General features: G+C 44.5%; 3 protein-coding genes and 1 long non-coding RNA gene across 16 annotated transcripts in view; 1 reads left to right on the forward strand and 3 right to left on the reverse strand.

Annotated features, from left to right (window-relative positions):
- Nucleotides 1-8163: 8163 nt before the first annotated feature.
- On the reverse strand, nt 8164-23947 carry LOC102003727. The gene is made up of 3 exons (XR_262740.2): nt 23592-23947; nt 9402-9586; nt 8164-8305 (listed from the first exon to the last, which is right to left on the reverse strand). It is a non-coding gene; the product is annotated as an uncharacterized LOC102003727 (long non-coding RNA).
- A 107-nt stretch (nt 23948-24054) lies between these two features.
- Prkag3 (protein kinase, AMP-activated, gamma 3 non-catalytic subunit) lies at nt 24055-33762 on the forward strand. Of its 8 annotated transcripts, none has more exons than XM_005395625.2 (14): nt 24062-24147; nt 24531-24570; nt 25014-25169; nt 25498-25904; nt 27058-27139; nt 27288-27346; nt 27460-27505; nt 27687-27741; nt 27934-28060; nt 28210-28375; nt 29809-29846; nt 30011-30157; nt 30469-30701; nt 31190-33762. In XM_005395625.2, exons 3-13 carry the CDS (start codon nt 25016-25018, stop codon nt 30583-30585), a joined length of 1398 nt encoding a protein of 465 aa, XP_005395682.1. In that variant the 5' UTR covers nt 24062-24147; nt 24531-24570; nt 25014-25015; the 3' UTR covers nt 30586-30701; nt 31190-33762. The 8 variants fall into 8 exon arrangements, with proteins under 8 accessions (XP_013375249.1, XP_005395682.1, XP_005395680.1 ...); XM_013519793.1 differs by having other exon boundaries at nt 24120-24210; XM_005395624.2 differs by having other exon boundaries at nt 24138-24224.
- Nucleotides 33763-41144: 7382 nt separating this feature from the next.
- On the reverse strand, nt 41145-87033 carry LOC102004889 (sterol 26-hydroxylase, mitochondrial). The gene is made up of 9 exons (XM_005395627.2): nt 86696-87033; nt 46959-47149; nt 43789-43988; nt 43465-43662; nt 43142-43314; nt 42226-42392; nt 41955-42036; nt 41657-41869; nt 41145-41502 (listed from the first exon to the last, which is right to left on the reverse strand). Exons 1-9 carry the CDS (start codon nt 86957-86959, stop codon nt 41383-41385), a joined length of 1608 nt encoding a protein of 535 aa, XP_005395684.1. The 5' UTR covers nt 86960-87033; the 3' UTR covers nt 41145-41382.
- Nucleotides 87034-119594: 32561 nt separating this feature from the next.
- Nucleotides 119595-142762, reverse strand: part of Ttll4 (tubulin tyrosine ligase-like family member 4) — a 40081-nt gene continuing 16913 nt past the window's right edge. For 2 of the 6 annotated variants that reach the window (XM_013519797.1, XM_013519796.1), the window contains exons 2-21: nt 141877-141933; nt 141202-141294; nt 135668-137252; nt 134697-134797; nt 134297-134357; nt 128730-128854; nt 128186-128296; nt 127755-127831; nt 126884-127075; nt 126699-126781; nt 126317-126445; nt 125847-125969; nt 125307-125405; nt 124863-124997; nt 124286-124423; nt 122984-123089; nt 121994-122204; nt 121782-121852; nt 121224-121309; nt 119595-120690 (exon numbers count right to left, since the gene is read on the reverse strand). In XM_013519797.1, the coding sequence (XP_013375251.1) occupies nt 120573-120690; nt 121224-121309; nt 121782-121852; nt 121994-122204; nt 122984-123089; nt 124286-124423; nt 124863-124997; nt 125307-125405; nt 125847-125969; nt 126317-126445; nt 126699-126781; nt 126884-127075; nt 127755-127831; nt 128186-128296; nt 128730-128854; nt 134297-134357; nt 134697-134797; nt 135668-137154 (3453 nt within the window). In that variant the 5' untranslated portion in view covers nt 137155-137252; nt 141202-141294; nt 141877-141933 and the 3' untranslated portion in view covers nt 119595-120572. Of the gene's footprint in view, nt 120691-121223; nt 121310-121781; nt 121853-121993; nt 122205-122983; nt 123090-124285; nt 124424-124862; nt 124998-125306; nt 125406-125846; nt 125970-126316; nt 126446-126698; nt 126782-126883; nt 127076-127754; nt 127832-128185; nt 128297-128729; nt 128855-134296; nt 134358-134696; nt 134798-135667; nt 137253-139727; nt 139816-141201; nt 141295-141876; nt 141934-142762 lie in introns of those variants that run through there. The other 4 variants (XM_013519799.1, XM_013519798.1, XM_013519800.1 and 1 more) reach the window with 4 other exon arrangements.

Genomic DNA, 142762 nt, shown 5'->3' on the forward strand with positions numbered 1-142762 from the left:
GGGGGGCTTGGGGTGCGGGGTGCGGGGCGGGGCCGACCGTGTGCAGTGCTGGGGACCCGCCGGCCGCGCCCCTCACCTCTCCCCTCCGCGCTTGCCTCCCGCTGCCCGCACCGGCCCTCGGGAGTGGAGTGTTGGGGAGGGAGTAGAAAAGGGTAAGGTGCGGAGGGAGGAAGAAGAGCTGATGAGGGGGCTGGAAGGGAGACGTTTGACAGGTTTGTTGACTGTAAAGAGAGAAAACTTCCCAGGAATGAGGGAGTTGCGGGAGGGGGGTTGGAGGGAGATGCAGCGGGGCCAGAAGAGGAAGTCGGCCTGGGGCGCGGGATGCTGGGGGGGGGGAGTTGTCGAGCAGGACCGCCCGCGCCCCGGACTCTGAAGGGTCACCCCCTTTTCTGGTGCCGCCCCAGCGCCGCACGCACGCCCCTTCCTCAGCGTTTCCCGGAGCAAGTGAGGCAGCCCTAGGCCTCCGCTCCGCTCCCCTGCAGCCCTCCAGCCCCTTCGAGCTGGCGTTCGAGGCGGGAGTACGGGGCGAGGGCACTGCAGAGGAGCCTCTCGGGGCCTGCACTCCAGCGCTTGCTCCGCGCACGTGTGAGCGAGCTGGAGGGCGGAGGTTGCGGACTTCCGAGGCCTGAGAGGTCAGAACTCGCTAGGGGCAGCCTCGCCTCCGGTGTCCGCGGGTCCCTGCCTAGAGTTCTTCCCCCAACTTGGCCCTGGCAGAAGGGGTGGGAGAGCCAGCTGCAGGTGAGATGGGGTTTATCTGATTCTCTAATGCCACAAAAATGTCTTTGATGCCCCTGGCCCCCTCCCCACGAGGGGGAGATCAAAGGCTCCGTGGGGAGGAGGGACAGCTCCATTCATCAAGCCAAGCGGCTGGCAGCGGGCCTCAGCCCCAGCCCCTCCGACCTGCCACAGATCCCCCTACCATGTGCCCCAGGAGTGCCGAGGGACAGGTGGTGCAGACACTCAGGAGCAAGGGCCAGTTTCCCTACCTTCCCCGCTGTCTACAGTGGCCACCAGCCGTTAAAGGTGTCCTTGAAGGGAGGACAGATGAGGACCTCAAACCCATGTGGCAGAAACTTCGGGCGCCAGGAAGAACATTTCTGGTCATTTGGGGTGGGGAGGAATCTAGAAATGGAGATTGAGGGATAAACCTCCCTAGTGAGCAGAGAGAAGGCGAGATTCCGAGTCCCCCGAAAGTGGGCGGCACGGGGGGGGCGGGGGAGCCAGAGGAGGCCGCAAAAGACCACAGAGGACTATCTGGGGAGAGGCGGCAGATCTGGAAGAGGAAGATTTGTAAGTAGAGAAGATATGAGAAAGACTGAGCTACAGGCATGAGGGTGCCTCTGGGTTTTCCAGGGGCCCCACCCCAGTGCCCTGGCGTCCAGGCTGTCAGCCCACTCCCCAGTACTGAATAGAGAGCTGAAGGGCTGGAACGCTCTGGAGAAGGGAAGGGGAGGCTGAGGGAGGACCGGTCCACATGCAGCCCCAGCGTCCCAATACACGTGTGGCCCCTGCACTGAGTAACTTGGTACAGTTTGCCGAGCCTGGGCTCTGCCCCGTCAGAGACATGCGCAGGTTGGGCAGACACTCAGGCCAGAGAGCCAAATAGGCAGTGAAGAGGGCTTTGAGGGTCCCTGGGGCCCGCAGGTGGCCAATGACTGTCCCTCCGGGATCATCAGCCTGGGTTCCAAACCCTCTGTCCACTCCTGCCCCCACCCTGCTACTGTTATTGCAGATTATGAAATGCTCTCCCGATCCTGCATTCTTCTCCAAGGCAAGAATTTTAATGTATTTGTCTTTGTCATCAGGGGACCTGGGCTGTGGGACCGCCCTGCCTCTGCCTGAGGAAGGAGCGCCCCAAACCTGGTCATTGCTAACTCCAGACCCTGGGCTCTCTCCATTACCCCCCTCCTCCCCTGTGCCCTAGCCCTGCCCTTTGCCTCCCCCTCCTAAGACATAGTCTCTCTGTGGGGTGGATAAAAATGATGTTATTGAAACAACAGAATTGGGAGCAGTGGCAGGGAGCAGGGATCAGCTCAGGAAACTGGGGCGTTTGCCAAGAAGCCTTCTCCCCCGCAGGCAGCCTTTCTGCCCCCACCCCCCACCTTTCCAACAAATACACACAGCTTGCCCCACCCGGCCTGCAGCGCTTGCTCTGGCCGGATCTTGAAGACCCTTTAGCCATCCCAGGGCTCCCTAGGCCCTGGTCCTTCCCCCAGAGAGGTCCCATTCCAGAATCAAGTAGCACAGGAGTGGCTGTGGAATCCTCCAGACAGGAGCAGGATGGCTTGGAGTCTGTGATAGACAGGCCTCGTGACGCCCCCGTTCTCAGGGTTTGAAGGGCAACCTTGCCTCTGCCCCTACCCTTTTGCTCTCTCTGCACCCCCATCTAGGGCTTGGCTGGCTTCTGGGTGGAGCCAGAGCAAAGACTCCTATCCTCATGCCCTCAAACCTGGGTTCAGATGTTCCTGAGGCTTCAACCCACCACTGTCACCCTGGTAGACTTTCCAAGGAGTAGGGCTGGAGACTGGGAGATACACATGGAGGTATAGAAAGACAGCACAGCCACACTCAGTGGCAACTGGGCAGAGGCAAGCGCAGGAGCCCACGGAAAACACCCCCCTGGAGAATATTAGGCAGCTTTGATCCACAGGTACTGTGAGACAGAGATTTGCTGGTTCCGACAGAGGCACATGCCTGCCTCCCTGCAGAGAGCAGGGATGTCAATGCTGCCCCTGCAACTCTGCACAGCTGTGCATGCAGGGAAATGTTCACCAGAGACTAGGTGGGAAGACAGCAGCCCAGAGGTGGGCAGCAGGCTCAGGGAGGTTCCAGCCTGAGCCCCCTCCGAGCTGGGCACTTCTGCCTCTTACTCCCTCTCTCCGCCCTAGGTGCTAAGGACCCATGAACTCTACTTTCAGGCTCTGGTGCAGAAGAGATAGGGAAAGAGAGACGGACACCTAGCTGTGGGGCTGAGGAGGAAGGAGGGGCAGAGGTGGGGACGGCGGCAGGGAGAGGAGGGAGGCAGCTGGAGACAGATAACATCAGAATCGCTCCGGGCAAAAGCAGAGCCCTGAGTCCCTGTCAGATTCTCTCGATGCCTTTCTCTGTGTCTTTTTCATCTCTCCCAAGTCCAGAATTTGGTCTCTATTTATGTCTGTCTCTCAGTCACTTTCTCTGCCTTTTCGTGTGTTTTGGTTTTGTTTTGTTGTTTTGTTTTGTTTTTGTTTCCCTGAGGGACTGAAGCTGCAGGATCCCAGGAATCTGGAGCTGTGACCCTTCCCCTCACAGTAACCTCTCTCCCTCTCCCTCCCTCTTTTGGCCCCCAGCAGTGAGATCCAGCTCTCATTTTCTGGGAGGTAACAGTGCTGAGAATTCCTAAGAGCCCTGGGTTCCAGGAGAACACGGAAAAAAGATCAGCCCTCTACAGAGATGGAGGGAGGGAAAGGGGAGAAGACTCACTCCCTTTCCCTTCTATATCCCCACAGCTCTGCTCCAGCTGCCCAGCCCACCTCCAGTCCTGAGGGCGTGCCTGGCTGTGCCCGGTCTTGGCTATTTGAACCCTGCCTTGTAGTCCAAGCTCCCTTCAAGACTCCCTCTGGGCCTTTGTCCAAGCGGACCCCTCACTCAGTTCCCACAAGGCCCACCTGCCTCACCTCTTCCATGTCTCACAACTCTATTCATGCCTCCAATTCTCCAATCACCCCCTTAGTTCAGAGAGAAAGGGGGAGCCAGGCATGGTAGCCCATGCTTATAATCCCAGCACTATGGGAGGCTGAGGCAGGAGGATCGCAATTTAGAGCTGAGCCTGAGCAATTTAACAAGATCCTGTCTCAAAATAAAAAATAAACAGGCCTGGGGGCATAGCTGAGTGTGGAGGCCCTGGGTTTAAACCCCAGAGAGAGAGAGAGAGAGAGAGAGAGAGAGAGAGAGAGAGCTTCTTACAGGCCTGGAAGGGAATTTTTTCTCCCTTATTTTAAAAGCAGTGGGAGTTCTCTGCAGGTAAAATTTATTACAAGAGAGAAGAAAAGAGATGGAAGAGATCTCTAGATTGAATGAAACCTGTTGGGTGTGGTGGTTACACCAGTAATCCCAGCACTCAGGAGGCTGAGGCATGAGGATCACCATGAGTTTGAGGCCAGCCTGGGCTACATAGTTCAAGGTCAGCCTGAAAAACATAGTCAGACCCTGTCTCAAAAAAAACTAAAATAAAAAAGGAGATCTGACAGACATAAATAAAGAACGGAGAGAAAGAAGAAGAGATCCAAAGAATTGGGGGGGCTGAGAGAGGGGGGCAGAGCACAGGCAGCAGGGACTAAGGAGGGCGGGGCTGCCCTGCCCCCAGGACTGGGCTGGAACACTGGCTTCCACTTGGCTTAGTTCCAGAGAGTGAGTGGGAGTGGCTGACCCACTCTGCAGGGATTTTTTTTCTGTGCTTGGGTTGGATCCTGGGCTTCACATACACGATGCAGGTGTTCTGCCATCGAGCCCCAGCCTGCGTCCAGCTCCTGTGGCTTTGATTATGGAGTAGGCAGAAGGGCCCTGGGCATGGCCCCCAGGAGCTGGGCCGGAGCCCCACCCTTTGCTCTTCTCACAGCTTCCTCCACCCAGCTCTCACTGAGCACTGGGCTCCTGAATCCAGCTCTCCAGAGCCCGCCTCGATGCTGGTGGTACTGCTGGCTGCTGCTTCTCTCTTCCTGGGAGTTGTCAGCAAACTTGTAACTGAACACCTAGTATGTGCCAGCACTCTGCTAGGTAGTAGGGAGACAACCCCTACGCTCAAGGATAGGAAAGAGGATGGAGCTGACAGTCATCATATCATCTTCCAGACACAAGGAAAACCACAGCTGCAGGGCACTGGGAGGAGGGGAGGGGCTTGTGAGAGGCTGCAAGGGTAGGGGAGACCAGGTCAGGGAGTAAAGGGAACTTCTCAGAGGAGGGAACGCTAGAACAGAGATATAAGGGATTAAGTAGGAGACACAGGGAAGGAAGGGCATTTTAGGCCACTGTAAAAGTCCTACCTGAAACAGGCAGGATGGCAGACAAGGTGGACCAGAAGTTGAGTTTTATTTAATTTTTTGGGAGACAGAGTCTCACTATTTATTCCAGGCTGGACTTGAACTTGCTACATAGCCCAGGCCGGTCTGGAACTCATGCCTCAGCCTCACAAGTGCTAGACTCACAGGTTGAGCTACCACACTCCACCTGGCAGGAAGTTGAAAGAGTATAAAGTAGAGCCTAGTGGGAGATTAGACTGGAGGGATTTGGGGTGATCAGACCAAAAAAGGCCTTACAGACCTGGAAGGGAATTGTTTATTCTCAGTGGGAGCTCTGCAGGCAGAATTTATTGCAAGAAGGAAGAAAAGAGATGGAAGGGATCTCTAGATTAAAGGAGACCTAACAGACACATAAATAAAGAACAAACGGGCAAAGCTGAACTACAGCATTTAAGGATGCATGTTAGGATAACAAAAAAAAATACAGATGCTCCTCAAGTTATGATGGGGCCAGGGATAAAAATTTTAAGTCTAAACGCAAACATGAGAGCTTATAGCCTAACCTACCTTGAGCATTGTGAGAACATTTATAGTCAGGAAAAATCCTCTAACACAAAGCCTACTTTAAAAAAGTGTCAGACATCCCATGTAATTTATACTGTACCGAAAGCAAAAAAGAAAACAAACAAACAAACAAAAAAGAACAGAATGGTCCTATGGGTACAGCAGACACAGACGGGCATCTTACAGACATGAAAGGATGCCAAAACACAAAATATGACATCCAAAAAATGTTGGTAACTTACACTGCACAGGTACACTGTAAAACATGGGTTGTTTTCCTCATGTGGGAGCGGGCAGGCTGACTGGAAGTTATAGCTCGCTGCCACATCTCACAAAAGTATCTTACCGCAAAGCACTAGCTCAGGGAAAGATTAAAATTCAAAGTATGGTTTGCAAATGCATGTTGCTTTTGTACCACTGTAAAGAAAACAATCAGAAACCCTAAATCAAATTAGCCAAGGGCAGCCTGTAAGTAGCTGCTTACCACCACAGACATCACGCTCTTTGCCCTGGGGCTGCGGGGAGGAGGTGGTTCTGTTTTGAGGGGAACGTGAAGAGGGGTGGCTGGCAAGATTCAGTCTTGGGGTTTGGTTCTAGGTGTGCACTTGTTCGTTTGTTTTATGTTCTTTTCCGTATCCATTACAGTGTTTCAGCAATAAAAGTTTCTTTAAAATACCCAGTGAGAAGCCACTGTGGAGATCTGAAAGACACGGTCAGGTCTACACTGTGAAGGCGTGATTGCAGAGGAGCAAAGGAAGGAGGAAGACAGTGAGGCAGCTCTGCAGCTGTCCGGGTGCAAAGCAGTGTGGCTGTGACCTGGGTGAGCGGCCCTGGAGATGGAAAGAAGCAGGAAGTTTGACCGATGTCAAAGAAGGAAAGTCCAGTTGACGTGGGGGCAGACTGGAAATGGGGGAAGGGTCATCAGGATTCCTCTGAATTTTAATCTGTTTAGCTGGATGGATGCTGGTGTTGTCCACCCAGCAAGGAACACCAGAAGAGGGCCAGCACTGGGCAAAGCTGGGTGGGGGAGTCTGCAACGTGAATTCAAAATGCTTCCCAAGTATTCAGAAGGAGCTGTCAAGCAAGCAGTTGGATCTATGGGTCTGGCACTCAGAGGGGAGTACTGGGCTGAGTCATCTTGGTGCAGGGTGTAATTTAAGTGAATCGCCCTGGGGACAGTACAGGCTGAGCAGCTTTGAGGAAGGACAGTCTTTAATGGCTGGATGTAGGGGACAGAGGAGAGGCTGTGTCAGGAGAGCACTGGGGCTCCACAGAAGCCAGAGGAAAGGGCCCTTTGGGAGAAGGGGAGTAGGCAAACCTGTGGACCGCCCTAGGGCATCAGCCATGAGGAGGTAGCATGCCCTGGAACGTAGGAGGAAAGCCACCAAATTAGCTTGACCTTTGGCCAATTTCGCCAAGTCACAAATACCATCCTACCATTTATTGTCGAGAAACTTCCAGGCAGGCACCTTGGCTTGCAAAATATAAAGTCTGTACTTCTTAGCTTGGCCTCGAGTTCCTGCTAGTTTGGCTCTTGCCTGTCTTCCCTGCCTTTCTTGGGTTTTGTCTGCAGTAGACTCTCAGGCTCACAGTGGCTCTTGGTCACACCTGACCCAGGCCCCCATCCTCACTCTGTCCAACTTGCCCTGCTCAGCCCCCATATCCCCCAAGATCTCAGATCCCTGTAGCTGGCAACAGTCCCTCCAGCTCCCTGGGAAGCTGCTTTGCAGGAAGAACAGCATCAGAGTCTTCTCTCCAGGTCTTCTGAGGCACCCAGACCCAACTCCCCAGGGGAAGTTCTCAGCAGGGCTAAGCACAGAGACAGAGTGTCACCTCCTGGCATCACGGCACACTGTTCCTCAAGAAAAAAAGACAGAAAACACTTCAGGGAAAGTGGAAATTAAAAACAAACTCCAGTTTTTAAAATTAAGAGCAACATTTTAGAAGGTGCACAGCTAAAAAACTGGCAGAGATGTGGAGGATCCCTTCCTTGTGTGTAGCTTGTGGAGCTGCGTATTTGACCGTGCTTTCTGGAGAGCATGCTGACCAAACTGATCATACACTGTAGGATTTTACCCCTGAATCAGTACGCAAAGGAAGTTCATCAAGAGGAGAACCTACTTGTACATAGAAATATGACTATGATTACATTTTCTGGAGTAGGAAAGAACTAGAAGCATTTGCAATACCTCAGTGGCAGGGGGTACAGTTAAAAAAGTCAAATAAGGGGCAAATAGATTAAGAAAATACTCAAAGTTGTCAGGGCTGTGGACTTCCCTGACAGACAGTCAGGGTCAGAGGCCTGCAAGATATTTCTTCAATTTCTCCCCCAACACAAGGCCTCCCCTATACTACGTACCTGGTAGATGTCTATGGAGCACCTAAGTAGACCACATGTAGTGCCTGTCATACGTGCCATCTGCCTCATTGTCTTTCTTCTCTCCAGAAGCCTTCTCCCACTAGGCCTCAGCCGTGTGTCTTTAAGTTATTTTCCCTGGTTCTATGAGGCCTGATCAGGCAGGGAGGCTGTGGTGTAGCCCAATGACTGAGCTTCCTGCTATCTACCCTCAGTGTCTCCAAAAATGAGCCAGAAGGTGGCTTCCAATGAGCAGAATAATTGTTTAATCAAAATCATTACATGCCGCCTATGTCCTGTGTACATAAACTTGATATGTCCCAGGCTGGGTTCTCCGAAAGTAGATGCTATGATGAGTTTGGCCTTCCAGGGGCTTTCTGGGAGCCAACACCTGTGGAAAGAAAAAGAAGGAAGCAGGATTGGGCAGACAAAGCCTCTGCCAACCTCCAGTCCAGCAGCCTGGAGTGCTGGAAGGAGTTTGGTCACCAGAATGTCCTTTGCTGGATCCAGATGGCCAGGCCTTTGTCTCTCTGGTCCTTCCAATTGTCAGCTGTGTAGGCAGCCCCAGAAAATACTCTCTGCCACTGAGTCCGGCCCTGAAGGAGCTCATGGCTGGGGCCTGTGGGCCACGTAGACTTTTTACATGGACAGAACATGGGATAGATGAGGAAGCTGAGGCCAAGATCATTACCACCAATGATATTATCATTCCAGCCTGTGCTTCTGCCTATACCCCAACCTCTCCCCCTGTCTACCCTGTAGCAGTCCAGGATTACATCTGGGAAGGTAAATGATCAAAGGAGCCACCAGATACCCAACAGGATCAATGATGTCAAAGGCAGCATCCAGAATCCTCCTTCTTACCTACCTCCCCATCTCCAGGACTCAGGGCTCACATGTTCCCTCAACCTCCTGTGCACCTGGACCTGCACTTGCCTCTGTCATGGCACAGACCACCCACTGTCTGCCTCCCCCTGGATGGCGAGTCTTTCTGAGACACAGACACTGGCCTATCATTACTTCTTAGGCAGACACTGGCCTATCATTACTTCTTTGCATCATTTTACTTTTTCATTTCAGAAAGTATATTAGTTTTCCCATTGCTGGGACTCAATACCTAAAACCCACATTTTAAAGAAGTTAAATTTCGCTCATGGTTTTAGGGAATTCAGTCCATGGTACACTGGCTCCAAGGCAGAGGCATTGTGGCAGAAGGTGTAGGGAAGGCCGCTTAGTTCATGACAGCTGAGAAGACGAGAGGAACAGCACGAGAGAAAAGAAGAGGCCAGGGGTTAGACATAGACCCCAAGGTCACGCCTCCATCACCAACCCAGACACACTCAGAAGTGTGCTTTACTAATCCCCTAGGGAGCTCCAAGACAGTCAGGTTGATTCAGTTAAGCTTATCCACCACAGAAAGGAAGCAAGATCATATCAGTTAGTGTGGAAATATCCAGGGTGTGAGCGAATTCAGCTCAACTACTTACCAATGTGCAGCTTTAGGCAAATATCCAGCCCTTCTGTATCTCACATTCCCAGGGGGATAAGAGTGCCACAGGGGACTAGAGAGCGTTGTGAAGGCGCAGAGCAAGGTCAGTACTGAAAGATACCAGGTTCTTCTTCACAAAGATTGTTGGTGAAGAAGTCAGGATGAGGACCACATCATCTTGCACTGAAAGAGGACAATGAGAACTCAGAAACAACCTCTGTGTGTCTGTGAACCAGGGGAAGGGTAACAGAACTTCTTGGAAATTTAAGTTTAAAATGAGATAATTTTTTTTTTTTTGTCTTTTTTGAGACAGGGTCCCGCTATGCAGTTCAGGCTGGCCTTGAACTCACTTTGCAGCCCAGCTGGTCTTGAACTCGCAACGATCCTGATCCTCCTGCTTCAGCCTTCCGAGTGCTGGGATTACAGGCATGCGCCACCACGCCCAGCTAAAATGAGCCATTTTAAAGAAAAACGCTAAGTAAATAATACTTGGGGCGGTACATGAACATGGGCGATACACGAAGGGGCCCATGAAGATAACAGTTGCAGAAGAATGGCCTATGTGTAGGGTGTACTGAGCTCACCAGTACTCTGAGGGGAGAAACAAGGCCAATCAAGTGTCCCCTCGGTGACTGCAGTCCCCGAGAGCCCCTGGGGATATGTTGGCAGGCATCCACTTTCACGATGGTGTGCTGGAAACAGGGCTGACAAAAGGATCCCAAGTCTCACGTTCTGATCCTGGGAACTTCGTATTTGCTTGTGTTCTTGAGCAAGTCCCTTACCTGCTGGCTGCTTCGGTTTCTCTAATAACAGTGATGAGTGGCCATGGATGAGCCCTGCAGTCAGAGCGCACAACCCTCTAAGGATTGTGATGCGTCCTAGAAGCCAGCAGATGGCGCCAGACCCTAAGGAGCCGATTGGAGGCTCTCTTCGGGTCCACCCAGCGGAGAGTTCAAAGAGCTTTCTTTGCAAAGCCCAGTGAGCGAGCCAAGGAGGAGCATCAGAACAGACCCGAGACCCCACGGGGCTGACTGGGGACAGCTGCTCAGGGGAAAGCTCGGGGGAGGGACAAGGGAGCCAGCGGGGTCTCAGGCCTGCTTCCAAGCAAGGTATTTTCTCTTTCCAGTCTGATGGTAGTCAGAGACCAGCTCTCAGCGTGCAAAAGCAGGGTTCCATTCCAGCACCACCACCTCCACGTGGAAGGTGAGTGAGTCTCCCCTTACCACCTCCTACAAAAGATGGTTAAACGCTCTTTGGGGAAAATAAATTAGCAGCTCGGTAAATTGTTAAATTCTACGAAAGGCTGGGGGTGGCGGCACACGCCTGTGCTCCCAGCACTCAGGAGGCTGAAGCAGGAGGATCCTTACGAGTTTGAGGCCAGCCTGGTCTACAAAGTGAGCTCAAGGCCAGCCTGAACTGCATAGTGAGACCCTGTCTCAAAAAGCCAAAAGAAAAGAAAAAAAAAAAACCATAAAACTCAAATATGTCATTTTTACCTGCAAGTTCAAAGTGAGTTTTTAAATTTCTAGATGTTTAAACAAAATAAGTTGTTGGAGGATTCTTGCTAACAGCAGAAGGAAAACAAAAGCAAAACAAAAGGTCTAAAATCAACCTGAATGCTCATCAATGGGAAAAAAATAACCATAGCAAATACCACAAAATATAGGCTGTGGGTGTACATATATATATAGAGAGAGAGAGAGAGAGAGTCAAGACATCCTTTTTTTATTGTACTGAAAATTACATGGAGCTACACCCCCAGCCCTTTTTATTTATTTATTTTTATTTTGAGTCAGGGTTCACCAAGATGCTAAGTTACTCAGCCTGGGTTAGACTCAAACTTACTGCCATCCTCCTGCCTCAGCCTCCCGGGCACTAGGATTGCAAGCATGCACCTCCACAGCTGGCTTGCAGATAGACATTATTATTCCTGTTTTAAGAATGTGGGAACCAAGACTCAGTGAATATGATTTGCTGACAGTCACATGGCTCGTGTGGAAACATCTCTCAGCTGGGCAGAGCAGGAGTTGCGCTCTGTCCCTGAAAGAAGGAGCCAGTGCTCCTGCCACGGGTTGTCTGCGGGCTGTGCATGAGCCAGCGTCATAGGACAGATGTCCACTCCCGTCGGCCTGCTCCGGACGCCCTGTGGGAGAGAACTTGAACCTGGCCTACTATTGCCGTTTAATTGTGTGCAGCTGGCGGAGGGAGATTTTTCTGAAGGTCTAAGAGAGAAGCAAGAGCGAGAAGGAGGGAGACTATGAATAACAGCAGTGACGATGGGTCTCTGAGGCGAAGAAAAACCAGTCTTCTCCCTGACACCCTAGGCACCAATTCACTTCAAATTATTCAAACCAAGTTGGATTGAGCTGTCTATTCCCTACGGCTGTAGGTATCCTGTTGAGTACATCTTGCATTCGGAGAAGTAGAATTTCACTTCAGGGTCTTCTCAACCTCTCTGGGACTGTGTCTAAATTCCCAAGGGCTTTATAAGGCTGAGTTTGGGGACGTGAGGATGGGCGTTTGATCCTCAGTTCTCATCAGCCACTGGCAGCGTCCTTCACCCATCGGCCCTCAGCTGATGAGCCAGGCAGGTCGCTGTCGGCTCTCATCCCCATGCGCTCTTCCTTTCTCCCCCTCCACATCTCTCGCTCTTGAGGACACGATAGACTTTCTGCTGCCTGGGTGTTATGCTTAAATCCTACGAGACTTCAAGAGATTTTCAAAGGCTTCGTGTCTCCGGTGTCACTCTTGGGCCTGGGGTCATTCTGCTGCCCCCTCTCACACTGGGACTGGGAAATTGTAAGGCTGCTTAAGGGCCTGTTATCGTTGGGATCCAATACGTCCTTGCTGAATGACACATGGCATTGAGGGCTTGGTTGCTGATGGGCTCTTGGAAAGTGCTTGGATCATGGGGGCGCTAACTCCGAGACAGGAGGCAGGGGCTGGTTGAAGGGAGTGGATCTTGGAGGCACAACTCTGGGACTTTATCTAGTCTCACCCCCTTCCGCCCTGGCTGTCTCATCCTCTCCACTCGCTGGCCTTGGCCACACCCTCTGCCTCGCTGCTTCTGCCCCACCAAGGCCTAAAAGCAATGGAGCTGGTCAACCATGGACCACAACCCCGACACTGTGAGCTAAAGTAAATCTGTCTGCCTTTGGATTGTTTTTCTGTGGGGTTTGATCACAGTGGCAAAAACTTAGTACCCAGCCCATCGCTCCAGATTCACTGCACAGCCCTTTGTACTCTGCATGCTATCCAGGAAGTGAGGCGCAGACCGCCTCTGCTCTTGGGTCCACCAGGGAACTAGGGAAGCAAGCAGGCAGTTCCCCCAGGACACATCTGTGCCCACCCGACTTTCCCCTCCTCTGCCAAAGTGAGGCCTTTATCTCCTCTTGGGGTGAGGAAGATCTTCCCCTGGTTCACCTTTACTCTCCTAAATTTTTTGTGCTTTCTATTTGTCCCACTGTTCTGTTATTTCTCTCCTTTATTGCCTTCTTTTACTTACTGTTTTGTTTTTCTTTTTCCCTGTACGGGGGATTGAACCCAGGGCTTTTGTCCTAAGCTACATCCCCAGCCCTTTTCAATTTTGTTTTTTAAATTTTGAGACAGGGTATTACAAATCATTAAGTTGCCTAGGCTGGGCTTGAACTTGCCATTCTCCTGCCTCAGCCTCGCAGAGTGCTGGGATAAAAGGTGGCACCATACTTAGCCTCATTTCTATTCCTTCCATGTTTTTATTAGGTATTATAGCATGCATGATTAATGCATCAAAATTGCATAACTAAAACCTTTTTCTCTTTCCAGCAAACACTAGAATTTTCAAATATGTTAGTTCCAGTTTCCCCTACTCTTAGTGTATACATTACAGTTGGAAATGTTTTAACTGTCTAACACCACAGGGCTTTTTGAATGACTGACTGATTGTAATACTAAGGATTGAGGTGAGGGCCTCACATGTGCTAGGCAAGCCGAGCTGCAACCCAGCCTTTATTTACATGAAATATTTCATCTCCTTACCATTTACTTGCTCTTTATTCTTTTTTTTTCTTTCAGTTCTCAGATCTACAATCACTTCCTTTTTGAAGGATATGACCTAGAATTTCCTTCACTGAGGTGATAAACTCTTTTTGTCATAAAATATGTTTTTAGTTTTCTTTCTTGGTAAATTTTCTCTTGTTAGAACTTGGAGATTACCTTCAGCACAGTGAAAATACTCTGCTGCCTCTGGTGCCCACCTTCTATTGTGAAGTCAGCTATTAGATTGTCACAATCCTTATTTCATACAGAAGGAAACTGAGGTTCTTTGAAAGTCACTTGTCAGTTCTTTGAAGATACAGTGTCTGTTTTATTTTCTTCAGTTACATTCCAGTGTTTTCGCATTTGTCTTTCTGCAAGTTTTCGCTGTGGTGTTTATAGGTGTGAGTTGCTTCTTCTTTATCCCCCTTGAGCACTGATGGTGAAGATTTTAGAGTTTTCAGTGATAATAGTCTGCTTCACTACTACTGCCCGAGGGATTCATACCTTTCTGCAATCAAGGCACTGTTACCTTTCATCGGTTCCAGAAACCTCAGCTAATCTCTACCCATTTCTCTCTCTACTCTTCTTCTGGGACTTGGTATTAGTATGCTTTAGACTTTCCCATTCTAACCTCTGTATCTATTTCTCATGTGTCTTTTTGCATATTTTAACTCTCTGCATTTCGTTCCAGGTTTTATATATATATAGAGAGATATATATATATATATATATATATATATATATCCCCTTTTTGAGACAGGATCTCACTATGTTTAGACTCAAACTTACTGCCATCCTCCTGCCTCAGCCTCCCAAGTGCTGGGATTACAGGTGTGTGCCACCACACCTGGCTCTCCAGGAAACTTCCTACCTAATATTCAGTTTTCTTTTCAGTGGTCCCTAATCTATTGTTAAATTCTTCTATTAAATATTTACTTACACTTATGCATTTTTCACCTCTGGAAGTTCTATTCACTTGTTTCCAAATCTGTTGTGCTGCTTTTTTATATTTCCTATTTGCTTCAAACTTGTATTTTTTTTTAACATACAGTATTAAGTTGTTTTGTTTTGCTGCTGTACCCAAATACCTGACGTACGAGTTTAGAGGAGGAAAGCTGTACTTTGGTTCACAGTTGCAGATATTTCGGTCCATGGTCAGCTGACATCATTACCGAAGCATCGTGGAAGACTGTTCACCTCATGACAGTCAGGAAGGAGAGTAAAAGGGAAAGAGCCAGAGAGGAAAGGGCCAGGCACAGGGCATACCTTTCAAAGGCACTTCCCCAGCAAGCCACCTAATTAGGCCCACCTCCCAGTAAGCCCATTGACTGAGGAACTCATCATGGGTTAATCCACTGGACTAGCTTAAAGCCCTCATAAGCCATTCAAATTCTTCACCTAGCACCCCAGCCTTCAACAGAAGGAGGCTTTGGGCAACATTTTAGATTGGGTCTGATAATTCCAATTTCTGAAGTTTTTGTGGGTCTATTCTTTTTTTCTTTTTTTTTTTTTTTAAGACAAGGTCTCACTATGTAGTGCAGGTTGGCCTTGAACTTGTTTGTGTAGCCCAGGCTGTCCTTGAACTCATGGCAAACCTTCTACCTGAGATGCTTGAGTGCTGGGGTTACAGGCTTGTGACACCACACCCAACTATGGGTCTATTCTTACTACCCTTTCTTTTCATTCTTGCTTATAATTCCTGGTTTCCTTGTGTACTGAATTATCTTTACCTATCTAATGGGTATTGTTTTGTTTTGTTTTGTTTTTTTGGTTTTTCTCCGGTACCGGGAACCGAACTCACGACCTTGCCTAATGGGTATTGTTGGAATAGTTTGTAAAAGATTACTTTCTCCAGAGAACACTCATGTTTGCTTTTGCTGTACACATGGGTCTTTACTGATTTAATACCACCTTAAGCCAAGTTCGAGCTGGGACACTGGCCTATCAGATGCGGTACACCTTGACTGTAAATCCAGAGATGAGCTAGTTTGCTTCTGGATATACCTACTCCAAGGGTGTGGTCCTTGAGATGCCAGCTTTCTACAGATGGAGTCTTCTATCATACCATCAGCGTGCATGTGTCCCAGGCCAACTCATAGCCCAGCTTTGATTGTTTCATTTTTGTTTTTCATTTTTGTCTTGGGTCCCAAGTTTTATATATGTGTGTATGTTAATGTATGTACTTAACAAAACTTCCTTTTAAGTATTTTTACTATGACATTAAAAAAAGAAGAGGGGAAAATGGTCCCTGCTAGAATGAAAGTTGAACGCACCCGTTACAGTAAAAGTTATTTCCGCACTAATTTCACTATTTTTCTTTCAGCTGGGCCTTGTCTTTTCAGCACTTTTAACAAAATGCTTTATATTTGTCCAGAATTGTAAGTTATTTTTAGTGGAAGATGTTTTCTGCGTAACTTTGCCTGCACAAACTCCCAAATCTTTCGTAATTGCACAAAGCCAAATCTTTTATGCCTTTCCTCCCAGAAGGCCGTACACTGGGGACAAAGAAGCCAGGACGTGCGCTCTGAGCTCTGCACTGTGTCATTTCTTCCTGGGGGCGATAAACTGAGAAACCACAGCTTGAGTGAGGAAGGACAAAGGGCAGAAGGAAGTAAACCTCCCTCAATTTGTTGCTATTTTGAAATGTTTTCTACCACATGTCTAAACTGCTTTCACCCATGTAGTTAGAGCCCAGTAAATAGTTGCTGTTGCCATGATTATTATTCTACATACAAACTCACCTTTTTGTTGGGGAGGGGTACTGGAGATTGAACCAGATTTTTTCCACTGAGCTGTACCCTTGGCCTTTTCTTCTTATTATTTTTTTTAATTTTGACATAGGACTTCATCAAGTTGCTAAGTTGCCCAGGCTGGGCTTGAACTTGAAATCCTCCTGCCATAAACTCTCAGAGTGCTGGAATTACAGGAGTGCACCACCATGCCCAGCAAAGCCATCTCCTGTAGGAAGCTTTTCTTCCATAATGTTTTCCCATTCCTCTCTTTCTTTTACTCTCTTTTATTCAAGTTCTCTTTAACCCTATTGACATCCTGCTCATTTGCTCTGATTTTTCAAACATGTACTATTTCTTGGGAAAATTTGATGAGGGAACAACTCCTGCAGAAACCTTTGAAGATGCCTATATCTTCTACGTTTGTTTGGGGTTTTTTTTTGTTTTTTGCTTTCTGTTAACTTCAGTGTCAGGATTATTTCAGCTGCAGGAGACAGAAAATTCCATTAAAACAGCATTTAAAAAGTTCATTGCATTGTGTAACTGAAAACCCAGTAGTAGGCTCTCAGGTACAGTTTGATCCAGGGATATAAGGAATGTCAGAAGGATCTAGTCTTTTTCATCCTGTCATGGTGCTATTGTAACACCAGCTACTGGGTGGTGTGTTCCAAGGGTCCAGAGCCTTGTGTGTCACAATGGATTGGACACATTACACATACAAAAGAACAACCAAGAAAAGTTTATTGATAGCACACTCCAAGAGGAGCTAGCTCATATTAGTGGGAATTGACACGAGCCCTCAGGGTGTAGATCTAGGTGTCTTTTATTTCTGATCAAGAGTTCAAGTCCCTCCCTCTCCAGAGGCCTGTCCTGGGCCTTTTTGACATCTCACACTGAGTTACATCCTCTATGCTAACTGTGCATATCCTTTCTCACAATTTATTTTGTTGTCATTGTGTCCATGAGACATAGCCCATGTGGACAGTAGATAATGAATTAGTCTGTGGCCAAAGATTACTTCCATACACTCTGGGATGTTTCTGTGCTTGCAGATGATTTAGATATTTCCCCTAAGAGCTGATTTCTGGGCTACTTGTCTGACTGAGGCTATTGTTGGAGAGTTGTGGCCGGAGGAGGTATTTTGTGTGTGGCTGGCTTAGTCTGAATCTGAGGTACTTGTCTGATTCATCCAGAGTTCAACCCTCCAATAATCACATGCTCTGAGATTGGAGCAATTGTGGTTTCCTGGAGGTTTGGTAAAAGAAGGGCAGAGAGATATTGGGTAAACATAGGCACCGTCTGCCCACTACTATCCCCAATAGCTCATAGTTCAGCAGCAGGGCCAGGGGACCAGCTGAACTGCATTAACGAGTGCTGGCTCTGAGCAGGTCCTCGGGACGTTGGCGCACGTGCTGCTCTGTCCAGCCTCACCGACAGAACAGGAGCTGATGTCTCTGGTGACTGGACGAAGGCTGTTCTCACAGACTCTCCACTGCTCTGGCACGGGAGACCCCATTTGCGCGTTATCAGTAATAGTTCTTATCCAGGCTACTCTTTTGGCCTCCTCTAGCTGTTTTTCTTCCTCTGATATAAAAATAACACTTAAACTGGATCCCCAAGCCCATGTACTAGACAAATCAGCTCTCCAGAGATGGCAGCCAAACTCACCCTACAGTCAGGGTACAGGGTCCTTATTATACACCCAGTCTGCCAGTGAGCCAAGAAGAAGAGTTTCAAGAAATATAATACCACGGCCAGAGGCTAAAATCAATCACCCAGGAAGTATATATTACCCAACTGAGGCCAGCACCTTCTGCTGATTCACTTTGCCAAAGGAGGTGGGCGGGGGCTGGGCAGATAGAGGAGCAAGCGTGGGGGCTCCGATGAGACAAGGGCCAAGGGCAGGACCCCCAGGAAGAGCTCTCCTTTAAAACTGGAAGAAATTCCTACGGCTTTGTGCTGAGCAGCGCTGGTGTCTGTGCCCAGCTCGGGTCCACCTGCAGTCTGGAAGGCAGCAGGAGATGATGACTGAGGAGTTAGAGCACTGCAGTGCCTGCCCGCTTTGAGAGTGCCCTAGCTGCAGATCTGGGGTGCAGGGAGCAGGTGGCAAGGTCATAATAATAGTAACCACTTACTGAGCATATATTACATGCCAGGCCTGTGCTCTCCATAAAGTTTAGTGGTTATGTTGTAAGCACTGGAGTCCAGAAACCCTGGGTTTTATATTTGGTTCCATCACTCTCACTTTGATACTTTGATCAAGTTACTTAATCTATTTATGCCTCCCTTTTCTCATCTGTACAACTGCAATAATAAAAATATTTCTCTTAGTTGCAAGGGATTACATGGGATACCGCATATGATATGCCATTATTTACATATGTAAATTCTCGGAGGGGAGGGAAGGGGAAGTAAAAAGAATGAAGATGTGCTGCATATATGCGCCAGCTGCCCACAGTGAATCTATTCATTAGGTCTTCCAAATGCATACAAACAAAATTTTTTAAAAATGCAACTTCTAGTCCTGTCTCGACCCTGGAATGTAGATATATTAAGTGGAGAAAGGCTTGACTACCATAGCAAATATCCACCTTGTCTGCTGCTTTAGGACAGAAGTTTACTTCTCTCTAACACACCAGTCTGGAGGTAGGCTGACCACGATGGGATTAGGAGAGTGCTGTGGTTTGTTTTTTGGGTTTTTTTTGGTACCAGGAATTGAACTCATGACCTCAGGCTTGTCAGGCAAGCGCTTACACTGCTGAGCTACATCATTAGCCCAAGTGCTGTGGTTTGAATGTGGCCCCAAAATCTCATGTGTTAGAAACATCCTCAGTGCTGCCAGGCGTGGTGACACATGCCTGTAATCCCAGCAGTTGGGAGGCTAAGGCAGGAGGACCTCTGTGAGTTCAAGGCCAGCCTGAACTGAATAGCTAGATCCTGTCTCAAAAAGAGGAAAAAAAGAAAGAAAGAAAAGAAAAGAAAAGAAAACATTCTCAATGCAAAAGTGTTAAGAGATGGGGCCCCTAAGATGTAATTAAGCCATGGGGACTTTGTCCTCAGGAATGGCTTAATGCTGTTATCATGTAACTGGGTTCCTTACCTCAAGAGTGGGTTTGTTATGAAAACAAGTTTGCTCCCTCACTTTCACAAATGCCTCCTTGCCCCTCCATCTTCTGCTGTGGGATTATTCTGTAAGAAAGCCATGCTAGGTGCATCTTGGATTTCTTCAGCCTCCAGAATTGTGAGAAATAAATTTCTTTTCTTAATGAATTACCCATTCTGTGGCATTCCTCTATAGCAGTGCCAAAAGGATGAAGACAAATGGGAAGACCAGGATGGGAACAGGGGAAGTTCTATCATCTTCAGCCAGCATCTTCTGCCACTGGCGTCAAATGGCCATCCTAGCTTTCACTATCATATCGTAATTCCAGATGCTGGCAAGAAGAAAATGCCCTTCCTTATAAATTGCAAACACTGATGCTCAAATCTCATCAACCATTCTTAGTCATGTGGTCACACTATCTGCCAAGGAAGCTGGGAACTACAATCTTGCACTTAACATTGTAGAGATTGGCTAGTAGAAGGTTTACTAGTACAGGAAGAGGGAGAGAGTTCATCCATCTGGCCATCCTGTAGAAAGAGCCCATTTATCACCCCTCAAATGGAGGCAAGTCTTTTCCACTTGAGTATAGCATACAGAATGTCTGAGGGAAGAGTAGCGTTACTAGGTCCTCCTGCTCTTGTGACTAATAAACTGAAAGGCAGATAAACCATGCCAATTAATCTTGATTGTCAGTTTGACTGAATTAAGAGACTCCCGGAGAAGTAATTGGATGGTGAGGGTACTAACCTTATCAACGAGTCAACCAGTTGATGAATTCATAGAAGAATAGGGTATTAGGAGGTAGGGACGGGTTAAAGAAAGTGGATCATGGGGGCATGACTTTGGGACTATACCTGTTCTCTGGCCCCTTCCTCTGTAGCTCTTCCCCTGCTCTCTGCTTCCTGGATGCCATGAGTTACGAATCTTTCCTGCTCTAGACTCTTCCTCTATGATGTTTCTGCCTTGGAGCCGGCCTGCCATGGGCTGAAACCTCAGAAACTCTGGGCCAAAATAAACCTCTCCTCCTTTAATTTGCAGGTATTGGGTATTATATCCTAGCAATGGAAAGAGTGACCAATACACTGTCATTCACATTCCCCATATACAACAGTGAGGGAAGAACAGAATCAAACTAAATCAAAACCTCCGCTTGTAATAGGAAAATAATGTCAAACATCCAGTGGCTACTGGGTCTTTGCAATTACCTAAATCCACCTAGACACATGTGACTTTTCTTGGGTCTGCTTTCTGGGAGGATCTCCCCTTCCCCTCTACCACGTACGTGTTCTCTGTCTCTGCCACCTGGAAGTTATTCCTTATCCTTTTTTGACTGTGACCACATGGAAGTACACATCTTTCTCACAAACTTTACGGCCTCTTCCCACTGGTGTAGATTTGAAGGTGAGGATAATTGAAGCAGAGGGTCAAATCAGGCTTTGCTGACCAGGTTTATGGTTTCTTTGCCAGTACAATGCCTCTGGAATCTTAGACAACTTCCGATTGGTTCCATGCTTGCGTAGCTACAGCCAATGGTTTTATGCACACATCATTCTTTATGTCAAGTTCCCTAGACTTGGTGTTCTTCCTGCTCTCCTCTCTCAAACAGGTGGTGACCTTCTTGAGGCTATTTGACAAAGCATGCCTGGCTGTAAAGGGAGCTCCCTTATTCTACTGTCTGCTCTTTGAGCTGGCTCTCACTGTCTATAGAAGAAACAGGGTGTGCTTGGAAAGGATTGGGATCCCAGGCTGCCTCTTCCAAATCACCTTTTACAGCTGCCTGAGCACGTCTCTCTTACACGACCTTCTTAATGCAGCAAACTGCAGCCAAGACACAATAGCCTGAGTATTTCCAACCAGCTTCCATGAGTTACAGGCTCTGTGGAAGACCCCCTCCCCGCAAAGACACACAATACTAGACCTAGAGGACCCATGTCCCTGATTCCCACCCCCAAGACCATGTCCTGAGTCACTTTCACAGGCACAGAGCAGGCTGGGCTCCTACCACTGTCTTTTTTTCTTTTTTAAACAATGCACTGTTCTCCATTTTCCACTCTTTGCTGAAGAGTCTTCCCGGACTGTGTCACCAAAACACAAGGGCCTCCTGATAGCACAGACCCTTTGTATCCATGTCAGAAAAGAGCTGGGCTGGACTCACACAGCTGTTTCACATGCATACTTCGTTCATCTCTAGCTCAGCGGTGGTCCTTTCATGGTCAAAAGATGTTGGTTGGATGTGATTAAAAAGCCTGTCATGGTGTCAGATCTGATTAAAGCTTCTGCTTGGCCCTTTGTTTATCAGATCACCCTGGAAATTGTTGCTTGTCTTCTCTGAGGCTGTTTCCATAAATACAAGATAAAGATGAAAACATTCTGTGACAGAGCCTGCCCATTGCCTCCTAAGTTGTCTTTTTTCTCTTCTTCCTTAGTAACTGAATCCCTTATATTTTACTTATATTTTACCTGGAACAGCTGCACACAACAAAGACTTACATCCCCAACCTTCCTTAAACCAATGCAGGGTTTCATGATTAAATTTGGCCAGTGCAGTGTCAGCGGAAGTGAAAGAGCAACTTCCACGTCTGGCCTTAAAGGAAAGAGGCATGAGTTCCCCTTTCTTTTTTTCCTTTCTTTTTTTTTTTTTTTTTTTTTTTGGTACTGGGAATCAAACTCAGGACCTTGCACTTGCCAGGCAGGTGCTTGTGCTACTGAGCTATATCCCCAGCCCTCCTTTTTCTTTTCTGCTGCCTGGAATGCTAGTGTGATGGCAGGAGCGAGAGTAACAACCCAAGATGAAAGAAGCTTTGAAGGGTTTCAGGATCACCCAGTATCACAGTATCACCAGTATCACAGTATCACTGTCTGTAAACTATTCTGTTAGCAAGAAAGAAACTTTCTGGTTTAAGGAATTCTGAAATTGGGTCTCTGTTATAGAAACAAAACATGCATTGTAACTAATGCAAAACTTGGGGCTGCCTAAAAGCCTCAAACAAGTGCCTTAGAGATTGAAGAACAGATAGCTAGGAAAGAGGCTATATCTCGGTAAACTCTTGACCATTCCAGTAAAACACAGGGTGTGTCTCTCCCTGTGGTGCTGTGGCAGTAGGTCATATGCTGGTGGTCTCTCCACTGTCAGAGACACGCCAATTAGCTGGGCCTTGCAAGGTTCATCTGCAGGGATCACACTTACACAGGCCGTGGGGATCCTGCACTACCTCTCTCTCACACACACACGAAGGAAAAGTCCTTTTCCTACTTTCTTTGCCTCTGCCTTTGCCACAGTCAGCACAGACACTGAGGGGTGACAGGAAAGACACTCGATAAACGCAGCAAGAAATCAAGTAGTAACCTGCCATGCATGTCCTGCAAGGTCCTGCAAGGTCCACACCAGTAACCCCAGCTACTTCAGGAGCTTGAGGCAAGAGAATCATAAATTCAAGGCAGCCTGAGCAGCTTAGCAAACTCTGTAACTCTGTTTAAAATAAATGATAAAAAGGGCTGAGGGTATATTTGAGCATAGGTTCGATCCCCAATGCTGAGAAAAGAAAAGAAAAGAGGGAAAGGAAAGGAGAGAAGGAAAAGAAAGAAAGAAAGAGAGAGAGAGAGAGAGAGAGAGAGAGAGAGAGAGAGAGAGAGAGAGAGAAAGAAAAAAAAGAAAGAAAGAAAGAAAGAAAGAAAGAAAGAAAGAAAGAAAGAAAGAAAGAAAGAAAGAAAAAGAAAGAAAGAAAGAAAGAAAGAAAGAAAGAAAGAAAGAAAGAAAGAAAGAAAGAAAAAGAAAGAAAGAAAGAAAGAAAGAAAAGAAAGAGGCTGGGGATTTAGCTCAGCAGCACAGCGCCTGCCTAGCAAGAACGAGGTCCTGGGTTCGAGTCCCAGTACCAAAAAAAGAAAGAACAAAAGAAAGAAAGAAAAAGAAAGGGCAAGACAGGAAAAGAAAACCAGTAATTTATTACTGATGTCCACTCCAGGGCCAGGGGCTGGGAAAGAAGAGGTTAGTAGGAGGAGAGGAAGGGAGGGGCATCAAAAGAGAAGCCAGTGCAGCTGAGTCAGCATTCCCTGTTGGGACACTGACTCAGGCTCCAGGAATGCCAAGGAAGGAGGTGGGCAGCCACTGAGCCAGGCTGGGATCCCATTGGCACAGGGCGATAGGGACAGTATTCACAGAGGGATGGGGGCTGGGGCTCCTCCACACCCAGACATCTCCCATGCACAGGTAGATCTCTCCGCCTGTGCATGTAGGTGGGCCACAAGCCCTCCAGGCCACCTGCACCTTTGAGGTGATGTGCACAGCTCCCCACCTGCCTGAGCTGCTCCCTCCATTCCCCGACCTGAGAAAGGGACTCACGCGGGGGACATCTGGATATGCACTGGCTGCGCTCCCAGGATCATTCACGAGACCCTCGTCCTGTCCCCTGTCCCGAACTGGTCACAAGTGCCAACCCTTGTTGAAGTTTGTGCAAGGAAGAAAGCTCAGCGTCTCCACCTCCCTTTCCCCTCCCACCGCGTCTGAGGAAGATGAGGGGCTCTAGGACTTGGCAAACCGACTTCCCCCGTGCCCATGCCCCGCAAGGTCCCAGCCGCCTCCCACAGCGGCGCCCTTCTAGTTTGTCCTCCGAGACTCCCACATAGCTGAGGCCCAGGCACCAGCTTTCTCAGGTGCGCCCCCTCCCTGCTCAGCCCGCCCCCAGGCTGCGGGGAGGGAGCAGCTGCACTGGCCGACCCCTCCCTCAGTCCCCGCCGCCTGACACCCAATCAGAGAGAAACCGATCCGGCCAGGCGGAGCGCCAGGGCCCGGCCCAGAATAGTGCTGCCCAGCGCGCGTCGCGCACTCGCTTGCGTCGGCTGAGGCTCAGGCTGAGGCTAGCTGCTTGGAGCCCGAGCTGGAGCGCACTCTGCGCAGGGTACTGGGGTCCCAGGGGGCCGGCGCTGGGACAGCAGGGCCCTGGAGCGCGGCGTGCTGATGTGTATGCGTGCATGTGTGAGTGAAAGCCTGCTGGCGTGTTTGTATTTCCTGTGTGTGAGCGTGGGTGCCCGCGTATACACGCTGTAATCTGTTTGGGTGTGCGCCTGTGTGGTCTTGTGTGTCTAGGAGCGGCTGGATGTGTGTTTACATGTGGCTGAGTGTGTTTGGGTGTGTGTTTAGGTACGTGTGTGTATGACTGTGTGTGCATGTATGTGCATATGTGTGCACACGAGTGTGTGTGCACGTGTGTGCAGTGACAGGGGGAGGCCCTGGGGATGGTGAAGTGTAACCCAGCCTTCAGACATTCCTCTCCTTGTATAGACCCCGTCCTGGAGCAGCCTTGCGGGACCTGAACAGCAAGGTAGGTGAATGTCCCTTCCCTGTGGGCCAGCTTTTTCTCTCACTGTCTTAGTCCCCCACCTTTCTGGAAACTTCAACTCCCAACCCCTAGCTGGGCTTTATCAGGAGAGCTCCTTCTCTGTTTCATTGTTTCTTTTTCCTCTTTCCCCATTCTGTGCCCCTCACCTCCTCTTTTCTCTTTTCTGAAGACCTGGACCCCAGTACTAACTTTACAGCTTCCTAGCTGTGTGATTTATGGCAAATTGCTTAACCTCTCTGAATTTCTGGTCCCTCACTAGTAAAATAAGGATGATGGTAATAATGCTTCCCTTATAATGCTGCTGAGTACAGAATGTGTTGGAGAAAAAGCCCTTTGGAAGTCTGCAAATGTAATTGTTAAGAATGCATTAATTGATTTCATTGTACTACTTCCTCTAACCAAGCAGGCCTTGTTCCCCCTTCCAGAGATGAGCTTTCTAGAGCAAGGTGATGGCCTCTTGTGGCCGTCACCAGCCATGAGCGCCAGCTCAGAAAGAATCTGTGGGAAACCTGGGGCCAAAACATCGTTGAGGACGAAGCAAGAGGCTGCAGAGGAGGGGGAGCCGCCAGGTCTGGGGGAAGGTGAGGCCAAGGCCAGGTCTGGGGAGGTGGGAGCCAGGGCAAGGGCTCTGTCTTGGATCCCTCCAAAGGCAGAGTTGCATCCAGCCCTCCATTGGCAGCCTCAGCCTCTCCGTACAGGAGAGAGCAGCTGCATAGCAGAGCCAGGGGCTTAGTGTGGTCACCTCAGAAAGATAGGACAGAGCTGCTGTCAAATGGGACTCTGATCCTTGGCTTCTCCCCTGCGCAGCACCCAGGCTTCCCAAGGCTGCTGTGGAGTCACTGAGACCGCACATGAGAATGTGTTTTGGAAGATGAAGTTACTGTCATCTCTTCCTTTTCCCCACAACAGGTGCCCAGTCCAGGCCGGCTGCTGAGTCCACCGGGCTAGAGGCCACATTCCCCAAGGCCACGCCCTTGGCCCAAGATGTTCCCTTGGCCAGGACAGGGACCCCACCCACAGGGTGGGACCTCCTCCCTGCTAACTGTGCAGCCTCCACCGTGGGCTCCAGCACAGATGATCTGGAGTTCCCCATGGAGTTTCCAGCCCCAGAAGCCTGGGACTGGGACCTCAAAGATCTGGAGGAAGACAGCCCTGCCCCGAGCCCACCCCCACAGGTCCCTTTACTCAGCCTCGGCTGGGATGACGAGTTGCAGAAGCCGGGGGCACAGGTCTACATGCACTTCATGCAGGAGCACACCTGCTATGATGCCATGGCGACCAGCTCCAAACTGGTCATCTTCGACACCATGCTGGAGGTGAGCCCCCAGCTCCACCCAGCCTGAGTCCAGCCTGCATTCCAACAGCATGGCAGCCACCACGCATGTCTCCAGGATGCCTGCAGAGCCATGCACCCCTGTGGGACTCTTTCAAAGATCCTTTCTTAGCACCATGGAGACCAGTGGGGAGAGAGAGGGATTCTATGCTCTGTGAGAATGCTCTAATTGTCATCACAGCTCTGCCACTTAGTATCTACGAAACCGTGAGTAGGTCACTTCCCCCCAGCTTCTCTAAAATAGGGATCAGAATGCTTGCTTTTCTCTGCATGTTTCAGAGGAATCTCATGATAAGCCACCACAAAGCAGGAGAGCTTTGCAAACTGTAGGATATGTATAAGACACTGCAGAGCCACTCAGGACAAAGATTAGGGAACTTTCAGTACTAACAAAAATAGGATGAGCTCTAGTATGGGTAGCTCTAGTATACTACCTACTCTTCCATTAAGCTAAGTTACCAAATGTCTGAACTTCTATTCTTGTCATTGTTACAGCTTAGCAAAGGGTGTGTGTCTGCCTGAAGCATGGTGTGTGTGTGTGTGTGTGTGTGTGTTATCTACAGTATACAATTTAGCTCTACTAGTTCATGAACAAGTATATTTACTTCAACACCTTGGTATTAATTCTAGTGTTTTTTAGAAAGATATAAAGAGCATGTATAAGTAGCATTGCTTAGGATGAGGTTCAAAATGAGTCAATATAAAATTTATTTACAGAAAAAACTATGTTACTAGGCAAGTGTTATGTAAATAAGTATACCTCTAGTTTTTAGATTGGCAAACACTGTACTATGTTTATACACATGACTTCCAAGCGGAAACACTGAGTTAGTGTCTCACACACTGATATGTCTGGTGAGGGCGCCTCAGTGCCTCTGTTCATAAGCAGTCCTGCCCTCTGGCCAGTGTGTATCTGTACAGGAGCAAATGTGCCCAGCAGTGATCTTGTCCAGTGTGTTCCATGACATGGGCAAGACAGGCAGGGTCATGTCCAGGAGGACCTGGGAGAAAAGCCTCCATGGAAGAACCCTTGTGGGGACATAGGGAAGCAGCAGTGTACCCACTGAGGGGCTGTGATAGAGGAGGAGAGCCTCCTGGAACTCAGCCCCCTCCAACTAGTCTTTCCTGCCTTTCAGATCAAGAAGGCCTTCTTTGCCCTGGTGGCCAATGGCGTTCGGGCAGCACCTCTATGGGACAGCAAGAAGCAGAGTTTTGTGGGTAAGGAGAGGCTGGGAAGACAGAGGTAGTGGGAGTGGAAAAGGGACACTGCACATGGTACAAGGGTAGGGATACGGCAAAGGCCTTAGTCTGCCTACACCCCAAGGCTCTCAGCCAGCCTTTTCCCTGTGCCTTGTCTGCCCCTCAGGGATGCTCACCATCACAGACTTCATCCTGGTGCTGCACCGATACTACAGATCCCCCCTGGTGAGGAGCGGGCTGGGGCGGCCAGTGGCCAGGGTGGAGCAGAGGGGAGTCTTCGGGGAGCCTGGTGCTTGTAGCCCCATGTCTGACTCCCAGAGTCCTGTTGATGCTTCTAGGTCCAGATCTATGAGATTGAGCAACATAAGATAGAGACCTGGAGGGGTGAGTAGAGAGAGCAGCTATGGGGTTGAGGATGGTGCCCAAGGCCGAAGCTGAGAGTGGGCTGTGGGGAGTTCCTGGGGTGCAGGGCAATAGGGAGCCTCAGGTGCCTACTATGAGGGGAACAGTTGGGCTGTAGAGTGAGGTGGCTGCAGCTCCCTTGGCTTGACTGCTTTTTCTGCAGAGATCTACCTTCAAGGCTGCTTCAAGCCTCTGGTCTCCATCTCTCCCAGTGATAGGTAAGCATCCCTACCTCTTCTTACAGTCTCCTTCCCCCTTGCCTTCCTCCCTCCACTCAGCCCTGAATGCCCCGCCTCATCCTAGGAAACAGACAGACAGGCAGGCTTGGCTCCTGTCCTCCTATTTAGGAGGCAGGGATGGAGGGCGTCTCTCCCCAGGCTGCCCCAGGTTCACTGCTTTCATCTCCCCAGCCTGTTCGAAGCTGTCTATGCTCTCATCAAGAACCGGATCCATCGCCTGCCGGTGCTGGACCCAGTGTCAGGCACAGTGCTCTACATCCTCACACACAAGCGGCTGCTCAAATTCCTGCACATCTTTGTGAGCCCAGGCCCAGTGGGGAAGAGGAAGGGGCAGCCACCGGGAGGCCACAGAGGAGCCGTCTCCAAACCTCGGGGGAGGGGGAGGAACTGGGAGCCCTCTGCAGGCCGCTTGACCTTTGGTCACCTGGCTGTCCTCACCCCACCCAGGGGACCCTGATACCCCGGCCCTCCTTCCTCTGCCGCACTATCCAAGATTTGGGCATCGGCACATTCCGAGATTTGGCCGTGGTGCTAGAGACAGCGCCCGTTCTGACCGCACTGGACATCTTTGTGGATCGGCGAGTGTCGGCACTGCCTGTAGTCAATGAATCTGGTACCAGCACCAGGGCAAGAGGCTCTGGCCAGGGCCGGGGGAGGAGGAGGGCATGGTGGGGAGAACACAGGAGAGACGGGCTGAGGATGGGCGGGAGTCTATGTGGCATCAGCTTGGAGACTCGGGGTAGAGGGCGTTAGGAGTCTCTGCCTTTGAACTTTGGACCAACTTCTTTCTGCCTCAGTTTCCTCCTATGTGGAGCAAGACTCATAGCAGCCATGCTGATTACAATGGAGGATTTATAAAATTAAATGCAATGAACTGAGTGTGTGAGAAGAAATAGCTGGAGGCCAGGTTTTTTGTTTAGCTCATCCCAGCCAGACCTCAATTTTCTGTTCTGGAAAAGGTCAGAGGAACTGTAAAACTATTTCTTTCATCGGACTATAGGCTGTAAAAGTATGGCAAAATTAAATTTTGCAATAATATTTTACATAATAAGCTACACATCAGGAAGTGCTTTGTATTTACTTTTATTTTATTCTTGTGATGCTGGAGACTAGACTGAAACAGCACTGAACTAATATCCTCAGCACTTTATTTTTATTTTTTAATTTTGAGGCAGGGTCTTGCAAAGTTGCCTAGGCTGACCTCGTACATACAGTCCTTCTGCTTCAGCCTGGATTTATTTTTTATTATAAAATTTTAAATGAATAAAAATGGTAGAAAAATTACATAATGAACTCCATATATCTGTTGCCTGGATTAACCACTGTTAACATACCACAATAATCAGTTCATCTTGATTTCTGAAGAAATTTAAGTTACTTAACCACATCAGTCAGTATCTCTTAAATGTAATTTTTATTGTATTTACCTTGCCTAACAAAATTATGAATCATGTATTAATGCTGTCTGGTATTCTCACTTCTCTATTTCCCTAAGAACGCCTTTTTTTTACAGTTGATTTATTCAAACTTGGATCCAAGTTAAAGTTCATATTTTGCATTTCTGTCTTTTGTCCCTTAAGTCTGTTTAAATTTAGAACTGTTCCCTTCCCCCTTCATTTCCATGACACATGTGAATAGAAGAGCCTGTATCAGTTGTCCTGCAGAATATGGCACTTCCACACTTGTCCATTTGCTTTCTACAGGTGGCCTTTACCTTGTTCCTCTGTTCCTGATTCCTGTAAACTAAAAATGATATCTAAAGGCTTAATGAACTGAGACTGTACACTTGAGGCTAGAATATTTCATAGGTGATGTTATGCTCCCGCATAGCATCTCATCAGTAGGCACAAGGTCAGGCTGTCTCCCTTTCGGTGATGCTAAGCTGATCTGTGGTTCAGGTATGGGCAGCCTGATACCTTATTACAAAGCCAGCAAGCAGCCTAGGAGATGTCAAGTTCATTACAAAAACCTGCCCGAGCCCCTTTGCATAGCATCCTGGTTCTGATGTGGGCCTCTTCCCTCTCTTTCCCCTCCTTCCTCCTGCAGGTCAGGTTGTGGGCCTCTATTCCCGCTTTGATGTGATTGTAAGTATCTGTGGGGACTCTGGGGGTGCTTCGGGGAGGCTGCAGTATGAGGAAGAATGGGGAGTATCTGTGGACAGGTTTTACAAGTGTGTAGAGGGTGCTGTTTGTGGGACTGGAACTTGGGTGAGGGGTAACCCACAGCTCTCCTTCTCTCCCTGCCCCAGCATCTGGCTGCCCAGAAAACCTACAACCACCTAGACATGAGTGTAGGAGAAGCCCTGAGGCAGAGGACACTGTGTCTTGAGGGAGTGCTTTCCTGCCAGCCCCACGAGACCCTGGGGGAAGTGATTGACAGAATTGCTAGTGAGCAGGTACCCTGTGCCCCTGCACGTGTGTCCCCAACACGGACAGCCCCATTCTTCCACATGCAGCTCTGACCTTCCCAATCTTTGGGCACCTGGCCTGCCCTCCCATTTCACGACCAACTCTTGGCAGCCACAATGGTATGCACCAGGACCTGTCCATTGAGCCCTTGTGCCAAGGGCCACAGCCGGCTGAGTGATCAGAGCCATCGCCAGCTCATTCCCTGGAGACACCCTCTAGCTCCTGTGTTCCTTGGACCAGCCTTGGTGCCACAGCTGCCCAGAGGCTTTGCCCCTCACTGAACCCTCTGGACCCACAGGTGCACCGGCTGGTGTTAGTGGATGAAACCCAGCATCTCCTGGGCGTGGTATCACTCTCGGACATCCTTCAGGCACTGGTGCTCAGCCCTGCTGGCATCGACGCCCTCAGTGCCTGAGAATACCCAAGTCCTCACTCCCAGGCCACCCTCCACACTTGGAAGTCAATGAAGGGAGCCGAGGGACTTAGCCTTCACCTTCCTCACCCCTGGTTGCTGGTTCAGCTCTGGTTCAGGTAGGCTCGGCCTCAGGCCATTGGATCAACCCCTCTGTCCTTCTGGGCTCCCAGGTCTCACACTGGGACACCCCAAGAGTGACAGTGGTCCTGCTAATAGCTGATTAGTCCCATGAAAACTGCAAAGGCCACCACTTTGTCCACTCCCACCTGAGGTCACAGAGGCCTCCTAGAATGGGTGGACAAAGACAGGGTAAAGGCTCTCCGGGAAGGTTTAGGTGGTGCTGTCTCACCATTCCGTTCCCCCAGGCTGGGCATTGCATAGAAGGAAGCAAGCTAATAAACCTTTGTTGAATGAAATTTCCATCTTCAGTAAGATCTAAGGCTTACATGGGGGAGCTTCCACCTAGTGCGCAGTCTCAGATATTTGCTAGCGGTGTGCAGAAGCACAGAGTCCACCTAGTTGGCAGTGGAGGATAAGACTCCCTCACTGGGAAGATGACTCTCCCTCCCTCTTTAGCTACCTTCTTCCCTTCTCTTCCTTACAGGCTTCTCCAGCCCTTCCCAGTCACCCTTGTCCAGCCTGTTGTCCAGAAGCCCTCGGACACACCCAGTTCACCATGGGATGACGACATTAAGGACAGCACTGAGTCACGCCTGGAGGTGCTTGACCCAGAGGCACTGGGATTACCCTGGGGCCACCCATGCCCCACACCCACTCGTATACCCTACCCCTAACCTGGGGTGAGACTGGTCGCTGGGGCACAGCAAGCCTGAAGCCCATAGCTACAGTCATGGGCTCTAGATCTCTCCTCTTCTGGATGATGTTCAGCTCATACCCTAGCCCTGGGAGTCCCAGCTGTTCCTTCCCTCTGGGAACCACTGTGGTGGCACTGCCCTCCTACTCTCCTGGCATGGTCATTTCCGGGATGCTGGGGTTCACTCTTTCCAGAGTTGCCTGGTGGAGCAGGATCCTCTCTCCACTATTGTCCAGAAAACCCTTTAGCTCTTGCCAGTGGACAGCGTTCTTTCTTCCCAGTGACCGTGGCCTTGTACTCAGATCTCTGAGAATGAGCAGTCAACAAAACAAAAACGAAAAGAATAAGCCGCGCACTTGGATTTGACCTCACTCAAAATGCTAGACATTTAACCTGAACTCGTGCAAGATCTCTGTGCTTTGTGAATTCAAAGACATGAAGGAGACCCCACAGTTGGCAAAACAGCAAGTGGCTTTTCTTTGGCACATAGAACAGTATTCCGCTGACTTTTAAAATCTTTTATTTATAACAAAACTGTAAAGAAAATATTTATGAACTAAGTACTTGTATAGTACATAAAGTCCGGTCTATGAACTCCAATCTGCAAAAAAAAACACCATTATTTTTCTCACACTGAATGAAATTTCTATTGTGAATCCCATTGCACCAAGTGGAAGAAATTAACTTCAGTCCATGGAGAGTCTCTTCCTCATCTTTACCTGGGGCTGTTTGTGGGGGAAGCTTTAAGTAATGTAAAGCTCTGTCGGTCAGTCATCAGCTCCCATCTATGCCAGCACCTGCTAAAAACTCCCCATTCTCATCGCATTATCAGGTGGCGGTCACTGATGTGCTCAGTCACCACCATGTGGCCCTCACTCCCAGAGCCCCTTTGGTCCTACCTGTGCTCGGGACATGCAGTTCATTGTGCTTCTTGGTCCCACACCCCTCTCGGCTTTAGGAAGCCCCATCAGGCTGTTACAGTGGGCAGCACATTCTACTCTGTGCTCCACTGTTTTCCCAGGCTTTACCCAGGAACTTGGGGCCCAGGACTCTTCTACCCTTGACACTCCAAATCTGTATGGGGAACTTGTCATGCATATCCCCACCCTTCAGGCTGGTCCCCCTTCACAAGGGCTCAGATGTGTCTACAGAAGGGTCTCTTTGTTCCCCTGCCTACCCCAGCCCATGAAATCTTTGCTAGTGGGGACGAGGGCCCTTTGTTCTCTGTCCCTGAAGTATTCTGCCAAGTCCACTCTGTGTCCTGAGCCAGTGCCACCCTACTGGATGACTGGGCTTTTGAGGTTCCAAAGCCAAGACTCGGCTTTGGAATTCGGCTTTCTGTCACCCTCCCCCGTGGCAATGGGCATTGCAGGTCCAGCTGTCCAGTGTGGGTAGGTTACTATTTCTAAAATGTGATCCTGACCCCATTACCTTCCTAAGCGTCAGAGTCAGACACTTGTGCTTGACTGTCAGGCAGTACATGAGGTATTTTCTCACCAACCACTTTGCCAGAATGCAAGGGTCAGTGCTGGCTCTGCTCTGTCCTACCCAGGAAGGTGCCGGCTTTGGAGCTAAATAGGAGGATGAAATGGGGTGATCGCTGGGTCCCGGCCAAGGAGGTTCTCTCAAGTGCTCTAAGGGAGCCTAAGGCAGGCTGGCTCCAATGATGGCTGCCTTTGGACAAGCATAACAGGTCAATCCCTTGACTCTGTGCCTCTGGGTAGAGACCCGCAGTGGTAACGGCAAGGCTAAAGACAGCACCTAGGTCTCTTTGCACCTTCCTGAGAGCACATGCGGCTCTGCGTGTCTGGGCTCGCTGTCCCAAGGACCCAGCAGATCTCCCCCTTGGGTATGTCTGTGAAGGACTACCCCACCCCACCGTCTCAGATCCCATCCAGCCCAAACCTTCACGGATGCCAGGAAAGAACTTTAGCATGGGCTGCGACTGCTTCCACCCTAGCGCAGAATGAAAGAAGTGTGCTTGTGTGCAGCCTGCCCTGCTATCTCCTCCTTCCTGCATATGAACCTGGGGCTGCCCTCAGCTCCTCCTCAGCGCCCCACCCGCTACATCCCTGGGTTTCTGTGGCCTCCAAGCTGGACTCCTGATTCTCCTTTGCTTTCCTGTCTTCCTCACAACTGTCTCAGTGCTCTTAACTCCAGATGTGCTCCAGGATGACCAAGAAAGCCTTATAAAAGGTGCAGAGCCCAAGGCTCATCTTAGAGATACTCATTTCCTGCTTTGGGGGTGGAGTCTGAGCAACTGTATTTATTTTCCATAAAAATTGGATATTTTGTGATGCGTTGTGGCTGTACTGGGACATAAGTATGAGTGGCTCATTCTCGTAGTAAAATCATTTGTCACATAACTGAGTCCGTCTATTATTTAATTATGACTAAAGTCTACAAGAAGCACTGACTAAGAGGAGAGGCATAACATAGAAGATGTATGATTTATTAGCGTCGGCAAAACTCTTCTCCCAAGCACCCTTAAATGAATACTTCTATGTATTTATTACAAAGTTATGTCTGTCCGTTCCATGATGACAATAAAGTTTGCACTTGACACACACATATTAAAACTGGAATCAGAAATAATAACCTGGGAATAAATCATTACCATGCCAACAAGCATTCAGAGCCAAAATATCTTTAGGACAGAAGCATGTAGCAGCCAGGGAACACTGGCACCTTATTTTTATTAATAAGAGTGCTGCCTGCTTGTTTAGGAAGATAGGGTGTTAGGCTGGGCATGGTGGCACATACCTGTAATCCCAGCACTCGGGAGGCAGAGGCAGGAGTATCACTGTGAGTTTGAGAGAAGCTTCGGCTACAAAGTGAGCTTAAGGCCAGCCTGAACTGCATAGAGAGACCCTGTCTCAAAAAAAAAAAAAAAAAAAAAAAAAAGACAGAGTGTTTTCTTAAAAAAAAATATTAATCCTAATTTGACCAACAAAGTCCAATTAGCTGGACTGAGAATAGCAAGATGTGCACTTTTCAGTTAAAGGTGTATCTGCTATTCTGAATCAATATCCACCTTTCTGCAGTTATCCTACACCTGCTCTTGTTCTTGTCTTACAGAGGAAGGTCAGAATGGGCCATCAGAAAGCCTCACTGTGATGTGTAGGGTGTAGGGACCTCAGAACTCTCAAACCCCAGAAGTGTGCCCCATCACCAGCCACAGAGGGGCTTTGTGCCAACCTCAAATGTGACTGCTCCTTTTCACTTGCAGAGAAGTGCAAGGGAAGGAATCGATCTATGGCATCACATCCATCCTGGAGCGCTTAGATGTGTTTGACTAAATCACTGTCAAAGAAAGGAAGCTTTTCATTTATAGTAAAGAAGTCTTTTCCAGGCATTGTGATGGCATATCCACAGGCAGGGTTTTCAATTCCCAAGGTAAATGAAAGAACTTGAGGCACACTTATGGTAGATATATTTTTCTGCAGGTACATTATCTACCTAGTTAAAAAAATCTTTTTAGAAAAGAAGAGAAAGAGAAAGACTCTTGATGGACATTCTGTATTTTGTTTGGCAGAGAAGTCTTTGATTTTCTTCCTCTGCTGAGTCTGTGGGTTTTCTGTTAGCAGCCTCTGTAGCTAAGGTTTCAGCTTTGTGTCTTTAACTCCTCACTTCTACTATCTTGTGTTTCTCACTTTCTTTTTAAAAAAAAATTTATGTGTATGTTTTTGAGACAGGGTCTCATGATGCAGTTCAGATTGGCCCTGAGCTCACTTTGTAGCCCAGGCTGGTCTCGAACTTGCAATGATCCTCCTGCCTCAGCCTCTTGAGTGCTGGGATTACAGGCTTATGCCACCATGCCTGGCTTGCACTTTCTATAGTTGGGATCTGGAATGTCCCCAGAGGGCCATGTGTTAAAGGTAGTTTCCAACTTATTACTACTGGGAGGTGGGGCCTAGGGAGAGGTCTTTAGGTCCCTGGGAGTACGTTATTGAAGGGGATAGTGGGATCTTGCCCCTTGCTAACTCTCTTTTGCTTGCAGGCCACCATGAGACAAACAGCTTTGCTGGAACTATGCAATCCCACCATAACATGCTGCCTTGCCACCGGCCCCAAACAAATGGGTCCAATCAGTCATAGACTGAAACTTCCAAAGCCTGTGAGCCAAAATAAACCTTTCCACCTTATAAGGTGATTATCACAGGTATTTTGTTACAGAATAGGAAAGCTGATTGTTATGGTTGATTCGTTGTGTCAATTTGAGAAGTTTGGAAGTTTAACTAAGTAATTCAGCAGTTCTACATCCTAGGGTGTAGAGGACTCATCCTAGGGTCAGTAGCCTACTTACAATATAAGGAAGGAAAGGTTTATTGAGTTTACAGTTTGTAGAGGTTTCAGTCCATACTCAGATGGTTCCAAGGCAGGGTGGCATGGCAGAGGGGTAACAGTTAATGACAGTGGAAGACAACAAAAGCAACAAGAGAAAAAAGAAGAGGAGCAAGCCTCTTTTCCTCCCTTATATTGTATGCAGGCTACCCACCCTAGGGCAAGTGTAGCACTCATACCCCCAATCCCCACACTAGGTAATGAACCAATCACAAATTTTAGATTCTGCCACCTCTGAAAAGCCTGACCCTCATGACCACATGAGGTTTTGGGGGGATATCCAGACACAAACCATAACATTCAGCTCCTGGACCCCCAAAGACTGATGTACCTCCCTTTATGCAAAAGGCATTTAGTCCATCTCTAAGAGTTGACAAAGTCCTAACAATTTCAGAATTGCTGAAAAGTCCAAGTCCCAGGTCTCTGAGATGTAAGGTAAACTCTTAGCTGTGAGCCACTGTACAAATGAAAAAAAAAATTTAACACTTCCAACATTCAATGGCACAAGATAAATATTTCCATTCCAAAAGTTACAAATAGAAGAATACAAAAGATTGGAACCAAAGCAAGTCCAAAATCCAGCAGCGCAAAAATTAAGTTCTGTAGTTCCATGTGCAGCATCTGAGGCAATCTGTGGCAAGTTATAAACTCCAAAGGGATAGAGTAGCCCTGCCCCTACATTTTGGAAGTTGTAGCTCCCATGGCTTCTCTCTTAGGGCCACTTTGCTCCCTCCTTGCAGGTTTCCTCAGACAATCCACCTTCCTGGCTTCTCCAAACTTATGGGGTCTCCACTGTACCTTTGGTTTCACACTCACAGCTTCACACACTGCCCTCTCAGGGGCACACTGCCTGACCTCCCAGACTTTCTGAAATTGGGGCAGAAGCTGCCTTAACTTCATAATTCTTGCTTTCTGCATACAACTAAAACCAGTGCCACATGGATGATGCCAACGTCTGCTGCCATCTGGAACAGTAGACAGGCTTCCCTCTCTCTTGGCTGTAGGGGTCGAGTGCCTGGATTGCTGAGCACTCTGAGTCCAGTTTTGAGGAACAAATTCTCTATGCTGCAGCCATTATGGAACCTGGTGCTCTGGGGCTTTCTTCTCAAAGAAGTCTTTCAATTTTGCAGTTGTGAGGCTGCAAAGGGTGGAGACTTGTTTCTTCAGGCATCTTTTATATTATCTTGTTCCTTCTTAGCAATCAAGATCTCCTCTGCTCTATCTTTGTAGTTGTTATGGTTTGTGTCTGCATGTCCCCCCAAATCCTCATGCAGTCATGGGGCAGGATTCTAGAGTTTATGACTGATTCATGGTGTAAGTGCTACACCTGCCCTGGAGCTGGTAGTTTGCATACAATGTAAGGGAGGGAAAGAGGTGGCTTGGCTACTTGCCTGCTTCTCTTGTGCTCTTGTTGCTTTTGCGATCTTCTACAGTCATGAACTTTTGTCCTCTGCCATGTATCCCTCTGCCCTGGAGCCAGTATGGACTAAAACCTCCACAAACTGTGAGCTAAATAAACCTTTCCTTGATTAATTAGTCCTCCACTCTTAATTTCAGTCTCAGGCAAAGTCTCAGGACACAAGCAAAATGCAGACAAACTTTCTGCCAAGCCATAACACCAAGCCTCTGGACTCCAACAGGCAACACAGTTCTTCCTCCCAGCAGAAACCTCCAGAACCTGGTCTTTACCTGTCAGATTTCTGCCAGCCTTTTGGTCTTCTGAGCTCTGACCAGACTCTCCCATACAGAACAGCCTAAGGTGTTCCAGCTCTACTGTTTCAGCTGGTATCTCCAAACCTTTCCAAATCTTTCCCACAAGCTATTCCCAATGGCCCATGAACCACATGGTCATGTATAGCTACAGCAACAACCCCACTTCTCTGGTACCAAATTCTGTTACTAACACAGTACTGTTGACAAAACTATTCAAGGTATCCTCTAAAATTGTTCCTACCCTCACTGAAGTATGAGGAAATATTGCTTGGTCTTTAATAAATTCTGCAAGGTTCCATTCATTCACCAGTATGCTTAGCTCTTGTTTCTACCCTTCATTTTTAATTTCCAGTTGGAGGTTGGAGGTTGGATTAAGGCCCTGGTTGGATTAAGGCCCTGGAGATGCATAAGCAAACAGCAAGCTGCCTCAGAACTTCCTGTGGGCCCTCCAGGGTGTTGGTTTGAATCTTCTGGAGGTACTGATTACATCAGAAGCTATATCTACATAATCTTATGAAGATTTTTTTTTGAGACAGGGTCTCATTATGTACTTCCAGCTGGCCTTCAATCCACTATATACCCCAGGCCGGCCTCAACTAATGTGGTAATCCTCCTGCCTTAGCCTCCTGAATGCTGGGATTACATGCGTGCACCACCACCTCCAGCTGAAGATGATTTCGTAGATTTTTTAAAAATCAAAATACAGTTCACATACATTAAATTTTACTCTTTCGAAGTATATGGTTTGGTGGTACTTGTGTAGTATATTCACAAAGTTGTACAACAATCACTGCTATCTATTCATCACCCTTCAAAGAAACTCTGTATCCATTAACAGTCATTTCCCATTTTCCCTTCCTATTCCCAGCCCCTGGCAACTACCAGTCGACTTTCTGTCTCTGTAGATTTGCCTATTCTGCATGTTTCATGTGCATGGAATATCATATGTGCTCTTTTGTGTTTGGTTTCTATTACTTAGCATGTTTTCAAGATTTATCTATAGTGTAGCATGAGTTAGTATTCATTCTTTTTATGGCTGAATAATATTCCATTGTACATACATATGTATATATGTATATATAATCCTCATGGAATTTTTATAAATATTGACTTGTTTTCTTCTTAAAATATTTTAATTGTAAAGTAAAGTAAATGTCATAGATATGTATAGCATACAATGTGTTTTGATATTTATACACATTGTGGAATGCCTAAATCAAACTATTCAACATAAGCTTTAGCATACAGGTTTATCCTGCATGTGTGTGTGTATGTGTGTGTGTGTGTGTGTGTGTGTGTGTGTGTGTATAAAGAACACTTAAAAACTAGTCTCTTGGCCATTTCAAGTATACATTATATTATTATTAACTATAGCTACCACGATGTATGATTCATTTCCTGAGGTCATTCTTTCTGAGATTTTGTGTCCTATGACAGACATTTCCCAGTTCCTTTTACCTCTAATCCAGCCTCTGGTAAGCACCATTTTATTCCATTTCTATGATTTGATGTTTTCAGATGCCTCCTATAAGATCCACAACTATAGGATAGTGTGATATTTTCCTTTCTGTGCCTAACTTATTTCTATTAACATAATGTTCTCCAGCCAGGTGTAGTGGCACATGCCTGTATCTCCAGCACTTGGGAGACTAAGCAGGAGGATCATCAAGAGTGGAGGTCAGCCTGGACTGTAGAGTGAGTTCAAGACTATCCTGAACTACATAGTGAAATCCTGTCTCAAAAAACCAACTAAGCAAGCAAGCAAGCAAGCAAACAAACAAACAAACAAACAAAAAAACAGCATAAAGTCTTCCAGGTTCATCCATGTTGCTACAAGGCTGACTACTGCCAGGTGTGGGGGCAAACATCTGTAATCCCAGCACTCAGGAGGCTGAAGCAGGAGGATTGCCTCAAGTTCGAGGTCAGCCTGGCTACATAGTAAGTTCAAGGACAGCCTGGACTACACAGCAAGACTCTATCTCAAAGAGAAAGAAAGAAAGAAAGAAAGAAAGAAAGAAAGAAAGAAAGAAAGAAAGAAAGAAAGAAAGAAGGAAAGAAAGAAAGAAAAGAAGGAAGAAAGAAAGAAATACTGACTTGTGTTCCACTGTGTATCTATAGCAAGTTTTCCTTGCCTGCTCATCCTTTGACGGACATTCAGGTTGATTTCATACCTTCACTGGTTGTGAATATACGTGAACATGGAATGCAGATGTCTCTTTGACATACTGATTGCACAGCTTTGACTATGTACCTAGTAGTGGAATTGTGGGATCACATGGTGCCTCTGTTTGTAAGTTTTTGAGGAAATTCCATGCTATTTTCCACAATAGCTGTAGCTTCATGAACTTTGATGTGAGATTCCCCTACAAATTCATTGACTGGGCTGCAGACCATGAACACTGACACTCCTGCCCAGATGCTACAAAATCCTTACCCCAAGTCACATCACACAGATGCCACCATCCAAGCCCCACTAGTGGGGGAGTCAAATGGCTTCAGCAGCTGGGCCCTGCTGGTTTGAAGGATTAGCGCATTAGAGAACGCAGAAGTCCTCCCAGTTGGCTTTGTGACATAGATCTGGGCACTGCTTTTGGCCCCCATCCTCTGCATGTATAAGGAGTTCTCGCAGATGAGCCTACTTCCATGTGGGCTCAAGGGCCAGGCTCTGCGAAAGGAAACTCCTCCTAACCCTCTCTAGGTTTGCTTCTCAGTGTACAGGATGTGTCCTTCACACCCACCCCTTCCTGTTCTAGTCTCTTCCCACTCAACAAACTATTTAACATCTCCTGGATGCTAGACAGAGTGAGGGATCCAAAGGGAAAGACACTGGACTTATGCCCTCCAGGGTATTCACAGCTGGCCAGGGAGAAATTCAGGTCTACCAGAAGGAGGAAGTGAGGCAGCAGGCAATTTCTCTCTGCTTCGGGGGTGGTCACAAAAGTCTGAGTCCACTCAGGAGCGCTTAGAGGCGAGGTGGGCCACATTTTTTTTAAACTGAGATGATGCACAGTTGCTCTAGAGCACATGGTTGTAGTGGTAGCTTCTCGATCCTCCTGATTATGCCCAGAAGGGTGACTAGATCCTTAAGCCAAACATCAGTGCCTACTAGAGGCCACCCTAGCCTGACCAAGAGCTCCCCCAATAAATTTTGTGGCAACACATATCCTCTCTCTCAGCATTTTCTCTAAAAAAAAAGATGGCTTATTTTATTTTATTATTTTTGAAAGGGAGTCTTGCTGTGTTGCCCAGGTTGGTCCCAAACTCCTGGGCTCAGCGATCCTCCTGACTCACCCTCCCAGGTGGCTAGGACTAGAGGTGTCTGCCACTGCACCCACATGATGGCAGCAGGAATGACACAGTGCCACTCTTGGGTGCCCGAATCAGTGCTGCTGCCCCAACCACAGGAGGCCAAGGCCTCTGAGTGAGGTCTGGGGAAGAGTGTGGCGTGCTCAGGCTCTAAGGAGAGCAGCAGGACCTCCCACAATTTCAAGGTGCAGAAAGGGTGTTCTCCAAACACAGAAAAGGGTTCAGATGCACGTGGTCAAAAAGAACAATGAAGGGCGCTGGGGATTTAGCTCAGTGGCACAGCGCCTGCCTGGTAAGCCCAAGGTCATGAGTTGGATTCCTGGTACCGGAAAAAAAACAAAAACAAAAACAAACAAACAAAAAAGAACAATGAAGACCCCCATAATTAGTAGAAGACTTTTATTTTGTGTCACATCCAAGGACAGCAAGTTGATAGGAGTGGCTTTATCTGTTGTTAAATGCTAAATGTGGCAGAACCTCAGGCGCTGTGGGAAAGGCACTGAGTTCCACCAGCCTGTCTAGTCTTCCTTTCTTCCTCACCTGGGCCACGTCAATGACCAGCAACTGCCAAGCTAGGGCTGGGGACTCCGGGACAAGCGCCAGGAAAGCAGGGGCCCAGCTCAGTACTGCCTCTGCAGGAAACGCAGGGCCACCTTCTTATTGGGAACCAGGACGATGCGGCCCATAGCCTCCAGCTCCCCTGTCTCAGGCGCCAAGACCACCTCGTAGTGCTGCATCAGCTGGTGGAGACAAAGCACACGGGGGCTGTGGGGGTTTGTTCTCTGCCCACTGTCCCCCTCTTCACACTGCTTCCCTGAACCTCCCTGCCTCTCCTCCCTACCAACCCCTTCGCCCCTCCCTGACCTGCCAGCCTCTCCCCACCTCCCCACTCACCCTTGCCAGCAGCAGCTTCATCTCCAGCTCTGCAATCCTGCGGCCCAGGCAGCCCCGGACCCCATAACCAAAGGGCACAGAACCAAATGGGTGTTGGGCCTTAGCAGCATCCGCCTTGTTCTCCCTCAGCCAGCGGTGAGGCCGGAAGCTCTCAGGATCGTGAAAGATGCTGGGGTCCCGGGACACCACATAGTGGCACAGCACAAACTGGGTCTACAGAGCAAGAACAGGCATCATGAATCCATTGACACAGGTCTGTGGGCCCTGCTGGGCAACTGGGCGCTCCAGCCTCACTCACGTTCTTGGGGAACACATAGCCATCAATTTCAATTTCCTTTTCCATGATGACTCGTGAGTTTGTGGGGACCACCGGGTAGAGGCTGCAGGGAAAAAGAAAGTCTAGGGTCTGCCTCCAGATCCAAGAGGGGGCAGAGTCCCACTCCTCCCTTTCCTCTCCGGTGCCCCTGCCCCTTACCCACCACCCTTGTTCCTAGCTGAAGCCCACCAGCCGCCCTACCCCCTGTTCCTGACCCACACATAGACTCTGTGCTCTAGGAATCACATCGTACCGCAGGGTCTCCTTAATCACAGCTCTGAGCAGGGGCATGTGGGCAAAGTCCTTGTGCTGCGGCACCTTCCCTGGGGGTGCCACACCCACCACTTCTTTGTGCAAGGCTGTCTGGACCTCTGGGTTCTTTGAAAGGTGGTACAGGCCCCACGCCAGTGTGTTGGATGTCTAGGAGGGAGAATAGGAGAGAAAGTAAAGGGAGATTTCTAGGAGAAGAGCCCAGCTGGGAGGTAGGAAGGTATATGAGTGGGTGCATGCAACATTAGGAAGGTCTTACTTAGCCACAAGTATGGCAGGAACAGAGATGTGGGTTCATGGCAACATTCGTGCTAAGCATGAATCTACAGCAGGATAAGGTCAGAGGAGACAGTAAGAAGCAGAAGCCCACATGACAAAAGGGTCCTCTACAGACAGGAGGTGCTCATGGGCCAGGTTCCAACTCTACTTCAAGTGTGATGAGACAAAGTTGGAATTGATATGAATGAAACTCTATAGATATGCGAGAGCAAAAGGGGCCCAGCAGGTGATGACGAGATTCTCTTTATACTGAAAGACCAGCCCTAGCAGGGTCGCAGCAGCATATGCCTATAATCATAGTATTCTGGGAGGTTGGGGCAGAATGATTGCAATTTCACCCCAGGCTGGGCAACTTAGTGACTTAGCAAGACCCTATCTCAGAATAAAGAAAACTAAAAAGGCTGAGGTTATAGCTCAGAGTGAAGGCCCTGGGTTCCATCCCCAGTATGCTGGCTTCAGCTGGGCTGAACGACTGTTTTCCCCTTAGCACTGCATCCAGGTTACAGAAAGAGCTGAAGCTCTATGGAGTGATGAAGGTCAGGCCCAGGCAGGGGATCACAGGGAATCAGTTCAAACATGAGCTGGAAGCCCTTGGTCTCCCTGTTGTCCTGCTCACACACCGTGTCCACACCAGCCAAGAGCAGCTCAGGCAGGCTGCCCAAGGCCTCACGAGGGCTGAGCAGCCCACTGGACAGCAGGAAGTGTAGGTAGCCGGATATCTGGACCCCATCTGGTCCTGCTGCCTGTAGTTGGGCCTCCACTTCTTTGAATTTCTGATCAATCAACTTTTTTCCTGCAGGGGCAATGGAGAACAGGGGAGGATGAGGTCATGCTGCTCTGACAGCTGCTGGCATGAGGGAGAAGGTCCCAGGAGAGATTGGGAGAGGCACAGACCTGGGAGTCAGCCCCAGCTTCCTTCCCTGTGCCCCCTGGGACACCTCACCAAAGACGAAGATGGTGTTCCAACCATCCAGGTATCGCCTCCAGAAGGGCAGCAGGGGACGGGTCCACTTGGGGAGGAAGGTGACATAGACTGAGTTCTGGAACATGTGCCCAACAGATCTGATGAAGTTCACCGTATCCTCAGGGATGGACGGTTCCAGGCAACCAATGCGCTTCTCAAACAGGATGTAGCAAATAGCTAGGAAGTGCAGAGGCCATCACAGGAGGCAGAGCCAGGGAACGCAGAATCCAGGGGACATTGAGGAGGGGAGCACAGCCTACCCCGACGCATTCCTGCTCCCAGCCCCTCTCCCAGCAAGGGTACCTTCCAAGGCAAAGTGGTAGAAGAGGTGAGCCACGTCCGGCACCTGATCGCCCGAGGCACTCTCTGCCCGAATCTGGTTCAGCCGAACAATGAAGTCATCAATCACCTCATTTAAAGCATCTGTGTACAGCACCGCCTCAGCTGGTTTCAGCATCCGCTGGTTCAGAGCCTGGCGCAGCTGGTACCACTGATGTCCTTCCCTGTGGGACATGGAGAGGCAACACAAACATTAGCGTCAATCAGAGGGTTTCGTCCCACCCTGAGACCCCCATAGAGTTGAGAAAAATCTTTCTCCCAGCATTTAGAATTACACAATGACCAAGCTTTAAATAATAGAATCTCAGAACTATAAAAGCTCAGGATCTCACAGTGGAAGTGAGTAAAGTGGGCATCTAGAATCAAATCACAGGTCTGATGATCACTAGCTGAGTGACCTAAGGCAGGTAACTTAATTCCAGTATGCCTCAGTTTCCCCACATGAAAACTGGGCATAATAGAAATGCCCATCTTAGTGAGCTTGTTCAGGTTATTAGAGTGCATAGATCAGTGCCTGGCATACAATGAATTCTTAATGAATGTAGACTATTAGTATCTTAGAATTATACAACTCCAGAATCTTCCATATGTGAAATGAGGGAAAGCTCCAGTATTCCACTTGCTCTGGGAGGAGAGAAAATTAGGGTTTTTGGATTCCTCGGGTTCTGAGTCTTCATGTTCTGCTTGGCTCAGTCGGTCAAGGGGACAAAGCGGCTGAGGCCACAAAGCCATGTGCCAAATCCATGCAGTAGATGGTTAGGCAAGGTTGCTCAGAGGGGTGGGAACATGCTTCCCATGTGGGACAGTGTTGGGGGGCTGCCCTACCCAGCTAACCAAGCTGGGTCCACATCCATTTTTGAAAATGTATTTGCAAAGCAGTAAATGCAATGTGGTTCAGTTTTAAGGAGGAAGGAAATACTGCACATGCATCTGCATGTTTCTAGGTGAAGCAGGGAAGAATACACATCACACTGCCAGCACTGGTACCTTCGGAGGTGACATGGGAGTGCAGGGGAGATTTAGTGTTTATTGTTGAATTTTTTATGATGAGTATTACTGAATTTTAATGAAGTTTTAAGAAAAACAAATTTTATTTTAAAAACTCATTTAACAAAACTCAACCCCTATCTCCACAGCCAGGAGCTTATTGTGTCAGGACGGCTACAAAAAGATTAACTAAAAGTATTGCTTAAGAAGAAATGACAATCAAAATAGATCTGTTTACTGGAACTTAGGGGTGTAGGAACTGTTCCAATAGTAAAACTCCCAGCACAGCTGAAACTGGATTTACAGAGCTTAAAGGAAAGCATTTCTGGAGATTTTAAGCCATTTCTTGGGAAAATAATGCTCATGAAGAGAGAGTTAAAAAATATACATATTAAAATAAAACAAGAAAAGTCAAAGTATTTTGTGTTTGGTTTTGTTTTTAGACAGGGTCTAACTATGCAGTCTAGACTGGCTTCAAACCCATAATCCTCCTGACTCAACCTCCCAGAGTGCTGGGACTACAAGCATGTATCACCATGCCGAACTGCAAAATAGCTCTTAAATGCATATACTTGATAAAATATATTTAGAAAATTGGCTTTAGAGTAAATATAAATAAATAGATCACAAAGGAATCTATATAATATTCAGCTCCTATTCTAAATCTGAGCTGTTAAGTTAGAGGTGGCCAGGCCCGATAAAAATGACACCCAACCTTGCCTTCAGAGTCAGGTTTCAAGTTAAAGGGCTTTAAAGAACAGACTTGAGGGGCTGGGGATTTAGCTCAGCGGCAAAAGCGCCTGCCTGGCAAGCGCAAGGTCGTGAGTTCAGTTCCTGGTACCGGAGAAAAAAAACCTAAAAAAAAAAAAAAAAGAACAGACTTGGGGCTGGGGATATAGCTCAGTGGCATAAGCGCCTACATGGCAAGTGCAAGGTCCTGAGTTTGATTCCTGGTACAAAAAAATAAAGAACAGACTGTGTTCTGTTCTCAGAACTTTAAATATGGGCGCCAGAATTGTTTTAATTTTGAAACTATCCCTTAAGGAACCAGGAAAAAAACATGCAATGAGAGAATAAATATATGGACAGGAAAGATACATAAAAAGTATCCTCTGACCAATTCTTTTTCTTTCCCAAAATGTCAATGTCATAAGTTCTTGAGTTCTGGAACTAGGGAGAGCTACTGCATTGCCAGCTACTTATGTCACCTCTGACATGTAATGTAAAACCTTTCCAGGCCGCAGTTTCTTCATCCAATAATGCTATCCACTCATGGGCTTGTTGTAAGCATAAAAGGCAATCATAAATACAAAGAGACTATCCTGGTGCCTGGTGTGTCATGAAGATATAGTTATTTTCATTACTGTACTGGTGACTTCCACACTAGGATCAATTTGAATCCCTTGAGAAGTGACTAAAACATGGTTGTCAAGTTGATCATGATCAATAAATTTATTTATTGGTTTTGGAGTTCTGTTAAGAAATCTTGTGATATAACCACTTACAACCAGTGGCCTAAGGAATGGTTTATCACAAATGATGCTCCTTTATCTACGTCCATTTGCATGGAAGTAAATAATATACTCAGTCTATCTTTCATTTTGCCACTGCCAAAATAATTAACTTTTAAAAGCATTACTGAAAACTGCATCTATCTCCATGTGTAGAAAATGTCTGTGGAAGTTACAGTCAATAATGTATGTACAATACATGATTTTGGAAATATTTTTTAATTAAATAATCTTCCCAACTAATAGGGTAATGACACTTTCTCAATTGTAAATTGACTTCTTTTGAACCATAATGTAGAAAAATGGATCTGAAAAGCCTGTAGGGATACCTTGGAGACACTCTAATGAGGCTGGATCTCTTACTTTACAGATCAGAAACATAAGCCAAGGAAAGGAAAGTCATTCACTTGCCCACAGTGAATCATTCACTTGGATAAGTAAATGTATTAGTAGAAAAGCCAATGAATGGTCCCTGTGTCTCAGCCCACCCAAGGACTGTTTTCCAAGGTTGAGTATTGGGCTCAGAGGATACAGGGAGATCCCACTCTGCCCTTTACCCTACTAGTGCCCTATTTCTACTCTCTTTTGACCTGGTCCTCTGGGGCCCTGTTCCAGTCCCTCTGGGCCCCTGCTCACGTGGTGAAGAGCCCGTATGGCAGACTCTGATGATCCCGGTGTGCCTTCCATAGCTCCATAGAGTCCCTTGTGGGGTACTTGTCCTCCTGCCGCATCACTTGCTCCAAAAGTGGGGCGCTGGCCAGGTTCACTAGGAGTTGAGGGCCCGTGGTAGATGTCCATATTGGACCATACTTGGCCTTGGTCAGCATCTGTGGGGTTCAACCAAAACTGAATAACTGGAGCCCAGCTGGGTGGGCATTTCTGGGAGAGGGCATGGGGTAAAAGCGGGGATCTGATGGCTATACTACAGCAAGTGGGCTGGGCAAAAGTGCATTGTGTGAGCAGGTAGGCACTGCCATGGCCAGTGATTCTAGAGGCAGAATACTGAAAAAATGGCCACACAAAGGGCAAGAATATTGAGAGGGATAATCTGGTGGAACTGAGGTTCTTGGAGGATATGTGGGAGAATGGGATAATTGGAGGTGGGTACTGGGACCTGGCATATTATGGAAACAGAGCTCTTTCGGGAAGTGAGCTAGAAAGCTCACAATTTCTTCTTATCATTTAAGTCTACTGCAGCTTGCAGCTTCATGGAGATAAAGATAAACATGTTATGTAATCAACCAGAAAAGTAAAACATGATGAGAAAGTCCAAGGGAAAAAAATAAGCAGATGACAAAGGCAGAGTCCAAATATGAACTAGGCCAGGCCACGTGATATATATTTTTTTAAAAAAACAGAACAAAACAAAAAAAGTGTTGGTTACATTATGTAAGTCTCAGATATTTTCTCTTAAGGGCTAAAGATGTAGCTCAATAGTAAAGTGCTTGCATGGCATGCACAAGGCCCTGGATTCCATCTCCAACACTGAAAAAAAATGTATCTTAGAATTTCTTCAAGCTGGACATGGTGGCGCATGCCTGTAATCCCAGCACTCTGGAGGCTGAGACAGGAAGATGGCTGCAAGTTCGAGACCAGCCTGGGCTACAAAGTGAGGTCAAGGCGAGCCTGAACTGCATAACGAGACCCTGTCTCAAAAAGACCAAAAAAAAAAAAAAAAAAAAAGAATTTCTTCAGCACTTGGTAACTGATATTCATTACATGTATGAAACTGACACTCTACCATGTATTTGTAGTTGAAAGTGAGAAAGAAAATAAATATATTTTGTTAGTGGGAGGGCAAAACTTAAAAAGAATTCACAGCACTGAAAGAAAATCTACTGGTTACCCACAACTGAAAGAAAATAAAACACAGTGATTTCTCAAGTACTTCCTCTTTCGTAATTGTTACTGAAGAGATTTTAAGATGATCACAGTCTGCTCAAGTACAAAAATTAGGCTTGGAGCACAATCTGTTAATATCAAAATTCTGTTAAAAAGACACTAAAGTTACAGAAAAAAGATCTGTTATTCATATTACAAAAGAAAACATCACCCAGGGCTGGGGATTTAGCTCAGTGGCAAAGTGCCTGCCTGGCAAGCGCAAGGTCATGAGTTCAATTCCTGGTACCAGAAGAAAAACAAAAAACAAAAAACAACAAAGAAAACATCACCCAATTTAGGGTCCAGAAAATACCCCAGTCATACTGTATCTCACTATTGGCCTTAAAAATAGGGTTCTCAGTTGGGAGTGGTGGTACTCTCTTGTAATCCCAGCACTCAAGAAGCTGAGGCAGGAGAATTGCCAAGAGTTCAAGGTCAGCCTGGGTTACATAGCAAGTTCAAGGCTAGCCTGAACTAAGTGGGAGAGCTCATCTTAATTTTTTTTTTTTTTTTTTTTTTTTTTTTTTTGGTACCAGGCATTGAACTCATGACCTCACACTTGCCAGGCAGGTGCTGTGTCGCTGAACTATATCCCCAGCCCCACATCTCAAAAAAAAAGGGATTCTCTTGGGACCACTGCAACACAATTGCTCCCAATAGGTCACTCCATTGCCCAGAATCTACCCTGACTGATTCTGCCCGTTGCCTGGAAGACAGTCTCGACAAACCCCCAACACCTGTTTAGGTTTGTTTCCCACTTCAGCCTCTCAGTAGCACCTGCCGGTGAACAGCTGATTGTCTGTACACTACAGTGCATAGGCCTATTTCCCTTCAGGAAAATAAACAGACACATGCATGGCTGGTGGGAGTCTAAAATGATACATCCCTACTTGGAGCACAATTTGTTAATATAAAAACCACTAACAAATTTACAGAGTATGGGACACCCACATAATAGAATAATATTGTCAACTTTTAAAAAGGGACAAAGAAGCTTCTGATACTAAAGTGTATACTAATGTGTATTAATATAGAAAGACACCTAAAATCAATTATTACATAAAAAGTATAGCACCTTTTATCTAAAAGAGAGGGGTTAAATAAGAACATTTGCCTTTGTAGAGAAATACTGAATGGATACACAAGAAATTACTAAAGTGATTTCCTTCAAGGAGAAGTAGGTACAGCGGTGGGAATAAAACTGCTTAATATATATCACACTACATTGTTTTGAATTTTGAACAGTGGGAATGCATTTTTAAATCTAAAGGGGAATAAAAGAAATAATATTTCCTGGGACACTAATTCACCCACCATTGATCATATAATTCCCAAAGGCAGGAAGACCTGGACGAACCCCGCTGAATTTATCTGTATGCTACCTAGATTTGTAAGTGGACTCTGACCAGATTCATTTTGCTATAAATGAATTTTATTTACTTTTCTTAAAGTTCACATTTTAATTTTTTAATTTATAAAATTCGATTAATCAATAGCTCACTTTCTCCACAAAAATTATATAAGGCCTTAAAAGGAATTAACATTATTATATAAACCAACAATTATTTATAAAGTATATCTCTGTTGTACAATGATTATTTTTAATTAAGTTTATTGGTACATTTTAGATATATGTAATGATAGCATTCATCATAGGGAATTGTACCTGTACTGTGACATATCTTGATTCTTTTTTTTCCCATTCCCCTCCCCTCCCTTCAACCTCTCTTCCCCTCCTTATTTATGTTTTGTTTCCATTTTTCCTTCTTTTCTCATTTTTTTCTTTTCTCTTCCTTTCTTTCTCCATCTACGCCAACCCACCACCACCATTTCCCTTCCCATTTGAACATTTTCTTCCTATTTCACAATACCTATTATACATTTTGGTCCTTATTTACATTTTCAGTTTCTCACATCAGAGAAACAATGTGGTATTTACAAATATGTGTCCTGTTTATTTCACTTAAGAGTATGGTCTCATGGTGCACCCATTTAGCTAGAAGTGTCCCAAGCTTATCATCTTTTATGGTAGAGTAATATTTTGTTATATATATATATATATATAAAACACATCTTTATCCATTCATCAGTTGATGGGCATTTGATCAATGCCACTATAAACATGGGTGTGCATACATAGCTCTAGTGTGATGCTTTTAATTCTTTCAGGAAGATACTAAAAAGAGGAATAGCTAGATCAAATGGAATCTCTAGTCCTAGTGGTTTCCACAGTGGTTGCACCAGTCTACACTCCCACCAACAGTGGAGAAGGCTTCCTTTTTCCCCACAGCCCCACCAGCATTTGTTATTGGTTGATTTCTTGATGATAGCCATTCTTTCCAGGGTGAGATGGAATCTCAGTATTGTTTTAATTTGTATCTCTCAAATGACCCATGATGTTGAGCATTTTTTCATATATTTATTTGCTGTTTGTACTTCATCTGAGAAGTATCTGTTCATCTCAGATGCCCATTTCTGGATTGGGTCTTTACATTTAGGGGGTCTGATTTTTGTGAGTTCTTTATATATTCTCAATAGTAATTCTTTGTCTGAGGTACAGCTGGCAAACATTTTTTCCTGTAGTGTGGATTGTCTATTCACTCTGTTGATGGTTTTTCTGGCTGTGCAAAAGCTTTTTAATAAGATGAGATCCCAGTTGTTGATTGCATTTCTACTTTACTTTAGTGCATGGTGAAAGATATGGATCTAGTTTTAATCTTTGGCAAGTGGAAAGGTAGTTTTTCCAGCACCATTTATCAAGGAGACTATCTTTCAGTGATGGTATCTGGGCTCCTTTCTCAAAGAGAAGGTGACTGTGTTTGGAGTTGTTTCTGCATCTTCTAATCTGCTGCACTGATCCTTGGGGCTGTTTTTTCTGCTAGTACCATGCTGTTTTATCACAGTAGCTTTGTAATAAGTATAGTTTCAAGTCAGGGATCATTAGGCACCCCCCCTTTTGTCTTTTTTGTCCAAAATTGTCTTTCAGGTTCCAAATGAATTTTAAGATTGTTTTCTCTAATTCTATGTGATACGCTGTTAGAATTTTGATCAAAATTACATTAAATCTGTATGACAGTTTTGAAAGTACGGCCATGTTCACTATAGTGGCCCTTCTTACCCAAGAACAAGGGATAGCTTTCCATTTTCTGATATTCTCTTCAATCTGTTTTTTTTTTTTTTGCAGTACTGGGGATCGAACTCACAGCCTTGTGCTTGCCAGGTAGGTGTTTATGCCACTGACCTATATCCCCAGCCCCTCTTCAATCTGCTTTTTCAGAGTACCACAATTTTTCAATGTAAAAATTTCCATTTTTAAAAAAACATTTTATATACAGATCTTTTCCCCCATTAAGTCTCTTGGGAGACTTATCCCCAAAATAGGCTTAGTTTGTGTTTCCAGTTCAGTGTAAAGTATTAGCAATAATTACACTTATTTTCATAGAGCTGACCATAAACCATACACCCTACCAAGAACTTTACTTATATTGGCTCACTTATCCCTCAATAGAGTTAGATGAGGTAGATTTAATATTATCACAATTTGAAGATTAGGAACCTGAGGAACAAAGAAGTTGCCCAAGGTCACTTCACAGGTTAAGTGGCAGAGTCAGGGTCTAAATCCACACTACCTGGCTGGGCACCACTCTTAAGCACTTACTCCACTGATCCCTGACTTAATAGCCAGAAATCTTTCACAAACTGACTATGTCCTTTTAACTGGAAACAAACTTAGGCCTCTTAGACTTATATGCTATTTTAAAACCACAGTAACTATGCAGTACCCTAATGTCCCCACTGTGTTTACATTTGGGGATGGATCATTCCATGCTCTAGGAGACCATCCTATACAATGCAAGCTGGTTAACAGCTCGCCTGGCCTCTATTCAGTAGTAGTCGCTAAACTGAGAAAATAAAAAACGTCTCTAGACATTACCAAAGAATCCCAGGGAATGGAGGGTTGCTCCAAGTTGAGAAACACCCAAATCAACCCCACCTCTAAATATAGGTCTCTTAATTTGAGATAAATCTTTTAAAAAAAAATAATAACTCTTTTTGAAGAAATATTTACCTGAATGTTTAGTTTCTTGTCCTTCTTTTTTTTTTTTTTTTTTTTTTTTTTTTTTTTTTTTTTTTTTTTTTGGTTTTTCTCCGGTACCGGGAACCGAACTCACGACCTTGCGCTTGCCAGGCAGGTGCTTTGCCACTGAGCTAAATCCCCAGCCCCTTCTTGTCCTTTTAAGATCAAGCAAAATTACATGAAACATTTTTATAAAAATGTCAACAATGATGATTGCACTGGTGGTAAATGGCAGTTTATAGATAGGTTTACTTTCTTCTTTATACTCTGATTTGTTTTTCACATTTTCTACCATGATCTTGGAATCAGAATAAAAATGTCATATTTTCAAAGATGAGAAAAATGACCATGTATTCAGGTACTGTTTTCTTTCCTGGAACTCAGAACCTCTGAGAACATTTCCTGGCTCTTAGCGGTGAGGTGATTCCTTTCTTTTTCCTTTGTACTTCTCAGTTAGTTTACTTAGTGGAACTCAACAGGAATCAGCTTACGTAAGAAGTTATTTTAGAAAGACTTCGGGATACCTGCTGAGAGGCGTGTGCTGTGCTTGTGAGCCTTCCATGCCATGGTAACCCGAGCAGTGAGAAAGCCCAGCCTTGTCCCATGGCTCCTGCTTAAGAGACACTTTGCAGAACAGTGATCGTCTTTCATGATGAATGAAAGAACTAGCACTCACCTGATGAGACTCCAAACAGGAAGAGTGCTGAGTTTATTCAATATTCATATTAAGCTCCTGTCCTGCTCCTCCTGCACCATGTGAGGGGCTTGGACTGCAGCAGTAATCACAGCAGAGAAGACCTACCCTTAGAGTTTGCCTCCTGAGGCATGAACTGGATGGTTGGGAACTGGATTACATTTGCTCCCAAATTCTATTCTATTCTTTTTTTTTTTTTTTTTTTTTTTGTCTTTTTGAGACAGGGTTTCACTATGCAGTTCAGGCTGGCCTTGAGCTCACTTTGTAGCCCAGGATGGTCTCGAATTCACAACGATCCTCCTGCCTCAGCCTCCCGAGTGCTGGGATTACAGGCATGTGCCACCATGCCCGGCCTCTATTCCTTTCTGTTCTGTTCTGTTCTGTTCTGTTCTGTTCTGTTCTGTTCTGTTCTATTCTATTCTATTCTATTCTATTCTATTCTATTCTTTTCCTCTTTCCTTCTTTCTTTCTCTTTTTTTTTTTTTTTTTTTTGAGACAGAGCCTTTCTATGTAATTCAGACTGATCTTAAACCCACTATGGAGCCCAGGCAGGCCTTGAACTCACAGCAATCATCCTAGAACTCATGGCAACCCTCCTGCCTCAGCCTTCCAAGTGCTGGGATTAGAGACATGCAGCACCACATCTGGCTTATATCCTAATTATTGTGTGGATGTCTTGTTTCTTCATCTAGATTAAAAATCTTCAAAGATAGGAACCATGTCACATTCCTCTACGAATTCGCATACTACTTGACAGAATGCTAGGCACACTATAGACGCTCAGTTAATATTTATCAACTGTCAGTGAACCAAGTAGAAAAAAACACGTTGCAGACAATGCAAAAGAGAGAGCCAGGTACAATGGCACACTCCTGTAATCCCAGCACTTGGGAGCCTGAAGCAGGAGGATTGCCACAAGTTTAAGGCCAGCCTGGGCAACACAGTGAGATCAAGGCCAGTCTGAACTACATAGCAAGACCCTGTCCCAACAAAGAAAGGCAAAGAGAAAGGAGAAAGAAAGAAAGAAAGAAAGAAAGAAAGAAAGAAAGAAAGAAAGAAAGAAAGAAAGAAAGAAAGAAAGAAAGAAAAAGAAAGAACAAAAGAAAGAAAGAAGGAGAAAAAGAAAAAGAAAAAGAGAAAGAGAAAGAAAAAGAAAAGAAAAAGAAAAAGAAAGAAAGAATAGGAGAGAGGCACATACAGAGACAGACAGGAATTAGGGAGAATACACAGAAAACTGGTATCAATGGCTCTTGTAGGGTGGGTATTAGTCTTAAAAACCTGGAAGAACAAGCCTCTGTTATGCACAGAATGTTTATGCCCATTCAACATTCATATGTTGTGAGTCTAACCTCAAGCTTGGCTGCATCTGCCGACAGGGCCTCTAAAGAAGTAATTAAGGTTAAACGAGATCATAGAGGTAGGGATCCTGCTCTGGTAGGACTGATGTCCTTACGCTAGGAGACGCCAGAGAGCTTGCTTCCTCTCCTCTTCAAGCCAGGAAGCATCCTCACCAGAAGCCAACTGAGCTGGCACCCCGATGTCTGACTTCTGACCCCCAGAACTGTGAAAAACTAAATTTCTTTTCTTTTCTTTTTCTTTCTTCCTTTCTTTTTCAATTTATTCTTTTTTTTTTTTTTTTTTCAGTGCTGGCAATTGAATCCAGGGCTACATCTCCAGCAAGAAAATAACTTTTGTTGTTTAAGCCATTTGGTAGTGTTTTGTTATGACAGTCCAGGCAGTGTCAACCTAAACAAGAATCAGAGACTCTCCAAAGAATAACATGTATTTGGGAGTAGCAGAGCATTACAGTGGAAATACACGTAATTTACTACTGTGTAAACAACAGATATATTCAAAGAAAATGAAACAAGAAGAAGTTTTTAGATGTGAAATGAGTAGGATTACATATTTCTGAAATAATATCCCTTGGTTACAAGGATCACTAATAAAGCGTGGCATTGGTCCAAAATTAGATAGTTATCAGGCAAATGTCCTTGATAAAATATTTTTAAGATAGGCTTCTGGAGGTTTCTGTACAATATGGATCCAGCAGTCCTTTTTTTTTTTTTTTTCTTTTTCTTGTCTTTCTTTTGTTTTTGGTCTTTTTGAGACAAGGTTTCACTACATAGTGCAGGCTGGCCTTGAATTCACAGTGATCCTCCTGCCTCAGCCTCCCAAGTGCTAGTATTACAGGCATGTGCCACCATGTTCCAGCAATCTTTTGTGATTAATTCTTGTTATCAGGTATTCATGCAGGAGATCCACACCCTCATAATTTCTTGGCTTTTTTTGTTTTGTTTTGTTTTGTTTGTTTTTTTCTGGTACCGGAAATCGAACTCATGACCTCGCCGGGGATTTAGCTCAGCAGCACAGCACCTGCCTGGCAAGCGAGAGGTCATGAGTTCAATTCCCGGTACCAGGAAAAAAACAAAAACAAAAACAAACAAACAAAAAAAAACCAAATAAATCCCCAGCCCTTTCTTGGCTTTATGTATCTATTTTGGTTAGAATTTGACAAAGTGATTCCATTTTAATTCTGACAAACTTAACAACAGCATCTGAATGAATAAAATACTTAGGAACAAATTTAACCAAAGAGTTAAAACACCTGTACACTGAAAATTGTGAAAGAAACTAAAAATCTAAATAAATGGGAAGATATCCCATGTTCACAAACCAGGAGACTTAATATTAAGATACTCTAGCAATACTCTCTAGAAGCATACATATATTCAGTGTAATTCTCATCAAAATTCCAATGGCTTTTCTGCAGAAATGAAAAAGATGGTCCTCAAATTCATACAGACCCTATAAGAGACCCTAGAGAACCAAATCAATATTGAAAAAGAAAATGAAGTTGGAACTGGGCATGGTGGTGCATGCCTGTAATCTCAGCACACAGGAGGCTGAGGCAGGAGGATCATTGTGAGTTCAAGAGCAACCTGGGCTACAAAGTGAGCTCAAGGCCAGCCTGAACTGCATAGCAAGACCCTGTCTCCAAAAAAGGCCAAAAAAAAAAAAGAGAGAGAAAATGAAGTTGGGATGCCCACACATTCAGATTTCAAAACTTACTACAAAGCTACAGTAATCAACAGAGTGTGGTACTGGTGTAAGGCTAGACATACAGACCAGTGGAATACAATGGAGAGTCCAGAAATGAACCTAAATATCTCTCGTCAATTAATTGATTTTTGACAAAGGTGCCAAGACCACTCAATGAGGAAAGAAAAGCCTCTTCAACAAGTGGTGTTCGGGACTGGGGATTTAGCTCAGCCGCACAGCGCCTGCCTGGCAAGTGCCAGGTCGTAAGTTCAATTCCCGGTACCGGAAAAAAAAAAAAAAAAAAAAGTGGGGTGATGCAATTGCATAACCAAATGCAAAAGAATGCAGTTGAATTCCTATCTCACGCCTTGCACAAAAATTAACTCTAAATAAGTTGACAACCTAAATGTGACAGCTAAAACTATAAAGCTCTTCGATAAAGCATAGAGGTAAAACTTTACATCCTTGGATTGGTAATGAATTCTTAGACTTGATAGCAAAAGACATGAACCATAAAAGGGAAAAAAATAGATATAAATAGGATGTGCTGACCAACTTTCTGTCGTTGTGACAAATCCTGAGATAAAAAACTTAACAGGAGGAAAGATTTACATATTTTGACTCACAATTGCAGGCCATTTGGCTCCGTGGTTTCTAGGCAGAACATCGCAGTGGGGAGAGCATGGCAGGACAAAGCAGCAGGAAAGGGGAGGGAGAGAGAGAGAGAGAGGCCAGCAACCTGCTGCAGAGAATCATTCAAAGCTCTGTAAATGAGAAAGCAATAGAAAAGGCCTTATGGTGAGTACATAGTGACTAAATAATAAGTAAACAGTGAATAGTGACCAGAGAGAGGGACTGAGGGGTCACAGAATATGTCATTTCTTGATAGCTTAGGTTTTTAAAAAGAGAACAGATAAATGAGTACATCAATAAGCAACTCATTGGTTGTTTTGGAGGAAATACAGTCAGAACCCTTGTCCACAGTTACTGCTGGGCTAAAGAGCATCTTGATAGGGATGAGAAGAAAGTGCCAGGGCTCGGGGTACAGCTCAGGGGTACAGCAGCTGCCCAGCATGCTCAAGGCCCTGGGTCCTATTCCCAGCATTTTTCCCTACCAAAAAGAGAATAAAAAATGTCCTGGGCTATATGCAGGGCCTGGACGGTCAGGTGCAGGCTCCATTCCTGCAATCAACCCCTTTGATCAGCCACTGTATTTTATGGGCCTCATGTCAACATCTAGAAATTAATCCCAGATGGGTTAAAGAGTTAAAAAAAAGAAACTTCAAAAAGACAAGGAGAAAACACAGGGAAATGTTCTACATAATCTTGCGGTAGGCAAGGGCTTTATAACAGCACACCCCAGTTCAAAGAACACACCGGGAAGATGTCCGATAAGAGAAGACTAAAAGAGCAACCAGAAATACAAATGCCACGCAGGACGTTTTGACTGATGATGAACTGCATAAGATTATATTGCCTAGTGGCCTAGTAGCTGTCACAGTTGCTATAAATAAGCTCTGTGATGTTCACATGAACACAAAATTACCTAATGACAAATTCTCTGAATGTACCCGTGTCATTAGGTACACAGGACTTACATTTGTATTCTATATGGCAAAGGGTAAATAAACTTTCTGTGTAAAGAGGGAGCTGAAATCCACATGAAAATTTTAAAAACATATTAGAAAAGTAGACATAAGCTGGACATGATGGCCCATGCCTGTAATCCTAGCTTCTTGGGAAGCTGAGACAGAAGGGTCACAAATTTCAGGTCAGCCTGAAAGAGTTAGGAAAACCTTGTCTCAAAATTTAAAAATAAAAGAAAATAAAAAGGGCTGGGGGAATAGCTCAGTGGTACAGTGCTGGGCAGAGCATCACACTCGGTTCAATTCCCAGTACTAGAAAAAAAAGTAGATCTAAAAGCAAGAACAGGGAATTTATAAAATAAAAAATATGAATAATAAATCTACATGGAAAATATGTTCATTTTCACAAATAAAGACATGCCATTTTCAGCTATGATTTTTGCAGTTTAGTTTTTAATGGCCATACGCTCTTTCTTGCTTTTGTTACTTTTCTAGGGAACAGAAAACAGACTACCCCGTCAGACCAGCTGCAGTGCCACTACTCTGTAATCCCAACTACTCAGGAGGCTGAGGCAGGAGGATTGTGGATTCAAAGCCAGCCTATGAAACACAGCAAGACTCCTGTCTCAAAAAAAAAAAAAAAAAAAAGCTGTGAAGGAGGAAGACAGTTTGTCAGTCAAGGAATATCAAAGACCAGACCAAAAATTTTTATCACAGCAATTCCATTCAGGAATTTTATTCTTATTCTAAAGAATAATTGAAGATGTACACATATATTTAGTGATGGATATATATTTATCACACATATATTTATCACACTTTAGACATAAAGACTAAATGCGTAACAGTAGGATTCAGTAAATTCTGATCAACCATACAATGGAACACTACTCTACCATTAAAAACTGTTATAGGCTGGGTGTGGTGGTACACACCTGTGATCCCAGCACTTGGGAGGCTAAGGCAGGGAGATTACCATGAGTTTGAGGCCAGCCTGGGCTACACAGTAAGTTCAAGACCAGCCTAAACTACATAGCAAGACTCTGTCTCAAAAAAATAAACCAAACCAAACAACCCAAAAAACTGTGATACAAGTGTGCTTATTAAAAAGAGAAACACAGGGGCTGGGGATTTAGCTCAGTGGCACAATGCCTGCCTGGCAAGCATGACATCACGAGTTCGATTCCCAGTACCGGAAAAAAAAAAAAGAGAAACACATTTATATTTGTTTTTCAGTAAAAATGGCAAGTTATAAGAAAAAGTATATGGTATACTTTCACTTTAAAAAAAACTGCATATATGCCCACATGGGAAAGTGGGAAATGCCTAGTGGTAGCAAGATCATTGATGTATTTATGTACTCATATCAGAAATGCTTGGAGCCTCGGGCGGGGAGGGCTGGTCTTCGGACCAGCGGCTCACTCCCGACCTCGTAGCTCCCCGGAAGGAGGGCTTCCGGCGCACAGGGAGCCACGGGTGGGGAGCGCCGGTCTTCTGGCTGGCTAGCTTCCTGCCTCGTAGCTCCTGGAGGGAGGGCCCCCAGCCCACAGGGAGCCTCGGGCGGGGAGCGCTGGTCTTCCGGCTGGCTAGCTTCCTGGCTGGCTAGCTTCCTGCCTCGTAGGCCCCTGGAGGGAGGGCCCCCGGTGCATGGGGAGCCATGCGGCGGCCCTCTCAGTTGAGATCTATCATGACACAGAGAAACAGTGACACAATTGGCCCACCATGCACCGACTGCAGTTGCCCACCCACGGATGTGTGTGAATCATTCAAACTTTGAACAACCCCTGGGAATTCATGCCATACAATGGGCCACTGTTGCTCCTGCCATTGAGAACCAGAAAGGTCCAGAGCCAGCGGAGGAGCAGCTGCTGAACAAGGACTCAGAGAACATGAGAATGCAGACTAAGCCCACAGAGTCAGAGGTCCAGTGGACTGGGGTCACGAGAGCCACTCGGAAGCTGTAAACCAGGAGGACCTTGCACAATACCTGCAGAGACTCATTGGAAGCCACTCTTCCCCTGACAGTACAGGCTGTGGTGGAGCTCCGGAGAAGTCTGCAGCAGGATTCCTGCTGCCTGTGCTGACAGTTGGGGAGAGGACACTAACTGGTTGTGGGGTCCCAATGCAATGGGAGGCTGGAGAGAAAATGCTACAAAAAATGGCTTTCGCCCCAGACGGCTCACTTGATTTTTGACAACCCTTAGGCTGTAACTACTTGTTAGATCCTTCTTGTGTATCTCTGTCTTCCTGAGAAACCACTTTGAAGATACCACCATGTATTACAGGAGTCATTGATATTTTCCTACTAATCTATCCATAACTCTCTAATGTTTGTATTGTTCCTATCCTATTTCATAAATGGATCCATGTTTATTATTATGTGTTTCCTACAACAACCATTGAGAATTACTGAATGATTATTCAGTAGGTCACTCAAGTATAGTTCTATTTATATTCTTTAGAAGCCACTTTGAAGATACCTAAGTGTAGTACAACAACTATTGATAATCTCCTACCTCTTTTGTCTGTAACTCACTATCATTTGTCTATTTGTTTTCCTGAGAAACTATCTTATAGATAACAATATGTAAAACAATAACCATTGATAATTTCCTACCACTTTGTCTGTAATTTGGTAAGCCCCTCCTATTATTATGTTATCCTTCTTTTACTCTTTAAAATTAAAAAAAAAAAAAAAAAGAAATGCTTATTAGGTCCCTATGGATACAAAGCACTGTGTTTTGCACCAGCTGTAGGGCTTGTAAAAGATCTGAATTGTCTTCTTTTTATTTCTAAATTTTTCTGGTTTCTCTACAAAAGACATATCTTGCTTCTACAAGTTATTTCAACTAAACCTAAGTGATATTTTCTCCTAAACACGGTAGAGATCCATAAGAATTAGCAAGTTGCTCATACTTATGTGATTTTTCTTTAACAACAAGGGTAATTTCCCGCTTGTGGTGCTGCAGATCAAACCCAGGGCTTCTCACACACTAGGTGACTGCTCTGTCACTAAGCTACACCCTAGCCAAGGTAATTTTTATAGAAAAATAGATGCCTGTGCCATTACCCTGTGTTTTTTCTCAGGCCAGTCAAGCATAGCTAGCACTATCAGTTGAAAGTTCGGAAACTGCTTGGCATGAGATTTTGTTCTAGTTCCAGCTCAACACTCTCCGTATGTAGCTTGGCTGGGGCACCTTTGGGACCCTGCGTGCCTTTGTGCCCACAAAGCCTTGAATAAGAGATAAGAATGGTGGGCAGCTAGAACACTGGTTTCTTTTTGTTGCCCATGTAAATAATAAGCTCTGTATCTCAAAATAGCTGGCCTATCCTTATCAGACAAACGCTCACGACTTGGCTTTGACTAACTGCTATATGTGAATTTGATATATATGGTGCCTGTTGTAGTCAAGGGTCCCAAGGGGAACAATTTAATACAGGACACGTAATTTATAGGATTATTTTGTCATAGTCACCCGAAGAGTCAAGTTCAAAAGAATGCAGGAAATCTGTCCACAAACTAAAGACCCAAAGAATCCAGCTGTGGATTCCATGACAATGTTCTGCATGGGTCCAGCTGAAGATCTAGAGCCCATGACAATGCCCTCCATGAGTCTAACTGGAGGCCTAGAGCCCATGACAATGTCTCATGCAAGCCTGTTCCAAGGATCTATGCTGGGAAGGCCACCTCAGAGGTAGAAGCTAGAAAGCCTATGCCAGAGGGATGCAGGATCTGTGCCAGGGCAGGCTGAGGAATCTGCCCTGGAGTTAGGAAGCAACACTCACAGTAAGGACCAGTGCTCACCCAAAAGGTACCATAGCCATCCTCAGTGACAAGGAGGTCCTGAGCTCCTCTGAAGATGAGAACAGCCGAGTTCAAATCAGGAAAGCCAGAACATCAGCTCCTCCAGGAGAACCAACAGCACCCAGGAGAACCAAATTCTTCTCCTTCATTTCTCCTTTTTATTTTGTTAGCAATAATCACCAGATGAGCCTTTCATACCCAGTATCACACTGATTCAGTTCAGCTGGGTGTTACAAGTTGACCGCCAGTTGTCAATCTACCACAGTGCCCAACATGGGGCAGGTAAAGTTACAGTGAACTTTTCTAAGGCACAAGGCCAGATGGTCCAGGCGAGAAGGTAAAATAGATGGGAAGTGAGGTGAGTGGGGTCCTCCCTCTAGGGAAGAAGACCTTAGGTTGGAAGACAAGACTCCCAGAGGCCAGAAGGCTAGAAGAGTAGGGCATTTTCAACAGTCCTACTCACTCAGTCAATAAATATTTGAAAGCTAATCAGCCAGAAGTTTATTGAAACCAGCTGCATGACTGGTGCCTTAGGATGTTACAAATGTGTTTGGTGAAGCTTGAGCCTACAGCCACTTGAAACAGGAAGTAAATGCAAAGCTGGGCTCAAAAGTAGAATGGTTGGGCAAACTACTCAGGCCTCCTCTGTGCTTCTTTCAGGTAGAAGCTTTCTTCTCCCCAATAAATATATTCTGCTCATAAACTCCGTTGTTCTTAAAATTCATTCTTCGATTTTAGAGAACACAAACTCGTCCCAGATATCTGTTAGGTTGGGAGTTTCTTTCCCCTGTATCATTTGGAAGTCTTCCACCAAGATCATTCGGCGGAGACTTAAAGCTACACGACTACCCAAGATGAAAATGCCTGGTGTCTATCAAGGGCCTTTAGACAGACCCTCTGGAGAGTATCTCTGACTGCTGATCAACTATGAGCAGCTTCAGCCTAAAAAGGCCAGAGCAGTCATCACCTGTTATTCCCTCACTCCTTCAGGAGTTCAGGTTACTTCTTCAGAGGGGGGAATGTTGTAGGCAGCTGAATTAGACAGAAATACTATAGGCAGTTAGATAAGGCCAAGCTCTCAAAGGAGCCAGTATGGAAGACAAGACACCCTGCAACTGCAGGGGAGACAAACACTTCCCCTGTGGGCCAGACCACAAGACAAAAGCTAAAACAAATGTGCCCACATACTTCCCTAGGGATGATCATCAGGGAGTGATATTCTAAATAGCTAGCAATCACCTGGAAAAAGCCAGGAAGAGTCACTAACCCAACCCCCTACAGGAAAGGCCCCTATTCTGTATTCATGCCTGCTTGCTATGGGGCTTGTTTCCCTGTTTGATTCCAATTTAATCAATTTTACCTGTAATCTTATTGGCTGATAATGGTTTTATCCCACCTCATGCCCACCTAGTGAGTTCCCATGTGTTCCACCTTGGACCTGCCTCAACTTGTGATTTTGCTCTATAAAAATCCCTAAAAGATGCAGAGCCCTGGGCAACCCACTTGGGCCCCCTTCAGTCCCTCTCTCTGACAGAAACCTTCTTTCCCCCAATAAATACATTTTCCTCTTTAAAAAAAACAATAGAGTTACTGTCTCTGAGCTGCCACTCCCCGCCACCAACCAGGGATTCCAGGGTTCCCTGAGCTTCCACCCACAGCATACCTCCCTGTGCCTGTATTAAAGCCCTTTGGCCTGTTGCTGGGGAGAATAGAGGAGCAAGAACAAAAAGACAAGTGATTCTGTGAGTGTAGGCCTGCGCCCTATTGCAAAGAGATGTGGCAAGTTCAGAAATGCCTGTGGGTGGTCCTAAGCATCAGGAAAATGTCACCAACACAAGCTTAGTTTGGCCGGCAAGCTGAAGGCCTGAGCAGGAAGGACTCTGAGCCTGCTTGCCAAGCCAGCTTTCTCCACACAACACTGGAGTCACAGCACTGAATCTCTGGCAGCCAAAGAAGCCTGCTGCCTACTAGCAGCCCCCGCAAAAGCAGTGTTCTGCCTCAGGCAGAAGCTGTGCCTGACAACTGGACCACACCACCAGGGGAGCTGCCTGCCGACTCCTGAGGGTGTGTGGCTTTTGACCCCTTCTTCCCCAAAGCTAATAAAGTCACAATGCCCCGTTGGGAAAAAAAGACAGCAAGAAAGGAGAGGGATTGAGACGTCAACCAGCAAAGTAGGGAACAGGATTCTAGCTAGAAGTGGCAAAAATAGTTCTGATGTTTTCAGTGACTAGAGGAACAAATGATCCTTGACCATCACCCCTTGAGAGCCCCGATGAGTTCTATCATGGTTAGAGTTAAAGGGAGCGGCTCTGCAAAACCAGGAGGGGTATTCTGTGGTTGCTCGCTCTTCTGTGTCACTAGAAAGGTGACACTGCCTCACTGGAACCCATGGCTGTGACCAAAGATAAATAAATACTCCCTGGCCACCAAAGACAGATTCTCATGTACTTGGTCTGCTGTAGACCCTGGCCACAAAAGCTAACGATAGGAGACCGGAGGAAGAGCACATGGGGACCGAGCAGGTTGGCTGGGGTGGGTTTCACCCCCGGGGTGAGGCGACAGGGGTCTGTGCAGAAGAGTTTCCATCTTCCAGTGTGTGCCCATGGATGACAAGATGGGAAATTAGAATTTGGCTTGGGGCCACTGTAACCTGGCCTGGATTTATAATGGAAAACATTACAAGTTCATCTTATAATGATGCATTAGATTGATAAATCTGTTCAGTGAACACTCAGGGACAATTCAGTCTTCTCTCATACCCCAGAGATAGGCTCTGGGAAACACAGGCCAAGACAAATGCCCTTCAGGCTAAGAAGGGTGTCAGGGTCTGAAGTGTGACCCCTGCTCCCAAATTCCCAGGTTGAAGTCCTACCCTGTAGTATTTCAGAATGCAGTCTTCCTTGCAGATAGGACCTGTAGAAAGAAGTAACAAGTTAAAGTGTCACTGACTCAATATTCTGGTACCTTGATAAATAGGGGAAGTTTAGAAGTAGACACACACAATATGGACAGAACACTGTGGGAATAGGAAGACAGACATCTACAAGCCCAGAAATGAGGCCTGGGATAGATTCTCTGCTCACAGCCTTCCGAATGAAGAAGCAATCCTCAGTCAATGCTGTAACTTCAGAACTTTGACACAATAATTTCTGTTGTTCAAATTACGCAGCTAATGGTAAATTGTTATGGAAGCCCTAGTAAATTTACAGAGAGAAAAGGAGACCAAGTAAGGGCCCAGACTTCTTGTCTTTATCTGTCTGTCTGTATATCCATCTATCATCTACCTATCTATCTATCTATCTATCTATGTATCTATCTATCTATCATCTATTATATTAGCACCTGGAAGACTGAGGCAGGAGGACCACAGTTGAGCCTGAGTCTCTCAGCAGTCATGAGGCAAAGTGGTACAGGACTCCAGGGAAGAGAAGACCACAGCCTTGATTAAAGGACCAGCGGAGTGTGGTGCTCAAGAGAACTATCCAGTAGAGTGCACAGACCATCCTTACAGGTGTGACTGTGGCTAAAATTTCCATAGGCTGGGGCCCTCTAGGGTTATGGCCTTCACCATCCAGTGTCCCATCGGAGACACAGTTGCTGGCTTCTTGGGGAGCACAGTAGCCATGAAGAGACTGATTATGTTGAAGTGTTATTATCCCCTGATGTACCTGTCAGGGGATAGACAGAAATGCCTACACTATATAGGTATTGCCCCTATATACTCAATATACATGTTATGGTTTATATCTAGATGTCTCCCCAAAGACTCACAGGTGGGGCTTTGGATCATGGTTGTGTGGTCCTCATCAGTGGATTAGTCCTCATGAGTTCATAGTTAAATGTGATGCTGGGAGGTGAAACCTAGTCGGAGGAGGGGGGGTCACTGGTAGTGTCACCTGGAAGGGTCTCCTTTCTCCCTTGCTGTCTTTCTGCTTCCTGTCTGCCACACCATGAATTGCTTCTCCTCTGTCATGCCCCTCTACCATGCTGCCCTGCCTAGGAGCCAGCGGACTATGGACTGAAACCTCTACAAACTGTGAATCAAAATAAACCTTTCCTCATTAGAGTGAATTGTAGGTGTTGGGTATTGTATCTCAGCAACCAGAAAGTAACTAAGACACCATATCCTCCTTATCCAGTTTCCATGGATTCACTTATGGTCAACCACGATTTGAAAATATTAAATGGAAAACTACAGATAGAGACCACATTCCCATAACTTATATTATAGGATATTGCTATAGTTGTTCTATTTTATTACTAGTTATTTTTATTAATCTTTCTGTGACTAATTTATAAACTAAGCTTTATCATAGGTTATGTACATATAGAAAACAACATAGTACATATAAAGTTCAGTATAATCTATAATTTCAAGCATTCACTGGGGGGTATTGGGACAAATTCCCCATGGATAAGTAGGGGCTACTGTCATATATATATATATACATATATATACATATATATATACATATATATATTATACAACTAGGTGGGGGGGAGAAAGGGCATGGAGAAAGGATTAAGATATGTTATGTGCATATACCAACTCCCCATAATGAATATAATCACTATGTATGGCAACATGTAGTAATAAAAATAAAAAGTTTAAAGAAAAATATATGACTATATTTATTTATGGAAAAGGCCCTCTTTATCAAGTGGAAGTGGTACAGCTAAGAAAGAAGTAAACATCCAGGCACAGTGGCATATTCCTGTAATCCCAGCACTCAGGAGACTGAGGCAGGAGGACCATCACAGAGATGAGCTGAATGTCATCGGGTCACACATAATCCTTGTCCCCAGTTGTGATCCCAAGTGGAAGCCCATGGAAAAGGTCTCCTGAGGATGAACATCGGTGGGATCTGAAGCCAATCAGACCACCACCACACAGTACACCCCTGCAAACAGCACCAGAACTCATGCGCAAGCCGAGCCTGGGCCCCAAAACAGAGCCTGGACAGCCCAGCTCAGAAGGCCAACAGAACCTGGCAAAACGCCCAGACTTTGAGACACACAGGTCACTGGCACGGGAAACTTTGAAGCACACAGTGAGGGGCGATGGGCTCAGCCTGTCCTAACAAACTATTAGGTCCCCTGCTCTCCTCCCAAGAGCAGCCCTGGGCATGGACCACAGCACACACTGCAGGTACAGCGCCACCTCCATCCACATAGCAGATGTGACGATTATTCAAGGACCCTTAGGTGAATTGTGCTATGTATTTGGATTACCCAAAAGTATCCAATCAGACTACCATGCCACCTGGATAGCAAAAAGTACCAGCAGCATGAAGTTACTGAGCCACTGGCTGGATCTTTCATGCCCTGTGTCATTCCCAGGCAGCAGGTGCCACCAAAGGGTAGAAATGTCTCTGTCTGTCTGTCTGTCTGTCTCTCTCTCTCTCTCTCTCTCTGGTTTTTAGAGACAGGTCTTGCTATGTAGTTCAGGCTGGCCTTGAACTTACTATGTAGCCCAGGCTGGTCTCAAACTCACAGCAATCCTCATGCCTCAGCGTCCCAACTGCTGCGATTAGAAGTGTGGACCACAATGCCCAACTTGGAATGGTCTCTTCAAGGATAAATTGAAGATTAACCAGGCAACCAAGTTAATTTGAGCCAGGTATGGTGGCACACACCTGTAGTGCCAGCTCTCAGGAGGATGAGGCAGGAGGATTGCCATGAGTACGAGACCAGCCTGGACTACACAGTGAGACCCAGTCTCAAAACACTGAAAAAAAAAGTTAATTTGGACTTTGAATGTGGCAATTTGCCAGAAGGAGGCCTCACATTTAGCACAATTTTTTAGAGATTAGAAAGGTGGGAAAAGGCCCTGACTGGCTGAAAGACACTGAAACCATATCCACTAATTAACTTCTTTCATTCTTTTTTTTTAAGAAAAAAAATTTTGAGGCAGGGTCTCCTGTGCAGTTCAGGCTGGCCTTGAGCTCACTTTGTAGCCTAGGCTGGTCTTGAACATGCAATGATCCTTCTGCCTCAGCCTCCCGAGTGCTGGACTTACAGGCATGTGCCACTACGCCCAGCTCTAACTTCTTTCATTCTATTCTTCTTGCCACACCTATTCATTGAAAAGCCAAGCTACTGGAATTTGTTAAACAGCAGTCAGAAAGCAAATGGCTCAGAATGAGGGCTTCCTTCGCCACCACCTGTACTCTCCAGTCTTGGGCAATCCTGGTTAGTGATGACAATGACTGTGAATATAAGGTGACACTCATGTGGTCCACATGTCAAGGGCTGGGAGATGTTCTAGAACAGTAGAAACCAAGCAAGGAAGGAACTTTGGGGCAAACCAGGACACACATATGGGTAAGACGTGGAAGCACTGGGGAAAGAGGTGGAAAGACAGTTATCTGGGCTGTTAAGAAAGGCAACAACTGCTTGGACCCTGAGCTCCATGCTAGGCAAACATTCTACTAGTACTGAGTTACAGCCCCAACGTAGGAAGAAAGGCAACAACTGCTTGGAGGACATCAAGGCCAACCTGGGGATTAGGGCTGGAAGAAGGGATTATTGATCCCTCTTTTAGCTGTTGTCCCCAGGGCATCTAACATAGACTACTGCCACCACCGTCAACTTGACCATGGGCTACTGAAGAAGATGAGTCTAAGAACTTGTAGAAATTTCTCAGTAAACACTCACTTCAGAAAGGATCAGCCTCCACAAAAAAAATGATAGAACAGCTGGGTGTGGTGGTATATGTCTGTAATCCCAGCACTACAGAGGCTGAGGCAGGAGGGTTGCCACAAGTTTGAGGCCAGCCTGGGCGACATAGTAAGTTCAAGGCTAGCCTGAACTACACAGCAAGACCCTGTCTCAAAAAAAGAAAAAAGAAAAAGATCATGGAACAAAATCAGCTTTCTACGTTGAGGCTGTAACTTAGTAGTAGCAGAATGTCTACCTAGCATTCATGAGGCTCAGGGTTCAATCTCTAACAGTGACCAAAAATAAAAAGATTAACTTCTGACTTGGTCTCATCCCAGTACTGTTGGTCTCTTGTCTATTTGTCACAAGTTGTTTCTGGCTGTCAGCTGGCTCAGAGGGAGGCAGATGTGCTTGACCACAGCTCTAGTCGTGCTCCAAACAGCTGCCAGGCTGCAGTGTGACCTCCAGAGGCCTGAGCAACAAGCATGGAGTCACAGCTGTGCACACATTTGTCCAATGTTGTCACCAATAAACAGAACCTTGGTTAGGAGCCCTATCATTAAGGTTAATCAGACCACCCAGTGGGTAGGGGAATGGTCTCCACTTGTTAATCTTGAAAGCATTCATCCATGCATTCTTGAACCATGAACTGCGAGTTTGGTAGAACACTGCGATCATCCTACATCTGACAGAGTGGGAAGCCCGTAAGGAGCCACTGGGAGGCCACCTCCTCCTCTCTTCCTTATCTTTTTTTGGAACACTATTTTTTCCTTTTATTTTAAAGAGAAAATTAAATAAATAAAACAAATTTTCAAAACAAGATAATAGGAGGGTAACAATGGTCAACACATTGCATATCATTATCTTTAAATTACTCAGAGTGCAAGATATACATGTTTAATTGTCCAAGCAATCTTAGCACAACCTTTCTTTTCAATGAACTAAGAGAAATTAGTAGTATAACTATCTTGACTATATTTTATACAAATTTGTTTTTCCCTTCCTTCTTTTCTCCATTTCCCCATCCCAGTTTCTCTTCCCTTTTGTTTTTTTGTGGTTTTTTTTTTGTTTTTTTTTTTTGTTTTTCTCTGGTACCGGGAACCGAACTCACGACCTTGCGCTTGCCAGGCAGGCGCTTTGCCGCTGAGCTAAATCCCCAGACCCTCTCTTCCCATTTGAAGTTTCTTACCATTTTGCAATCTCAAGTGTACATTTTGGATCTTATTTACTCTTTCAGCTTCTCACGCTAGGCTGACAATACAATGTTTACACATGTGAATCTAGTTCATTTCATTTATGAGTATGATCTCAAGTTGCATCCATTTACCTATGAAAGTCTCTAGTTTATCCTTCTTTATGGCTGAGTAGTACTCCATTTTATAAAAAGACCACATCTTTTTTATCCATTCTTCAATTGATGAGCATCTTGGTTGATTCCAAAATCTAGGTATTATAAATTGTGCCACTATAAACATGGGTGCACATATATTGCTGTGGTATGATGTTTTTAATTCTTCTGGGAAGATACCCAGAAGGGAAATACCTAGGTCAAATGGGACCTCCAATCTTAGCTTTTTAAGAAATCTCCACACTCATTTCCACAGTGGTTGCACCAGTCTACACTCCTATCAACACTGGCGAAGGCTTCCTTTTTTCCCAAAGCCTCGCCTGTATTTGTTACTGGTTGATTTCTTGACAATAGCCATTCTTTCTGGGATGAGATGAAATCTCAGTGTTGTTTTAATTTGCATCTCTTGAATGACCAGTGATGCTAAACATTTTTTCATATATTTATTTGCTGTTTGTATTTTTTCACCTCCTTATCTCACCCGAGGCTGGTATGAGACAGCGCATTGTTGCCTCCCTGCTGGGTTCCAGGGAGACTTAAGTCCCTCAGAAAAGAAATGCAAGGTATAAGGTCCCTTAGCTTTGATCTGGAAGGGGGTTCTCAGCACCTAGGACACCCCACACTCACAGTGCAGCCATCTGCCTCCATGTTCAAGTCTTAACTTTTTTCTTTTTCAGTAGTGGGGATTGAATCTAGGGCCTTTGCACTAAACTATCCCCAGCCTTTGACTTATATTTTTATTTTGAAACAGGATTTTGCTAAACCACTAAATTACCGAGGCTGGGCTCTAATTTACAACCCTCCTGTGTCAGCCTCCTAGAGTGCTGGGATTACAGATGTGTGCCATCACACCTTTTTATTTTTTATGTTAACACAGGGTCTTGTTAAATTGCCCAGACAGGACTCAAACTTGTGATCCTCCTGCCTCAGTCTCCCAAAGTGCTGGGCCCAGTCTGGGTGTAGCATGGAGGACAAGGATCTTGCGGAGCTAGCACCTTTGGTTTACCCTTTGTTTTCACTGTGCATGTAATAAACTTAAGTGTCTTTTCTCTTCATTGGTTAAATATGTCAGACCTTCGCTTTGGCGTGGCCTGCATATGTGACCTTAATACTTATTTTCTCGTCAGATTAAAAAAGAAATTATACTATTTAACCCCAAAGGTGCTAGGTGATTAGCGTATGTTAAGGAGATAACTCAAACCAGCCTGTAGCAGCTGTTAACTGAATTATAGGTATGGTGTCCAGAAAGCACTAATCTGCCTCCAAAAATAGGAGTCATAAACTGGGAGGTGCAGCAGCTAGGAAACAGGGGGAAGGGCTGGACTGTTAGGCAACATGTATGTTAGCCATAAACTTTGTTGTGTGTGCATGGTATTAGGGATTGAGCTGTCACACTGAGCAACATCCCTTGCCCTTTATTATTGCTAACTTGCAATCCTTCGGCCTTAGCCTCTCAGAGCACAGGGATTATAGGCATGTGCCACCAGGCCCAACTATAAACTATACTGAAGAGAAGCGCCATATAGCTTTCAGATTTTCAAAGCCTTGGAAATTCTAAGAAACTCAGGTCTGAACTGTGTGTATTTTGAAAACTTAAAAAATGAAATACCCAAAATAAGTAGAAACCACCCAAATATCCATCAGTGGAAGAATGGACACAAGACTGTGTATCCCTATTATAGAGCACTGTGGTGGATTGACAACTGGTGGTCAACTTATAACCCCCAGCTGAACTGAGTAAGTGTGGTGCTGGGTTGGGGCGGCCCACTTGGGGACTGTTGCCAGCAGCATAAGAGGCAGAACTGGAGAAGAAGGAGAAATGCTGTTAGGAGCTGAGAGAGGAGAAAGGCTGCTGGAGCTGGTAGAAGCTGTAAGGAGCTGTTGGTTTTTTGGAGGAGCTCATCATGCTGGCTTTCCTGATGAACTTGGTTGTTTTCATCCTCTGAGGAGCTCGGGACCTCGTTGGCACTCAGAATGGCTTGGGTTCACTTTGGAGGAGCTCTGGTCCTCACTCTGAGCATTGCTTCCTGGCTCCAGAGGGGAAGAAGGTGCACTGCTGGTTTCCTGGAAAGGCTTGCTGCATCAGCTTCCCTGATGGGAACTCAGCCATCTTGACCATCGAAGGAGCTCGGGACCTCACTATTGCTGAGGATGGCTGTGGTACCTTTCAGGGGAGCTCTGGTTCTTCTGAGCATCGCTTCCTGGCTCCAGTGCAGATCCTTCAGCCTTCCAGCACAGATCCTTCATCCCACTGGCACAGATTTCCTAGATTCCACCACTGACCTTTGGGCCTTTGCAGCGCAGATCCATGAAACAGGCCTACATGAGACATTATTATGAGTTCTAGGTCCTCAGCTGGACTCATGCAGGACATTTCTGTGGGATCCAGGCCCTCAGCTGGATTCCTTGGTCTTAGTGTGTGGATAGATTTCCTGCATTCTCTTGTATATCATTCTTTGGGTGACTATTGTAAATAATCTTATAAAATATGTGTCTTGTATATTATATTGTTCCCCTTCAAAAATATCTCCCAAACCAACACAAGCACTATTCAGCTACAAAAAGGAGTGAGGGATTGATACATGCTACAATATGAATGAAGCTTGAAAGCATTCTGACGTGAAAGAAGTCTTTCCCAAAAGACCACACATTGAATGACTGCGTGTATATGCAGTGATCATAATGCGCAAATCCATCCAGACAGGAAGTTGCTTAATAGTCACCAGACGCTGGGAGAGCAGAGGAAATGAGTGACTACTAAAGTGTACTGAGTTTCCTTTCAAGTCCATGGATTATAAATAGACTAAAAACCATGTAAGTGTTAGAGAATCAACTGCACAGTATGTGATCATAGCTCAGTAAAGCTGCTCCCAGGCTGGGGATGTGGCCCAGGGGCAAAGTGCTCGTCTAGCATGCATGGGGCTTTGGGTTCATCCCCAGAATCACAAAGAGAGAGGGAGAGGGAGGGAGAGGGGGAGAGGAGGAGGGAGGATAGAGGAGGGAAGAAGGAGGAGCGGGGAGAGAAGGAAGGAGAATAAAAACTATTACCAAAAGAAGAACCGAACATCAAAATTACCCGAAGTCCACATCCTGCCTTCCCAAAATTGATAGCTGCATTTTGATGTTCTGCCAGTAAGAGGCCTGCTGGATTAGCCAGTAATAGGCTCCTCAGAACAGCAAACAGCCCTGACAATCAAAGTGAACTGTACAAGTGCCGCCTCACTTTGCCAGAGTCAACTAACCAAGCCCTACAAGCTGGCAGCCATTTGGTGAGCAAATGGGAGCCACCTACTGTCAGGCACAGGCCATCCTGCAGCTGACAGGTGGCAGAAAGAAGGTCCATTCTGAGTCACAGACAGGGTGGTGCAGCTGGACAGCACTGTCCTGGTGCTGTCAAAGGGTCACCAGGAGTTCACCCCAACCCCTCACCCAAGCGGGCAGAATCCACATCTCCAAGTAACAGGAGGTGCGAAAGAATTAACAGCATTCCCAGCTTCTCCTTGCTCTGTACTTTGCCTTGAGTGACCGCCTCCAATTTCAACCAAGCCCATGGCACCATGTGGACTCAGGATCAACTCAATTACTTGCATTTTTTATTATGAAAATTTTAGTGATGAAAATTTCAAGCATATACATTATAATACCCTGATACTCATCCCTCCCAAATTAAAAATATTCTTATTTCTCATATTTGCTTCAAATATTTTTGTAATATTTATTTATTCAAGTTACAAACACAAATTGGATCTTACATATATAATATATTTTATATTTAAATCAGACATGTTTCAAAGATTTTATACATACAGCTTATTCCTTTATTTTTTTATATACAGTGCTGGGGATTGAACCAGGGGCTTGTGCATGCTAGGCAAGCACTCACCCATTGAGCTACACCTCTAACCCTGCAAAAAGATATCTCTGTGCATGTGTGTAGCCATTACTCCAATAATCAGAAAAATGTCTGCTTTTATGCAAGAAGACAAAAACATATGCACCAGAGAGACAGATGGTAAGAATTTCCTTCTAATTTTAGAGAAACAATAGGATGCAAGGGGGTGAGTATGCAAGAGGAATCCAAGGCAAGGCTTTGCCTGGGATGCCTTCTGGGAGGCCCTCAGGACACCGGGAGCACCGCCCACCTTCCACACCTAGCTCAGAGGCCAAGCTCACTAAGCCCTGCCAGACTGGGACCAACAGTGAGTGTGAGGAGAACAGGAGTGTATGATCAGCGATAGATGCAAGTGGACATGAACAGGACGGACCCAGGCCAATGGGGGTAAGGATGCCAAAGGATGGCCCAAGACCCCAGAGACTCTGACAGATAAAGATGGAATTGGTCATCTGTCTTTTTATCTCTTGCTCTCATCTTCTGTTGTTGTTTTTAATATCATAAAATGTGATAAACAAATGCATACTGTGAAACCAAAGTACAGAAGGTTACGCAGTGACAAGAAAATCAAAAGTTGTGCTTCATTTTGTTTATGTCTGTGATGCTGGTAGTTTGCTATTTTTTTTTCACTATTCTCTTTAAAATAAAAAAAAAGAAAGCCTCCTTCCTGACTGACTTTGGCCTCCAAAGCCTAAGACCCCTACACAGACACAACCGTTGTTACCAAGCTTTTCTGCATCCTCCTGTATATATATTTCCCTAGGTATGTGCGTGATACACTTACACACATGCATATATTTTTATTGTGTGATTTTATTTATTTATTTCAGGGCTGGGGTTGAACTCAGGGCCTTGCATACACTAGGCAAGGACTAAGCTATGCCTCCAGCCCTGCAGACTTTTTATGCACATACAAACATATCTACATGTGTTTATACCTCACACTTTTCTTTACCCACAAAGGATGGCACATTATATAGTTCTGCATTGCACTTTCTTTCCATCTCTTATCAAGCATTTATGTTAGTGTAATAGATCACCCATATCCTTTTTAATAGTTGCCTAAAATTCCATCTTATGGATGTGCCTTAATTTAATCTCTTACCTTGGGACATTTAAATTCTTCTAATCTTTCCTAATCACAAATAATGCTATCTTTATATATACATATATGTTTGTTTGTCTGAGACAGATTCTCATTATATAGGTCCGGCTGGCCTGGAACCTACTGTATAGCTCAGGCTGGCCTCAAACTTGCAGCAGTCCTCCTGCCTCACACTCCCAAGTGCTGAGATTACAGGTGTGCTTCACCATGCCTGGTTACCTTGAATATTTTTTAATACCTCTTTGACCACAATAATTTATCTGTAAGACAAAACCCTGGGACTGCAATTGCTAAGCTGATCCACACATGTTATGGCTGTTTCTGGATGACCTCCCAAAGCCTGATGCAGTCATACGTGGGCTTCTAGAGTTTATGACTGATTCATGGTCCAAGGCTGGGATTTTGGGTGTGAATGCTACACCCGCCTTGGGGCAAGTAGTTTGCATACAATGTAAGGGAGAGAAAGAGGCTTGCTCTCTGCTGCCACTCCTCCCTTTTTACTCTTGCTGCTTTTGCTGTTTTCCACCACCATGAACTGTTGCCCTCTGCCTTGAGCCACCCTGTCTTGGAGCCAGCCCAGTATGGACTGAAACCTCCACAAACTGTGAGCTCAATAAACCCAGGTATCTTCTCTCAGTAACGAGAGAAAAGTAACCAAGACAGCACATTTTTTACCTTAAAACTTAGCTTCAACTTTCCATCCCAGACCAGCTCCTTAGCCTCCAGCCAATATGGTGGAGAGCAGCAAGGGGCTGGGCACGATCCCAAGAACTAGCAGATTATGTTAGAGATCAGTGCACCAACACTGCCCACATTTGTAGCTGTGATTACAGAACTCCTTAAGCTGAGGAGCAATGCAAGAAATTTGAAGGCTCAAATTGCTGATGCCAACCAAAAATTTCAAGATGCTGAAAAAGAGGTGGAACCAGTAATACAAACAGAAGATAATGTTCAATGTGGAATTCAGCAGAAGAATATCCTAAATGTAGTAGGGAAATTGCAGTTCTACCTTCCTGTGCTGGAAATGTACAGTAATCTAAAAGAACAGATGAGGGCAAAAGATATTATTCAACCCTAAAAACAGTGAAACAACTAAAGAAAGTACACTTTCCTCAGGGTGGTCAATACTGGTTTTGTCAGCTAATGACATAAAATCTCCCTGAACTCATCAAGGATATTAAAGAAATGCCCATGTCTGATTTCAAAGACTTGTAGGAGCATCAAAACCATTCTGACAAGATAAGCGAAACAGCAACAAAACTGCTACAACCACAGAAAACATTCAGTATTGCTCTGCAAAAGCAAAATAATGTGAAATCTGGGAAGACTATGTATATAAATCATGATAGAATTCTGGAAGAAAGAAATAAAATTGTACTGAAAATCTGACCTTGAGGAAGAGGAGGTCTTAAAACTTTAGGATCTTAATGATTTTTCTCCTGCTTACTAGTGTTTGCATACTTATTCTTGTTTTTTCTTTTTCTTTTTCTTTTTCTTTTTTTTTTTTTTTGAGACAGGGTCTCATGATACAGTTCAGGCTGGCTTTGAACTCACTTTGTAGCCCAGGTTGGCCTTGAATTCCCAGCAATCCTCCTGCCTCAGCCTCCTGAGTGCTAGGATTACAGGCATGTGCCACCATGCCCAGCTCTTTTATTTGGATAATGAAGAAACATTTGAAAATTTTTACCAAACACAAAGAAACACCCAAGACTAGTATTACAACCCTAGTCAAGAATTCATGAAACAGTTGATGGCTATAAAAGACATTCCACTCAAAGTGTAGGGTTCTTTGTGTGGGTCACATCTTACACCTTGTTCAAAGGTTAGTAACCAGGGCATGCACTGATGAACTCTAGACTGTAACGTTGTCAAAGATAACTGCTGTCCTTAGAGATCATTCATCTTATTACATGGATCCAGATCTTGTCTTAGAACTAAAGAATCTCATTGTAATTTGCAAGCTTTTGGTTTTCCAGTAAACCAACTTTTTTTACCTTTTATTTGAAATAATAGATCAACATGCCTGGAGAAATGGGCTGGTACCAGGTGTGGTGGCACATGCCTGTAATTCCAGCACTGGAGAGTCTGAGACAGAAGGATCACAAGTTTGAGTCCAGCCTGGACTACATAATGAGACCCTCTCTCAAAAAAACAGTAAAAGTAAGTAAATTTTTTAAAAAGCACAGAAAATACACTGATGAGGAATTAAGCAACAAATAGTAATAAATATGATTAGATGAGCTTTAAATAAATGAATACTATTTTACATATGGAAAAATGTGATAATTTTTCCAACATTAGGGGGAAAAGGAAAAACTATAATATATAATTCAAGTAAAAAATGTACATTACCTGAGGAGACTCACTGGAAGGCATTCTTCCCCTGACAGTACAGGCTGTGGTGGAGCTCCAGAGAGGTCTGCAGCAAGATTCCTGCTGCTTGTGCTGACAGTTGGGGAGAGGACACTAACTGGTTGTGGGGTCCCAATGCAATGAGAGGCTGGAGAGAAAACGCTACAAAGAATGGCTTTTGCCCCAGATGGTTCACTTGAGATGTTAGTAAGAATTACCTCCTCAGTATTCTATAGCCATGACAAGGAGGAGGCCAAGGAGAGAAAACAAAGAGACTGAGAAAAAGCAGCTGCTTTTGCTGCACCACTAAGAGAAACAGATCCCAAGTCTGATTCCTGGGACCCCAAGAAGAACTTGACGACTGCATTCATCTGCTACTACTGTTAAAAGCCAGGCCACCTCAAGAGGAACTGCCCGAAGGGGCTCCATGGGCCATGCCCTGAATGCAAAGGTGACCACTGGAGATCGGTCTACCCTCTGAAGCAGAGGCCCCAGAACTCAGACCCATCCTACCAGTTAGTTCAACAGGAATGAGAGGGCCCGGGGCATACTCTGCCTTCTCCCTCTGGCCAGACCGTCATCTCCATGGAGGAGCCCTGGGTAATCGTGACTATGGAGGAACAAGAAAACAGCCTGTTGCTAGACACAGGTGCAAGTCTCTTGGTCCTTCTTTTCAATCCTGGCCTTCTGTCCAGCCGTCACACCTCAGCAACAGGAGTCACTGGTGAGGAGGTAATATGCTATTTGTGACAACCCTTAGGCTGTAACTACTTGTTAGATCCTTCTTGCTTATCTCTGTCTTCCTGAGAAACCACTTCGAAGATACCACCATGTATTACAGCAGCCATTGACATTTTCCTACTAATCTATCCATAACTCTGTAATGTTTGTATTGGTATCCTATCCTATTTCATAAATGGATGCATGTCGGGGCTGGGGATTTAGCTCAGTGGCAAAAGCGCCTGCCTGGCAAGCGCAAGGTCGTGAGTTCGGTTCCCGGTACCGGAGAAAAACCAAAAAAAAAAAAAAAAAAAGGGATGCATGTCTATTATTATGTGTTTCCTACAACAACCATTGAGAATATGTTAATGATTATTCAATAGGTCACTCATGTACAGCTCTATTTATTTTCTTTAGAAGCCACTTTGAAGATACCAAAGTATAGTACAACAACTCTTAATAATCTCCTACCTCTCTTGTCTTTAACTCACTATTAATTGTCTATTTGTTTTCCTGAGAAACTATCTTGTAGATAACAGTATGTAAAACAATAACTATTGATAATTTCCTACCACTTTGTCTGTAATTTGGTAAGCCCCCCTATTATTATGTTATCCTTCTTTTACTCTTTAAAATAAAAAAAGATGTACATTAAGCTGATTGTAAGTATATTAGAAAAACATAAGCCTCTATTTATAAGGATTTTTTCTTTCTTTTTTTAGTATATGGTTTTAGAGTGCAACCTTGTCTGATATATGAGATATGAGTATTTCATGGTCATTTTCTCATTTAGCTCTTATTTTCACCTTAATGTGATTTAAGTAGACTAAAAATTTTAATTCTGCTCATTCTGAGGGGGCAATATACAAATCTTTAAAGCTCTCTGAAATCAAACAACTCAGTAAGAGTGTGAATTATTTGTTCCTCTTGGTTCCACTTAATTGTTCTAAACCTGAAGAAAAGGTTTTGGGTTTTCTAAGGGTACAAGTGTTGCTTCTGCTCATCAAAGTTGATGTGTCTCTCAATACTGCTTGTAGCTGACCCCCAAACAGACTGGTTTCAAGTTGAGAGAGGACAGTTAATGGGGGCTAATGAGTGTGGTAGATTAAAGATTGCTACATGTACAGCTGCTACTAGAATAGATGTGTCCTTCCTACACACAGGCCTTACCACAGGCTGGGATTAGTGGCAAAAGCCTGAAATCCCAGCACTCAGGAAACTGAGATAGGAAGATTACCTCAAGATTACCTCAAGCTCTAGCCCAGCCTGGACTACATAGTGAATTCAAGGCCAGCTTGGCTGGACTACATAGTGAGATCCTATCTCAAAAAACAAAAAATAAGAAAGAAAGGAAGGAAAGAAGGAGGAAAGGAAGAAAGGAAGGAAGGAAGGGAGGGAGGGAGGAAGGAAGGAAGGAGGGAAGGAAGGAAGGAAGGAAGGAAGGAAGGAAGGAAGGAAGGAAGGAAAAAGAAAGAAAGAAAGAAAGAAAGAAAGAAAGAAAGAAAGAAAGAAAGAAAAAAGGAGAGAAAGAGGGACTCAGGCTACTTTTTTCAAATAGTAGATCTCACTTCTACATAACTATGGAAACAGGGGGCTGGGGATTTAGCTCAGCAGCACAGCACCCGCCTGGCAAGCACAAGGTCATGAGTTCGATTCCCGGTACCAGAAAAACAAAACAAAACAAAAAAAAAAAACCCCAAACAAACTATGAAAACAGATCAAAGCAATTGAAGTTTCAGAACTCTAAAGCAAATGTATGTTTTCCTTTGTGTAAGTCAAGGAAATTCAAATGACAGTGTAAACTGATCCTTATTTTTCTTTTCACTGTATTTATGCTAAATACTCCTTTTGCACCTTTAGGATTTATACCTGTGAAAACTATACCTCATTCTGTGAAATAAGTATCAAGAACATGTTTACATCTGGTGACTTTGTGATGAAGTATTAAAGGTTGAGCAAGTTGTTGAAAACAAATTTCCACCAGTGAGGCTTTAAGGTGAAGCAACAATATTGCACAGCTGCGTAAACAACCATAAATGACTGTTAGGCGATACCAAGCAATGTTCATATCCAAGGTACACGACAATAACCTCTGGAAGGTATAATTGCAACATGAGCTCCGGGGAAGAAAATGGATCTAATCAACCAAAGAAAAAACGTGTCAACCAACTGCAGGTGGTCTTTCCAAATCCAGAACAGGGGCGGTAGGAAGCAAGACATTGGCAGCATTCACTTCTTACTACCCAGGGGAGAGAGATACTTTACCTGATAGACCGGCATCAGAGACACACACTCAACCAGGTTTCTCCAAGGCAGAGGTGAACTTTCCTCTCATATAATTCCACTCCTTTAATTCTGGGTCCTTGCACACCAGCAGTCACTACAGGAGATTAGAGGGTGGCCAAACCGGCTGGGGAAGTAGGTGTGAACTGATAGTCACAAGATCCCAGACAGGGGCACAGAACAGTTGCCCAAACCCTGCACATGGACTTCTTGCAAGATTTCAAGCTGGTTCTCAATGGGATGGCCTAGACCTGACATCAGCCCCAGGTGTGGGATCCCAGCACCACCTCTCAGGACCCTCATGTAGAAGTTCTCGCGGGTTTCCTCCATATTTGGGCAGCATAAAAGACCCAGCCGCTAAGACACGCTTGCTATCATGGCTTTCCTCAGGATAGCCTGCCCTACTTCCTCCAGGATATTCTTTTATCTAGCTTTTTCCTCTTTTCCTCAGCCCAAGCTTGCTCTGCAGAGCCAGTTTCTCCCACTCTTCACTTTTACTTTTTCAAACTTTGCCACTACTTTTTCTTTATTTCTCTCAACTTGAGATGAGGAGCCAGGTGTGGTGGCACACGCCTGTAATCCCAGCACTCGGGAGGCTGAGGCAGTAGGATCGTTGCAAGTTCAAGACCAGCCTGAGCTACAAAGTGAGGACCAGGCCAGGCTGAACTGCATAGAGAGACCCTGCCTCAAAAAGACAAAAAAAGAAAAAAAAAGAGATGAGGACTGGAATCTGTCTCCAGAAGGAAAAATGAGCAACCCCAAACCTGGTAACATTGATTTGGTGAGCCACTTTTAGCAGGAGACTACCCAGTAACAGTTACTTATTTCTCCTCTTGATAACTGGATCTTCGAAAGAGGACGTGGTGGATTACAGGTTACTGTAGACTGTTTGTCATCCCTCCCATATAGAGGTGAAGGTCTGTCTTCTCTAGAGACTTGGTGGGCATTGTAGCTACTTCAGTGCATGCAATCCAGTGGAAATGCTGCTGGGCCTATCTCCAGGCCTAATCCCAACCACTTCTGTCTCTGCAACATTTGCTCTCCAAGAAGCCAGAAGTGCTGGGTATGGCAGTGCACACCTGTAATCCAGCACTCGGGAGGCTGAGGCAAGGGGATTGCCATGAGTGTGAAGCCATCCTGGGCTACATGAGTTCAAGGCCACCCTGAACTGCATAGCGAGACCCTGTCTAAAAACAAAACAAAACAAAACAAAGCCAGAAGCATGTAGGGGTGGTTGTTCTAAAACCACCATGCTATAAGGAAGTCCAAGCTAGCCATGAGGTGTGGGATGGGGAAAGATAGGGAGAGAGAGAGAGAGACAGAGACAGAGACAGACTCTGAGAGACTGAATTGTTAGGGCCAAACCGCCCTAGCACCAATCATGCCACTGAAGAAGCTGTCTTGGCATTCCAGTAGATGTGACGATGGAGCCAAAAGCCAGGCCTGAGGCCCAGACATATGGTTGCCCTTAAGCAGTCCCAGCCATCTTCACCCATTTGAGCTGAAGCCACATTCTTTTCCTTTTTTTTTTTTTTTGAGACAGGGTCTCACTAGATAATCCAGGCTGGCCTTTAACTTACAGTGATCTTCCTGCCTCAGCCTCCCAAGTGCTGGGACTACAGGCCTGCCTCACCACGCCCAGTTTGGGGTTGCTCATAAAACTACATTTTATGGAGAAACAGGAATAAGTCATTTTCATGGAGTCTGCTCAAATTCCTGACCTTCAAATTCATATTTATTGTTTTAAGCCACCACATTTGAAGATAATTTGTTACGCAGCAACGGGAAACTAGAACAAGGCAATCTGTGTGATGGAGCGTTCCCACCTGGGAGAGTTGATCTCCCCATTAAACACATGGGCACTGCAGTCCACACAGCAGTGTCTGTGGGTTTGGCCAATGTAAGTCAGTCCCTAATAATTTGCTCATGCTGAGTGTGCTGACAAAATATATTTTCTGCACTAGAAACAATGAGGACCGCAGGGCCAGGCTTGACTGATCTGCCCACCTCCCTCCCTGTCTCTCCTTCCCTCTATTTTAGAGCAAATAACACAGATAAGGAAGCTGGGAAGACAAATGTCACAAAAAGATTTACCCCAGATGTAGCCACCGCTCCTTACCACTCTTGGCACCAGCTCAGTGCCTGGCCCTGGGAAACAGGAGAGAAAAACACAGGTCCAGCCCTTGGAACTTCAAAGCCCAGTCTCTACGCTGCATAAACAAGGGATGAATGACACATGAAGTGACAAATATGTGCACGGAGCCACAGGAGGAGCCACTGCCCCGGGTACTCCACATAAGAACACAGGATAGATAGCATCTCATCATTCTATTGCCCCACATCTTTGGAAGACAGCAGTTTTACATGCATTTACATACAAATTAGACATATGTTCATATTTCATTTTTCTATCATTTTTGCATTGAATATAGTGCCCCATGCATGCTAAGCAGTTGGTTTCCAGACCCTCCAGCATTCTTTGTCTCCCCCCCCCCCCCCCCGTACCAGGAATCAAACTCAGGACCTTGCACCTGCCAGGCAGGCGCTGTGCCGCTGAGCTAAATCCCTAGCCCCTCCTCCAGCATTCTTAACATAATTTTTGTTAAGAAAGAGAAAGATAGCTGGCATTTCCTTTAAGTGTTACAATGTTTTGTGCATTGATTTTATTATTTTTATATATGATAATGAAGGGGGGCTTTGTGTGTGCATGTGGCTTTTGTCGTTGTTGCTTGTTTTGTGTTTATTTGTGTCATGCTAGGGATCAAATTCAGAGTCTTGTGTGTGCTAGACAAGGACTCTAGCACTGAGCAACAGCCCCAGCCCCATGGATTTTGGCAGCTAAAGGTGCAAAGAACATTGTAATTGGCTGAGCCTACAACCACTCCATTTCTCTCCCCATCTGGTAACCTCTTGGTTTGGATGGAAGGGACCCCGACCCCAGCTATAGGAATGGATTAAAGATTGCTATAGATTGCCCAGAGGCTGCATGAGGCTAAGCTCATTAAAGTGTGTCTGCCTTGTTCCTTGATATTGTGATGTTGAGATGGGTTCAAGCAGAGGTGACTAACCCACGTCAAGCCAGTCAGTCCACTTCAGAAAAAGGACCAGAGCCAAGAGAATTACAGAAAAACAAAACTACCTTTGATAGCTTTACCAGTTTGGCTACAGTTCAAATATGTTTTGTTTCCCCAAATGTTCCTGTGCTGGAAGCCTGGTCCCCAACTTAATGGCAGTAGAGATCTTTCAGAGGCGGAACCTTGTGGGAAGTGACTGGCTCATGATCACACTCATGAAAGGCTTTATGCAAGTCTTGTGGGAATGGATTAATTTTTTTTTTCTTTGAGATCAGGTTGTTGTAAAAGAGGAAGCCTGGCCTCTTGCTTTGTCTCTGACCATGGGATCTCTCTCTTTGCATACACCCCCTATGCTTTCTGCTCCTCTGTCATGTTATGACACAGGCAAGAGGCCCTTGCCAGACACTGACACCATGCAGTCTGGACTGTCCACCCACCAGAATCACAAGCCTCTTTCCTCTTTATGTTACCCAGTCTCGTAATTTCATGGTAGCAACAGAAAGTGGATTAAGATAGAAAACCATTACTGAGGAGTAGTGTTGTTGCTATTATGATACCTGAGAATGTGAAAGTAGCTTTGCAACTGGGTAATGAGCAGAAGTTGGAAGACTTTGGAGGAACAGATGAGGAAAGGTTTGTATTGTTGAAATTGAAGCATTGTGGGCAATTCAGGTAAGGACTCAGAACTAAGAAACTAATAAGGAACTCGAATGCTGATGGAAATGTGGACAGTATAGGCCACACTGACAAAGTCTCAAATGGAAATGAGGAATATCTTATTGGAAACTTGAGTATAAACCATGCTTATTATGAAATAGCAAAGAAAATAGCTTAATTCCAACCATGCCCTATGTCTCTGTGGAAGGCCAAGTTTAAGGGTAATGATTTGGGATATCTGGTGAAATAAATTTCTAAGCAAAATACAGAAGTGGCTTGGGTGGTTTTTAACCTTCATGCAGTAAGATTTAGGAGCAATGACTTAGAGGCAGAATTTACTTTTTAAAAATGTATTTATTGAAGTGCTAGAGAGCAACCCAGGGCCTTGCACATGTAATTAAGAAGAAAGAGTGTAACAGTTTGGAAAAATCGAAGCCTGTTCAGGTAAAAAGCCAAGGAAAAGTATTCAAGGGTTCATGAGAGCCACCACTTGCTAAACAGCTCAGCACAGATAAAAAGGAAGTTGGTGCTGTGTATCTGGACACTGGGAGAGGCCCAAAGCACACCCCAAAACTCTTCTAGATAATCCCTTCTATCCTAGGTCCAGAGGCCTTGGAGGGCAGAATGGTTTCAAGCAACACCCCCCCCCGCCATGCCCCAAGCAGGAACTGCTGCACAGGGCCACCTGAGGCCCTTGCACTTGGCCACCCAGCTGCTGCTCAAGTGGACCCGAGGGTGGTGGCATGTGGTCCTGCTCCAGAGGATGCAAGCTGTAGGCCATGGCAAAATCCACATGGGGCCAATTTTGTAGGCACACAGAATCTAAGAGGCATGGGGCATGGCATCTCTCACCAAGATTTTTTTTAAAAAGCCTAAGTAGCCAAACAGAAATTTGGCAGGGAGACAGAACTACCAGCATCTCTGTTAAATAGCTAGTGGAACCACAATCAGGTCCCAGAAAGGCAGAGGACCCAGTGGCATACAACACCCTTCTGAGAAAGCTGTGAGTACCTGCATGCAACTGCCAGGAGCTGTCACATGGGCTGCATCAGCAAAGCCATGGAGACAGCGCTGCCCCAGGCCCTGGCACCACCGCTGCCACCACCAGTTCCTGTGTCCACAGGCGCAGGACTTGGAATTTTAAGATTTAATTTCTTCCCTTCATTTGGCCCATTCCACCCTTTTAGAATAGGAATGTTTATTTTATCTCTGTCTTGCCACTGTGTCTTGGAAACATCACTTAGTTTTTATTTTACAGGATTACAGCTGGGAGTTTCCGTGAGTCAGATGAAACTTTGGTCTTCGAACTTTTGAGTTGGTGTTCAAACCATTTATGACTTTTGGGACTGTTGGCATGGAATTAACACACTGTGAAAAGGACATGAACTTTGGGGTCAAGGTAGAATGCTGTGGTTTAGATACGGCTTAGCCCTTCAAAGCATTATGTGGTGGAATCTTGGTCCCCAGCTTATTGAAAGAAATGGGGCCTGATAGAAGGAGTTTAAGTCAAGACTGCCCTAGTGAAGGGATTAATGCTGGTCTCACAAAAAATAGATTAGTTCCCACCAAAGTGAGCTGTTATACAAGAGCAAGTGGGCTGGGGATTTAGCTCAGTGGCACAGCACCTGCCTGGCAAGTGCAAGGTCATGAGTTCAATTCCTGGTACCAGAAGGGAAAAAAAAAAAAAACACAAAAGCAAGGCTGGCGCCTTCCCAGTCTCGCCCATCCTCTCCGCATGTAACCTCTCTGGAACACACTCCTGCTGGAAGATGCCATCAGTCATGGCATACATCAGAACAGCCCGAAGACCTGCTCCAGAGGCTGCCAGAAAGAGCTGATAGTCTCAGATTTTTAGCTTCCAAAACTGTCAGTTAAATAAAGCTCTTTCCTTATAAAAGTACCCAGTCTCAGGCACAGTGCTGTGTTACAGTAACCCAAAACTGACTAGGACAATCAAAGCAAATTAGATAATTAGAACAAATTACACCAGAAGGACACTCAACTATTGGAGTTTTCTGTTCTATGAGCTAATAAATCTGCTCTAGCTTTTAGGCCAGTTTGAATGACGACCAAATGAACTCTTTCAGATGCAAAGTGGGTCACTGAAACACATTCTCTTCCTCAGTAGAACTATTACCTGGGTTTTACAGATGTACAAGGTCTGTTCTTTATTAACTCGCCCCAGCCACACAAAGTAGGGAAAGTTAATGGGTTTCCCACGGGGCAGCTCAGGTTCCCACCACCCATGATCTTAGAGGGTTGTCTTAAATTGTAGCCCTGGGCTGTCCTTTAAAAGACCACACACTCCTGGCTTTCTCCTCCTTCCTCTTCCTAAGGCCATCTTTAATTTCTTCGGTACTTGCTGTAGAACTAACCTTGAGCAAATCTCCGGAGAAACCCTCAACCCTGCCCCAGTGCATTCACAGTTCCAGAAGGTGAACCCAGTGGGGTACTCTAGAGGGCATGTTTCTCGGTCTAGGGGAGCCCGGCCCATAGGGAGTGATTTCTTAACCATCCGTGGTACCTTGTGATCCACTTCCCCAAGTCTTCAAAACTTGAGCCAATAGGACAGCAGGAGAGAGGGCCACCAGGGCAAGCGCAGAGGATGGAGCCCTGGCTGCTGTCAACTTCACCCTCCAAAGCTTCAGTGTGATTTTTCTCCCTCACCCTCAGCGTCCAGCCAGGCTTTCTGCAGAGTGCGGCTCAGCTCTGACTCTCCATCCGGGACTGAGCCACACCAGAGCAGCTCCTTCTGCTTATGGCCTATGATTGTGCTTTCACTTTCTGAGAAGCAGCATCTCCACCCCGCGCCCCCCCCCCACACACATACACACCCCTACAAGGGGAAATTTGCCTTGCAAATTGCTTAGGAATCTCTGGGATCATCCTGAAGTTATTTCCTTTGGAAGAAGTCACTGCAGAACTGAATAGTGACCCAACATCCTTCCGCCATTGTCTTCCCAACACCGCTCCCTAGTTGCCCTGCTGACCCCTGCTCATGGCCTTGTTTATCTCCGTTTGTTTCAGTTCAAAGGGCTCTGCACTTTGCACATTCTCCCTACAATTTATAAGCATTGCCTCAGTGGGTCCCCAGCGAAGTTCTGGAATCTTTTACTTGTCATCCCATTGTTCTCTGTCCTGGTGCCCGCACTCACAGCCCCCGCCCTCCAGGTCATCGATGCCCTCCACTAGTTACCTGGAGCTCGTGCAGGCGCAAGGCATAACCTTGCCCGAACAGCTGGAATAAGAAGCGCAGCCGTCCGATCCTGGGAAGCTCCTCCCAGCTCCGCAGCCGCCGCGGATCTCCGGGACCGGCTCCAGGTCCCTCGGCTGCCTCGTCCGCGGGGAGAGAGGCAGGGATTGCGGCCTTCGCTCTGCACCCGAGTGGGCAGAGGCCACGTCCAGCCACCCGCGTGCCCAGCAGTGCCCACCGCAGCCTCACGCAGCCCAGCGGAGCCATGAGTCGTGCTCACCGGTCTGCACCTTGGGATCCCGAGGTGGGGCGCTTGGACCAGCCCTGGAGTTAAACAAAGAGGTGGGACCAAAAGGGGGAGGACTCAGGGGGCGGGCGGGGAAAAGGTCGGCCAGCCCCTTTCATGCTCACTTTCCGCCGCGGGCCTCCAAAGCAGAATCTAGCGGACAGACAAAAGGCACCCACTGGGCCTGGAAAGGGGCCAAGGCGGCGGGGAGAGCCTGGCGCTCGGGCGCAGCGGGTCCCTAAGCGCGCTCCGGCGGACCCGGAGGGAGACTGAACTAGCGCTGCACGCACCCGGACCGAAGCACAGCTGTTGCTTTCCAAGACCCACAGGCCCTACACAGTGAGCCCGGCGGAGCGCTGTCGCCGGAGGGGCCCTCGTTTCCCCAAGGGGCCTGCCCCGCTGCTGAGGCTGAATGCGGGCTGGCTCTTCCAGTAGTCGCTGGGAGTGATCCCAGAGTGACCGAGCGGGACGCCAAAACAGCCCTGCAGCCAGGGTCAGGAAGTGAACAAACTTAAATATTAGGGGAGTTTAACATGCGGTCCTCCCCACCCGAGTGGCGAAGGCAGGATCTTTCAAAATGCAAGTTGAGGCCAGGTTTAATGGGTCATGACCAGAATTTTTTTTTTTTTTAGAAGTTTGTTATGGCTCAGTTTTGGAAAGCTCAGTACTGGCATAGTCAGCTGGTTCACACAGTAAAGTGAATAGAACGCTGCCCATCGCTGCGCACGCCTGTGATCCCAGCAGTCTGAGAGGCTGAAGCAGGAGGATACAAATTCAAGCCAAACCTGGGCAGCTCAATGACTTAGAGACCCTGTCTCAAAAAAGGGAGAGGAGGGCTGGGGATGTAGGTCAATAGAAGGCCCTGGGTTCAATTCCCAGTCCCACAAAAACAAAACAAAGAAAATAAAATGAATAGAATAGAACAGAACAGAACAGAATAGAGTGGAAAACTCATCACAAGAAGAAAAAGCAATTTCGTGAATCCCTTGTTTTATATTTAAAGGTTCCTCATACTGGGTCGCAGATGCCACACTTTTCTAATGAAAATACGTAATTTAGCATAATGGTAGCCACTGTGCTTCTCAGTAACTGTGCCAGGGCAATACAGGAAGCAGTCTTTGTGCTCACCCATTTGATATGACAAAGGTGTATATACACGTATGTCAAAGTGTAAATGGGTGTGTTTTACCTACATTATGTGCTGTGTTACATTTTTGTGTATTTGGAATTTGTTTCATTAAATGTTTTCTTTTTTTTATTTTTCTTGTAGAATTGGCCCAATTCATCCAGGCATAGTGGTGCATGCCTGTAATTCCAGCTCTCAGGAGGTTGAGGCAGCAGGATTGCCACAAGTTTGAAGCTAGCCTGGGCCACATAAGTGAGCTCAAGACCAGCCTGCACTACATAGGGAGACCCTATCTCAAAACAAACAAACAGACAAACAAACAAAGGTTGGTGGTGAATCCTCAACACAAATGAAGCCAGAAATGGTCACATTTTACAACAAAATTAAAGGCAGAGTAGCCATTGTTGACAAGAAATGCAGCAACTATGATGTCACTCAAAACGCAAAGTAGGGGCTGGGGGTTTAGCTCAGCGGCAAAAGCGCCTGCCTGGCAAGCGCAAGGTCGTGAGTTCGGTTCCCGGTACTGGAGAAAAACCAAAAAAAAAAACACAAAGTGATGGCCAATGGTTTGTGTGACCCTAAACATGTAAGGCATGTTGATGTTTATTCTATACATATTAAAATTTTAATATTTTATTGATGTTTTATTTTATATTAAACAATGTGTTAAGTAAACATTGTTTTATATGTCATAAAATTAAAATTAATAATTCATCAATAGAAATACTAACAAAAAAACATGGGTGTTACACACCCACATAACATGCCTTTTCTAAAATTTGCCTCAATACCCCCAGGGCTACAATATATTTTTTGAAAAGTTAAAAAATGTAAAATAAACACAAGGTCAGTGATTATTTAACCTATGAATAAAAGAGCCAGCAGGATTGTAAAACACTTCCAAGAGCACTTGAAAAATTTATTTATAGCCGGCTGGAAGAGAAAGGGCTACTAAACTGGAAGAAGTAGACTGACAGCCGATACGGCTGGGTGTGGGTTACTTCTTCATTCTGGGATTCATGGGATTCATAATTCAATTCATTTCTTGGTATTTATATTTTTAAAAATATTTTCTAAAAATTGCTGGTTACGGTGGCACATGCCTGTAATCCTAGCTACTCAGGAATCTGAGGCATGGTGGTGCATGCCTGTAATCCCAGTATTTTGGGAAGCTGAGCCAGGAGGATTGCAAGTTAGAACCCAACTTAGGGAACTCAGTGACTTAGTAAGACTTTGTCTCAAAATAAAAAAATAAAAAGGGGCTAAGGCTGTAGTTCGATATGAAGGCCTTGGGTTAAATCCCTGGTATGGCAAACAAAAGTTAGGGCTAGGGCTGTATCTCAGTGGTAAATGCCCTAGGTTCAATCCCTAGTACCTGAAGAAAAAAAAAAAGACTGCTTACTGATGCTTTCTTATATTCTAATACGTGCATGGAATGCTATACCTTTTTATGTGCTATTATTTTGGACATGTCTAGTCATATTTAATCTTAATTTCTGTTGTCATTCATGTCCAATTTCTACTTTTCATTTTGGTTGAATCTAACAGTCATGTGGAAAGGTGATCTTATTTAAATAGAAATAGGTTTTTTGTCAACTTACAGTTGAACTTCAAACTTCTAGAAAAAGAAGAGCAGGCCAGGCCCAAAGCTCCTAGGAAGGAGGAAATTATAAAGATCAGAGCCGAAATTAATGCAATCGAGACTAAGAAAACAATACAAAAAAAATCAATGAATTGAAGAGTTGGTTCTTTGAAAGAGTAAATAAAATCCACAGCTGAGTCAAGAAAATACAAAAATCCTAAGTAAACCAATATCAATCAATGAAGTCAAAGATATGATTAAAAACCTACCAACAATGAAAAGGCCAGGCCCTGATGTATTCACTGCTGAGTGCTACAAGAAATTTAGAGAAGATCTAATACCACTACTTCTCAAACTCTTTAATGAAATTGAAGGGAAAGCAACACTCCCAAATTCATTCTTGGAAGCAAACATTACTCTGATACCAAACCCAGAGAAGGACCCAACTAAGAAAGAGAATTACAGTCCTGTCTCCCTACTGAACATAGATGCAAAAATCCTCAATAAGATACTGACAAACAGAATGCAGCAACTCATCAGAAAGGTTATACATCATGACCAAGTTCAACTCACCCCAGGGATGCCCGGATAGTTCAACATATGCAAATCAGTTAAATGTAATGCACCATATTAACATAGCCAAAGACAAAAACCATATGTTCATCTCAATAGATGCAGAAATAGCATTTGACCACAACCAGCACCGATTCATGATAAGAATCATACAGAAAATTGGAATAGATGGTCTTTATCTCAATCTGATAAAAGCTGTATATGACAAATCAATAGTCAACATCATACTATACAGACAAAAACTGAAAGCTTTCTCTCTAAAATCAGGAACAAGACAAGGATGTCCACTGTCTCCACTCTCATTCAACATAGTTCTGGAACCATTAACCAGAGCAATTAGAAAAGAGAAAAAATAAAAGGAATAATGATAGGAAAGGGAAAAGCTAAATTATTAGCTTTTCCTAAATGTAAAGACCCAATCCAAAAATGGGCATCTGAGATGAATTGATACTTCTCAGATGAAGAAGTACAAACAGCAAGTATATGAAAAAGTGTTCAGCATCACTGGTCATTTGAGAGATGCAAATTACAACAATACTGAGAGTCCATCTACCCCAGAAAAAATGGCTATCATCAAGAATTCAACCAATAATAAATGCGGGTAGGGCTGTGGTGGGGAAAAAAGAAGACTTTTCCACTGTTGGTGGTAGTGTAGACTGGTGCACCCACTGTGGAAATCAGTGTGGAGATTCCTCAAAAAACTAGGATTAGAGATTCCATTCAACCCAGACATTCCCCTCCTGGGTATCTTCCCAAAAGACTTAAAAGCATCATATCACAGTGATGTATGTACACCCATGTTTATAGCAGCATAGTTTGTAATAACTAAATCTTGGAAACAACTCAAGTGCCCATCAACTGGTGAATGGATAAAGATGTGGTTTATACAATGGGGTACTACTCTGCCATAAAGAAGGATAAGCTTGAGACAATTCTAGGAAAATGGATGCACCTTGAGTCCATACTCTTAAGTAAATAAACCAGACACACATGTGTAAATACCACATTGTTTCTCTGGTGTGAGAAATGAAAAGTGTAAATAAGGACCAAAATGTATAATAGATATTGTGAAATAGGAAGAAAATGTTTAAATGGGGAGGGGAACAATAGAGAAGGGAGGGAGAAAGGAAAGAAAGGAAAAGTAAAAAAGAAAATGAGAAAAGGAAGACATAGAAACAAAGCTTTTGTAAATGGGGAAGAGAGCAGGGGTTGAAGGGAGGGTAGGGGAATGAGGGAAAAAAAACAAGTTATATCATGTACAGGTACAGATTCCCAGGATGAATGTTGTTACGGTTTGTGTCTGGCTGTCCTCCCAAATCCTCATGCAGTCATGGGCGGGCTTCTAGAGTTTATGAGTGATTCATGGTCCAATGCTGGGATTACGGGTATGAGTGCTACATCCGCCCTGGGGCGGGTAGTTTCCATAAAATATAAGGGAAGGAAAGAGGCTTGCTCTCTGCCACTCCTCCTTTTTTGCTGTTGTTGCTTCTGCTATCCTCCTCCACCATGAACATTGCCCTCTGCCATGTACCACCCTACTTTGGAGCCAGCTGAGTATGGACTGAAACCTCCACAAACTGTGAGGTAAATAAACCTTTCCTTTCTTAATACTGGGTGTCAGGTATTTTGTCCCAGCAATGAGAGAACAGTAAATGAGACCAATGTGATCATTAGGTATATCTAAATTGTACCAATAAAATCTGATAAAAAAGAAATTGATTGTTTTAAAGGGGATCGTTCCTTTGTTATTAATTTATAATGTTACTGTATTACATTGTGGTATATATATATATATATATTGTGCTTTATAAAATTATCTAAATCCTTTTGATGGTCTAGAACTTTATTTTTCTGAATGTTTCATGTATATCTTTTTAAAAATATATATCGTCTCTACTTACAAATTTTGTTTTAAAATTCTCTATAACTTTACTTATTTTTGTCTATTTGATTTAGCTTCTGAAAGAGGCCTAGTCAAGGACCCCAAAATATTATGGGATTACAAGCATACACCCACCATGTCTGGCTTGCCACAGAGCTTTCAGACTTTTAGATCATGAAGTTTTGGGGGGTTCTTTTCGGTACCGGGAATCAAACTCAGGACCTTGCTTTTGCCAGGCAGACGCTTATGCCACTGAGTTATATCCCCGGCCCAAGATCATGCAGTTCTTGAACAAGCAATACTGTTTCTACAGATTCATTACACATTTGCAGAGTCACAAATATAGGCTGTACATATCCACTGTTTGTACACATCCACCATTTGTACATATCAAGAAAATTTTGAAAACAAGGTAAATGCCCATCAGTAGATGAATAATTAATCCATACATTGGAATCATTTATAGCTTTAGAAAAGAAGATACCATTCAGCCCCAAACATGGTGATATAAAACAACTTTAAGATAAAGATTTTAAATAAAAAATCCAAGATTCATAGCATGGTGGCACACATCTATAATCCCAGCACTCAGAAGGCTGAGGCAGGAAGATTGCCATGAGTTTGAGGCCAGACTAGGTTTCATAGTGCATTCAAGGCCAGCCTGAACTACACAGTGAGACTGTATCAAAAAAGTAAGCATCTCATCCTAAGTAAATTCCTTGCTTTTCCCTTCTAATCATGCCATCTAAACCCACACCCAAGCAAGAATATTTCTTCCCAAAACAGAATTGTGAACACTATTTTACTAAAGATCAAGCAAAGCATTTGGTTTCTTTTCTGCTCTGCCTAGATTGTGGAAGACCTGCTGACACTATAAAAAGTCTACAGTAGCTCTTTTTTTTTTTTTTTTTTTTTGAGACAGGGTCTCACTACATAGTTTAGGCTGGTTGACCTTGAACTCCAGGCAAGCATCCTGCCTCAGCTTCCCTAAGTGCTGAGTTTATAGGCGTACACCACCACACCCAGCTACACTGGCTTTTAATGGTTGGACTTTCTGATAGCCAGGGAAAGGTACTTGTCTTACGGAAACTTTCAGGTGCTCCACTGTTCTCTAAATGGGGGAAGATGGCAAGGCCAATTCTACACAGTGCTTCCCTGGGGGATTCAAAGCCACCTAAGTTGTTTCTTCAATTCTAGTATAGACAATAAGAATTTTGAAAATAATTTTTTAAATCCTAATATATACTTAATTTTATTTCTGTACTGGCCATCCCTTGGATCAAAAGCCCAATAGTTCTAATTGAAGCAGGCAAGCCCTGTGGCTGGAATAGAGGGCTCTCAGGAATTGGGCCGAGTGAAAGCTACAGCCACAGAACGGGTGTCATCCAGCCTCAGCTACTTGCTGCCACATGGGAATGCAGGTCTTGTGACCCTTAGAACTTTATGATTTCAAAGAGAAGCTAGAAATCAGAATTTTTATGAGAAAAGAGCTGACAATCTTTTAAAATAAAATTTTTAATCATCACAAACAAAATTGGTGTGTGCCAGTTTTCAGGGTCTGCGTTATTATGCTCCACTAGCTCTGTGTCTGCTCCTGTGTGGGCCATATTGTCTGGACTCTGCCCTTGTGTGAAAAGTGTCCTCATCACATGAATGCAGTGGACTACCACAGTCTCCCTAAATTGCTGCATTTAAAAAATGAAGCTCACAGAAGCTAAAGGCAGGGCCAGATTTTTAAATCCAGGCCTTCAGTTTCTGAGTTTAAATCTCTTTCCACTGGAATTGAGGTGGGAGAAGAAGGAGGAGATGCTGTGAACATTTCTACTGCAAGTTGGGAGGAGACCACTGTTGCCCTCATAGCCAGAGGCTGAGTGAGCGTCCATAAGAAGGTAGAACTCACTGCCTGGCCCTGTAGAACAGCACCTAGGGGGCTGGGGATTTAGCTCAGCGGCAAAGCACCTGCCTGGCAAGCGCAAGGTGGTGAGTTCGGTTCCCAGTACCAGAAAAAAAACACAAAAAAAAAAAAAAAAAAAAAGAACAGCACCTAGCTGGATCAAAGCAGGATCCCCTAGCCAAATGACCAGAGCATCTCTGAGGGTGGTAGTGCACTGTTATCCCAACCAGGGCAGTTGCACCACACTCGAGGAGTAACCTCAGGGACTTGTGCTAGTCAGGCATGTGGCTGTCTTAGTTACTTTTCTCTCATTGCTGAGACAAATTACTCGACACCCAAAGTTATTTGGCTTACAGTTTATACAGGCTTCAGTCCATAGTTGGCTGGCTCCAAGGCAGTGTGGCATGGCAGAAGGGTGTCACAGAGGAGAAGCAGTTTATGGCAGGTAGAAAAGGAAAGCAAGCAACAATTGACAAGCCTCTTTCTGTCCTTCATATCTTATTCAGGCTACCCACCCTTAGGGCAAATAGCATTTGTACCTTTAATCCTAGCACCTTTAATCCTAGCATTGCACCATGAATCAATCTCAGTGTCACATACTCTAGATCCAGCCACCTCCACAAAGCCTCACCTATGACCATATGAGGCTTTGGGGGGACAGCTAGACCCAAGACATTACAGTGGCACACCAGTAATCCAGTACTCAGGAGGCCTAAGTCATGATGATCAAGAATTTGAGTCTACCCTGGACTTCATAGCAAGACCTTCTCTCAAAATATAAAAATAAAAGCATGTGTGGGCATTTTGAGTCTGGCAGGCTCTTCCTTGGCATCCCGTTTTATAACAGACAGTTATTGGTACATCTGTACCTGTTGCTGTATAGAAAATACTTGTCTGGATCTCTGTCTTGGATTCCTGAGATGCAACATTAAACCCTAGAGTTTCCTGCCTGATGGAAGTGTCTTTCATACTCATGATGGGCCCCCTCATAGTTCAGCAAGAACACTTGTCAAGATGAAAATATCTTCTAGGTCCATGAGATTTGAAGGTTGGGGCATCAAGCCAAGTGGTAACAGCCCAACCGCTGGGAACTCAACTGGAGGTTGAGTTCAATCACAGCTACATAATGAAATCCCAATTAAGACTCTGAACACCAACACTCAAATTTTCCTGGTTGGTGAACACATGGGAATACTGACAGGGTAATGAACCCTGATTCCACGGGGAGAGGACATGGAAGCTCTGCTCTCTGGGCTCTCCCATCCCTTACCCCAAAGTTCTCTTCATTTGGCTGGTCCTGATTTGTAGCCTTCATAAAACTGTAATTAGTATTTGTCATTGCCATCACAAAATACCAGATGCTGGGTACTTTATAAAGAAAAGAGGTTTATTTTACTCATATGCTTAAAATGCAAGATTGGGAGGTCCTATCTGTTTGAGCCCATTGCTCATCCCATGGTGGATGGCCTCATGGTGGGAATGCTTGTGAGGAGAGATCTCATGGGGAGACAAGAAGCCAAAGAGCAACTCAGGCTCATGCTTGCTCTTCTGTAACAGCTGTCTCTTGTGAGGGCAACTAAGACACCCTATGAGACCAGCATCTGTCTCTTCTGAGGGCAGCACCTCCAGTGACCTAATTACCTTGCACTATGTCCCACATATTAAAGGTTCTGCCACATCACCAACTGGGGACCAAGCTTCTAATACATGAGCCCTTGGGGGACAAACCACAGCCATGATTACAGCTTTGCTGTTGTTGTGAGTCAAATATTATCAAACTTGAGGGTTTGTTAGTATCCCTAAATTCATAGCCAACTGGTTGAAGATAGGAGTGGCCACCACAAAATTTGGGACTGGTATAGGAAGTGAAAGCAGTCTTGTTAGAGCCTATGCCCTTGAGCTGTGGAGTCTCCACTAACTCTAGTAGGTAGTGTCAGAATAGCATATTGTGCCTGCCCTTTCCTTTCCTTGTGGCTCAGTACAATTCGGATGGATTACACAGTGCCCAGTGGATGTGAGGGTCACAACCTGGTCCTGGGCTGCTATTGGCCCATATTGCCATTGATGGAAACATCCTTGTTTCTGCTCAGATGCACACTGTACCCCTAATCCTGACCACAGGGTTCTTATACCTCTCTCTCCTCTCCTTCTGTCCCTCCTTCCTTCATGGCTCCTGAGACCCTCTGGTGGAGAACTTCAAGGCTTACCTGCTTAGATGTGTCACACCTCTGCCTACCCTGGCCATGCGGGAGCCTGTGAGGCTCTTCTCAGATCCCGAGTTATGGAGGGAAGAGAAGTACAGGATATGATCTCCTAACTCAGGGACACACATCATTCAGGAAGAAGGAAAAGAAGGAAGAAGGGGAGAAACAGAAGAAAGGGTTGCTGAGGGTGTAGCTCAGTGGGAGAGGGCATATTCAGCAGGCACAAGGCCCTGGGTTTAATCCCCAGCAGAGAGGGAGGGCAGGGAATGAGAAAAGGGGGGGAGGAAAGGAGGGGAGTGGGAAGAGGAGGGGGAGGGAATGGGGAAGGGAGGGGAAGGGAAGAGAGATGGGAGGAGAGGCGGGGAGGGAGAGGGACAATTTTTGTATCAATTCTAAGGATTAATATTATCTTAATATTTTATTTATTTATTTATTTTTTTTTTATTTATTTTTTGGTTTTTTTTCTGGTACTGGGAATCAAACTCACAATGTCACGCTTGCCAGGCAGGCGTGTGCCACTGAGCTAAATCCCCAGCCCCTATCTTAACATTTTAGAATGGAACACATGGGACAGAACATGGGACAGAGATTAAAATCACTTGCCCCAATCATACAGTTCACAAGGCCAGAGCCAGAAATGAACCACTGAATGATTACAAGGGCCACATGTTCAAAAAGAAAAAAGAAAACCACATCAGGCCGGGGATGTAGCTCAGTGGCATAAGTGCCTGCCTGGCAAGCGCAAGGTCCTGAGTTTGATTTCTGGTACAAAAAAAAAAAAACAAGGGCCCCACGCTGACTTTGTGTCAGTGGACCTCAGCCCCACCGCCTCCCTGTCCACTGCCTCAGGCATCTGTCTTACTCTTCAGAGTACAGAAAATTGCCTCTCAGTAATCAAATATCTTTTGCTAAATATTTCATCATATATTCAAGCTTCAACTTCTGCAGAGCAAATATTTGGCTATTTTTGGTCTTTGCTGTGTCATCACTTTCCTGGAGGGAATGAAATGAAACCACTGTGTGGCTCACAGGTCTGGGCCACAATGGAAGGGAGCACCAAGGCTGTGATCCTGCGAGCACTGTAAGGAGCTCACATCCTGGAGCAAAAGAAATCAGTCTTGGGGCCAGGGATATAGCTCGGTGGCACAAGTGCCTGCCTGGCAAGTGCAGGGTCCTGAGTTCAATTCCCAGCACTGGAAAAAAAGAAAGAAAAAAAGAAAGAAAGAAAGAAAGAAAGAAAGAAAGAAAGAAAGAAAGAAAGAAAGAAAGAAAGAAAGAGAGAGAGAAAGAGAGAAAGAAAGAAATCAGTCTGATACAGAGGAAAGAGCAGAGTTTCATTAAAATGTTGATGATGTTTCCTTAAGTTTCAAAACCATTTCAACAATTGATCTCTAGGCCCACTAGGAAGATATACTGTATATCAAAATTAATAATGGTGACAAATTATATGTGACTTTTACTTTCTTCTTTATACTTTCCTGTATGTTGTTAGCATTTTAAAAATAAATTTCTTAGTCGGGTGTGGTGGTGCAAGCCTGTAATCCCAGCACTCAGGAGGCTGAGGCAGAAGGATCACCACAAGTTTGAGGACAGCTACATAAGACCAGTTTAAGTCCAGTCTGAACTACATGGCAAGACCCTGTCTCAAAACTGTACGGGGCTATTGTGAGAATGAAAGATAAGCCGGGCATGGTGATGCACACCTGTAATCCCAGCACTTGGGAGGCTGAGTTGTGAGTTCAAGGCCAGCCTAGGCTACAAAGTGAGCTCAAGGCCAGCCTAAACTGCAGAGCAAGACCCTCTCTCAAAAAGACAAAAAAAAAAAAGAAAAAGAAAAAGAAAGAATGTAAATAAATAAAGAGGGCTAGAGAGGTACAGCTTAGCAGTGAAGTCCTTACCTAATATATGTGAGGCCCAAAATTCAATCCCCAGTACTGAAAAAAAATAAATAAAAAAGCCCAGAAGCTGGCAGAATTCTGGAGAACAGTCAAAGATTTACAGGAACCAAGCAAATGCTGAATTAAGAAAAATTGTAGAAAAGTCTTGTGCCATTTTATTGTCCTTGTCCTATCTCCTCCCCAACTGTGTGGCAGTTTATTTGTTGATTGATTAGTTGATTCATTGATTAAGAAACAGTCTCACTAAGCTGCCCAGGCTGGCCTTGAACTCTAAATCCTCCTACCCCAGCCTCCTGAGTAACAGTGTAGGAATACACACCAATGCACTTTATTTTTCTGTTTTTCTTCTCTCCCTTGCAGCTATTTCTGCGGGGAAGAGAACACAGCAGGCCTTAACTACACAGTATTGCGCTGCCTGTGCCAGCCTGTCTGAGGCTACCCGGAGGACTGAGATGCAAGGTGCACATCTCCGTTTTGCCCATCTTGGATCTAACCCAATGGGAAAGCAGCAGGCATTGCTCAAAAATACTGTAAGCTAAAGTTGCAGGATACAAAATCTACACCCCCAAGTCAGTTGTATTGCTATGCACCAGCAATGAACAATGAACAGAGGAAATCAAGAAAACAATTCCATTACATAGCATCAAATAAATAAAATATTTAGATATAAATAAACGAAGTACAAGATTTGTATACTAAAACTATAAAATATTGCTGAAGGAATGAATGGAAAGACCTAAATAAATGGAAAGACATACCATGTCATTAAGATGTCAATATTACTCAAAGCTATGTTCAGATTAAATGTAATTCCTATCAAATGGCTTTTTAGAAATCCCAAAATCCACATAGATTTTAAAGGGAATCAAAACAGCAAAAAATCTGAAAAGTAAAACAAAGTCAGAAGACTTACACCTCCTGATTTCAAAACTTATGACACGGACATAAATTTTCAGATGTTTAGATGTTCAAATCCATGCAGTAGAATCGAGAGCCCAGAAAGAAACTTTCACATTGATGATCAATTGATTTCTTTTTGGTACTAAGGATTGAAATCAGGCAAAGTAGAGCAACATCCATACCCCTACTAATTTGTTTATTTTGACAGATTCTCATTAAGTTGCCCTTAAACTTGCCACCCTCCTGCCTCCACTTCTGAGTAGCTACGATGACAGGCATGAACCACCATGCCTAGAATGAGCTGGTTTTTGACAAGGGTGCCACAACCACTGAATGAGAAAAGAATATTCACTTCAATAAACGGTACTAAAAAACTGGATGCCCATATACAAAAGAATGAAGTTGGACTCTCATACTACATATAAAAACTAATTCAAGGGGGACCAAAGAACCAAATTTAAGAGCTATATATATGAAACTCTTAGAAGAAACACAGAGGCAATCTTTATGATTTAGATTTAACAATGCCTTCTTAAATATGACACCAAAAGTATAAAAAACAACAAAAATAACTGGACTTCATAAAAATGAAAACCTTTTGTGTATCCAAGGACGATATCAAGAGAGTGAAAAGACAGCCTACAGAGTTGGAGAAAATATTTGCAAATCAAATATTTGATCAGGCTTTAATATCCAGAATATATGAGGATCTAGCTCAATCAAAAAACAGTAATTAAAAATTCAATTTAAAAATAGGCAAAGAACTTTGATATAAATAAAGATAAATCCAAGGAAGATAGTCAGTAAGTACATAAAAGATGGTCAATATTTTTGATCATTAAGGAAATGTACTCAAAACCACAGCAAGACACCACTCCGTATCCACCACAATGGCTTTAATTAAAAAAGAAAAGTGTTGTTGGGGATGTGAAGAAATTGGAACCCTTGTATGTTGCCAAGGGGAGTGATGCAAAGAGGTACAGCCACTGTGTACCACAGCCACTGTGGAAAACAGTTTGGCAGATCCTCACTTGACCTTAGCCAAAAGGCCAAGAAGCAATTGGCAGATCCTCAAAAAGTTAAGTATTGAATTAACATGTGATACAGGGATTTCCTTGTGCATATGAGATGTAATCAAAAAACACAGTGAATGTTTAAATGTTTAAAAATTGTATTGCAGTAAAAGACACAACAATTAATCCCCCTCAAAATATTCCCTCTCATTTCAAACACATTTATCCCATAGTTCTTACCATTTTCTGAAGCAGTTCTGGAAGTGCTGTCTGTGAGTGTCTTTAATTGTACCGTCATGGTACCATCATGTCCTGATTTGATTCAAAATGTTTACCTCTCATGGTCATGTTGATTTTGGAGAAAAGCTAGAAGTCACAGTGTTCCAGATCTAGTGACTAAGGTGGGTGCGTACACACTGTAATGTTTTTACAAACCTGCCTTCCTGTTGGATGGCATGGCAATGTTGACAGCAACATTTACCATATTTCTTAATCATACCTCCTAAATACACTCACAAAAGGATTTCCAGAACTGTTGCAGAAGTGGCAAGAATAATGGGATAAGTTAATTGAGTACCACATTTTTCAGCTTCTTAGTATTCTTGCCTGTTTTGGTTTCCTTCACTCCAGGTCTTCCCACTGATTTCTGAAATCTGCAGCCTCTACAAGTGCTAGAAAATAGAGTAGTACATGCATTCAGTAACTTTAAACAAATCATCTAACCTCTTTGAACCTTGTTTTTCTTATCTAAAAAATATTGATAATAATACTGGTAGTAATACTAAAAGAGTATTTTTAGAAGAATTGTCTATACTGAGATCAGAGTCTGAATTATAATAGAAACTTCTACATGATAGTTGCTATTTGCTTTGCTTGAGCACCTAGTGTACAGAGCAAATTCCACTTATATTAATAAAATATGTATACCTCTTGATTACCATTTCTTCTCTGAAACATATCATGATGAGGCTATTAATGCCAAAGATCCTGATCTTTAATGTCACGATTCATTAGAAAGGTCATTTGTCTCAGATAGAGATGGGTTTTAGAAAAATGTTCTTTTGTCTCCAGGGATCTGAGCCTTTTCCCTCTGAGGAGAGGAAAGAAGGCAAGAATAATTAATGATGTTGATCTCAGTGATACTCTCAGGTTGTTGTTGATATTCCTGGCACCTACTGAGCCCATGGATTCTGATTCAGAGTTGGTTTCCCAACAACAGAGATATGTATGAAATTTTACTTTCCTCTCCAAAGAGCATTCAGATTTGGGATGTCAAAATGTATCTCAATTCTAACTATACCATGTACTCTGATGGTTATCATGGTTGTGCCAGAAATTTGCACACCAAGACTGATAATAGACAAGCCTTGTGACCAAGAAGGCAGAAATCAGGGTGATATAACAATAAGTCAGGGGATGCCACAGATTGCCAGCAAACTACCAGAAGCTGGGAAAAAGAAATGGAACAGGGGCTGGGGATTTAGCTCAGCGGCAAAGCGCCTGCCTGGCAAGCGCAAGGTCATGAGTTCGGTTCCCGGTACTGGAGAAAAACTAAAAATAAATAAATAAATAAATAAATAAATAAATAAAAGAAATAGAACAGCTTCTTCCTCACATCCCTCACTAGGAACCAGTCCGAGCCAGGCGTGGTGGTTCATGCCTATAATCTCAACACATGGGAGGCTGAGGCAGGAGGATCACCATGAGTTCAAGGCTAGCTAGGGCCCCACAGTAAGTTCAAAGCCAGCCTGAACTACATAGTGTTACCTTGTCTCAAAAAACCAAAATAAATTTTTTAATAAAATTATGAAGTTTAATTTAAAAATTAAAAATTAATTAAAATTAAAATAAATAAATTAAAAATTTTTAATTAAATTTGATTTTAAATCAAATTAAAAAATAAAAAATGAAGGAAGCAGTCCTGTTGACAGTGATTTGAGGCTTCTAGCCTCCAGAACTATAAGACAATTTCTCCATTGTTTTAAGCCATTCAGTTTGTGGTACTTTTATGGTAGCTCTAGAAAACTAACAGAATACCCAAAAGAATTGAAGGCAGACACTCAGCTACATGTGTACACACATTCACAACAGCACCATTCACAACAATCAAAAGATACAACCAGCCAGGTGCAGTGGTGTGTGCCTGTAGTCCCAGCTGCTCAGGAGGCTGAAGCTGGAGGATCCCTTGAGTCAGGAGTTCAAGACCAGCCTGGGCAACATAATAAGTCCCCATTTAAAAAATAAAGCAAATTAAAAAAAAAAAAAAAAAGCCAGGGATGGTGGCTCTTTAATCCCAGCATTCTAGGATGCTGAGGAAGGAGGATTGCCAGTTTGAGCCCAGTGTGGCTCAAACTCAGTGCACTTAGTGAGACCTTGTCTTAAATATAAACAATAAACATAGGGCTGGGGATGTAGTTCAGTGCGAAGACCCTGGGTTCAATCCCAAACACCACAAAAACAAACCCACAAACAAAAGAAACGAGGGCTATCGTGGTAGGAAAGGCTAAGTGGGAGGTATTAGAGTTGCCTCTACCTGGGAAAGTAGTAAATCAAAAACAGTATTGAATCCTTGGAAGGACTGTGGAGTTAGTGCCACCACTCAGGACTTGAAAGATGCAGGGGTAGTGGTTCCCCTACATCTGCACTTAACTCTCTTATTTGCTGTGTGTAGTAGATGGAGGGACCTTGGAGAATTATAGTGGATTTTTGCACTTAATCAACAGTGACTACAACTGCAGCTTCTGTACCAGATGTGGTTTCCTTAGTTGAGTAGATTAACACATCTCCTGGTACCTAGTAACATTAGATTTGGAAAATGCCTTTTTCTTCATCTATATCCATAAGGTCCACAAGAAGCACTTTCCTTTCAGCTGGCAAGGCCAGAAATACCCCTTTACTGACCCACCTCAGGGGCACACTGATTCTCCAGCCCTGTACTGCAATTTAGTTCACAGGTTATCTTGTCCTTGTCTTGCACAAGGTATCACACTGGTTTGTTACATCGATGACAGTGCGCAGACTGGATCAAGTGAATGAGCAGTGCAATCACTCTGCACTTGTTGGTAATCCATTTGTACTTCAAAGGATGAGAAATAAATCTAACTAAAATTCAAGGGCCCTCTATCTCAGTCCACTGGTGTGGGGTATGTAGAAATCTCCCTTCTAGGATGAAGGACAAGTTATCGCATCCAGCCCCTCCTGATGGAGACCACTATGAAGCAGCCCTGAGCAGGACTTAAATTAACCAATTGGCTTTTTATGTTTACTTGTGAATCTGTACAAAACCTAGGCCATTTGTCTGGAAGTAGGCAATGGACTCATAGTAAGTGAACCTTTGTGAGTCCCTAATCTCTACTAAAACTTGTAATGGCAGATGAAGTCAGAAAGCCTCAAACAATAAGACAAGATCACAGCCAAGGACACCTGGATCTGATCTCAACTAGTTAAAAACTATAGCCTCAGGCATCTCACCCCTGGTTGGATGAATTTAACCCTTACTAAGGATTAATTTAATACCTTACTTGGAGAAGTCCTTGAATAATTCCACCCTTCTTGAGTACTCCTCTTCCTTCTTCTGATAACCAAATAAATACAGGCCACCCAGAGAAAGTCTCAGTCTTAGCCCTGAGAGAATCTCAATTTCTATGAGAGGACTTTGATCCTCTTGGAGCCCTGAAATCATTCTATTTGCCTCTTTTTATTTAGCCTGCACCATACACTCATTTGGGAGATTGCAGACTTGATCAGCCCTCAATAACTAAGGGATATTATTACCCTGATACCTTTCTACAACCAAGGAGACACAATGCCTAGTAAGCATATCTGGATTTTGGAGGCAAAATATTCTGCATTTGCATGTGTTATTCTAGCCATTTACTGAGTGTCTCAAAAAGCTGCTAGTTTCTTCTTTTGAAGATTTTTTAACTGATATATTTTAGATAAGCATAATGATAGCATTTATCATAGGGAAATTGTACCTGTGCATGATCTATCAATTCTTTTTTCCCATTCCTCTCCCTTCAACCTCTCTTCCTCTCCTTGTTTACAAAAGTTGTGCTTTAATTTTTTCCTTCTATTCTCTTTTTTTCTGTCTTTACCTTCCTTTCCCTCTGCCCCCCCCCCTTCTGCTTGCTCCCCTTCTCATTTGAACATTTTCTTCCCGCTTCTCAATATCTATTATATATTTTGGTCCTTATTTACACTACAAGTTTCTCACCCCAGAGAAACAATGCAGTACTTAAGTGTGTATGTCCAATCTATTTCACTTAAAAGTGTGGTCTCAAATGCATCCATTTAGCTAGAAATGTCTCAAGATTATCCTTTTTTATGGCAGACTAGTGCTCTATTGTATAAAAAAAATCCACATCTTTGTCCATTCATCAGTTGATAGGCATTTGGGCTATTTCCAAGATTTAGCTATTAGAAACTGTGCCACTATAAACATGGGTGTGCATATATCGCTGTAGTATGATGCTTGCCCTGAACTCTCTTTGTAGCCCAAGTTAGCCTCGAACTTGCAGTGATCCTCCTGCCTCAGCCTTCCAAGTCCTGGGATTACAGGCATGTGCCACTGCCCCACAGCTGATGCTTTTAATTCTTTTGGGAAGATAACATGAAGGGGAATAGCTGGGTCAAATGGAACCTATAAGTTTAATTATTTGAGAAATCTCCACATTGATTTCCACAGTGGTTGCACCAGTCTACCCTCACTCCAACAGTAGAGAAATGATCCTTTTTCCCCACAGCTCTACCAGCATTTGTTATTGGTTGATTTCTTGATAATAGCCATTCTTTCAGGAGTGAGGTGGAATCTCAGTATTGTTTTAATTTGCATCTCTCAAATGACCAGTGATGCTGAACATTTTTTCATATATTTACTTGCCACTTCTACTGTTTCATCTTGAGAAATGACTAGTCATTCCAGATGCCCACTTTTGGATTGGGTCTTTACATTTGTGGGGTCTGATTCTTTTGGGTTCTTTACATATTCTAGTTATTAGTCTTTTGTCTGAGAAACAGCTGGCAAAAAATTTTTCTCCCACACTGCGGGTTGTCTCTTCAATCTGTTGGTTGTCTCTCTTGCTATGCAAATCTTTTTAATAAAATGAGATCCCAGTTGTTAACTCTTTGTGATAGTTCCTGTGAGATCAGGCCTTTGTTTATAAGTCTTTGCCTATACCACTGTCTTCAAGAGTTCCACTTATTCTATCTTGCAGCAGATTCAGTGTTCTGTTTTAATATTTAGATCTCTGTTCCACTTTGATTTCAGTTTAATGCATGGTGAAAGATATGGGTCTAGTATTAATCTTCAGCATGTAAAAGCCAGTTTTTTCAGCACCATTTATTAGAGGATATCTTTATTCCAGTGAAGGTATTTGGCTCCTTTGTCAAAGATAAGGTAGCTGAGTGTGTCTGGAGGTGTTTCTTCATCTTCTAGTCTGTTCCATTGATCCTCAGGTCTGTATTTTTGCCAGTACCATTCTGTTTTTATCACAGTAGCTTTATAGTATAATTTCAAGCCAGGGATTTTGATGCTCCCTGCCTTGCCTTTGTTGCCCAGAATTGCTTTTACGATTCTACGTCTTTTCTGTTTCCAAATGAATTTTAAGATTGTTTTCTCTAATTTGGAGAGACTTGCTATTGCTATTTTCATCAGGATTGCATTAAAACTGTATAACAATTTTGGAAGTGTGGCCATTTTCACTATACTGGTTCTTCTTACCTGGGAATAAAGGATAGATATCTTTCCATTTTCTGATATCTTCTTTAATCTCCTTTTTCAGAGTCCTGTAGTTTTCAATGTAAAGGTCTTTTACCTCTTTCATTAGATTGATTCCTAGGTATTTCATTTTTTGGATGCTCTTGTGAAAGGTGTTGTTTCTCAAATTTTTCTCTCAGTAAGTTTGTTGTTTGTGTATAGGAATACTATTGATTTTTGAATGTTGACTTTGTATCCAGCTCTGCTACTGAATTTGCTTATTAAACCTAGAAGTCTTTTGATGGAGTTTTGGGATCTTCTATTTGCAAATAATGATAATTTAACTTCTCCAATTCTTATTCTTACTTCTGTTTTTTCTCTTGTCTAATTGCCCTGGCTAATGTTTCCAGAACAATATTGAATAAGAGTGGTGACAGTGGGCATCTTTGTCTCATTCCCAATTTTAGAGTGAAAGCTTTCAGTTTTGATCATTTAATATGATGTTGGCTGTTGGTTTGTCATATTTGGTTTTTATCAAATTGAGATAAATACCATCTATTCCAATTTTCTGTGGAGTTTTTATCATGAATGGCTCTGGACTTTGTCAAATGCCTTTCCTGCATCTATTGAGATGATCATATGGTTTTTGTCCTTGGCTCTGTTAATATGGTATATTACATTTATTGATTTACATATATTGAACCATCCTTGCATCCCTGAGATGAATCCTACTTGGTCATGATGATTTGCCGCATTCTGTTTGCCAGTATCTAATTGAGTATTTTTGTGTCTATGTTCATTAAGGAGATTGGCCTGTAGTTCTCTTTTTGATTGGATCCTTCTCTGCTTCTGGTATCACAGTAATGCTTGCTTCTAGAAATGGATTTGGGGGTATTGCTTCTCTTTTAATTTTCTTTGAAGAGTTTGAGAAGTAGTGGCATTAGGTCTTCTCTAAATTTCTTATAGAATTCAGCATTGAATACATGAGGGCCTGGCCTTTTCTTTGTTGGTAGGTTTTTAATTACATCTTCAATTTTATTGGGTGATATTGGGTTATTTAGGATTTTTATATCTTCTTGATTTAGCTTGAGTAATTCATATGTATCTCAGAATCTGTCCACTTCTCTGTTTTCCATCTTATTACACAGGTTCTTGAAGTAGGTATTAATGATCTTCTGGATTTCTGCAAGATCTGTTGTGATTTCTACCTTGTGATTCCTAATTGCATGGATGTGAGTCTTTTCTTTCCTTTTTTTTTTTTCTGAGACTTTTTTCTTTTATTCTTTTTTCTTTCTGAGCCTTTTTTTTCTTTTTCTTTTTTTCTTTTTGAGATGGGGTTTCACTATGCACTTCAGGCTGGCTGTGAACTCACTTTGTAGCCCAGGCTGGCCTCAAACTCACAGTGATCCTCCTACTGTTATGGCTGGTAACCAGAATCACTCATGGAAGCCAAGATGGGAACAAGCAGAGTTTTATTTAGCGTACGTGGATGACACCCCAACTGTTGTTAGCCAGGGGTATCGAGCATGATGATAGGAACACAGTGGTTTCTACAGTAGTTGGTCCAGTATCTCACAATAGCAGGGTATTTCCAGAAAGGTGGAGTACAGAGTTTATCTAATCACATGGTGTTAGTCATAGTCATGGAATTATTACAACACTTTTAAGAAACAGCATTTATCACAAATAGAATTGCTTACAAATGGAAACTGCTTAACACATGATTGATGGAGACTACTGCGAAGCAGGTCTGAGAAGGACTTAAATTAACCAATCAGCTTTCCATGTTTACTTCTGAGTCACTGGTCCATATCGAGGCCTGGAATGGTGGGTGAAGCCATGAGGCCTCACAGGACAAGACAAGGCCACAGCTGAGGTCTTCTGGCTCCAACCCCAATTAACTAAAAGGAGACTATAGCTGCAGGCATCTCACTCCATCTTCACGGCAGGCAGTGAAGTCTTCCTGGAGATAACATAGTTCTCCTAAATTAACATAAAGTAGGGGCTGGGGATTTAGCTCAGCGGCACAGCACCTGCCTGGCAAGCGTAAGGTCATGAGTTTGGTTCCCGGTACTGGAAACCACCACCACCACCCCAAAAAAACCCATGATGTATTACATAGAGAAGTCCTTAAAGGGATTCGCAAGTCCTGCCCAGATTCCTGCATTTTCTTTAGTATTTCCCTCCTTTGTTTGAAAACCTAATCAATACAGGCCACTCAGAAAAGTTCAGAGAAGTTCTGTTCTAAAACCTCAGAATCTCCATTTCTGTAATAGGATTGGACCCTCCTGGTGCCTTAAAATCATTTCAATTGTCTACTTTATATAAGCCTTGGCTTTCCATTCATTTGAAAGATTACAGGCCTGATCAGCCCACAATAACTAAAGGATATTATTGACGTGATACATGGTAAGAATGAACATATGATTTGGGGAACAAAAGTGAGTTCATCTAAAGTTTAAGGGAGTTTAAGTGATTTAGACTCAAAATAGAATCTCTTTGCCACTACACTGCCTCAGCCTTCTAAGTGTTGAGATTATAGGTATGCATCACCATGCCTGGCTTCATGGAACTTTTAGTCTCCTGGATATCTGAATCTTTTTCATGGATTTCATTTCTTTCCTATGTTGTCAGGTGAATGTGATAACTACTGTACTACAGAAATTGTTACTTTGGGTTGTGTATTTTGGGGGGAGGCAGGTACTGAGAATCGAACTCAGGACCTTGTATTTGCAGGGAAGTGTTGTGCCACTGAGCTATCACTTGGTCCCTTCTTTCCTATATTGGGCATTCATAGTTTCTATCATTTATCTAAGCTCATCTATTTTTTTCTAATTGGTATCTCCTCTAGAGTCACTAAGTATGTCTTTCATTATGTTCACCACCTCTGTAGTTATCAGAGAAATTATTTCTGACTTGATTTTTTTTCTAGAGCCTCATTCATCTGCTTTGTTTCTTCCACTGTTACCACTTCATAGAGTCTAGGTGGGTGGCTTTCAAATTGTTCCACCTCATTACCCCCTAGGTTTCCCTTTGGTAAGCTGGAAGCCTGGGGTTGCATCATGCTTAAGTGTTTTCTCATTTTCTACTTTTTTTTTCCTTTCTTTTTTTTTTTTTTTTTTTTTTTTTTTTTTTTTTTGTCTTTTTGAGACAGGGTCTTGCTATGCAGTTCAGGCTGGCCTTGAGCTCACTTCATAGCTCAGGCTGGTCTTGAACTCGCAACAATCCTCCTGCCTCAGCCTCCCAAGTGCTGGGATTACAGGTGTGTGCCACCATGCCCAGCTCATTTTCTATTTTTTAAAAGTTTAATTCCTGGATTGATGCTTGTAAATTGCTTATGTCAGGGAGTTTTATTGCTAGTATTGAGAATCCTTAGGAAGTGGGTTCTGAGAGATATCTCCCAGGTGTAGCTGACTTCTGGGTTTTGAGTCTGTTGCAAGATCCTACCTCTTCACTTTATTGGGGATGAGAAGTTGCTGCCTACTTGTCTTAACCCATGGCTCTTTGGCACCAGTCTATAGTATTTTTGTCACCCTATTTTTTATGACCCTTAAGCAATCTCAGTCTTGGAATACCTGGAAGAACATAACTGATTAGAACAATTATGTCACCTTGGCTAAAGCAGTACAATCAGCAATAACAATGGCATCAAACACAGCCTAGAAAATGACAAACTGTGGTTGCTATTAATTTGCTACCCTTAACCGTATGAACTATATTTGTGGCTATATAACAAAATCTGAAACAAACCAGAAAATTGTATACAGTAAATATGCCCTCAATATGGTGATTTTACCCTCAGGGGAGAAAATTCACAAGGAGCTAGGGGAAAAAATATAGATGAATAGAAGAGGAAGAGATTAAAAGCAAGGCTGGAGGACAAAGGAAGATCACAGAGATTTTGGGAAACTGGTGAAGAAGACAGGAGGGAAAGAGAGAAGAAATATAAACAAGAACAGAAGAGAACAACAAAAAAACCTAGAAACAATGTTCACACTCATATGAAAAACAGAACAAATAATCAAGGGGGAAAAAAAAACAACAAAAACAGGAAAAATTAAAGAAGAAGAAAAACAAATGTCTACTGATAGACAGAATGGGCAGACAGAGCCCAGATCCATGTTGATTAATACCAGCAGGGTAGTGGACAATCCTAGCCTAACCTTTAGTTCCACTGAGGTTCAGGCTGGTTTCTGGTTGTGAGGCTAGAACTTGATTTGTTCAGCTTGCAAGACTCTTTGTGCCTCCTCCCAGCCTGAACTCAGCTGCCCGCCAGTTTAGACTTGGCTTCTTCACCTCCTGCTGACTTCAGCTAAGTTCTGCCTTAGCTCAACACTGGAAGCCACTACAAGGGAGCCAGCCTGTAGCTGCTCTGATTTCTGAGCTCAGTTGGTCCCTTTCCAAGACGGCTACCTGCCAACTGCCCTCTCCGGGGGGATATTTGAACCCAAATAACTCACCAGCCTCTGCAGTCCACTGTGTCCACTTCTACATTCACTTGTGCATTTCTCCACGGAGGCCTGTGGGGTGCAAGTAGTCACTGAGTGCCTGCCAGTTCGACCTACTCCTCCCACAAAGTGAATCAGAGCTCAGAGAGAAAGCGTTGCTTGCCGCTTCCTTCTTCTGCCTTGAGGGCTTCAATTCTTGCTTCAAATCCTTGCTGGGTCCCAGGGACACACTTTTCTCCTTCTTCTCTTCCTCATGTTGCTGTATTCCAGCATCTGGACATTAAGTCTCAGAGAGGCTGTTTCTCTGCTATTCACCACTCTGCCATCTTCCCAGAAGTCTCAGAAAGCTGCTAATTTCAAGTGGGGCCCAGAACAAAAGAAAGCTCTGCAGCAAGTCCAGATTCTCTGCAGACTTCTCTGCTATTTGGGCCACAGGATCTAGAAGATCCAATGGTACTTGAGGTGTCAGTGGCAGATAGAGATGTTGTTTAGAACCTCTAGAATCAAAGAGGAAGCCCTTAGGATTTTGGAGCAAGGCTCTTTCAGTATCTGCCAACTACTCTCCCTTTGAAAACTTCTCCTGGCCTGCTGCTGATCCTAGTAAAAACTGAATGCTTGACCACAGAACACCAGGTTACTATGCAGTCTGAGCTCCCATCATGAACTGGGTGCTATTTTATCTACTGAAGCATAAAGTCCATCACGAAATAGAAGTAGTATATATGTGAGCAGGCCAGAGCAGGTCTGAAAGGTACATGAAGAAATGGCCCAAATGCCTGTAGTTCTTATTGCTACACTGACTCTATCTCCCTGCATGAACCTATGGCTTCATGGAATGTACCCCATGATCAGATGACAGAGGAAGAGAAGATAGGACCTTGTTTATAGATGGTTCAGCACATTACGCAGGCACCACCCAAAAGTGGATAGCTACAGCACTACAGTCCCTTTTCAGGTCACCCTCAAAAGACAATGATGAAGGAAAATCTTCACAGTGAACAAGACTTTGGCAGTATACTTGGCCATATATTTTTCTTGGAAGAATAAATGAACACATATGTGACTATATGGTATACTCATTCATGGTCTAACTGGATGGACAGGGACTTGGAAGAAACATGACTGGAAAATTGGTGACAAAGACATATAGGAAAGGGTATGTGGATAGACTTCTTTGTACAGGCAAAGGATGTGAAGATATTTATGTCCTGTGTGAATGCTCACCAAAACATGAATGAAGCAAGAGTATTTTGATAATCAGCTGGCTAGGATGACCTGTTCTGTGGCTAGCAGTCAAACTCTTTCCTCAGCCACTTGCCATTGCCCAATGGGCTCATGAACAAAGTGGTCACAGCTGCATGGATGGAGGTTCTGCATGGGCTCACTAACATGGACTTCCACTCACCAAGGATAACCTGACTACAGTCACTGCTGGATGCCCAATCTTCCAGCAGTGGAGAACAACATTGAGTCCATGATCTGGGACCATACCACATGGTGATCAGTCTGTGACCTGATGGCAAGTTGATTATGTTGTATCAGTCGTGTCCATCATGAAAAGGGCAGTGCTTTGACCTTACTGGAATGGACAGTTTTCTGGGAATGGATTTGCCTTCCCATCACATCCTGCAAAAACTACCAAACATGGACTTACATAATGCTGCACCCACTAGGTGCATGGTATTTCACATAGCAGTTTCTGATCAAGGAATGCATTTATTGTCCAAAAAAATGACAATGGGCTTGTGCTTATAGAATTCACTGGTTTTACCATGTCTCTCGCCATCCAGAAGTAGCTGGCTCAATAGAATGATGGGAATGGCCTTTTGAAGATGTAGTCACAGCACCAACTAGGTGGCAATACCTTGAAGGGCTGGGGCAAGGCTCTCCAGAAGGCTGTAAATGCTCTAAATCAGCATCTTTTATATAGTTCTGTTTCTTCTATAGCCAGGATTCATGGTGTAGTAACCAAGGGGTAGAAATGGGAATGGTACAGCTTACTATACCCCTTTAGTAAGTTTTTGCCTCCTGTTCCCATGAACTTATATGTTCTGCTGGCCTTGAAGTCTTAGTTCCTGAGAAGGGAAGGCTTTTACCAAGAGGCACAACAATGATTGACTTTCCTCTGGTCATTTTGGGCTCCTCATGTCCCTGACTCAACAAGCTAAAAAGAGAATTATGGTGCTGAAAGGGGAGGTACCTAATGCAGACCACCAAAGGGAACTTGGACTACTATTTCACAAGGGAGGTAAGAAAGAGTATGTTTAGAGTACAGGAGATCCCTTAGGGCATGTTATCAACCAAACTGTAATTAAGGTCAGTGGGAAACTACAACCCAATCCAGGGTGACAAATGGCAGAGAATCTTCAGGAAAGAAGGTATGAGTTACTCCACCAGGTAAAGAACCAAGACATGCTGAGATGCTTGCTAAACATGAAAGGAACACAGACAGAATGGGAAGTACAAGACAGTAATTATACATACCAGCTACAACTGCACAACCAGTTACAGACATGAGGGTTGTAATAGTCATGAGTACCTATTTCATTTCTACTTTAATATGCTTGAGCATATAAACACATGCTAGGTAAATATCTTTGTTTTCCTTCTCTGTAATATAACAATTATTGGCTTACCATTAACACTTAATTATTAAGTCTACATTATAATACTCAAGTTATGAAATGTCAGGGGAAAAGCAAGCATCATCCAAAGAAAAACTTTCCCTTCTATTCTGGGGAGTGGATTAGTGATTTCTGTTTGTATTCAGAATAGCTGTATTAGATTTGGTGTAATTATGAACATGCTACTGAAGATTAAGTATGATTTAAAGAGATGTGTTTACTTGTAAAGTTGACAAAGGATGGATTGTCACCAATAATCACGTCAACTTAAATGGATTAAGAACTACCCAGCAGATTAGTTAAAACTCAGTTCTAGGTGTCTGTGGATGACCAACATGTAGACCAGAAAATGGAGGATTCACCCCCATTGCTGGTGGCACCAACCAATAGGCTTGTAGCCTGAATGGAATGCAAAGGGAAAGATGAAGGAAGTGTGCCTATTTGGAAGAGCTTTCGCCTTCTGTACAGATTTGTCCCGATAACTCTCCAGGCAGCTTCCAGGCCTCCAGCCTTGGATGGGGCTGCAATCCTTGACCCTCTTGTTCTGCAGCTTCCTTCTTCTTGGCCTGAACAGCTCCTGGATGCTCTGGCTCTCCAGTGTGAAACCAGCATTGTGGATTCTCTTGCCTCTCTGATAGTATAGACAGCCACCACTTAAGACTGCCTAATAAATCTCCTTACATAATTTATATATAAATATGAAGATATATTATTAAAATTTATATATAATTCCTGCTGAGTCTGTTATAGTTGGGGATGCATTCAGTCTGAAGACCCTGAGTTCAATTCCTAGTATTATGAAAACAAGCAAACCCATCCATAAACAAGAAATGTGGAGCCTGTCCAAATGTCTATCAGTGGAGGAGTGGAAAAACAAATTGTGTAACATACAATGGAATAATATTCAACCATAAAAAGGAACGAAGAACTGACACGTTATAAAGTGAATGAACTTTGAAACTATGGCAAGTGAAATAAAACCAAAGGCCACATTATTGGGAGTGGCTGAAGCTAGAAATTGGTCATATGTGTGAGGGCAGGACAGAGCCAGAGTGCCTAAAACAGTTGAGCTACCAGTCTTGAGAAAAGTATCCTGCCTTGACAATTGTCATTAGTTGCTAGACAACCTTGTGTCTTGTGATACTAACTTTGCTTGTTGTTCAGGTCCTCTTACCCATCTGGTGAAGAGGCCTCCACCTGACCCGGCTACTTTTCTCTTGTCTACCTTTTCCTCATTCCTGCTGTCGTTTCTCCCCAGGGCACACCGAGAGATCACTGAGTCCTAACATCATTTATTCCACTTATATGAAACATCCAGAATACATACATCTACAGAAGAAAGAAGGCTTGTGGTTGCCAGGGGCAGGGGAGTGTGGGTGGGGAGCAACTGCTTCATGGGTTTCCTTTCAGGTTGGAGAAACATAGTTGTACAATGCTGCAAATAATAAATACTACTGAACTGTTCACTTTAAAATGATTAATGTATGTTAGCTTCCCCTCAATTTTCAAAAAAGTATTCTTAAAATGCACAGGTCTTAAATGGGCAGTTCAATGAGTTTTAACAACTGCATCACCCAGGTAACCAAGCCCAAATCAGGAATAGATGAGCCCTCCCATCGCCCCAGAAGGTTCTTTTCTTAATATACTTGTAATGCCCAAAGGTAACCATCCTTCTGATTTCAATCCAAATAGGCTAGTTCTTCCTGTTTCAACGCCACATAACTACAATATGCACTCTTCTGTCTGGCTTCTTTCACTCAAACTATGCTTTTGAGATTCACCTGTGTTGTTGCATAAGTCAGTAGCTTGTTCCTTTTCATTGCTGAGTAGCATTCCACACCAGCTTATCCTATCTCTTGCTGAAAGAAAGGCAATTTGGATCATTTCCAAGTTTTTGTAATTATGAATAAAACTGCAATAATTTTAGGACATGTGACTTCATTTTCCCCCATTTTAGGAGGAATACCTTGTAGTGGGAGTCCTAGGCAGATACATGTTAACTTTATAAGAAACTGTTAGTGTGCAGTAGTTACTGTACCATTTTACACTCACATCAGTCATGTTTGCACAGTCCAACTGTTGTACAAACTACTTAGTCTTGGCTGCCCTTTGAATATCAAATTTTTCCAGTGTTACCTCATTTTGTTTTGTCTCATGAAATGGTAACTTCTTGGGCTTTTTAAAAAAATCAACTTTGGGCTAGGAGCGTAGTTCAGTGGCAGGGTACTTACTTAGCACACACAAGGCCCTGGATTCAGTTTCAAGCACTGGAGCAGGAACGAGCGAAGGGAGCTTTTTTTATTTATATACAATACTTATGCATTTTCAGTGTGCACTCTGATGAGCCTCAACAACTGTATAGTTATGTACGCACAACCACAGCCAAGATCTAAGTGTTCCCAGCACAGGCAACTCCTTCCTCATCTCCAGTCTCTGGCAACCTCTGACCTGCCTCTGTGATGATAGTCTGCCTTTTCCAGAGTATTATGGAATCAGAAAGTATATATTGCTTCTGGCTTTTTCACTTAGTATAATGCTCTTGAGATCATCCGTGTCATTGCATGAATCAGCTTATTCACTTTATTATCTGACTAGCATCCATCAACAGATATATTAGTTTATACTGACTGCTGGATATGAGTTGTTTCCAAGGCATTACCATGAATAAAGCTGCTATAAGCTTTTGCTCACAGGAGTGCAAGTGCTAGGCCATGTGGCCACAGGGCCTGCCTCGTTTCTCAAAGTACCTACCACTTGGCATTCATGCCAGCAATGAGTTCCAGTTGCTCAGCTGATTATTTGGTGTACTGATATTTGATATTTTCAAGTCTTTTTTAAAAGTCATTTTAGTGTTAAGTGATATCTCATAGTTTTAACTGCACTTCTCTGACAACTAATTATAAGGATTTTAATGTTTCTGTGCTAATCATCTTGATGAAATCCTCAACTTTAATCTTCCATGGATAGGTTCAAATACAGCTGTCCCTGGGTATTTGTGGGGACAGAGCTGGGCTCCAGGACCCCCAGATACCCAAATCCAGACATTCAAGTCCCTTATATAACCCCCACACATCCTCCTATATGCTTCAAATCACATCTAGATGATTTGTAACACCTCCTAATACAGTGTAGATGCTTTGTAATTAGTCGTTATAGTGTACTGTTTAGGTAACAATGACAAGAGAAGACAAGTGTATTCATGACCAGTGCCGACATAACCATGGTAGGCCATAGTACAATACAACCTACAGTTTCAAGAATCCTTGAACATGGAACCTAGACACAGAGGGCCCACTGTGTATCATAGCTTTGTGACAGTAACATGCTACTGGAATCCTGTTGCACTCTGTGCTATTTAAGGAAGCAATCTTTTTGCTAGTAGTTGTTGGTCTTAGAATCTATTTTAAATCTGTACTCTATGTCTGAGGCATATTCTTAGGTGATCTATACTCAATTTAATCTTTTTTACTCTGCAATTTAATCCCCTTAACCTCTTATGAGGTGGGCTTTGGTAACTCAGCTTACTATCTGAAACTTAGCTTTTTTTTTTTTTTTTTTTTTGTCTTTTTCAGACAAGGTCTCGCTGTGCAATTCAGGCTGGCCTTGGGCTCACTTTGCAGCCCAGGCTGGTCTGCAACAATCCTCCTGCCTCAGCCTCCCAAGTGCTGAGATTACAGGTGTACGCCACCAGGCCTGGCTAACTTTTCAAGATTTTATTAGCTTTTCCTGTGGCATTCTGTGTGTCTCAGTCCATTCCAATAAAAAAGGCACAATTTTTTTTTAGGAAACCATCATCCTATTCTTGAACCTCCTGGTGTTCTTTTACCTATGTAAGAACTTTGCTAAGGCCAACAGCTTCACTGATCCAAAGCTGCAGAAGAGCAAGTCAATGAAGCCTGTAGATTCCTGGATATTGATGAGTGGAAACTCGACTACAGAGAGGATGTAAAGGGCCAAGAGAGTCTAAGTCAGAATCTCAAGAGGCAAAATATGGAGCTCTCTGCCACACATCTCAGAAAACCATCATTTCCAAGTTCGAAAGCAGACTGGGCACTGGAACAGTAGTTAGAGGGGAGAATTAAAAATCAAGAAGCCAGGACGGGAGATCTGGCTACCTTTGGTGACCTTGGGTAACTAACTCAAGTGAAGAGGGAGTTGCGGGCGGGGGGGGGAAGGAGTCTGTGTACCCAGATCATCAGCATACCTCTTGAGTGTTGGGCTGCCCCAGGGTCGTCAGGTATGTCCTTTGGCTAAGGTAATGGGAAGCAAGTTACTCTCAACCAAATGGATCGACCACAGGAGAATATACCTGTAATGACAACTGCCCTTTGGTACAGCTTCTAGGCCCATCCATCAGTCCCTTGGCACCTGCTCCAGGCAAGATCTGTCTTCTGTACCATGCTTTCCCCCTCTCCAGACACTAGCTGCTCCCTTGCTCTCCTTTTCCAATAAAAGGAAATCAAATTTTTATCTCACATATATATTTCTAACTTTCTCCCCACTTTTTGAGATAGGGTTTCACTATGCAGTTCAGGCTGGGCTTGAACTCACTTTGTAGACCAGGCTGGCCTCAAACTCACAGCAATCCTCTTGCCTCAGCCGCCCAAGTGCTGGGATTACAGGTGTGTGGCACCACGCCCGGCCCTGTATTTCTAACTCTTAATGTGCTCCCTTCTCCAAAGAATCTGCATTCTGTGAAGCATTTAACCAAAGCTATAAATCCCCACTAGAGTGGTAATGAAACAGAAGCATAACGAAGATCATGTTTCTGTGTGTACTGGGCTAAAGGTGGGGTGAAGAGACATCTGCACTCTGCTCTGGCCTCTTCACTTCTAAAATATCTTCGCAGCTGCTCAGCTTCCTTCAAGAGAAGAATTTTACATTTCTTACCCCATAATGCATGTAGTTACTATATTCTTATTATAAACAAACAGAGTGGGGCTTGGTGGTACACAGCTGTACTCATAGCACTTGAGAGGCTGAGGCAGGAGAATCATGAGTTTACGGCCACCCTGGAACACAGTGAGACCCTGTCTCAAAACAAAACAAGTGGGGGGGGGTGACAGACAGAGACAGAGAGAGAGACAGAGACAGAGACTGAGAGAGAGGCTGAAAGGCTTTAAAATGTAGGCGGGTGTGTCCAAGGTCACAAAGTAAGTGATAGAACTGGGATTTAAACCCAACGTCACCAATGATACCCATTCTCAGAAACCCAGTTTCTGATCAACCTGAGCAGACTGGAGGTAAAAGAATAGTGTCACTTCATTCCTTGCCTCAGGTGCACTCAGCTCCTTTCTTCCAAACAGTGCCTGGGAATCAACTTAGAAATGCAACTGACATATTCTGACAAATATTTATTCTATTATATTCCCAAATTTAAACTCTCAAAAAAGAATCTCATTAGTTCTCAAAAACTGTTTAGCTGGGCATGGTGGCACACACCTATAATTCCAGCACTCAGGAGGCCGAGTTCAAGGCCAGCCTAGGATACATAGTGAGTTTCAGGCCAGTCTGAGCTACACAGCAAGATCCTGTCTCAAAAATAATAATAATAATAATAATAATAATAATAATAACAATAATAAAGTTCCTTGTTTAGCTGAATACTGTAAGTTGTACAGACTCAGTGCAGAAGTATGTATGTTGAATGCTTGATAAACAAAATAACTTTATCTCAAGAGTGAAAGGTAACTGTTTCAGATAAGCCCTCTTCCTTTTTCCTACTTAGCAAACACTCCCACTCTATCAGACACTGAAATATAATGAAACTCAAAAATAGTACACACATCCAGGCATGGTGGCACATGCCTGTAATTCCAGCACTCTAGGAAGCTGAGGCTGGACAGCCAAAAGTTCAAACCTAAACAGAAAACACAGTGTATGCATAGACACTTTAAACTCCTAAGACACTGTATTTTCATTACTTGTTGTTTCCTAAGTCCTCTCTTGGCCCCCACCCCCACCATGCTGCAATGCCAGTTCCTCTCCAGTTATGGGAGTGGAAATGGACTGGCTGTGCTGTTCAGGGTTCTCAGAAGCCAGGTCAAAGAACTGAAGCTGGTTTCCAAAAAGTAACCTAGCTCAGCTAGGCCTCGTACCAGGGGACCAGCCACAAGCAGGCTGCTAGGCAAGGCAAGGATTCTCTTAGGGAGACTGCTTCCTTCCTTATCTACACCGGCACTAGACTGCTGCACCCAGGAAGGACAAGAGGAAGCATGCTTTGATGATATCAAAACAGATTTACCAGAATTGCCAAAGTCCTCTCCCACTATGGCCCAACTCTGATGCCCAGGACTTTGCCACCAACGTTTCTTCACCACTGTCAACATGGCCTTAGGACTGGGCACCATATTCAGCTATTCTGGCCTTGAACCCAGTCAGGACTCTCCCACGCATCACACAACCCCAGAAGCCGCAAAGCAAGGAAGTCTATCTTTCTGAAGCCCACAGGAACAATGACACCTAGTGACCAGGGTGGGAATGTAGTTAAGCTTCCTGCCTAATGTGGAAAATGTCCATATGAGACGTGGAACCAAGTGACTTCTTGTATGTGCACTGCCAGAAAAACTAACCAGGGGAAAAACTAACTGAGGAGGCAGCAAGCAGCCACTGCAAAGTCCTGGGTGAGGAAAGAGCCCAGTGCAGGTGAAATCAGCCACTCTGATCCAAGCTCCCACACTGTCTGCTTCTCCTCGGCCTTCACTTTCCCTCAGGGAAAAGCAGCAGAGCTTGTGGTTCAGGTGCTCTTGTCCTTGAAAGTCTCTATATGCAGAGTTCATCTGGTCAACATTTATTGAACACTCATATTTACTTAAGTATGAGCATGGTCAGAGATTTGACTGGAAGCCCATATTACAAGTGACTGTCCTGGAATGTGCCTGCCAGCTCTAAAACAAAATGTTAAGACTTCTGTGATGAGGGGAAGGCACAGCTCCTGCCCAGTCCCCCTGGATGTGTCCTTTGACATGTGGACCTATCCCACAGCAACAGGGATCCTCTGGGCTCCTCCACTAGAGCCATTAGAAACTCACTAAGTCCACAGAACCTCTCATAGGAAGCCCAGCTGCATAGACACAAGAGAAGCCTGGAAGGGTGGACAAGAAGGCCCGAACAGCAAGACCTAGGGCTACTGGATGGGTATGAAAGTAGAAATGGTCTGAAGGACACGAGCCCCCCCCCCCCAGACTAAGCTGTCAGGAAGTGGGTTCAGCATGTTATCTCTCTTCCCTATCTACTGAGGACATCTGAAGGTTTTGAAAGTGGCTCCTCAGGAAAGGCAGCGAGGGAGGGGAGACCTCAGCAAATGAGGACTTTCAGAGGAACCTCCTCAGACATAGGACTTGCAGCCCAAACATGTCCAACATGTTCTTTTCTCTTCAGCTACAACTCAACCACTATATCAAGGCCTAAAACAAACACACGTGGCTCTATGAAGGTAGAAACCAAATCCTGCTTTATAAGGCTGCTTGGCCATCACTGGCTTCTCAACTGAGATCTGAGGTGCATAGCCAGGCAGCAGGTGACAGAGAAGAGTGAGCCTTCCTCACCTGCTCCCCACCACCCCACCCCTCCACCCCCCTCCAGCCCTCCAAATGCCCATCTCTGTAATACAACCACTTCAAAAATACTCTGATGAAGGCAAGGGGAAGGGGCAGGGGTTCAAGCTGGTCAGCAGGCGGTTCCCATGAGGTAGCTGATGCTGGTGCTCCTGGGCAGGCCATGTCGTGGTAGCCAGTCACGGGCTCACAGCAGCTAGGAGGGAGTAGAAAGTCTCACAGTCTTGCCAGTGTACTTGATCATGGGTAACGTCTGTGTGGAGAGGATGGATTCTTTGCTGGTATCTTCACTGTCCTTTGAGGAAGTGGGTTTCCTAGGGAAAGGGAAAGGAGTGAAGTCAGCCTACGTCTTCTTGAAGTTGGCTGTGGGCCCTTCTTCAGAGGGCAGTAGGTTTCTTTTGGAGAAGCTGTACTTTCTCAAGGGAACAGGTTGGAAAGATGGTTTAGACACTGTATAGCTGAGACTAACCTGTCATTTGCCTTTGGAGTCTGAGGCACAAATTCCTAACACTATGGTGCTGTAGGTAGTAATTATATGGATATATTAATACCCATTAGGTACTTTATATTTACTTGAAGGCTTACAGCTTAAGTGCAAGTGTGAATATGGTAAATATGGTAAGAACTCCCTACAGCGAATAGGTATGGCTCCAAGTGGCAGCTTCAGTAGATTCCGTGTTCCAGCTAGCTTTGCCACCAAGAGCCACCAGGGAAAGGATACTGTGGCTGCACACTGGTACTCCTGCTAACCCCCAGATGGAGAATACTCATTTCGTTGTCAGTCTGAGAGGACAGGAAGAAAACTCCCCATACTCAATAGCCCTTGCCTTGTCAAAGCAGCACTCACCCCAGTTTGCCAGTGTCCAGTTTGCTGAAGGCATTGAGCATCTCGTCATTCTTTGGGGCAGTCAGAAGTGATGTTGGCAGAGACCACTAAAAACAAAGCAAATGGTGAGACAAAAGGGCCAAGAGGTCAGGCAGGAATGTCTGGGGTCTGGGACTCTTTCCAGCTCTGAATGATCATGGGACTCTTCCCTTCACCCTTCACAAGGCAAGGCCCAGAGAGGTAAAAGTCTTCGCTCTCTCCTGAATCACAAAGTTGAGCCAACGAGTACTTTTTTATTTTTATTTTTTTTTATCAGAAATTGAACTCTTAGCCTCACACTTGCCAGGCAGGAACTGTGCTGCTGAGCTACATCCTCAGCCCCACTTTTTGATTCTTGAAAGAAAGGTACCCAGGCAATCCTGGCTGCAATCACTGCCTCAAAAGGAAAGGGTCAAGAAGCAGATGCAGGGCCTAGGGGAGAAGTAAAAGGCTCTGTACCCACTACCAGACCACGCTGTAGTCTTAAGGCAAAGGAAGGAGAGCTGAGAAGAGTCAACCCCCAGCACCAGTGTCACTCACCAGTGGAGCAGAGTCACAGACAAGCCCTGTGTGGAACCCTTTGTAGCACCAAGTCCGAAGCAGATCCACTCCTAGGACAAGGTAAGCAGCGGTTAGGACTTAATAGGGAGAAACTAATTGGCCCATTTTCCTTCCAGAGGCCTGTTCCTTAGGCTAATGGGATTTAATCTCTCACTAAATATAGCCTCCTGCAGACAGGGAGAGCACATCACCTTTGAGCTTGTTGCTATGGTACTTCTGTTCCCACTGGGTGGTCAAAATATTGAAATATCGTGGCTGCTCAAAAAAGCGGAGATAGCGAGAAGAGATTCGAGAAGGAAAAATTCGTTCAAACTGACCACGACGAGAAAACTCATCTTCCATCTCAACCAGAATCCGAACATCATCTGGCGTCAGGACATCCAGCACAGATGAATAGAAGTCCTATGGGTCAAGCAATAGAGAAGAAGCAGGTGTGACAGAGTACAAGCCATAGGCAGATAATCAAGAAACTGGGGGGCAGGGAGCACAGCCCTGGGTCCTAGGGCTCCAGGATTTTCATGGGACCACCAATGCCACCTCGTAGGCTACCTGTGTACACCATCTGTTCCTAAGTCCACTGAGCTTAGCTCTTGGCTGTGATCAGGGGCACCCTATGGACTCTAAGGTTAAGGGGTCTGTTGGACAGAATCAACGTTAGGGTCCAGTTACTTGGATTTGGCAGCAGCCTCTGCCCGCCACCCCTACCCCTACCCCTTAGGGGATTGAACCTAGGGCCTTTGCACTGGGCATTATATCCCCAGCCCTTAAGATAACTTTTAAAAAAAAAAAAATTCTGAGATGAAGTATCACTAGACAGGGTTCAAACTTAAGCTCCTTTTGTCTCAGCCTCCCAAAGTGCTGAGATTACAGGCATGCATCACCATACTTTGCTGCCTGCCATTCTTACATCTGGCCCCCATATCTGCTTGTGAGCCAGGCCTCCCACAGTCACTCTGCACCTTTCAAGGAAAGAACTCTGAGGAGTAAAGGCCTACAGCTCTGACAACAGAGGGCCACTGGAGCATTGTGCTAAGGGCAGTGGCTCTTGAAAATGTAATAAAGAGCATCAATTCCCTCCCAGGATTAGGTATTTGCCAAAAAATAAACCCTGCTCTAGAGTCCTGGGGTTCTAAATGGTTGCACTCAGAAGCTTTTTGCTGGGGAAAAGACCAATCTCCTACCTGGTCAGGAATTTTCGGGGCCAGGTAATAGGCTTTCTTCATCTTCTGTGCAGTGAAATACTCGGGAGCCATCCGACATTTGTCCCTGGGAGAACTAAGGTGAGAGCTGGGGGTAATTACAAGTGAGATATGGAAAGTAAAGTATAGCCAGCAGCTTTGCATCCTGAGGAAACAGGGAGAGCAGGTAAAGCCTGAAAAGACCCACTTCTCCAGAGAAAATGAAGATGTCTGGAAGATGTTTAACACTTGAATAGAACGCACTAAAATGCACTCCACGCAGGAAGCCTGCCCAGGTCAACCAATACCAGTACCATGTAAGAGTAAGAGGTCCCTCTCTTGAATTTGACCAAAAAAAAAAAAAAAAAAAAAAATTGGATTTGGTTTAGTTTAATTTAGTGAACACACACTATACCCTCAGCTCTGCTCTACTATCTATGTGTGACCCTGGGCCAATAATAACCTCCTGTACCTCAGTCTCATCATCCATTACTAGTCACTGCTGGGAGACACAGATTTGACAGAAAGCTGCAACTACCTCTGCAGAGCTTATGGTACAGCAGGCAGAATAAATCACACGACGATAGGACAGAGCCGAACCTGAGTCCACAAGGTATATAGGAGGCAAAGTAAGTTTTGTTACCAGGCAAATCAGAATTTTAATTCCACTTTCCAGCTAAATGATGCTGGATGAGTTACTTAACACTAGGGATCTTCACTTTCCTTACCTATAAACTGCTATGCTAGCATTAACCTTATAGAGTTGTTTCCCTACACATCACAGGTGCTTATTAAGTTTAGACACTCCTCTCAAGAGCAGTCCCAAGTGTTTGAGGTATGGAGGAAAAAGCCCATCCTGAGAAGTTATTATGCATATGTGGTCTAAAGCCAGACTCTAATGAACAGGGTGTGGGCCATTTCAAAAGGAAGAAACCCCAGGCGCAGAGGCAAGAACACTATGTGGGAACAGCAAGAAACAATGAACTTTTCAGAGAGGAGACTGAATTAACCGGCCCTTAAGGATCCTTCCAACCTTGCTTCTCTGAGTGACCTCGTCTGTCAGCACAGCAGCCAGGAAGAGAAGCAGAGAAAGACGCACTCAGGAAAGGGAGACAGGCTTCAAATGCACGGACAAGGAGTTTAAATCTGTCCCCCAGCCCTGTGGAGACTGCTGAGCAGGGGAGGGAAAGAGCCAAACTTGCTTGTAGGGGTGCTGCTGTGGCACTGGCATGTGCATGGACAGTGGGTCCAGAGCGAGCGCAAGTGAGACCATGCAGAAGAGAAGCCAACAGGCAAGGAGCTGACCTGGTAAGGGAGCTGTTGGAGGTGCTGGGGCTGGAGCTGATGTCCTCTGCGCTGGGCAGAACAAACCCTGCCAGATTCAGAAGGTCACGGATCATCTGGCCTTTGATACTGATGTCCAGGGGAGAGTTGGAGTGGAGGCTTCAGGAAGAAGATGCAAAGCACAGTCAAAGCAGCTCCAAAGTAGTTTCTGGTCCTATATCCAAGTCAGGCCTGGCCCCCTTGACTCCCTGGCTTCCCTAGAACGAAAAGGGCTCCAGTCCCCAAGTATGAGAGCCTCTTGTACCAAAGACAGAGAATAACCTTGCTCAGGCCAACAAACCTGCCCATGACCTTGGTTTGCTAGGGCAAAGCAAGCAACAGGGACCAACATGAAAGGAGTAACTTTCAACAACCTCTCACCATTTCCAAAGAAACTTGAGGTAATGGCAAAGAATGAAGGAATGAACAAATGAAAACCATGAAAACACAAATTCTGCTGAAGAAAAGATCTTCCCCAAATCAACAAAACTAGAGTGGCAATGGCATCCTGAGGACACAGCAAGTATTCTGCTGTGCATATACCGAAAATACTACCTACCTGGGGGAAATGTTGACTTCTAGGACCCAGGGTTTGAGGTTCTCATCCAGCATGATATCAAAGCCAAAGAGCTCATGGCAGCTGTAGGGCCGCCGGACATACATCTTGAGCAGGTTGGTCACGTAGGGTTCTGACCTGGTCACAGGGCCAAGAATGTATTCAGTCCAGCTCTCTCACATTCCTACCCAGAGCTGCCCTGCCAATGGGGTGCCCCAGAAAGACAGGTAGAAGCCACCTAGAAAAAGTGGTTCTTAAAGAGATGTGTCTCTTATGGGGCCAATTCTGCGATGAAGTTCAGGAAATGAGCAGAATTTAACTCTATCTACTCATTCCTGTTCCCTGTCCTGAAAACTAAACCATAGCATGATCCAAGGCCTATGGCATAGCAACAGGAGAGGAGGTTTGGCAGGAGACTCCCCTACCCAACTTGACAGCAGGACTCACGAGATGATGGTTTTAACAACAACATCCTTTATCTTCTCCCAGATGATATCGCTATTGATTCCCTTCTGGCTCAGGTATTTCCACAAAGCCTTCAATGCCCTGCAGGGTAGAATGATAGGGTAAATTTGGCATTATAGTCTAGAAATGAGTGGTGAAAAAAGAAGAACAAGGAATAAGAAGCCTATTTTCTTCATATCTCTTCATGTGACTTTTTTGGTTTTTTTGTCTTTTTGAGACAGGGTCTGCTACGCAGTTCCGGCTGGCCTTGAGCTCACTTTGTAGCCCAGGCTGGTCTCGAACTCACAACAATCCCCCTGCCTCAGCCTCCCGAGTGCTGGGATTACAGGTGTGCCCCACCACGCCCACTTAGTTTCACATTTTGAATTAAGAGATTAACTGAGATGAAAATAGACCAATTCTAAATTGACAAGTAATCTTTGGGTGTGATATCAATCCTCTAATACTATTCTCTGAACCCCTAAAACCAAAACTCAAAGCAATCCTCTAAGCCTTCAGTGACTGGGACACTGTCCTTAGTACCATTTGTGGCCCTGGCAGGCTGTCTCATCTGCGTTGGCCTGGTACTCGGTATTCTTTTTATTGATACTATAGTTGGTCAGGTGCATAAACTTGTTGCCAAGGCTCTTCATAGAAGGGGAATACCTGGAAGTGAGAAGAGGAAAGATGATGAGAGAGCAGAAAGAGAAGAGCTAACATTTCCCTAACTGCTGAGGAGGTCATTAACAAATGCACTGATCTTTTCAGATGCACCAGACCTGAGAAGTGCATCTGTGGGCAAGGTTCTACAAAAGCACAAGTAAGCCCATCTCTTTTGCCCCACCTCAGTCTGCAGAAGTAGAGAACATCCTTATTTCCTATTCCCTCCCACCACCCCCTTTGCTAACAAAAAAGAACAGGACATTTATTTTTGTGTTTAGAGCCCTCTACTTTCCCTCTGAGGAAAATGAATCCCCAAACTGTCAAGGTGACACCTCATCACTATTACACACTTGCAACTGGCAAAGCGGACAAGTCCATCTGAAAAGAGGTAAATCCGTAGAGGATCATAGGAAGTGACGTAAACATAGATCCGCAGATCAAACTTGCTGCCACTGATGAGGTAGGGTTTGTGTAGATACCTAGAGAGAGGAAAGGCCAGCTTTGCATCAGATGAGACAGGGCCTGGTAGTAACAGCCTCAACAAAAGCCAGTTAACAGTCCTTAAGATAAAGACCCTAAACCATCAACTGAAAACACCTGATGCCTCTCAGTTGATTAAAGCAGCTCTTTGGCTGGGAGCACAAGGGGCAGAAGAATGCTGTAAGAGGGGAGCCTGGAGGCCAATAGGATGAGAAGATTGGGGAGAGAGATGTGAGCTAGAGACAGACTCACCTCTGTACCAGGAGGGGCCTGTGCTTGGGGAGCTGACTCCACTTGTGAATGACCTGGATGCCAATGCCTCGAGCTGATGCTGGCTACAAGGTGAGTAGAAAGGAGACAAGATTTGCTCTGGGCCCAACACTCTGTTGTTCCCTTTCTCAGACCATTATCTCCTACCCGCTGTGACCCCCACTCACCGGCTTCACAATCCACTTTTGGCGGCGGCTGCTCTCCCAAGCCTTGCGCAGGAGCTTGGCATCCTGGGGCAGGATGAAGGACTGAGGGAAGAAACTGAACTCCTTCTTGCCAAAGCGGCTCTGCATTCGAGACAGGTTCCGCCAGAGCCGGTCCTTCCTCCCAATTTGGAATGAGCCTGGGAAGTGGTTTAACTACAGGAGGGGAGACAAAGGGTCAGAGCAGGGGAAGGTGGAGGTGAGACCAGAGAAAGATGACAAGCCCCGCTATGCCTTTCCACCTTTCTTAGCAACAGTCTGAGTTCTTCTTCCACCTTACTGTCACACCTAATAGTCCTTATGTATCCAGCTGTTGAGCACTCACCAAAAAATGATTAAAACACAAAGCAAAACAGCGATGAAGACAGATATGAGTGCATTCACCTTGAGTGCACAGAAGTTGTTAAACCTTCTTCCACAACAGCCCATGGGACAAGGACAGGAAAGCATCTGGCTTTTATTATGTTTGGGGGCAAGAGACATTTGTTCCAACGTGACACCAGACGTCCTCAATATACATACTTACCTTGACAGCAGTAATGCCCAAGGCAGGAGGGGAAGCAATCCACTGAAAATAGCCAATGCCTCTCATACCATATTAGAGGAAAGAGTCCCCCCGAGAGGTAGCAACTGCCTAAGACACTACAGCAGAACTGGAGATGCATGTGGTCTGACACTGTTCCCCCTGGACTTTCTCCTCTCTAAACCCTGCTCACTTCTCTGTGAGAAGAAATCACCTTCATCTTCCGACACCTGCCCCAACTGCCCCAATGCTACCCTCCCCCTGAATTAATTCAAAGTCCAGAGGAACGGGCTTCTCAGACAGGACCCCTACCTTCTGATGCTCTCGAATGGATCGGAAACTAGAAGACTTCATGTGGTGACCCCAGCAGCCCAGCCAGTCATCGTTTCCTACAGAAAGTAATCAGGGAGTCAGCCTGCTAGCAGCTCAGTTCCTAGGAGAGTCCCACGGGCCCTGAAATATCACTGCTTCTGAGCACAGCTCTCTGGCTTGGTTTTGAACAGTTGCCATGGAGCTGCCCTACATGAGGCCTGAGGCCAGGGACAGAACAATGGCCTTCTGTCTCTCAATTTTGAGCAACAAGGTCATCCCAGACGGTTGTCAGAGTTATGTTCCCCTATGAGGTTAGACGTCAAGACAGAGTCCCCAGGAGTGCCGATACATCAGGGGATTATGGCTAGCCTCCTACCCAAAGCCCAGCTGGTGGGCCAGATAACAGACTCACAGTTAGGCAAGTGACTCACTCTTGCTGATTTTGAAGTGAGACCGCCCAATGGTCTGCTTGACAATGTTGGGAGTCACTGTGCTCATCTTCCACCGAAGCAGCTTCCTCTGCTCCCAGGGAAGTTTCTCCACTGGGGGAAAGACAGGAAATAGGAGGCGACAGGGGGAGAGCAGAAGAGTCATAGTGAGGGGATAGAAAGACAACAATGGTGCCCATCCTAGATAAGTCACTAAAAACTGCTCCAGATCAGGGTTTCAGAGGAGCAAGCTCTGGGGAAGTGGGCAGTGCAAAAACGAGAGCAAAGAAAGAGGAGACTGAAATGGGGAAGAAACAAGATTAGGGGCACAGCGATGCTGAGATTATGAAGCTGAAAAGGGACAGCTAAAGGACAGCCAAGGAAAAGTCCCCATACTACTTCTATAACTAGGTGGGAACTAGGCAGTGAGGTAACTGTCAGAACAGCCATTCTGGAAGCCCTTCCCACCCCATCACCACCTCCTCCCAACTTCATAGCATCCTTCTCCTGGGGGCTCTTCTGGGCTTTGTCACTTGGCCACATTTACCTCTCTCATCTCGAGTACCAAAATAGATGGTAGGGGGAACATTGGGGAAGAGACTATAGATGAGGGCTGGTCGGATAACTTTCTCAGGATTGGAAAGGGATTTGGTCAGAATCTCCACGCAGCTCCTAAGATGAAAAACAAACATGTGGCAGAGAGAGGGAATGCAACAGCCCTGAGGTGCTGTCTTATGATATAGAATGATTTTAAAAAGACAAGTGCCCAATAATTGTTTCTGCAAATATGAATCCATTGCTAACCTATATACAGCCACACCACAGAATGTCACCCAGAGACTTCTATAACACATCTCCAAAATTTCCTGTGACAAGTCACAGGCTGGAGAAGTCCCTGGAAGAGAAGTTCTGAAAGAATGACATGAGTTTGGGTAGACACTGCTACACTAGGACAAAAAAGAGGACAGGAAAAAAAAAATGAAATAGATAACTAAATAGAATCAGAAAGATCTAAGAAGAGATACAGACATTTTTAAAAAGAAAAAGGGGGAAAAGCAACCTAAAGAAAGAATGTTACTTCTAACTCATTGTGTATTTAGCTTGGTGTGAAGATGTATGGGTGGTTCATGCCTTCTCCCTTTTGGACAGGACTCTCAACACGGGATTCCCATGTCATAGAGTGATGACACAGTCTGGACCTCCTGGGCTGAAGTGCCAGGACTTGGGGCCATGGGCTGTGGTGTCTAGTGTTATTTCAGCAATACTCAGCCAAGGCTGTCATAAGGAGCATTTGTATCTACCACCTGCAGGTACAAATCCTCAGATAGCATTGAAAAATGAAGAGTATAATTCACAAATACTATGAGATTAATTTTTACTTTATAAAAACTCATTATGAGAGCTATTCATACAGTTCAGGGTATAAATGCTTCCCTGGCCTGGAAGGCTCTGGATTCAATCCCAGCAACAACAACAAAAGTCACTTTCTGCTGCTGTTTTCAGTATAACAGAAATAGGCATTATATATAAAATGCTTCAGCATTTCAAATCTTTGGGATTTCTAATGGCTTTTACTGGGTCAAATTAAATACTAATTCCCAGTTAAATAATTCCAATTATTACAATTCAATCCTATTTTTTATTTCAAATTTTTTCTTCAAAGGTTACTAGTTTACTGAGAATCAGCATTTAAGATTGTTGAAAATCAAGGAGAATGAGTTAAGATACAAGAATAAAGATAAAATAGGAATATAAAATCACACAGTCACTCTCAGAACCAGTTCTGACAGTTCTTAAAACCTAAACATACAAAACTAAACATCATATGACCAGGAACAACACTCTCGGCATTTATCTCAGAAGACTTATGTTCACATACAAGTATGTAAAGCATTATTTACACCAGCTTTATTTATAGTATCCAATAAAAGAGCAAAATGCACAACTTCTGTGAATATTTTGTTTGTTTGTTTGTTTGTTTTGAGACAGGGTCTCACTACATAGTTCAGGCAAGCCTTGAACTCAGGTAATCCTCCTGCTTCAGCCTCCCAAATGCTGGGATTACAGGCATGCACCACCATGCCCAGCACCTTTTGTGAATTTTTAGTTTCTTGTTTTAATTCTTTTTTTTTAATATCAGAGACTGAACCCAAGGCTACATCTGAGCTACATCTCCAGTCCTTTTTAATTTTTTTTAAGACGGTCTCAATTAAGTTGTTAAATTGCCCAAACTGGGCTTGAACTTGCAATCCTCCTATCTCAGCCTCCCAGAGTGCTGAGATTACAGGTGTATGTAACCATATCATCTTTGTTTGTTTTGGAGCTACAGGGGATGGAATCCAGGGCCTCCCACATTATAGGCAAGTGCTCTACCACTGAACTACATCCCCAGACCATGATACCAGGCTCCTACATGAGAAAGGCTAGATAAAGGGCTGGGCAGCTATACCAAAGCAGGGCCACAGATAAACACAGAAAAGGTGGGACTCCAAATCATGAATGTGCAATGTATCTTTCTCTTATGGAAAATGGAGGTACTTCAGCAGCATCTAATAGCTACAACCAGAAGACTTGCTTTTCTGAAAGGAGGATGGATTAAGTGCAAACTGACAATTTACATACCTGACTTAGTACCCACAAAAGCGTTTCTGTCACCTTCATAGAAAGTTCCAATTCTAAGTGTCCCACTTTCCAGACATCTCTGCCTCCACCTTGCTGCCTTGAGTCTACAAGTTGGTTAGCTGCTGCCACGCCATCACATTCATGGAGAGGTAGCCAGCCTTATCCATTCTAACCAAGGCACAGGGAGATCTTTTCCTCTCTCTTTCATCTAAGACAAGCAACCAGAGTCTGGATGCTCCACATGCTGAGCAGGCCTCGACAAATGTGGTTAGATTTTAATAAAAAATTAGAATAGACTGATTTTTAAAAACAAAACCTCAATTTGCTATACTTATATGTGTTTCTCTTGTATTTTTCAGAAGAAATTATTAAAAAGAAACACTTTAGTACTTAGTACCTTGGGGGGAGTATTTATTTTATTTTTGAGACAAGATCTTGCTATGTAGTTCAGGCTGGCTTTCAACTCACTATGGAGCCCACGCTGGCCTTGAACTCACAGCAATCCTGCCTCAGCCTCCCTAATGCTGAGATTATAGGTGTGGCGCCACCTCAGTTCTTTTTAATACTTAGCAAAAACACAATTAATGAAGACAGAGACTCAATTCTGAGGCAAGGCTGGAAGTAATAAGGGGAGCAAAAGAATATTTTTGGAAACTTTGAAGGTGTTCTTTAAAGGTGATTTAAATGATCATTTAGTGAACCGGGTCGTGGTGGCACACACTTGTAATACCAGCACTTGGGAGGCTGAGGCAGAAGACTTCAAGGCCAGTCTGGACTACAAACTGAATTCAAGGCCAGCCTGAACTGCATAGCAAAACCCTGTCTCAAAAAGACAAAAACAAACAAACAAAAAAAACCCCAAAAATAAAATAAATGATCATTTAGCAAGTTCTGAAACTCATTCACATGACATATAACATGCCCTCACTCATAGTGCCTTCCTCCCTCCGACTCCCCAACTCCACTATGCAGCAACCTAAAACTATTTGTGCTACAAAAGGACTCACACATTAAGAGATCACCTTAATGGGTTCCCTAGTTAAGGATGAACATCACTCAGACTCCACCAAAGTCAGTCGATAAAATAATCTGGATGAAAGCTAAAGAATTTTACATAAACTTAAATTTAATTTCTTTTCCTTCTTTCTCACTTTTGTCTTCTGATATTGAGGACTAAACCCAAAGAATGCTAAGCTACATCCTCAGCACTTATTAAAACTTCTTCCTTTTTTTGAGACAGGGTCATGTTAAGTTGCTCAGGCTGGCCTTGAATTTTCCACTCTTCCTGTCTCAGCCTTCCCAGGAGCTAAGATTAAAGGCATGTGCCACCACACCCAGCTTAAATCCAATTTCTTATTACTAAGATACTAATATTAACATCAAACTTTCTTTTCTTTCTTTTTTTTTTAGACATGGTCTCACTATGTAGGCTGGCCTCAAACTCCCAACAATCCTCCTGCCTCAGCCTCCAGAGTGCTGGAATTATAGGCTTGTGCCATGATCCTTGGCTAGGTTAGTATCAATCTTATTTCCCCACATAAAACTAACTTCAGAAGAGAGTCAAACAGCATTTTAAGCACTTAACTGTCAATCTCGGGCATTAGTCAGGCAGTGTGTCTGTTTATGTACTGATGATCCTGAATGTCACTGGAGGTATCATTTCAACCAGCTGATTGTTTACATAAGATACATTTGTATGTCTGTTTGGTTTTTTTTTTTTTTTAACATATTTTTAAATTTAGGATCTATTCACCTTTGATATTTGTTTCCAGTGAAATCTAATAGTAAGTTATGGTTCTTTTCTTTCACTAATTCATGCTTATTTTATTTGTGAAAGATAACCTATAATTCTGTTCTACAATCTATGAAAACTCTCACTGTAAGTACATTATATATCATTTTTATACTTCTCCAGAAATCAGTGATATTCTTCTATAATACAAAACAGGGGCTGGGGATTTAGCTCAGCGGCAAAGCGCTTGCCTGGCAAGCGTAAGGTCGTGAGTTCGGTTCCCAGTACCGGAGAAAAACCAAAAAAAAAAAAAAAAAAAAAAAAAACAAAACAGACACGTTTGGGACACTGAGACTGAACAGGAAGGAAGTGTAAAAGAAATTACTGAAAAGGGGAGAAATGCTAGCATCTCAGAGAGGAAAAAGTCTGTGTTATAAAATGGAAAGACAAAAAAGACACGTTATTGTCAACTATGCATAATACAGAACTTGACAGAACTTGAAAGAAGAAACAAGCCAGGGGTGGCAGTGTGTGTCTGTAATCCCAGCACTCACACTCAGGAGGCTGAGGCAGGAGGACTGCCACAAATTTGAGGCCAGTGTGGGCTATGTAGTGAGCTCAAGATCATCCTGAACTACATAGTGAGACCTTATCTCAAAAAACCAAAACAAAAAGGAAAGAAACAAAATCAAAGAAATTCAAACAGCGGTCAATGATTATAAGTATTCTATAGGTAGTGTGAGTTGACCAACATCTAACAAACTATCCTATAATCAAAAAGTGAGGAAAAAATAGTTATAACATATTTATGTACCTTCCAGACCAAACAACATGGAACTCATTTGTCACTTATTCAAAACAAGGGGGTTCAAAAAGTCATTTACAATTTAGAATACATCTAATAGACCAAATAACTGAAAAATAGGAGATAGTGAAATGCCAACCAGGATGTCCATCTACGACATTTTTGCCATTACGTTTAGTGGGGAGACATTTTATTGAAATTATACCACCCACAGAAAAAAGGAAAGACAGGCTAGCACGATAGTGTAAAGTGTGTTGCTCAAAGAAAAACAGTAATGCAGAAAGAATTTGGAAAGAGACAAGATGCCACTCTTCACACTGTAATATAGCACTATGTATTGAATGTTTTAAAATATAGCATCCATAGAAAAATTATTAAGTAAATTTGATAAAATTGTCATTTTTATATTTCCTGTTGTATTATAAAAATAATGAAAAAAAATTTTGGTCATCCTGTATTTAAATAATAAGACTGCTAAGTGGCTAAAAGCTCCTATCTTGGAAGTATTTGTCAAAATAGGATGAGGGCTGGGAATACAGCTCACCAGCACAGTGCCTGCCTGCCAAGTGCAAGGTCCTGGGTTTGATTCTCTGTACCAGAAAAAAAAAAAAAGGATGTGTTTGATGGTATAGGTGACAATCACCCTCAGGGTAGTGATCTAAATGACTAAAGAAATGTCTCAAATATTATATTTCCTTAATTAGTTACTCATTTTTTAAAACACTTCTTGAAATTACTTTCCTAGTTGAACAATTTCTTGGTGCCTCAAGATCAACTTGCATCCTTAAAAAGTACAATGCTGTTTTTACGCCCAATTGACCACTGTGTCTAGTTCCCCCGTTCAAACACAAGTTTGGTGAAAATGAGTTAGGGTTCTCAGGGCTGGTATGGTTATCTCTTCATAATCTTGAAATGATGAAATGAACATCCAGTAATCCACACAACCGACACTTACCGAGAGATCTCGGCCACAGACTCACCGGGGGAGACAGCACTTGAGGAGCACTCAGAGTCCTCTGTAGGGGGAAGCACAGAGAGGGCCAGTCTGGAAGGGGCTACCACACACACTCACCAAGCCTACCCAGCTTTCCTCAACACTCTGGACTCTGCTCCTCTTGGGAAGGTACAAGTACCACCCAGCTACCTTACACTCTCTTCCTTGAGCTCAACAGCAGCAGAGAGAGGGCAGGACCAGTGGGACAGGAGGACCAAAGGTTCAACTCCCCCTGCTCCCTGGAAAGCCCCAGAGGAATTGATTCATGTGGGTGATAATGTGAGCCAAAAAGCATGCATTATTGGCCTTCTTCTGTAACAGGTTGTGACAACAGTTGGAGGTGAGAGGGTTCCCTACTCACCCTCTTCATTCTCATCACGGCTGGAGCAGTCTTCCACACCATCTACTAGTTCTTCTGTATCTTCAGCATCTGCCTGGTTTGGCTGGAGGTCAGTAGCTGAACTAAAAGAAAGAATTGTAACCACAGCCCAGCCTACTGCATGAGAAAAGTCACAGTTAGGGTCTTATTCCTACATCATCTCACAGCATTTGTCTCTTTCCTATCACCAGTCTGATTGTTTTTTCCCTGGAACTCAAAACTCACTCTTCTTAACATCAAAGTTCATACCTAACCATGGTGCCTTACATCTCCCATCCTCATAGAAGCACTATATTTTCCATTTTTTAACATGCTTCATAGTATACAAGCACAAAATTCTGCATGCAAAAACTCAGCAGTGAATATCTGGTAACTGACTTCAAATGTCCTTTGGCCACCTGCTAAGAACTCAGAAGAAGGCTTTGGTGGACCAAAGTTCTAGAACAGTAACAAGAGGCACAAGAGAAGGAACCAATCATGTCTATGCCCCAACTCTGAATGGCCATCATATTAGGAATGATCTGGTTTTAAAAAAGTAGGAAAGTCATAGAACCCCAATTTGACCCCAATTGATGCCTGGAATTCTTATTTCTCTTCTGGTTAAAACCTAAATTGGGCTAACAACCTCTTTCTATAAAGGACCAGATAGTAAACATTTCCAGTCTGTCACAACTATTCAACCCTACCATTCTAACAAGAAAGCAACCACAATTACTAGTAAATAAACAGGCAAAGCTGCACTCAAAAAAAAATAAAATTTTATTTATAAAGCAGGCAACCAGCAAGAATTGGCCTGCAACTATGGTTTCCCAATCCCTGGCCATAAGTGAAAACCAAAAATTCTAAGACATCTAAAAAATAAAACCAACCTTTGGAAGAAAAGGGCCAGTGTCACTGGACTACGGTATACCTATTGTACTTCTCTAAATGAACCAGAAATGTTCCCAACTTACTCAATAGCAGGTGAGTCCAGCTCCCGGGCTTCCTTAGGCTCCTCCTTCCCTGGCTGGCCTAGATGAATGGAAGAGAACTGGGTGGCCACTTCAGCTATGCCAAGGGGCTGAAGGGAAGAAAGGGGAATGGGTGCTTTGTCTTCTCCAACTGGTAGGGAGTCAACTACAGACCCACAGGCAGGGCTTGGGTTCAGCCCATTGGCATGTGAGGCAAGAAGGTGAATGCTGATCCTTTTGGTACAGAAGACTGTACTGTCCAACCCCACAGGGTCCGAGGCTCCAGGGAAGATCTTGCTGTCTGATCTAGCATTCTCCTGAGGAAACTGCTGGCCTACCACAGGAGATTTCCACTGCCTGCTCCTGTTGAGAAGGCTGCACTGGAAGTTAGGGTTCACAAAACAAGACTGTTCAAGCTGGGTGCCTTGCTGTGGCTTCTTCTCAAAGCCCCTTGCAGACAATCTCCTCATAGCTTCAGTGAACCGAACCTCTTTAGCCAGAGCCTTGGAATCGGAGTTATCGTTCAGGCCATAGGGGTATGGCTCTGCCCTCGTGGCTAAGCTATTCCAGCTGTACTGGGAAGAGGCAACACTGGTGGTGGATATGCTAAGGGACTTAGGGGTACATGGGGTAATGTGGACAATGGCATCATCTAGGACAGTGCCAATGCTTTGGGGCACCTTATGTTCAACACGCTGGGGTGCACAGTCTCCAGTATCTCCTGAATGATGCCAGGAGACAGGCTGAATCTTGGGTGAGGATACTGGTTTTAGGCCCTCTGTGGCCTGGGAAAAAGGCACTTTAGTGCTATTTGGCCGCATGAAGGAGTTGTTGTTCAACTTGGGCTTGCAGGAGGAAGACAGTGGAGATGTGATCTTCCCTGAGATGGCAGGGGCCAGGCTTGTTGTTGAAGGGTTTTCCCCAGCTGCTGCCAGTGAGAGGTATGGTTCTGTAGATGAGGATGCCATGGGCTGGGCCATGGGGAAGACTGTGGAAGAGGTGGCTTTATTGGCAGTGAGACGGACAGGGAATCTCTTCTGAGGAAGAAAAAAATGTCTTTTTTCTGATGGGCTTGAATGCAAGCAAAAAGACTCCAGCTGCTGGTATGGCTTGTGCCTATTGTTAGAGTGATGGTACAGCAAGGTACTGCTGGACGAGTCTGGGGGACAATGCAGGTAACAAGAGTTGCTATGGCCTGCAATGATAGCTGTGGTGCCAGAGCTACATAAAGTGCCGGGGCAAAAGGAACAGGTTGGCTGGAGTGGGGCCCCCAAGACACCTGGACGCAGCCCTCCTGCTGACAATGTGTCTTTGTACTTCTCCTCAAGCTTCCAGGCTGGCTTCACCTGCTGATGGGACTGAGCCCAGCCTTCACCCTCTGAGGGCTTCTCAGGTGGTAGGGCAGGTACTGTGCCTGACAGACTGCTTTGCTTGTGGCTGTTTCTGTGGCAGAGGCCAATACTGTGCTGCTCTGCTCCCGTTGAGGCCATGAGAGGCCCATATCATGGCCACGTGGCCTCATGGCCTGGCTCAGGAAAGGTGCCACACACCTTTAGTAGCACCAGCTGCATCCTTAGAGTCTGTCAGCCTGCAGAGGAGAGAAATAACTGGGAATGCTGCTGCCCTGCGAGGACAGACTATGGACACAATGGTCCTCAGGTAAGCAATAGAGTCCCAAGCCAACATTTCTTGGGCAACTGCTCTTTGTCATCATTTGGGGCCCTGGGAAAATGTCACTAGATTTCCAGGGAGTTTCCAGGGTCTCCCTACAATCCTAATTCAATTTAAGATGGCTTCCTCAAGGACTAAGACTTTTAAGACTCTACCACTGTGAGGAAGGTTGTATCCACATTCTCTCACTTAGAAAGCTTGCCTCCCTCTCCAAAGAAAAGTAGCTCTCTGTCTTACCACCATGACTTTACCACAAGGTCTAGCTTCCCTCATCTAAGACCAGTGTAAGTCTAAGGCAAGACTGGAAGTGGCAGAGAACACCACTGTCTTCCTCCTCACCAACCAATTCTGGAAGCTCAAAGATGATCTAAGAATTCATTTGACCCATACTGCTCCATAATCCAACTCTCAGCTGCCTCTGGTTTAGTCTGCTTTTCATAGTTAAGGATGACAGGTTCAGACAGGAGCACAAAATTCCTCCGCTAACCCTAGAGTTTATTCTGGAGGTGAGATAGCAATTTTATTTCTTCAAGAATCTTGCCAACCCTTCCAATTTAAATTCCAATCCATGTTTTGGTGGGGAAAAGAAAGAAAACAGAACTAAACACCAACATTATCTTTACCTCCAGTGACTATTTCCAACAGCAGCAATGGGACAGGAGAGTTCAGGGAGCAGAGGGAACAGAGAAGAGAAACGCTTTCTTTACTTCATGGCCCCTACTTCTGTTTGGGTTGCTCTCAGAGATGGAGACCTTGTCACATGTGTCTTCTCATTCAATGCTTCCTCTAATGCAGAATCTCTAAACAAGCCTTGCAGTTCTGGGTCTCACATAATTTCTTCAGCATGGTCACTTCCTAAATCAAATTCAAAATATACTCTCCAGTCCTCACCAATGCAGGGAAATGTGGGTCTGCTTTCAGAATGGCAGTAAGTGAAAGCAGTGGGAAATAAAACCTGTCTATAAAAAGTCATTCATCTGGGACAATTCTTTTTGTTTTTGTTTTTTGGTACCAGGAATCAAACTCACAACCTCACACTTACCAGGAAGGCGCTGTGCCACTGAGCTATACCGCTGGCCCCATCTGGGATAATTCTGAGTGGAATCCTAATATTGTCATCAAGTATTTTCGGAGTAGTTAGATAGGAAAGAATAACACCAACAAATAGCTTGCAGAAGCCACGTGACATTGCCCTCTTTTTCTTTAAAGCCTGACCTACATGGACTCTTTCTCAGGAGAGTACAAAAATTCACATGACTCCCAATATTCAAAATGATAGCAGGCTAAAAACAGCATAAATGCTAAAACTGGATTTTGAGGCCAGTAACCTCAAAATGAGGTGACACAAGTCCAAACTATGGAAAGACCATGCGGAGAACAATTACCCTGTGCAGGTACGCTACAGAAGCATACAGAACAGGAGTCAGATACTGTGGATCTTAACAAGACTGTGAGTGTGTAGGGGTATGTATATGTGTGTGCATGTACACTCTGTGTACACGCAACAAATTCACAGCCCAAGCTCAGTTCTCTTTCAGGAACCCACATCTTTCCCCACCAACACAACACAATGGAAGCATGAACAAATCGGAAAAAAGGCTAAGGAAATGAAAACTGAGGCTGGCAGGCCCTGAAATGATGACCCCCCCAGTGGCTCTCCACATGCATCACACGATCTCAGACTCACACCTCTGTTGCACTGCTCCAGGTCTTCATGGGTGGGTCATGCAAGAGCACACCTTGGCCTTCTCATCAACAGACAACTGCATTCTTCCTCATAGCTATGAGCACCCACTGTACAATCTCTCGGGCCAAATACGACAGTCCCTCTCCTGTACACACTGCAGTGCCACACAGCCAAGTCCACCTCTCTGCATCCCACCATATGAATGCTCAAGCTAGAAGCACTGAACACAAGGAGCCCAACACCAGCTGACTTGCCATTCAGCCCAAATGAAGAAGAGGAAGCTAACTAAGGACAGACCCACCCTCCTCAGAACTGTGGGTGGCCTCCTCCCAGACAGTGTGAAGCAGCCAGCTGAGCAAGAGCCACAGTAGGGTGAATTCTCTCTGCCTGGTAGGATTTCAGAGTTCATGTCTCTGCACTGGTTATTTCTACTCCTTATCTCCTGCCACAGTCCCCATGATGTGTGGGATGACAAGCAGTCTTCCTAAAGAAAGATGTTTGCATTCAAGAACCAACCAGGTGAGATGTTTCTGTGAGTCCCTTTTTGTCGCGGAGCTCCAAAGCTAGTCAGAGATTCTCAGGGCTGACTAAGATGGCAGTGTGAGGAAACAGTGAGCAAAGACAAATTTGTCATGTCAGATACTCTGCAGACAGTAGCTTCAAGAACATGAAGTATAGAAAAAACCATAAAATAGGATTACATACAAGTGCTCCAACTGGTTTTAGGGTGTTTGGTTGAGAAGTAGTATCTGGCTGAAACAAGAAAATGATCAGTTGGTCGACACAACTTCTTTGTTCTTCTAGAGATTCTTAATGAAACCAAAATTCCACGTGATGGGAAGCTGCAACTCAGTTAGAACATTCAAGTAGCCAGTGTTCTAGGCCCCCTGCATACTTGCTGCTGCCACAGTGCCTGTGCAGGAGTGTGAGAAGCAAACTTAAAAGAGCTTTAAGGCAGGCAGAGTTGAACAGGCCTATAACCCCAGCACTCTGGGAAGCTGAGGCAGGAGGATTGTAAATTTAAGCCCAGCCCAGGCAAGACAGTAACTTACTGAGACCCTAACCTTGGACTCAAAGAGAGGCGGGGGCGTGGAGGGAGAGAGAGAGAATGAGAATACTTTCAAAGGTTTAAAATAATGGTCAGGGATATGGCTAGGTGGGGCACAGCACCTGCCTGGCAAATGCAAGGTCCCGAGTTTGATTCACAGTATCAAAAACAAAACAAAACAAAAAGTGAGTTTGATTCCTGGCACCAAACAAACAAAAAAGGTCTAAACTAAAATCTAGGAAGCTGAGAAAGCAAGAAAATAGTTTCAAATGCTATCACAACAAGAACACAATATTGTTGTAGTTCTAAACTCATAGTTCTGCCATAAAGTCAAACTCCAGATAGCCAAATAATGTCTGGCACCCACCCTCCAGACAGCACACACTCACAAGGCAGTTTTTAGCAAGGATCAAACCCATCCCCTGTGGTATAGTCTGGGCAACAATGTCTAGAAGACCTTTCTCCAAGATTCCTCAAGTTTCTAAATGCACTATGATGATTTACCTTGTGCACCTGTGTGCCTTTAGGATCCAAGAGACAAACTACCCATCTCTTAGGCAGTATTTTAAGATGAGACATCAAAGGAAAGAGAACAAAAAAAGAAGGCCATTCCCAGGCTAATGATGCAAGTTTCAAAACACCTAACTTAGCCAGACAAGGTGGCCACACACCTGCACTCCCAGTGACTTAGGAAGCTGAGGCAGGAGGATCATAAGTTCAAGGCCAATCTAAACAACTTAGTGAGACCCTATCTCAAAATAAATGAATAAATAAATAAATAAACAGGGCTGGAGATGTAGCTCAGCATTCCCTGGATTCAACCCCCTAGTTCTCTAAAAACCCTTAAAACAAACCTAAACTCATAAAGAGCAAATGGCAAGTAATTACAAGTTTCATTATTTTCATTCAGTTTATACACATTTTAAGTCACTTATACACACCACTTAAAAGACAGGCAAATGCTAATCCTAGCACTTGGGAGTCTGCAGCAAGAGGATCACTGTGAGCTCAAGCCCAGCCTGGCTACATAAGGAACTCAAGGCCAGCCTGAACTACATAGAGAGACCCTGTCTTGAAAGAAAGAAAAGAAAGAAAGAAAAAAAGAAGATAGGCAAAGCTGTTCATACTTACTGCCTCTGACGTTCAAAGAGTCCACCATCAGCTGATCCTCCAATCAACAGCTCACAAGGAACTTACTTTAGGAGCCAATAAACCGCCCTTCACCTGGAAAATAACATTTTGAATAATCTAATATTTTACAGAACTAATGACCTAACATGTTTCTTGTTCCTACGCATGATCCCTGAGAACAGGAGGACTTAAGGGCCAAACAGGGTACAAAAACTGAGCTATGGCCTTCAGAAATCAAGCTTAGAAGAAAACAAATCTGTTTCTGTGGCTAACTTCTTTAATTTAGTTCCAAATGGGAAACTGCCCAGCTGAAAAGCAAGTAAGTAAAGGTTAACTGAGAGCAGAGTAGCTGAGGAGAAAATTCTTGGGAAGAAAAGTCCCTCTAAACAGCTCTCAGGACATCTGAACAGTCTGTGCAAAAACAAAGGTCTGGGAGAATACACACACCACTGTAAATGGTGTCATCTTGGGGGATAGGGATGTGATGAAGGAAGGGCTGGGCAAGGGAAGGTGAGGGGGCTATCTGATAGTTTACCTGAAGGCATCTGTATTGTTTGATCTTAGAACAAAAAACACACATTACTTATGTGAGTTTCCCAAGAGCCTCCAGAGCATGCCTCCTCCTCCCACCCATGCTGCATCAGCAGCTACCACCTCCCTCCCGGTGATTCCTACCGAGCAGAGCAAAGCGCTGGTCAGCAGTGACTCCCATTCAATGCTGAACCCACACAGCTGGAATGTTCCAGGAAAGACAGGAGAGAGAAAAAGCCACTGAGTAGCTGTGAAAGATCAAGTTAAAAAGCCACATAAAAAAACATAATACCTGGCCCCAAATACACATTCCTGGCATGGAATGTGTACTGCTCTCATTCTTACTGGCACCCAGTGATCTCATCTTCTCCCCTCAGCCTTCTCACAAGCTGCCACAAAGGGGAAAAGTACAAGCAGCAGACAATAATTATTCCACCACAAAATTTCAGCTAGGACAATCAATTTTCTTTTACAAAAGACATAACTGTCATGTTATTTGGGAGCTTTTATGAAATTTATTACTAGATTCTTCAGCTATAAGCATGACTTGGCACTAAAGGGCAATTGAAGTGCTTTGGGATATACCAGAAAAAGAAGGTACATCACAGGTAAAACCTTTCTTTGCTCTTGCTTCTGGGTCTTTTCATGGTTTTTATACACAGATGGTTGGGGTTAACTGAAAACACTGAGTGAAAAGAGTTAAAACATGAAACAGTTACTTAACTACTACCCAGATCTTCATTTCTAAATACCATCTGTCAGAGCTCCTAAAAAACAGCTGATTCCAGAGCTGGCTTAGAAAAGCAGACAAGCTCAGAACATCTTGTGCTGCCAAAAAGTAAAGACGGTGTTCAAAATTTGATAGGAGCATTAAAAGACGATAGGAACAGTTACTACCACACTTAATAGCAAAACACTAACTGTATTTCCTCTAAGATTGGGAGCAAGGCAGAACATTTACTCTTCCCATTCCTATTCACTCCTATATTGGCAAGCCCAACCAGTGCAATAAAGCAAGAAAAAGAAATCA

Source organism: Chinchilla lanigera, unplaced genomic scaffold (genome assembly GCF_000276665.1).
Source record: "Chinchilla lanigera isolate Chin_1 unplaced genomic scaffold, ChiLan1.0 scaffold00052, whole genome shotgun sequence".
NCBI lineage: Eukaryota > Metazoa > Chordata > Mammalia > Rodentia > Chinchillidae > Chinchilla > Chinchilla lanigera.

Excerpts from the sequence above, each read along its gene's own strand:
- Prkag3 (XM_005395623.2), top strand. The coding sequence starts at position 24,884 with ATGCTGCTGAGTACAGAATGTGTTGGAGAAAAAGCCCTTTGGAAGTCT. Across the intron at positions 25,170-25,497 it reads GCCGCCAGGTCTGGGGGAAG|GTGCCCAGTCCAGGCCGGCT; the intron begins GTGAGGCCAAGG and ends TCCCCACAACAG. Across the intron at positions 27,347-27,459 it reads GATACTACAGATCCCCCCTG|GTCCAGATCTATGAGATTGA; the intron begins GTGAGGAGCGGG and ends TGATGCTTCTAG.
- LOC102004889 (XM_005395627.2), bottom strand. The coding sequence starts at position 86,959 with ATGGCTCCGCTGGGCTGCGTGAGGCTGCGGTGGGCACTGCTGGGCACG. Across the intron at positions 43,989-46,958 it reads CCATACGGGCTCTTCACCAC|GGAAGGACATCAGTGGTACC; the intron begins GTGAGCAGGGGC and ends CATGTCCCACAG. Across the intron at positions 42,393-43,141 it reads TCTTGGCTGGTGTGGACACG|ACATCCAACACACTGGCGTG; the intron begins GTGTGTGAGCAG and ends TCTCCCTCCTAG.